We start from the raw sequence: 144179 nt of genomic DNA, 5'->3' as shown, positions 1-144179 counted from the left end.
TAAGTTAAGTTAAAATTAATAAAACAAAGATGAAACAAATGTCATCTTCATCATTTTTCTTTTCTTTCTCGGTCGAACACCATTGTTAAGAAGGAGGAAAATATTGGTTGTGGTTTTGCTCATGCATGGTGAGATTTTGGGTCCCATTTTTAATGATTTTTATATTTTTGAACTCATTTTAGCTTAAACTACTTAGCCCAAGGGTTAATTTGCAAAATTGTTAAGGGTTGAGGGATATCCAATGAATGAAATTGATGAATTTGTGCATTTAATTGATAGATAATTAAAGTTAGTAGTTAAATGAACATGTTTTATTAAGTGACTTTTATGAATTTAGGGTTAAAGATTAAATTGTTAAAAGTGTAAAATTCCTTGAGGCTAATGTGAAATAATGAAAGATATGGGCTGTAAAGGACCCCTGGTGAAATCGCATGTTTTAGTTAGAAAAATGGTGAAATTTCAAGTTAAGAATTTAGGGACTAAATTTTAAGAAAGTTAAAGTATAGGGGGTAAATATATAAATTTGTGATGGAAGGGTTTAATTGTATAAAACTACTTGTTAGAATGTTGGAATTATAATAATTGAGTAAAATTATTATTTAGATCAAGAAAAGAATCTATCAAACTTGAATCGGGGTAAGACAAAAATCTCGGATTAGCTTTCAGCTAGCTTTAACAACTGTAGTGATTTAGGTAAGTTCATACTATACGATTTATATTTAAATTTAATTATCATTATTAGTTGCACTTTAAATTTATACAGTGTTATTCAGGCTTAGTGCTTAGCATGCTTAGTGTCGGTGTTGTTCAGTCTTAGTGCCTAGCAGGCTTAGTACTGGTGTTATTCAGGCTTAGTGCCGATGTTATTCAGGCTTAGTGCCTAACACGCTTTAATTCAGTGTATTAAATGTTCACGTTCGTTGGAAATTTGGTAATATGCAGACAATGAATTGACTTATCGAACTTACTAAGCTTCTTTGAGCTTACTCGTTTAGTTTGATTTTGTAGGACTCTTGGAATCATAGCATCAATTGGATCAACTTGGGAGCTCACGCACTATCATCCATCCCTTAGTAGTCATTTTGTGTTTTGTTTTAACGTTTGTTAAAAGTGGCATGTAATTAAAAAGGGTCTTGTAGTACAATGATATAATGTAGTTGAACTAGTAAGTTGGAAATGGTCATTTTGATATTGGTATGGTATGTTTGATGTTTTGGTGTTTATGCATGTAAATATGACATGTTAAGCATATATAATTTGAAATAGTTGATATATTGAATTTGTTGATGTTTGGGTTGATTGTGTAATTACATGTGGTACCAATATGGGTATATTGATTGGTTGATGAGAATAGGTTGTGTAAGTGTGATTTTGATAAGTTTTGGTCTTGTTTAAGTAAGTATTGGATAGGTTTATAGGTTGGCTAATGGTATGCTTGTGGCACAAGAAAATATAATTGGTAAACTTGACTTTTAGGGTATATTTGGTACACACGGCCTGAGACATAGGCTGTCACACGGCCTGTTCGCAGCAGCTGTGTGTCTTTTAAGTTTTAGGTGCAGGTTTCACACCCAAAACAGTGAGTTACATAGTCTGAAGCGCGGCTTGCGACACGGTCGTGCGGCTCTTTTTCGAGCACACACACGGGCTGAGACACGGTCGTGTGGTCCTAGTCAGTGAGTTACACGGTTTGGGGACACTAGCATATGGATTTACCACACAGGCGTGTGGGATAGACACACGACCATGTTTTGGCCACATGGGCTGGCCTGTGTTACACGGTCGTGTGACTCCTATTTTCTAAAATTTTTAAATTTTACCCAACTTTTTAGGTTTGTTTCAAATTGACTTCAGAAGGTTTGCAAATTATGATTAGAGTTAGAAATATATAATTTATGTAAGGTTAAATGTTTGAGTTAAGGCCCATAAAAGTATGTTTGGCTTAAATTAAATGTGATTTGTTATTAATATTTACTTAGAAATATAGAATTTATGTAAGGTTAAATGTTGTTAAATTCTTCGAAATACTCGGTAATCTAATCCGGTGTCATAAGTGAGTTAGGGGTGTTACAATTTGATAAGAAACGTGACATGGGTTGTCATGAGATGAAGGTGAATCCATGTTAAGAGCAGTGAAGAGAGGAAAGGGAGGCTTTTTGTGTTGGGGAAATGAGAAGAATTGAGAGAAAATGAGGAATAAGAAGAAGAAAAGAAAAGAAAAGGTAGGAAAAGCAGAGGCAGACGTAGCATCAACAATATTGGCAGGGGTTAGCGACTTTAAAAATGCCATAGCTTTTGTTTGACAATTTTTTACTTTTGATGGTTAGGTGAAGAAGAAGAAGACCTTTCGGCTCATCATGTCCAACTCATGTCCAATGTGGCAAGTTAACTTACTACGTCAGCTAATTAACTAGCCACGTCACCTGTTCCGTTAGGCCTGTAACAGAAAATGTTAGCGGGTGACTGATTTGTCACTTTTTGATAACGTTAGTGCCCGGTTTGTTACTTTTCTAATTTTTTTTCATTTTTATAATTGACATATATAATTTTTAGATAATCTATATATTTATGAATTTTTTATATTTTATTCCTATTTTTTACAATTTTTATATGGTTTATACAAACAAAAATTTAACTTAACTGGTTTGTTATTTTTCTAAAGTTTAGAGACTATTTTGTTATTTTATCAAAGTTGAGTGACTGTTGGTGTAGTTTACCCTTAATATAATTATATGTATTTAATGTTAACATTACTTTGTATATATATTTTATAGTTTATATATGAATTTTTTATACTTTCTTTCCATTTTAATAATTTATATATATTTATATTTTATCTATTTTTCTAAATTTTTTTATATATTTAATTATTTCACATATATTTTTAAGATTGTTTTAATATTTTTCTAAGTTCTTTTCATTTTTATAATTGACATATATAATTTTTACATTATATATATTTATGGATTTTTATATTTTATTTCTATCTTTTACAATTCTTTTTGGTTTATACATAGTTTTTACATGTCAAATGCCACTTTCTTTGGCTCAATCTAACAAATGTTTTTTTTCTTAACATCGGTTAAAAAAGGTGAAAAAGCCTAATTTAGTATAATTTAGATATTAAATTGAGAAAATAATAATTTAAATATCAAAATAAAAAAATAAATGTATTTTGAAGGCCAAATAACGAATTAAGCCATGATGTTATTTAGTAGAATCATTTTATACAAGTAAAAGGGAACATTACACATGGTTAAAAGAAATGAAAAGTCATTGTATGAATAAATGTGAGTTCATATATTGTTTTGGTAGATAGAAGCTTTAAAGGAAAATATAAGCAACAATATATGAATGTGAGTTTCAAATGAATTACAAGGTTTATGAGTAAAAAGAGATTGTATTATAGAATAAGATCGGGACCCTAGTTTCACTTTAAGATTTTGGAAATAGTTGCACAAGTCACTTGGAATGAAACTGAATTTCAGTACAAAATTTCATCTTCAAATGGACGGTCAATCAGAAAGAGTTATTCAGATTCTCGAAGATATGTTGTACTATTGATTTTGAAGGCAACTGGGAACATTATTTGCCGTTGTCGGAGTTTGCTTACAGTAACAATTTCTAATCAAGTATTCAAATGACCCCATATGAAGTATTGTAGGGCTAGAATGTTGGATCGATCTAGGTGAAAGAAAAATAATTGGGCCAGAGTTGATTAAGAAAATTAAAAATAAAGTCAGATTAATTAAAGATAGACTAAAAGCAACATAATACAAGCAAAAATCTTACGTAGATTTGAAATAGAAAGAAATTGAGTTTTTAGTAGGAGACAAAATGTTTCTAAAAGTTTCCCCGTGGAAAAGGTGCTTTATTTTGGTTGAAAGGCCAAGTTGAGCCTAAGATACATTAGACCATATGAAGTTCTGAAACAAGTTGGACCTATAGTTGATAAGCGCTAAAGGTAACATGTTTTAATCTCATTATTAATATGTTCTTCGGTGATTATTCAATGTTAATGGTAAATTTTATGCTCCTAATCATTTAAACTAGTATTTTTATACTTAGGAGAGCATTTTGGAGCAAAATGAATGAAAAACAAGTGAAAACCGAAAAATCGGAACAAGTTACAAGAGTAACACAGGTTGCCACAAAGCCATGTGGTAGGCCGTGTTGGTTTCACGAATTAGCACTCTAAACTGGGGGAAAACACGATTTTTAGGTTTTTCGAGCATTCTAAGGCGTATATATGACAAAAATAAAAAGATAATAGGGAGCCATCATAGAATACTCAAGAAAACAACTCAAAAAACACCATTGAAGCCAATTTTGAAGCAGATTCCCGTCAAGATTGAAGACTCCCAGTTGATTTCTCAAGAGATTATAATGAGTTTCCTTCATTTCTTTTGGATATACTTGTAATAGGCCAATTTAGCCTGGGCTCACAGAAAAAATAATAAACCCAAAATAATAAAACAAAGTCCAAGTCCAGTCCAAAATTATATCGTTTGGCCAGATCGGAATGGCCCATTACTTGAAAAGGTTGAAGGTCCATCTACAAGCTTGAGGCATATGAAAATATAATTTTCAAGGATATGCAATCTTAGATATGATATGCAATCTTAGAAGATATGATTTTGTAATCTTAGAGATTTAATTTGTAGATACCCTTTAATCTTAGCCGTTGATGTAATTGATCTGTACCTTTTGATTTGGGGAGCCTCAACTATAAATAGAGGCCTCTCCCTTCATTGTAAGACTTGAGTTTGGAGCAATAATAATTCACTCAAGTTTCTCCCTCTCTTGCGTTCTTATTTTCTGTGGCATGTTCTTATTTTGTTCTTCATTCATCTTCGTTTTTTTTAAAGTTGCTTTCATTTGAGTTGGATTTTGGTGGAGGAATTTCGTTGAATCTTCATATTGTGACAGTTAGGCTGACTTAAGCGTTTTTTTAACCTTTTTTATTTATCCATTTAATTGTTTAATCACTAATTATTATTTTAGTTTTATTCGTTTATTTATCCATCAACTTTCTTATTTACATATTGTTCATTCATTTAACAATTCTTATCATTCTTTTATTTTCTTCCATTAATTATATACTTTATTTGCTTTTAATATTATGTCACACATGTTTATTTTTTAAAAACTCGTGTTATAAATCATCCATTTTAAATTGTTTGATTATTTGCTTTAATTTTTTTCCATATATTATCAATTGCAAAATTTTTTTATACTATCTATTTTATATACCATTTATTTTTAAGATGTTTTGTGTATAACTTGTTCTAAATTCCTTATTACACAATATTTATTTTTAAACTCATTTATATATTATTACTTTATATATTACCTATTTTCATTTTTTATATATTATTTATTCCAAACTTATACATATATTACCTAGCTTTTTTATATATAATTTATTTATTGATTTGTATATTGTTGATTTCAAATTTTTCTTCCCTTATTATTCATTTTCAAATTCATTTTTTTAAAATTTGTTTACATTTTATTTTGCCTTATATATTTTTTTAAACTCATTGTTTTAAATTCATTGGTCTTTGATTATTGATGCTAGTATTTAAATAATTACCATTATGTGTTTTATAAATTGTTTATTTGTATTTTTATATTGCCCTTTTTTTTATCAAAGTTTGTACGCATCGTTTTAATATTGCGTCAATTTTCCCCAATTTTAAAAAAGAAAACTTTTAAAAATAAGGCAATATTTGGTACTTTGAAGCTTTGAGAAAATCGTGCCCTAACTTACTGGGTTTCGATTTTTTTATCCAAATAACCGAATATCCTTTTTAAACTTTAATGCATGAGACAAGCTTAGTTTCGAGGGTTAAAATGTCGTATCCTAACTTACTGGATGTGACATCTTATTACTTCGGGACAAGGAGGTCTTAACATCAAATTCGATTTATTTAGGTTTTTAAAGAGGATTGTATTTCAAAATCTTTTTAAATTTTCGACATTAGGACGTTAATTAATCAATTAGATACCAATTTTTGGGCGTTACGAGGGTGCTAATCCTTCCTCGTGTGTAACTAACTCCCGAGCCCGTTTTCTCGAATTTTGTAGACCAAAATAATTATTTTAATAAATCAAAATGTTTTATTAAAATGATTAATCTCAAGGTGGCCCGATCACACCTCGAAAAAAGATTGGTGATGACTCCATTTTCGTTTTAAAAGTCGACCCCGTTTTTCAAAATAAAATTGGTTTCGACAGCTTGGCGACTCTATTGGGGACCATAAGAGAGTCAAGCCGTAAATTGATTAATTTTTGTCTTTTTTGTCGAAAGTTGAAATTTTGGTTTTTAACATATGACCCTCTCATTGCATTTCGTCTGTTTTGAGTTATAGTTTTCATCATGTTTTGTATTTTAAATTTTTATATATCCACACATTGCATTGCATGACCGTTGGTCACACCCTTTTAAGTGAGAGTGTGAAGCTACTCCTTCGTGAGGTTTTCACCTCCATGTAGGATAGTGGATCGCTTTCAAGATGCATCCGTACCTATGTCTTCATGAGATTTTCATCTCCGTGTAGCCATAGGAAAATGTATTCCCCTGAATTGAAATCATTCCATATGAGCATATAATGGGTGAGGATTGAGGAATCTGCTAGTTCAGGTACCCTTGCCTTAGAACCGAACCGCATATAGAGAGCTCTAAGAACCTACCCTAGGTAAATCCGTGCCAAACCCTAATGGTCACCGAAATAGGTGTTCTATTCTGTTGTTTATTTCTTCTGTTCTGACGTATTTTGTTTTGTTTTGTTTATGATTGCTTTGCATTTTCATCATAGAAAAGAGGTGTTGATTCAAATTTGATTGCTAAATAGAAAAGCTTTTCATGGAAAATGAATTTCAAATATGGTCTGATTAAACACAACGAGAGAAGGCTGGAAGTTCGTGGAGGAATATACGACTATGCTTCGCTGCCTGAGGATTCAACTGACAAAGATTATTCGAGAGCTATCACGTCTCAAAGAAACTAAAGAGCACCGCAGGGTGAGCAATAGGTCGTGGCTCGGATAAAACAAAAAGGAGATAGTAGAAACAGATTTTGGAAAATTCGTAAGATTTGATCCTAGCATCCGGATATAAAGAAAAAGATTGATATCTTCGCCTGGAATATGAGGGCAAAGCCGCATATGTAATCCGTTTTATGTAAAGAAAGTTGTTTTCTAGAAAAGTTGTTCTAATGGAATTGAATTCAGAATCAATGCCTCTCTTTCTTTTTGCATTCATTTCATGCATCTGCATTACATTGCATCATATGCATTGGATTTCCACAAAATGACCCTAATTAGGTAAAATTATTTCATTTAACCTGGGAACCGAAAAAAAAGTCTATCGACTAAGCATCGTTATGGTACTCACGGAAGAACAAAGGAATGGACCAAAGATTGGAAAGGTTAGAACATATTCAAAGAGAAATGCAAGACCAGTTTCAAATGAAAATGCAAGAGAAATTGATCAAAATTCAGCAAGATATGAGGGACCAGATGTTAGAGTCCCAAAAGAATATGATGGATCAATTGACCCAGTTGTTACCCGGGGGCTAGAAAAAGGGAAAAGCCCTATGGTCTATTCTGGAGATGATAAAGATAAACCTCCGAGTTTCTCCCCGATAAATGCTCAGACACAACCCTAGGTGTACCCACGAGGACCATCTGTTACGATCAGGCCTCAACAATATCAGGTTGGTACCTCTATACCAATAAACTACCCGATACGTTCAGTTTCTAATTAGGGGAATAATCTAACTAATCCCGTTGTCCCTGATTTCGATGAGGTGGCAAAAATGGAAAAGGTTAGGGTAGATCTGTCGAAACAACTTAAGAACCGATGCAGATGACTGGAAGAGAAATTTAAAGCAATGGAAAATGCTGACTACCATTGCGGGGTTGACGCTAAGGAATTGAGTCTGGTCCCAGATCTAGTACTCCCGCCAAAGTTCAAAACTCTAGAGTTTGAAAAGTACAACGGGACTAGTTGTCCTGAAGTTCACATCACGATGTTCTGTCGATGGATGATAGGATGTGTTAATAATGACCAGTTATTAATACATTGCTTCCAAAACAGTCTGATCGGGTCAGCAGCAAAATGGTACAACCTATTGACCGTGCTAAAATCAATTCATGGAAAGACTTAGCACAAGCTTTTATGAAGCAATATAATCATGTAACAAACATTACGCCCGACAGAATTACTTTACAGAATATGGAAAAGAAGAAAAGTGAGAGTTTCAGACAATATGGCCAAAGATGGAGAAAGGTAGCAACACAAGTCCAACCACTACTTTTGGAGAAAGAAATGACGATGCTTTTCATCAATACTCTAAAAGCCCCGTTCATCAACCACATGTTAGGAAGCGGTACCATGAGCTTTTCAGATATGGTAATGTCCGGTGAGATAATCGAAAACATGATAAGGAGTGGGAAGATAGACGCAGGACAAAGCACCAAAAGATTAAACCTGAGAAACAGGGAAAATGAAGTGATTAAAATGAGCACCAGGCATTCCAAATCAGTAACTGTAGGTCAGCCAAGGACTGTAACCACTAGCTATCAAGGCTGTTCAAGGTAGGAATCTAACTCGAGGCTAAATACAGAAAGGCTCCAGTTCACACCCATCCGGATGGCATATAATGAGCTATATCATAATCTTTTTGATGTGCATGTGGTGTCTCTGTCCTACTCAGAACCCGTGCAACCTCCGTTCCCAAAATGGTATAATGAGAATGCCCAATGCGAGTACCACGTGGGAATAACGGGTCACTTAATCGAAAACTGCACTATGTTTAAAAAGTTGGTCGAAAGGTTCATTAAAATGGGAATTACGAAGTTTGACATTTCATTAGAACCTAATCACTTTGACGAGGTAGTAAATGCGATAATTGAAGGAGGAGGCAAGAAAGCTGCGACTCCTTGAATAAGTCAAAAGCCCAGAAGGAATATCGGAGAATCTAAACATTGATGATGTATTCGAAGGGGGAACCGGGGAATAACGTTTCCAAACCCTTGCATACTTGGGAGTGTTTTGAACAATGAGACTGTGGAAGAGATCACTGTATTTTTAGAGATAATCTAGTGTAATATTAAAAACACACTTATTGCTTTAAAGCCTAGAGGCAATAAGAATCTTTTTATGAAATAAGCTTGTGTCCAAAATCTTTATTTCAATAAAATGCATTTTTTTAGCAAACATTCTTTCATTCTTTTCATTTATAGAATCTATTGTTCTTTGGACTCTCTTTTAAATATTATTTTATTCTTCATTCATACAAATAATTGTCCTTAGATTTATTTATTCTTTGAAATCTGCCTTTGTACCTACAATAGGTCTTCAGATATCAACGACATGAGTGATGTTGCTACTGATTCATAATCTCCTTTTGAGTAAGACATGTGTCTAGGGGAATCTCAGGACTTTAAATATGACTGAGATTGTAACCTATCTCTTGATTTGTTAAGAATGGTAGAACAAGATGAAAAAACAGATCCTACCCTACAAAAGTCAGTGGACAGTGAGCCTAGGAGAAGAGAAAGAGATTAGAGCTTGTCTTACCATCGAAACAAAGCGAAACATCATTAAATTATTCCAAGAATTCAAAGATGTTTTCGCACGATCATATCAAGATATGTCTAGCTTACTAAGACTTGTGGATGCTGTTAAGGCTAAAATGTCCATAAGTGTGTCAGAAGGACACATACTAATAGTTTTACGATAGCCAAGTTAATCACGAGGTTTCAGTATTGCTGGTCCACCATGGAAGGGGATTACATCAGTTATGCCATAAATACCAATTTGAGGAAGATAAAACCTATGTGTCTCCTCCATTTCTTCACAAATTTTCCATATGTAGGGCATGGATGTGATGGAGCCAATCTCGTCAAAAGCTTTTAGCCAATATCGATTCATCTTTATGGTTTTCGATTACTGCACTAAGAGGGTGGAAATAGCTTCATATGCCAATGTTACAAGGTCGAAGTCATTAAATTCCAATTTCAAAAAAAAAGAGATCAGGCACCGATAAAGAATGTCAAAAAGGACAATGTCAAAAGTTTGTAGTTATTCAAAGATCAGACACCATAGGCAGTCAAAAAATAAAAAATAAAACAAGGATCGTGGGAAAGATGATTGCGACTTGTAAAGATTGGCATAAAGAATTTACCATTTACCCTCTATGCTCATCAAACGTCGCCCAAGACCTTTGCCGAGGTAACACTTGGCCCATTGGTTTATGGAATGTTGAACCCAATCAAAGAAAAAAGGGTTAAAAGCTATCTATCACGGTTAGATGATGCGAGCTTATGACAAAGAGGTTCATCCTAGAGAATTCCAAGAGGGGGATCTGATGTTGAAAAAGATCTTTCTTATACAAAAGGATTTTAAAGAAAAATGGATGCCAAATTGGGAAGGACCTTATGTTGTAAAGAAGGCCTATTCTGGAGGAGCATTGATATTGATCGAGATAGATGCCAAAGACTTGCCCAATCCGGTGAATTCAGATTCAGTCAAGAAGTATTTTACTTGAAAGGGGAGAGGCCAAGGTGAAAACCCACAAAGGGCGCCTTGAGACAAAAAAATTCAAAAAAATCAAAAAAAAGAGAAGAAAGAAAAAGAAGAGAGGCCAAGGCGAAAACCTGCAAGGGGCCCCTTGAGACCAAAAGGGATTTGAGTTGAAAACCCAAAAAGAGCGGCTCAAATATTGATCAAAATAAGGCATACAGTGATCTTGCTTTACCTGAATCAACAGGAAAGGGTAGGCGACATCTTGGGGCATCGACAGAGTACTGTAGATCTCCTAAACACATGTCAAACTTAGAATGATCTTCAGAAAGTTTGTACAGAGAAGTTCAAGTTGTGATATCTGGGGCACCTAGTCTTCATACTATTTATATTGAATTTGTTGTTCTTGGAATACTTCATTCTTTTTCAAGATACGTGTTCCCAATCAATTCCTCTTTTATTCTTACTATCCTTGATAATTTATTCATTTCGAGCCATGCTCCCAAATCAATTCTATTTTATCCATTGATATGATTTTTTTGCAAGCAAGTTGCATTGGAATAATGATTAATGGAATAATAATACTTTCACAATGGAAGTTTTGTATATTACTCTAGAAGTTTCCAAATAATACAGGAACTTAAAACATGACTATTGTTTATAATTCACCAAGTTTAAAGGTTGAAATATCTGAGAAGGAAAAGTCTAAATTAAGACTATCTCTTTGGATTTTGCTGTCAAAATTATTGATTGAACAAAACGGCAAGATATCGTGTTGGTGATAAAGCTTCAATGAACAAGCAAACAATAATCACTGAGTAATAGGAAGAGGTTTTTCTTGGAGAAGGAAATTCTAAAATTGTGCATAAACATTTGGTATGACACCCTGGGAATGGTGTAAGAGACCAAAGAGCTTCACATCCTGTACCTTTGAATTGCAGTAGGAGAGGATTGAGAAAAAGCCAGATTTTCTACCCTTGGATTATAGTGGGAGGAAGATGGTACAAATTTTATATCCCATTGGATTGAACCTTGAAGATTATAATGGGGGCAAACTGATTGAGTGTTTCTTTGGGTCTTTTGTTGAAGGTACTAGTCGAACGAGATGGCATCATGATACGTCGGCGATAAAGCCTTAATGAACAACGAGTAATGACAACCTAAGTGTTAAAGAGGGATCATTCTCGAAAAATGACATTCTGTTTTATGCAAATATAATCCATACACATCTAGTTAGGAGCATTTGATTCATTCTGATCATGACATCCTAATCACTAGGCATAATTAGGTTTATAAAATGGATTCTACAGGTCACGTTCCCTATAGAACAGAGCGGTGAAACCACAAATCCTATACCACTGAAGTTGCAGTGGAATGGATTGAATAAGATGGCGAATCTTATCTCCCTAAAGTTGTAGTGGAGTAGATTAAAGCCAATAATCCTATCTCCCTGAAGTTGTAGTGGAGTGGATTAAAGCCAATAATCCTATCTCCCTAAAGTTGCAGTGGAGTGGATTAAAGTTACAAATCTTATCTCCTTGAAGTTGTAGTGGAGCAGACTGAAAAAAGTAAGTCTTATCCCTCTGAAGTTGCAGTGGGGCAGAATAAAGATGGCAAATCTTATCTCCCTAAAGTTGCAGTGAAGTTGATTAAAGCCAATAATCCTATCTCCCTGAAGTTGTAGTGGAGCAGATTAAAGTTTCAAGTCTTATTGAAGAAAGCAAGTCTTATCCCCTTGAAGTTGAAGTGGGGTAGACTGAAGATGGCAAATCTTATCCCTCTGAAGTTGTAGTGGAGCAGATTAAAGCCAATAATCCTATCTCCCTGAAGTTATAATGGAGCGGATTGAAGAGGCCAGTCTTATCTCCCTAAAGTTGCAGTGGAGCAGACTGAAGATAGCGAATCTCAGTTTCCTGAAGCTGCAGTGGAACAGATTAAAACTGTAAATCACAGATCTTATCTCTCTGAAGTTGCAGTAGAGTAGATCATGGCAAATCTTATCTCCCTGAAGTTGCAATAGAGCAGATTAAAGCCAATAATCCTATCTCCCCGAAGTTGCAGTGGAGCGGATTTAAGTGAAGTCTTATCTCCCTACAGTTGCAGTGGAATAGACTGAAGATAGCAAATCTTGTTTCCCTGGAGATTGCAATGGAATAGATCAAAGACGGCAGATCTTATCTTCCCAAGGTAGTAGGGAAACAGATTTAAGCCACCAGTCCTATCTCCTTGAGCAGTAGTGGAGTAGGTTGAAGATTGTAGATCCTGTCTCCCTAAGCAGTAGTGGAGCAGATCGAAGACGGCGAATCTTATATTCCTGAGATAGTAGGAAGCATATTTAAGCCACCAGTCCTATCTCTCTGAGCAGTAGTGGAGTAGGTTAAAGATTGTATATCTTGTCTCCCTAAGCAGAAGTGGAGCAGATCAAAGACGATGAGTCTTATCTTCCCGAGGTAGTAGGGAAGCAGATTTAAGCCACCAACCTTATCTCCCTGAAGTTACAGTGGAGCAGGTTGAAATTACCAATTTTTACTTCTTTTAAGTTCCAGAGGAGAAGATCGAAGCTAGAAATCTCTTCTCCTTGAAATCACATTGGAGCAGATAGAAGCACTAATTCCTATGCCCCTGAAGATGCAAAGGATGGAATGAGGCTACTTGAAGAAGACGAGCACTCAAAGAAGTCAGAACCCGACAAGACCGAGCAAAATTGGCCCTTTTATAGTCTTTGTTCCATTCTCGTTACACAACAATGAGCAAAGAGGGGCAACTGTAATAGGCCAATTTGGCCCGGACTCACAAAAAAAATAATAAACCCAAAATAATAAAACAAAGTCCAAGTCCAGTCCAAAATTATATCATTTGGCCCCTATTGGAATGGCCCATTATTTGAAAAGGTTGAAAGTCCATCTACAAGCTTGACGCATATGGAAATATAATCTTCAAGGATATGCAATCTTAGATATGATATGCAATCTTAGAAGATATGATTTTGTAATCTTAGAGATTTAATTTGTAGATACCCTTTAATCCTAGCCGTTGATGTAATTGATCTGTATCGTTGGATTTGGGGAGCCTCAACTATAAATAGAGGCCTCTCACTTCATTGTAAGACTTGAGTTTGGAGCAATAATAATTCTTAAGAGCATTCACTCAAATTTCTCTCTCTCTTGCGTTCTTATTTTCTCTGGCTTGTTCTTATTTTGTTCATCGTTCATCTTCGTTTCTTTTTAAGTTGCTTTCATTTGAGTTGGATTTTGGTGGAGGAATTTCATTAAATCTTCATATTGTGAGAGTTAGGCTGACTTAAGCGTTTTTTTAACCTTTTTTTATCCATTTAATTGTTTAATCATTAATTATTCTTTTACTTTTATTAGTTTATTTATCCATCAACTTTCATATTTACATATTTTTAATTCATTTAACCATTCTTATCATTCTTTTATTTCCTTCCATTAATTATATATTTTATTTGTTTTTAATATTATGTCACACATGTTGTTTATTTTTTAAAAACTCGTGTTATAAATCATCCATTTTAAATTGTTTGATTATTTGCTTTAATTTTTTTTTCCATATATTATCAATTGCAAAATTTTTTTATATTATCTATTTTATATACCATTTATTTTTAAGATGTTTTGTGTATAACTTGTTCTAAATTCCTTATTACACAATATTTATTTTTAAACTCATTTATATATTATTACTTTATATATTACCTATTTTCATTTTTTATATATTATTTATTCCAAACTTATACATATATTACCTACTTTTTTATGTATAATTTATTTATTGATTTGTATATTGTTGATTTCAAACTTTTTTCCCTTATTATTCATTTTCAAATTCATTTTTTTAAAAATTTGTTTACATTTTATTTTGCCTTATATCTTTTTTATTTTATAATCTTTGTTTTAAATTTATTGGTCTTTGATTATTGATGCTAGTATTTAAATAATTATCATTATGTGTTTTATAAATTGTTTATTTGTATTTTCATATTGCCCTTTTTTTTATCAAAGTTTGTACGCATCGTTTTAATATCGCATCAATTTTCTCCAATTTGAAAAAAGAAAACTTTTAAAAATAAGGCAATATTCGGTACTTTGGAGCTTTGAGAAAATCGTGCCCTAACTTACTGGGTTTCGATTTTTTTGATCCAAATAACCGAATATCCTTTTTAAACTTTAATGCATGAGACAAGCTTAGTTTCGAGGGTTAAAATGTCGTATCCTAACTTACTGGATGTGACATCTTATTACTTCGGGACAAGGAGGTCTTAACATTAAATTCAATTTATTTAGGTTTTTAAAGAGGATTGTATTTTAAAATATTTTCAAATTTTCAACATTAGGACGTTAATTAATCAATTAGGTACCAAGTTTTGGGCATTACGAAGGTGCTAATCCTTCCTCGTGCGTAACTAACTCCTGAGTCTGTTTTCTCGAATTTTGTAGACCAAAATAATTATTTTAATAAATCAAAATGTTTTATTAAAATGATTAATCCCAAGGTGACCCGATCACACCTCGAAAAAAGATTGGTGGCGACTCTATTTTCGTTTTAAAAGTCGACCCCGTTTTTCAAAATAAAAATAGTTTCGACAATACTATTTTTGGGGTGTTTTTATATGCAAGCATGAACTAATTTTCTAAATACCTAGGGAGATGAACCTTATGATGGATTCTGTCATTTATTTTTATTTTACGCAATAAATATTTAGATTTTGTTCACAATTATGTGTGCTTAATTCTTGGTTTGATATTTCTAGATTATTGATCCATGTTTGATGTTTTTAAATCAGAGGAGGAATAAATCCTGTTTAAGAGTAAATTGAGTGGAGTTGCATGCAATCTTAGAAATAGGATGGCATAAATCTATCGGATTAGAGTCAAATTTAATAGGGGAACCATAACACAAGTTAATGCGATAATATGGATTTTAATTAGAAAGAAATTTCAATTAATCAACTTAGAGTTAGCTGCTCTCACTCTCGAAAAGATATATTAGCATAATTTAGGGATTTCTACGGATCAAGATACTAAGTAAAGAAATTATGTAATTTAGATTGATAATGACAGATAAAATCTAGGTGAATTATTTCCTAAGTATTGTATAGAGACTAAGTTGTTAGTGAACAAAATGAATAGAAATGAGTGAAAAAGAAAAGATGAAAACATCAACTTCTCCATCTTTTGCAAACCGAAACAAAAAGAAAGAAAAGAAACATTTCTCTTATTTCTCAAGTGTCGTGGCTTGTAGCAATAAAATTGGTAATTAGAATTGAAATGTTGATAAATGGTACTTAATCAAGAAAATATATGAATGTGAATTAGGAGATATATTAATGAATAAAAGATTAGTCCACATGGGGTAATACAAAAATCATATGAGTAGCACTATATAGAGGAATGCTTAGCGTGGTGGAGTGGTCTATCTTTTTTTAACAAGAGAGAAGAAAAGGCCTGGTCAAGAAAACCAGGGGCAACAAAACTACATCAGTCCCCAGAAACCAAACAAACATCAAAACACCCAAAACAAATTGTTGAGCTCTCAACCCTAACAAGAAGCCAAAACTAATAGTGCAAAAAGAGCTCCATTTCCTCACCAAGACAGAACAAAGTCACAGAAGTTAAATCGACCGAACCACCCCCCGCCGATCTCCGTCAACGTAAACAGTAGCCACATCCGGGATGAAAGGCCCATCTCGTGGATGTAAGTAACATCCGGGATGAGCCACAATGTTGGCAATTCGATGGATGTAAGTAACATTGCTCAACAAAAGATTTAATTTCTTTAATAAATCCTTACCACCACCACTAATTTTCCATCTGTCTTCATTTGGTGATGTGAGTTTCTTTATAACCGTCAATGAGTCGCCTTCAGAAACAACATGCATGAACCCCAAATCTGCTGCAAAAGTCGTCGCCTGGATCGCTGCCACAGCCTCCGCCAAAAACGCGTTGGGTATCTACCTATTAGGTTGCACACTAGAAGCCAGGACCAGGCCGTCAGTATTTCTAATGACATACCAGAGCATGATTGTTTAAAGAGGTTCCTTGAAAGTAGCATCAAAATGAGGTATTCTGATGTTTTTAACGACTTTCAACCACCAATATCTGGCTTTAAATACGGCAAAGGAGGTATGTTAAGCTGATATTTCAGAACACAATTTTCTGATATGTTTTCTTTTGAATATTAAGAAGAAAAATGACTTATGAGGTTAAAATAGTGAATTTCATATTATGAAGTTTGAATTATTATTATTTTATTTTAAAATAATAAACGAATTATTTTATACAAAAGCTATATATATGCGATGTGAGGTTATAACCTGACATCTTTCTACAACACTTTTTGAAATTCCTTTGAAGGACACCAAATTAGTCTCATCTTTCTCTTCGTCGACGAAACCCCGATCATGTTTAGACCAACAACCAAACCCTTGGACGTCGGCAGGTGTTGGTGGCAATCTTAGAGTGCCTGATTATAATTCTCACCATCTGGTACCTGCCTAACCCTTGCTCTATTTTCATTTTGTACGTTTATATATTCATAAGCTTGTTCATGCATGCTATTGTGACTCAATTTGTATATATATATATAAATATTTGATTCTCAAAACTGACCATTGGTATTGATTTGTATATTTAGTAAGAAGCTAATGAGGCTGGGGACGCCAATCTTTTCTTCACGTTCCAAAAACTGGACAACATTTTGAACTCCGATCAGAGTTGATGTAAATGCCTTCATGTAACTCTACATATGAATATTAGTGATGGCTTTTTTCCCGTGGTTTTCTTCCCTTCCAAATTGGAAGGGTTGTCCACGTAAATTTGGTCTCTTTACATGCCTTTATTTACTTTAATATATTAATACACTAATTTAAAATATATTTTAAAACTAAAATTGATTTAAATATTTTATAATCAAACATGATTTTTTCTAAACTTAAAAAACCCTGATTTTAATTACCACAGTTGAAAATTTTAATTATCAATATTATATTATTATTTTGGTTTGTGTATTACTAAATTGTTATTTTTAAAAAATAAATACCTAAAAATATGACATAATAATATATTAACTTAATCAAAATAACCCCAATTATGACGTCAATCACTAATTATAATGACACTTACTAAAATAAATTTTAAAACATTGATAAATGATGCAACTTTTTTTTTGAAATAAAAATAATTACAACCAATATTAAAATAAAACATATTATACCATAATCAGTTAAAATTCCGATAAACATTAAAAAATCAAGAATTAAACATTCAAATACTTATCCGCTTGAAGTAAATATTAAAGAAAATAAACTAATAATATGGGCACACAATCATATCATTTAATATTCAACCCAAAAACAAAATTAAAATTAATCATGTAAAATATAATCGAATTAATCTAAAACCAATAGCAAAAATAACTTCAATTAAAACTGTGAATTAGAGGTCAAATTAAATCGACTAATGAGACTAAAGGACCTATCGTCAAATTATCCCCAGAAATCACGTGGTTCAATGTAGAGCTCCCATTTCAAAACTAAAATTGTATTTAAAAATATTTTATGTAAATTATTAGTTGTACTAAGTTTATTTTATCTTAGCAATATTTTTTATTAATTTTACCAATAGTATATAATATATTTGTAAAACTCCAAAATTTATTATTAAACACGTGACACTATTTCGATAGTGGATACATTGAATTTTCGAGAAAAAAAATTCGAATCAAATAATTCTTATGAAAATAAAGTAATTTTGGATATGATAATAAATGAAAAGAATTTTAGACTTGAAAGTGTGATTAAAGGACCAAACAAAAAAATTTGTAAAATTTGAGGACTAAAAGTACAATTTGATCAAAATATGAGTAACTTAGTATTAATTAATAGGCATAAGGATAAGTTGGAAAACGTATTGATATTACGAGAATCACATTTGAGACCAAATAAAAAGATTTAAAAGTATAAGGATTAAATTATAAATTCTCTCATTTTTATAAAAAAAGGGAAAAAAAATTTTCTACCATTTATGGAATACATTTGAATTATGATTTTTGGATTTGATAATTGCTTATTTCTTTTTGAACGGAAAGTAGGCAGGTGCATGAACTATAGCAAATGTAGCACACATCTCATGTACCTCCTTACAGTAAACTCGAAAAAAGGTAACAATGTCCTTTGAGGTCTGACCACACCCTCATGATAATATTGATTTCAAGCATGCCAAAGAGCCCAAATGGTAACAAGAATGATAGTAACATCAAACCCCTTGTATCTGCTAAATAAGGAGGAACATGTAACCACTCCTAACTATTTAAGTCACTATACTATATCCTTTCCACACCAATTTGTTCGGCCGAGCTATGGACGGTAAAAGGGATACCCAGGATTCTATTGATCTCACTTGAAAACAAGGTATGAACCAAATCCACTTCCATTGATTAGACTCTGGAGAAATTAAATTAACAACCCATAAGAACTGTGAATTAATAATCATTGTTCAGGCCCTGCAATCACTTGGCCCAGAAAGCCAACAGTTATTCTACATTGAAATCGATGTCCTCAATCCGAACCTCCAACTGAGGCCCATCTCCAAAAGTCTACGTGAACTCCATACACCAACACTGACAAGCTAATAACCTTATATTGAATTTAGTCAAATCACGAAAACTCATTCCTCCATTGACCGCTATAGGAATTTAAGATTTTAGCGGCGTTTTTAGTGGCGCTAACAAAAAAACGCCGCAAAAGGTCAAGCAGTAGCGACGTTTATGAGAAAAATACCACAAAAGGTCAAGCATTAGCGACACTATGAGAAAAATGCAGAAAAGGTCAAGCATTAACGGCACTATGAGAAAAATGCCGCAAAATATCATTTTATTTTTAAACAAAACAACGCCGTTTTGCTTTACTCAGTTTTATCCCCAACTCATCCCCGAAATCCCTTATGTTTTCCCCTAAAAATTTTTCCCAAATCCTTAAATTTATTCCCCAAATCAAAATCCCCAAATATTTCCCCGACCATCTACTGCATCGCTATCGACTTCACCTCTGTTGCATCGATTTTGATACTCCTCTGCCGCATCGTCGTCGACACTTCTCTGTTGGATCGCTGTGTAAGTTTTTTCTGTTTGTTTCTCTAGAAAAATCACCGGTTGGAAAAGGTTCAACGGGGTCCGAATTCTAGAATCATCACCGAGGGTTTTACTTTTACCTATATATCACTTCAGTCTGAATAAGATTAGTCTTCGACCAGACTAGTCTCTTTAACTATAAAACAGACGAAGACATTTTTTATTAAACTAAAAAACAAAATCAAAATTAAAAGATTTTAGAGCATGAAATCTTAGAAAGTCTTCTTTCTCTATTGGATTATTTGAGGGTAAAATTAAATTCTCATTTATATTTGTTATAACAGTATTTTTGAAATATAATTTATTTCCAGACGACATGTATTCTATAGTACTTACAGGTTTAGAAGTACTTGTACTACTTATTTTTTCTATCATCCAGTCTTTTGGTATTGATAGATCTCTTAAATATAGTAGTTTTAGTTGTATTTTGGTAGTAAATTTATTAGGTTCAAAAAGCTCAATAATTTTATTATTAATCTCTTTTATTTCTACTTCTGCTGTATTTGTATATTCATTAATAAAAGTCCAACTTATTGCTAGATCTTCGGCTAAATCATTAATTTCAGAATTTTTTGTCTGAATTCTTAAACATAAACACTCTTCTATTAGAGGATCGATAATAGATATAAAGTAATTTGATTTAACTTTAAATCCTATTACACCTTATGTAAGTTTGATTGAATTCCTCCAATAAGTGCTTTTATTAGATTTTCAAATCTCTTATCTAGCAAAATTGCTATTATAGGTATATCATGACCTTTTCTAAATAAAGCTCTAAAAGTTATCATTATTATTCCTAGATGTATATATCTAACTTGAGGATATTCCTTTTTAATCCTCTTAATTTTATCTTTAGTAAATAATGAGATTTCTGTTAATCCTCCTCTAGTTTCCTTTGCTACTGTATTTCCACATATTTTTTCTATATATTTTTGACTGCATATTTTGAATTTAGATATTTTATATATTTTTCTTTAGAAATATGATTTTTGTTTATTTTTTCTATCATTTCATCAGAAAAGTCTTTTTCTTCTCCAATTAAATTTCCTAATTTTATATCTTGTTGTTTAGTTTTAGGAATTTCTTCTAATTGATTATTAGAACTACTTCCTATATTAAACATAAATATTTATTCTTCTTCATCTATATCAGATTCTATTTCTGATATTAGTTCATATAATATTTCTTCAGAACAAGACTTAGAAATATGATCAAAAACACTTAAGAACAAGACTTAGAAAATGATTAAAACACTGAACATATTTCTAAGTATTGTTCTCAAGTGTTTTAATCATTTTCTTTACACTTTTTCCTTTATTAGGACAATTTGGTGCTATGTGACCTTCTTCATCATATATAAAACATTTACATATTTGTTTTTTAGATTTTTTAGAAGTTTTTCTCCTACCTAATCTTTTCTTCTTATTATAACCAGTATATTTTTTATTTCATAGTTTCCATCTAACTAATTTATATCTTTTATTTTTCTTTTTATCTCTTTTATAAGTGTTAGGATGTATTGATTTACATCCAAATTCCCATTCATTTTCTAAAATTTTTGTACAATATTTAGTACTTAATTTATGCTTAACTTATTTAGAAGTTTTACTTTGTAAACAATGTAAAGTTATTCTTTCTTTTGCAAAATTTATTCTATTTCCTATAGAGTCTATATTTTCTGATGGTGCACCAACCGTTTTACTATTTTTTTCTAAATAAGAAACATGTTTTTTCATACATATCTCATCCCACGGTGATGGTAATTTATGAAAATATTGGTTTTTCCAAAATTCTATATTTTCTTTTTTTAGTTTATGATATTCATGAAGAATTTTTTTAGAAAATTAATCTAAGTATCTAATATCACATAATTTAATTTTTGACAAGATTGGCATTGAATGTCTATCGCTCCCTATCGAATGGCAGCGAAGGAGCTTATGGAGCTCAATGCTCAAATTCAGGAGTTATTGGATCGTGGGTTCATCCGCCCTAGTGTGTCCCCGTGGGGAGCACCTGTACTGTTTGTTAAGAAAAAGGATGGATCCATAAGGATGTGTATCGACTACCAACAATTAAATAAGTTGAACTATTAAGAACAAGTATTCACTTTCGAGGATTGGTGATTTGTTTGACCAGTTCTGAGAGGAGTCTGTGTTCTCCAAAATTGACTTGCGTTCTGGGTATCATCAGTTGAGGGTTAAGGAGGCTGATGTGCATAAGATGACATTAGGACTCGTTATGGTCACTACGGGTTCCTAGTGATGCCATTTGGGCTGACTAATGTACCGACAGCTTTCATGGATCTGATGAACCGAGTGTTTCAGCCCTACCTGGATCGGTTTGTAGTGGTGTTCATCGATGACATATTGGTTTATTCGAGGACTGAGGATGAGCATGACAAGTACCTTAGGATTGTTCTTCAGATTTTGTGGGAAAAACAACTCTATGCTAAGTTCAGCAAGTGCGAGTTCTGGTTACGTGAAGTAACATTTCTGGGTCATGGGGTGTCTGCTGAGGGGATTCGAGTCTGTCTTCGGAAAATTGAGGATGTATTGGACTAGAAATAGCCTAAGAATGTGTCTGAAATCCGTAATTTTTTGGGACTGGTAGGTTATTACTGACGGTTTGTGGAAAGATTTTCACTGATCGCAGCACCCTTGACTAAGTTGTTACGTAAAGATGTATCATTTAACTGGACTAATGTGTAGCAAGAGAGCTTTGAGAAGCTTAAGACTGTACTGACTGAGGCTCCTGTTTTGGTACAGCCTGAACATGGAAAGGAGTTCACGGCTTATAATGATGCATCACATGTTGGTTTGGGATGTATGTTGATGTATGTTGTCAGCTTAAGACACATGAGGCGAACTATCCGACGCATGATTTGGAGTTGGCCACTGTAGTATTTGCATTAAAAATCTGGAGGCATTATCTGTACGGTGAGAAATGTATTATCTACACTGATCATAAGAGCCTCAAGTATCTTCTCACTCAGAAGGAGTTAAATCTTAGGTAGCATAGATGGGTTGAGTTGCTTAAGGATTATGATTGTACCATTGAGTACCATTCCGACAAGGCCAATGTGGTGGCTGATGCGTTGAGCCGTAGGACTATGACCGATCTGAGAGCGATGTTCGCTCGACTTAGCCTATTCGACGATGGAAGTCTGTTGGCAGAACTTTAGGTGAAACCGACATGGATTGAATAGATTTGAGGTAAACAATTGCGGGATAAGTCTCACAGGTTACGTTTTTTTTCAGGTTGATAATGGTGGTACGACTGATTTTGGGATAAACAATGATGGGGTACTTTGTTTTCGCGGTCGGATTTGTGTATCGAATGATGAAGAGTTAAGGCAGTCGATTCTAAGAGAGGCGTATGGTAGTCCCTATACTATACATCCGAGCAGAAACAAGACGTACTGAGATTTTCGAGAATTGTACCGGTGGCCAAGGTTGAAGCGTGAGGTTACCGACTTCGTTGCTCGCTGTTTGACTCGTCAGCAGGTTAAGGTTGAGCATCAATTACCTTCGGGTTTACTGCAGCCAGTTAAGGTACCGTTATGGAAATAGGAGCGAGTAACGATGTACTTCGTTAGTTGGTTACCTCTAACACCCACTAAGAAGGATTTTGTTTAGGTTATCGTGGATTGAGTGACCAAGTCTACTCACTTCATCCAAGTAAGGACAGACTTTTCTCTTCAAAAATTAGCTAAGCTTTACATATCAGAAATAGTGAGACTACATGGGGTATCAGCCTCAATCATATAGTCTACATATTAGGATAATTTACATTAGGGATCATTGCATCTAGTTTATACCACTTCTCAACTATATTTTGTTTTTATTTTTCAAATTGTTAATATAATTTTACAAATTAAGTGACTTAGCACAAATACAATCCCTGTGGAGACGATAACTCGATACTTACTCATTACTTGATAACGACTATGTACACTTGCACAAACCTGAGTGCTACAAGTTTTTTGCGCCGTTGCCGAGGATTGTCAACTATTGCCATAGTCATTTTTTTCATGAAATTATTTATTTTCAATTTGATTTATTTCTAACATTACTAACTTATTCTTTTTAATTTTTGTGATTTTCTTCTTAGATGTTTATGAGCATAGATCAAATTATTGATTTACTCCCTGTAGACCCTGAAATTGAGCGAAATTTCAGAAAAAAAAGACGTGAACGAATAGCTCAAAGACAAGTCAAGATGGACCTTGGAAATCAGAATCAAGACCAAGGTAATGAAGCCGATTATGTACGAAATCCCATCCTCATTGCCGATGATAGGGATCGATGCATCAAACAATATGTTGTGCCACTTTTTAGCGAGTTAAACCCAGGAATTAAAAGGTCAGATATTAAGGCAACCCAATTTGAATTGAAACTAGTGATGTTTCAAATGCACCAAATGCTGGGCCAATTTAGTGGTATGCCCACGGAAGATCCACATCTCCACCTTCGATTGTTTATGGAGGTGAGTGATTCATTCAAGATAGTCGGTGTGACTGAAGACACACTAAGGTTGAAGTTGTTTTCGTACTCGTTGCGAGATCGAGCACGAGCATGGCTCAATTCATTGCCACCAAGTTTCATATCTACATGCAAGAATTAGCAGAGAGATTTTTGGTTAAGTGTTTCCCACCTAACAAAAACGCTAAGTTGAGGAATGAGATCACAACTTTCTAGCAATTGGATGACGAGTCTTTGTATTAGGCTTAGGAGCGATTCAAGGAGTTACTTTGTAAGTGTCCTCATCATGGGATTCCTCATTGTATCCAGTTGGAGACATTCTATAACGGTCTCGATGCACATACAAGATTGATGGTAGATGCTTCAGCGAATGGTGCAATTTTGTCTAAATCTTATAATGAGGCTTATGAGATCATCGAGAGGATCACGGGTAATAACTATCAATGGCCAAAAAATTGAACAGCTTCAGGAAGACAAGTAGCCAGGGTTCATGAAGATGACTCTCTCACTTTGTTATCGGCTCAGGTATCGTCTATTTCCTCTATGTTAAAATAGTTAACTGCTAATAATACTAATAATTTTGTAGCTCAGCCACAAAGTTCGTTTGAAGTAGTTTCTTGTGTGTACTGTGGAGAAGGTCATTCTTTTGAGAATTATCCATCAAATCCTGAGTCAGTGTACTATGTGGGGAACCAATATCAAAATAAGAGTGGACAAGGACCCTAGTCCAACTTCTACAATCCTTCATGGCGTAATCATCCTAACTTTTCTTGGAGCAACTAAGGTAATGGACTGAACAATTACTTATTACATCAAAGACCCAACCAATCTCAAGGGTTTAATCAGCAAGCTCTAAAATCACCTCAAGTTGAGGCATTAAACAATTTGGAGAACTTGTTGAAAGCGTACATGGCAAAGAATGATGCTTTGATCCAAAGCCAAGCAACAACACTGAAAAATTTGGAAAACCAAATGAGTCAGTTAGCTACGGAGCTTCGTAATAGACCACAAGGAACCTTGCCGAGCAATACTGAGAATTCAAGAAATTTGGGTAAAGAACATATCAAGGTAGTGGCATTGTGAAATGGTAAGACTCTGGAACCCCGATTGATTGATTTCGAAGATGAGCATGTTGAAAAGGAGAAAAGTCAACCAGATGTTGAAGTTCCTACACCAAAGAATTAGAATCTGCAACGTCTGACAAGGTAAACTCTGACTTAATGAATTCAGATAGTTTAACATCTTCTTTGGATGCAGATTTACCCACTCAAAAAAGTTGTCCAATTCAATCGAAAGTTCCATCACCTTCATATCTGTAAAGATTGCAACAACACAAGTAGAAATAGAAGGTGCAATTCAAGAAGTTTTTGGATGTTCTGAAGTAGTTACACATCAATATTCCGTTGGTGGAGGCTTTTGAACAAATGCCAAATTATGTGAAGTTTATGAAGGATATACTATCCAAGAAAAAATGACTGAGTGAGTATGAGACTGTTGCTTTGACAAAGGAGTGCAGTCTGTTCCTGCAAAACAAACTGCCACCAAAATTGAAAGACCCAGGAAGCTTTACTATACCTTGTAACATTGGTGAATCTTACTGTGGTAAAGCTTTGTGTGACTTAGGAGCGAGTATCAACTTAATGCCTAATTCTATTTTCAAGATGTTAGGGATAGGTGAAGTAAGATGTTAGCGGATCGATCTTTAGCATATCCCGAAAGAAAGATCAAAGATGTTTTGGTAAGAGTCGATAAATTTATTTTTCCTACTGATTTCATTATTTTAGATTTTGAAACAGATAAGGAAGAACTAATTATCCTTGGAAGACCTTTCTTAGCCATGGGAAGAACGTTAATTGATGTGCAGAAAGGTGAACTCACCATGCGAGTTCAAGGCGATCAAGTAACCTTTAACATTTTTAAAGCGATGAAATTTCCCAATCCGACAGAGGAGTGTTCAGTTGTGGAAGAGATAGAAACCTTGGTTTCTTTGGAAAGAAATTTTGAAGAAGATCCATTGGAGAAAAATTTAGATCTTGACCCTTTGGAGGTTGAAGAAGGTGAAGAAAACATGGCTTTGATGAAAGCCAATCCGAGAAATTATATTCAGTCCACAAAGTTTGAACCGTTGGAGTTGGAAGTCAGAGAACTTGTACAACCCAAGTTGTCAATCGAAGAACAACCTAAACTCGAACTAAAGGTACTTCCTTCCCATTTTAAATACTTGTATTTAAGTAATTGTTTTACTTTGCCTGTGATTATTTCAGCAGAACTGACAAAAGATTAAGAGGAGCGATTAATTGCAATTTTAAAAAAATTTAAGAAAGCAATTGGTTGGAGCATAGCTAATATTTAAGGTATAAGCCCTTCATTTTGCATGCTTAAAATCATTTTAGAAGAAGGTGAAAGAGCTCAAATTGATGGGCTAAGGAGGCTCAATCCTATTATGAAAGAAGTTGTGAGAATGAAAGTGATTAAATGGTTAGATGCAGGAATCATCTATCCTATTTCAGATAGTTCGTGGGTAAGTCTGGTGCAGTGTGTATCGAAAAAAGGTGGAATCACGATTGTTGAAAATGAGCATAACGAGTTAATTCCAATGAGAAATGTTATTGGTTGGAGAATCTGTATTGATTACAGAAAGTTGAACAAAGCCACTCGGAAGGACCATTTTCTGTTGCCTTTTATGGATCAGATGTTAGATCAACTGGCAGGTAATGAATTCTATTATTTTTTAGATGGCTATTCGGGATATAACCAAATAGTTGTAGCCCCAGAGGACCAATATAAAACAACCTTTACTTGTCCGTATGGTACGTTTGCTTTTAGGAGAATGCCTTTTGGCTTATGCAATGCACCTGCAACTTTTCAACTATGCATGATGGCAATATTTACTGATATGGTCGAAAATTTCGTCGAGGTTTTCATGGATGATTTTTCTATTTTTTGGTAACACTTATGATATCTGTTTGAGTAATTTTGCTGAGGTACTGAAGAGATGCGAAGAGACGAATCTTGTCCTTAATTGGGAAAAATGTCATTTTATAGTTAATGAAGGAATTGTCTTAGGTCACAAGATCTCAAATAAAGGAATTGAAGTTGACAAAGTAAAGGTGGACGTAATTGAAAGGTTACCGACCCCAATTAATGTGAAAGGAATCAGAAGTTTCTTAGGCCATGTCGGTTTTTACCGAAGGTTTATCAAGGATTTCTGGAAAATTTCTAAGCTGGTGTGTTTGTTGTTAGAGAAAGATACAGTGTTCAATTTCAACAAAGCATGTTTGGAAGTTTTTAAAGATCTAAAGAATCAGTTAATTACAGCCCTAATAATTGTTACACCTGATTGGAACTCACATTGAGTTGATGTGCTATGCAAGAGATTATGTTGTTGGAGCTGTGATGGGTCAAAGAAGAAATAAAGTATTCCACCCTATCTACTATGCAAGTAGAACCTTGACGGGAGCCCAACCCAATTATATGGTAATTGAAAAGGAACTATTTGCTATAGTTTTTACTCTTAACAAATTCCGTTCATATCTTATAGGTACAAAAGTTACAATATTTACTGACCATGCGGCCATTAAATACTTGCTCATGAAGAAATATGTGAAACTGAGGCTAATTCGTTGGATACTTTTACTCCAAGATAAGGTAACCCAGTCTAGTGTGCCTATCAACGAGAATTTCCCAGATGAGCACTTATTTGAGGTAAGTCGAATTCATGAAATACCCTGGTTTGCTGATTTTTTCAATTATCTTGCATGTGGAATAATTCCTCGAGAAATGACATACCAACAAAGGAAGAAATTCCTTCATAATAGTCGTTATTATTTTTGGGAGGATTCGCTTTTTGTTTAAACAATGTGTAGATAATATAATTCGAAAGTGTGTAGCTGAAAGTGAGATTGCTGAGATCTTATATCATTGCCATTCATCTCCAAGTAGGGTACACTTTGGTGGTTCACGTACTATAACAAAGATTTTGCAAGCAGGTTTCTTTTGGCCTACACTATTTAAAGATGCTTACGCTTATGTGAAGAACTGTGATAAGTGCCAAAGAACCATAAATATATCAAGGAGGAATGAAAGCTAAGGTTTTTTTCCTATGAGAATGCCAAAATGTGTAAAGAAAGATCAAAGAGATGGCATGATAGTCATATACAACCTTGCGAATTTAAAGAAGGTTAGAAGGTGTTGTTGTTTAATTCAAGGCTGAAGTTATTTCTTGGGAAGCTGAAATCCCGATGGAAAGGACCTTATACCATCCATCGAGTTTATCCTTATGGAGCTATTGAATTGTACGACAATTACGGAGGTACGTTTAAAGTTAATGGTCAACGTCTCAAACACTACTAGGATGGTGAAGTTGAGCGAGTTGAATCTTTCTTCAAATTAACAGACCCTTGATTTTTCATAAACTCATCTTGTAAATAAATAAATAATTAGAATTTATTTTCTTAAATTAAGTACATTTAATTAATTTTATCTAAGGAGATTAGAACTTAAGCGGGACCGCTGTGACCCCTCCAACCTTTCCTGGGAATTAATTTAATGTAATTTGTTAAGAAGAAATCTTCTAATTAGGTTTTAAAATATTTTTTTTAGTTTAATTTATTTAGTTTAATTTTAAATTTTATTGTTAATAAAGGGGGTCAAGTTTGGCCCAAGTACTAATCATTTTTCTTTTAAGATATAGTCTAAGTTTAAGGCCCAAGTCAGCAAAAAGAAGGGAAAAATTTAACCATTGCCGTCACACCCATTACTTGCCGCCCAAGTAAGTTTAATTTAGCTAAATTTTTGCAACATGTTGCCCTAATTTTTCCCTATATAAACCCATCTCCATTCTACTAAATTTTCATATCCCTCAAAGTAATTTTCTTATACCCTAAAATTCCTTAAAATCTCTCTTTTTGTGCCGCTAGCCTCAAATCCCGAAAGGAATCTCTAGCCCTTTTCTTTTTTTTGGCCGAAACTACCTAGTGCCGCCACAAGAGAATTGTCAAAGCATCGACGTCACTGCCACACGCAACCATTATCGCCGCCGCATGCCACTATTGCTACCACTTGTTGTCATCGCCGCCGTAACTCCTTCACTGTCGCAAGGTTTGTCGAAGCAAGATCCACCCTCTTTTGACGATTTTTCTTTTGCCTCTGCAAGCAGAAACTTTTCTGAATTTTCAGGAAAATACCAAGTCTCGTAAAAGAACTAGATCGTCAGAAACTACTCCAAAAACTCGATTTTGATCGATGAAGAAGTGAAAGAGTGATTTGATTCAATTTTCAAGCATCAACCTATGATACCGAGAAAGGGTTTTAACCTGAAGAGCAATGATGTGATGGTTGTCCCTGTGCCGATTAGAAAGCTAATCAATGCTCTCAAGTGGGAACAATTCTGTGATGCTCGTTCACTTCTCGATGATGAACTAGTTCGAGAATTCTATGCTAGTTTGACTACACAAGATGCTACTAAAGTCATCGTTCGAAAGAATAAGGTATCTTTTAATTCTAAGTCCATCAACAATTTGTTTAATTTACCTGATGTTGAGGAAGATGATTACTACCCTATGATGAACAATATCAATTGAGATTTTCTTCAACAAGTTCTTGATGTTGTGACAAATCCGGGATCCCAATGGATTATAAGAAAGTATGGCAGTCATTATTGTCGAAGAGAATATTTAAAACGAGTAGCAAAGGTATGGTTGTAATTTTGTTCGCTACAGTTTTATGCCTATCTCACATAGTTCCACCATCTCGATGGAACGAATGCTCTTGTTATATGCAATTTTGATAGAAAAGTCCATTAATGTTGGGAAAATTATCCTCAAGGAAATTCACGATTGTGCTAAAAAGAAGGCAGGAAGTGCTTATTTCCCATCATTAATCACTTCACTTTGCTTAAGGGCCCATGTTAAAATACAAGCAAATCTGAATGGGCAGTATGTCCAAGGGTGCATCACAAGTCATGATCTTGAAAGGTTAGTAGAGAGAGTGCATGAGCTGAACCAAGGCAAGCAAGAGAAACCAACTAAGCCAAAAACTAAAGAGTCAACAAATAAAACTAAAACTGAAGTTGATTCAGTTACAGACACTGAAGAAGAAGAATCTGATATGGAACCAAATAGTCCTCAACCAGCTGAAGGAACTGAAGACTCTGAACCAAGGGTTGAGCTAGAAGAAAAACCAGTCAAGCTAAGTGTTGAACCTGAATTTACAACTCCATTGCCGACTCCTGCAAGTACTTTAAAGAAATCGGAGTTGTCAATTTTGATGGATATGTGCAAGTTCATGCACAATCAACAACAAACTTACTGGAAATATGCAAAAATTAGGGATGATTCAATTCGAAATACTTTTAAGAATATCTCTAACACTTTTGTTCCTAAGTTCCCAGATGTTATCTTTGAGACATGGACGGAAGGTACTGACGATACAAATGGAGATGAAACTAAAGAAGACAAGAGAAATGAGTCAGAAAAATAAAAAAGGGGGATTCTTGTCTTGTTATTTATTTAATTGTTTTTTAGGTTTTTAGGAATTTATTTCTTTAGTAATTAGGATTTAATCTTTACAAAATAAAACATAGCAAGCATTAATAAATGCTTCTTTAGAAAGAAAAAGACTAAGTGATGTGGCAATGGGAATGAACATGTCTAGGATTGGGTTATTAGGAAAGAATTGGTATTTAAGCAGTCTTAATGACTCACCTCTCTTTTTTTACAACCCTACCTGGTGTTCAGTTTTCATTCATTACTTTGTTCTTGCAATGAGGACATTACTTCTTTTTAAAAGGGGGTAAGGCAAATAAATTTCTCAAATTTTAAAGTTTTCAAGTATGTTTCAATCATTTCTTTCATAAGTATGTTTTAATAAATGAATGTTTAGAGAAATTCTTTTTAATAAGATAGCTTGTATGCAAGTATGAATGATGATTTTATCTGAGTGATTGTATGTTATCGTGAAGAATGGAATGTTTTTATGATCTTAGCCTTGGGTAATGTTTGCCATGAAAACTTAGTTTCTCTTAAGATCGGACATGCATGAAGGTTTATATCTTTACAATTGACTTAGTAACTTTCTTAAGGCGAAATCCTAGGGGACATAAAAATCTAAAATGATATAGGCACCATTTTTCTTTGGACCGTTTGAGCCTTTTCAAGCCTACCTTATGATATTAGACCCTTGAAACTACAATTTTGAGCTTTAAGGCCTGTTTTTGAAATGAACCTACATTATAAGTCGGTTACCATTTTTTAAAAATTATCCTAATTTTGTGCACCTATTTTAACTTAAGTGTCTTGGGAATCACCATTTGAGGAAATTTTCATAAAGATGTATGTGCTAATGTTAAAAAAAACAATCACAAAGACAAAGAAAGAGCGAAGAAAAGTTCGTGTAGTCTTCAAAAAGGAAAAATGTATGAGCTTGAGTTCAAAATAAGTTTGAGGGTGTTCCAAAGGTTCACTTGAAGAAAAATGTTGAATTTTGAGAAATCCAGGACAAGTTAAAGGTTAAGATTTTTGAAACCAAAATGTCTCGTTTCTTAAAATCCCTACCTTTAACCAAGCCCCATTACAACCTTATAAAAAACCTATTGATTTGATGATTATGTCACCTACATTAGTGGAGAGGAAGTATTAAGTTCAACATATGAAGATCATAAATAAGCCTTATGATTGTTTGCTTGATTGATGAGAAATTGTATTGAATGAAGAATATTATCTATGGATGTGACATACATGCAAACTATGATTCATGTTGGCATATCTTGAAACTTAGAATAAAATTTTCAAAATGTTTGTATATGAGTTACTTGTTAATAAAGAAGATCTATGAGCATGAATTTGTTGATGTATGATTATGAGACGAAGGTTGATGCTACTTACACTCTTAGCAAAATTTACCTTAGCAAGACCTTGTGTTGTACATGAACATTACTCGGGACGAACAATGATTTAAGTTTGGAGGTGTGTAAATGGAAAAATATATAGGATTTTTACTATATAATTTATCACCTTTTTACTTAAAATTGTGTTTAAAACCAAGTAATTGTTTAATAAATTAATGAAATATGTGAAAATATGAAATTAGGACATAGAAATTATTAAAATGTGATTTTATGTTTTATTATATAGTTTTTATGCATAAAATAGCTTATTTTATATTAATTTAAGCATATTTTTAAGCTATGAAGTGGGCCATGCATGATTAAATTAAATAATAAAATATAATTTTATATTTTAATAATTCATTTTAAATATTTCATTAATAAAATTAGGTTTAATTAATTAAGTAAATTGATTAATTAAAGTGGTTAAATTAATTCATTTGGTCTTCTAAACTATCTGCTATTTTTGACAGGTCTCAGAGTTTTCTTCTAATTGCAAAACCGTCCAAAGTGGGGACCAAGTCAACCCAATTTTTGGCTGCACATGGCTGATTACAAACCAATTTTTAGTTTAATTACATAAGGCCCTTGAAGAGTTAAAGAAATTAGAGTTTTACCTGAAGATTTGCTGGAGACCGAGTCTTACTCCTGAGTTGTTGTGGCATTCAAATTAACCAAAAATTAAAGAAAAATCAGCCACATTTCCTCAATTCATGGCCAGCCACTCTTGGAGGAGGTTTCAAAGGATGGACACTCCTAATTTTAGCAAACTAGCTCCCTTGCCTCACCTATAAATAAGAGGTCATTTCTCACTTCATCCCTCATCCCTCATCCCTCTCATCTCTCATCTCTCATCTCTCATCTCTCATCCTCTCTCTCAACTCTCTTAGCTTTCACGCCTATCATCATCCTTACATAAGGATTTTAGCAAATTAGCCTCTTAAGGATCCCTTGGTTAGCCACCTTGGAGAACCATCAGCAAAGGAGTAACACAAAGAAGCGAAGGAGACTCGTCAATTAGAGTCTTGGGTGACAACCACTCTAAATTGGGTTTAATATTTCTTTTCTTTAATTTAATTTAAAAATGTTTGCTATGAGTTCTATGTTCTTGTTTACAACAATGATAGCTTAAATTTTATTTAAGCTAGAATGATTATTTTGATTAAATAATATTTATGTGATTCATGCTTATAATGTTTGTGCCTCAATCGATCATGTTTTCAATTAAAATAAAGTCTGTATTTCGTTCATACGTGATTGAAATGCACCTGAATTAGCTGAGCGATCCTAACCAGATGACAGCTAATGGACGCATAATTTAAATGTGCATGCTCAATTTAGATCCTAACCCGATTAAATTACAGGCTGCATAACAACCCTAACCAGGCTCTGTTATCTACATAGTTTTGAGATTTGTGTGATTAAATTGTTTCAAACCTAACACGTCCCTTTTACCTCACACGAATGCTAAGAAACCCTTCGTAAACAAGGATTAGTAAAAATGCGTATTTACTAAGTAAAGGATTCCTAAAAGACCTAATTTGGTTTCCAAACTCATGAAAGATTGAGTTGCCATGGAATGTTTTTCCAAATATTATTAAGCATGAAGATAATAAATTAAGTTTAATTAAAGTAATTGTCCTAGTTTATTTATGTTATAATTGTTGAAAATTGTGTTAAATTTTGCTAAAATCTATTTCATTCATATAGTCTACATATTAGGATAATTTACATTAGAGATCATTGCATCTAGTTTATACCACTTCTCAACTATATTTTTTTATTTCTCAAATTGTTAATATAATTTTACAAATTAAGTGACTTAGCACAAATACAATCACTGTGGAGACGATAACTCGATACTTACTTATTACTTGATAACGACTGTGTACACTTGCACAAACCCGAGCGTTACAACATACGACACAAAAATGCAACAGAAAAGTATAGCATCTTGAAACGGGCAACATTAGTTTCCAATATGGAATTTGGCTCAGAGTTTAGCCAGGAGGAATATCCCAAACTAGAGGAAACTATAGGAATGGGATTGAAATATTAGAAAAAAAAAAGAGAAATCACAGTGAAGAGATAAACATCGTTAAGGAGAGGACTGGAGACGATAACAATCTTACAATGCTTAAAGAAAAAAAAGACTAGAGCTGGGGAAGAGGAATCAGAGTCTTGCTCCTTTATGGAAAAACGACCAACAAAACTAGTTCGTGATGTAGGAGGGAAAATGAAATGTAAAGGAAAAAGATTAAAAGGAGGCAATAGAGAGAACAACGAGGAGAGTCCTGCCATATTGGTTCAAAGAAAACTAGCTGATAGTCTTTCTCCCTGCAAGGCGGTGGCTAGTGACTAGCCCCTCTAAGAGCAATGAAGCTTCTTTGTTGGAACTGTCGTGGGCTTGGGAACCCTACGACAATTTGGGAACTTAAGCAACTTCTTTTTGCTACTAATCTTGATGTTATCTTCTTATGTAAAACAAAAATGCAATCTAATAATATTTCTTGCGTTCGTAACATTTGCAAGATGGATGGGTGTTTGGCCGTGAAGTCGGATAGTTAAAGTGGGAGCTTAGTGTTGCTTTGGAAAGAAGGGGTCGATGTGGCCATACAAAACTACTCTAGTCACCACATTGACTCATTGATTCGTTCGAAGAATCACAACATCATCAGGTTCACTGGCTTTTATGGACATCCTGACCCAAACCTAAGGAATTGGTCTTGGGACATCCTTAAAAGGGTTGGGAGATCAGTTAGGGAGGATTGGTTTGTAGGTGGCGATTTTAATACCATTGTCAATGATGCTAAAAAAGAAGGGGACCGTAAGAAATCTAGGGTACCTATGGAGGAGTTTCGTGACTTATAGAGAAGCTTTCTATTTTTGATATCAAAACGGATAAGGGTTGGTTTATGTGGGTAAACAATTGAAAGGGGGATACTATGGTCAAAGAGAGATTGGATAGGTTTCTTATCTCTGTGAAAGCTATAGTCAAGTTCCCATTTCTTGATACTAATATGGTGAGACAATCAAAATCAGACCAAGATGCCATTGTGTTGGATACGTTGGGTCGTAATCCTTGTGAAAATTTCAGAGACCCAAGAGTCTTTTTTAAATATGATGTGTGATGGGCAAAAGAGAATGAAGCTAAAAATATCATCAAGGCAGCTTCGAGTGGGAATGATATGAACACTCTTGAGAAGCTCAAGAAAGTGGGGGTAGACCTTGGCCCGTGGCAACATAATCGGTATAGAAGAATGAAAATCAAATTAGAAAGTTGGCAGCGAAGATTGATAATCTCATTGATGGGTCCAATAGAGAGAATAATGCTAACATGCTGAAAACAGTGCGGATAAAGCTTGGTCACCTCTATGCCAAGGAGGAGTGTTATTGGGCTCAAAGGTCACACATAAGGTGTCTCAAATAGAGGAATAGGAATATGCATTTTTTCATGTCCGGACCACTAGAAGGATGAAGAAGAAAAATATTGAAAGATTGAAGGACTTAAATGGGATTTGGAAGCATGATAAAAAAGATATTTGTAAAGTTGCTTGGGAGTACTTCTATAGTCTCTTTAAGTCAAATGTTCTCTCTTATAGCGAGCCAAACTTGAGTTTCATGGATAAGAGTGTCACTGAGGATATTAACATTATGTTGGCCAGGGACTTTACGGATGATGAGATCCTTGATGCCTTCAATCAAATGGATCACCGTAAAGCTCCTAGGATTGATGGCTTTTGAGTTGTTTCTTTAAAGAGAATTGGGAGGTGGTGGGTAAACAGGTTATTAAGCTTTGTCATGAAGTGTTAAATAAAAACAAAGACATTGTTTACCTTAACGATACAATGATTATCCTTATCCCTAAACTAAGGATCCTCAAGACATGACTAACTTTCATCCTATTAGCTTGTGTAGGGTGATTTATAAAATTATTCCCAAAGTGCTCGCAAACCGTCTCAATGCTACCCTTCCGTTGTGTATTAGTCAAAACCAAAGTGCTTTCATCTCGGGCTATATGTTCCATGGCAACATCTTTATTGCCCATGAGCTGATGCATTATCTTCAGAGCTCAAAGAATGGTCTGAACAAAGGTTTTGTCATAAAGCTCGGTATGAACAAAGCTTATGACCGCGTCGAGTGGAACTTTCTCGAAGATGTCATGAAATGGTTGGGCTTTGCAAATGCTTGGGTTGAAAAGATCATGCGTTGCGTTCGGTCAGTTAGATATGTGGTAAATTGTAACATGGTTTTTTCTGAGATTATTATTTCACAGCGGGATTTTCAATAAGAGGACCCTCTCTCCCTTTATCTTTTTTTTTTTTGCATGAAAGCTTTATCTAGAATGTTGTTACATGCTCAAAGTGCTAGCATTATTAGGGGCATTCAGGCTAATCAAAATGACCATCATATTAACGACTTATTTTTCACCAATGATGCCTTTCTTTTTGTTAGGAACAAAAAGAGTGATGTCGAGGCTGTCTTGAATATCCTTAAGGAGTTTGCCAAAGCCTCGGGCTAGAACATTAACCTTGACAAATCTATGGTGTTTTTCAACCCGAATACTACTTTTACTCAACAACAACAATATAATGATTTACTTAGGGTGAGAGTGGTCAACAAATTGGACAATTATCTTGGCTTACCCCTCCTTGTTGGGAAGAAGAAAACTATGGCTTTTCATAGAATTATTAATCGTTTCTTTTGCAGGATTAATAGTTGGTCGAAAGGGCTCCTATCCTACGATGGTAAAGAAATTTTCGTAAAGTCTATTCTCCAATCTCTCTCTACTTACGCATTTTTTGTTTTCCTTGTACCTAGTGGCATTCACGAATACATGTAATCCAAGATAAGTCGAATATGGTGGGCTGGTAAAGAAAAAAGTAGAGACTGGTCAATGTTGGCTTGGGACAAAGTTTGCTTTTCGAAGGGCATGAAGGGCTTGGTTTTCGTGATCTTCGCCTTTTCAACTTGGCTCTCCTCAGAAAACAAGTTTAGAGGCTCATTCATTTCAAAGATACACTGTGCTATCAGGTGTTGAGCTTAAAGTACTTCCCAAGTGGTGATATTTTCCACCCTTAAGCTGTCGACAAGCTATCTTATACCTGGACCAGTATTGCCACTGCTGCTAAAACCCTTGAGAATGGTTTCAGGTGGCTTGTAGGTGATGGTACTAGTATAGATATCTGAAAATATAATTGGGGTTTTGAGGGCTTAAATGGTGACTTGATGTGCCCTACTATGCTGACTAACAATTAAAGAAATGTGAGAGATTTATGGAATCATAATCATACAAGTAAGAATAAGGAATGGGTGAATGAGATTTATGGTTGCACTATGGGGGACCAGATTTGTAATTTTCCAATTTTTGCTAATGTCCCCAATGACAGGAGGGTTTGGTTTCATAACCCTTATGGTTTTTACACTTCTAAATCTACTTACTCATGACTTCTTCTCAAGCATGTGGGCTTTGGCCCTCACAGATTCTATTGGAAAACAATATGGTAGCGGAAAACCTTGCAAAAATTCATGTTTTTAGTTGGCGTATGGGTTATGATTCTCCCAAAGTAGGCAAGATTTCTTCTGTCCGCCAAAACTTTAAAAAGGATTACCCTCGGTGTGGTACGAAGGAAGAAACCTTTATCCATGCTCTCAAGGATTGCCTTATGGCTTGGACCATTTTGACATTTTGTGGTCTTGAAAACAGGCTACTCGTTGGTGACTAATATTGTTGCATTGATTGGATTAAGGACGTTACACGTGTCTTGGATATGAAAATTGTTGTCGATTTTTTCACGACTCTATGAAATAGTTAGAATAATCGTAATAACTTTATTTTACGAGGTAAGGAGGATGATGCAGGAATTTTTTATGAGAGAGCCAAAACCTTCTATCAAGACTTCCGGATTCACAACCTTGTCAACAATCCGATGTTGCCTATTTCCCCTGCTTGTAAAAAATGGGAGAAGCCTCCTTGCAGTTATGCAAAAATTAATTTTGATGCTACTGTATCAAAAAATAAAGTGGGTTTTGGTGTGATTGTAAGGGATTCTGATGGTTTTGTGCTTGGGGGAGTGGAGGTTTGAAAGATAATGTATTGTCTATTGAGTGGGCAGAGTTGTTCGCTTTTAAAGAAAGTTTGAAGGTGGCGTGTGCTATCAACATCTCGAAAACTATTTTTGCATCTGACTGTGCCAACTTGGTCAATATGGTGAAAAAGCGGGGTAAAGACATTACTCTTTTGGGCTATTGCATTGATGAGGCCTGTAAGCAAATGGGTATGTTTAATTCGGTTGATGTGATTTGGGCTAACCGCAACTGCAACAAGGTGGCTAATTTTGTCATTTAGCTATTAAAAATAACTGTAATTGGAATTTTGGTACGGATTATCCTAAGGAAATCCATGGCCTTGTAATGGTTGATGCTATTAATTGATGTTTTGACTTTTTTAGGTCTTTTTGCCAAAAAAATTTTAAGTAAAATTCAAAATACTTTATTGCAAGAAAATCCATGATAAGGCCTTCGAATGTCGAGTCCAACCTTAGTCCTGAGGGTTATCTGTAGAGAGTAAACCATGGGGTGAGCTTAAAAAGCCCAGTGTGAGTTTAAGCAATATAAGCATCCAATTAGTCAAGAGACATACAATCATTATAACAAGTCATACAATTTTATCATCGTATATCAAACTAAAGTATATGACATGCTCAAAGATTTAGTGCAATAGTCCTACCCGTCCAACCGCTACACACCATAAGTTCCCAAAACCCATCATTTGAACACCAAAACAATAAGAGCTGAAGCTCAATTTGGTTAAACCACCACTACCAATATACAGATAAAGCTGCCAGTAAAATGCAAACAAGCTACCAATAGGATGCAATAAGTCATTAGTACTCCACAATACTCTGGGTTGCAGTATATTGACTATCCAATGTTGCAAATAAACCGCTGGTACTCCACGGAACTCCTCTGTCACCCAATCAATACCCAAACCCATGCAATGCAATATGAAATATAAACCATGTAGCATATAATGTTAATCGATAATAGTAACAATATCAATGGCATGTTTATCATGCTTTCGGCTTAACAATTATAGTGGCATGCTTCTCATGCTTTCGGTTTAACAATCTTAATAGCATGCTTAATCATGCATTCATAAACAGTATCATGTCATATAAATCAAAAAACACATTAACAGTAATTACAGTCAATACCCACACAATCATTTAATCTTAATTAAGGCCTTTAAGCATTCGACCACTACCCTTTTTTAGTACTTACCTTAATCAACACTTTTAAGCCACTCATGACCTTTCGGCCACGCACAAATCACCTGATTAACACGAAAATTGATCATTAACTATACCGCAACTCTTACGCCTTAGATTTAGACAGATCTTAATCAGATCTATACAAAACGTACATGTAACATAATTAACAACCAGCCTTTAACACCCTTAAAAGGTTTGGCCAAAGCAATTACTTTAACTAGAAATCCAGATCCAAAGTTGAAACTAACACTTACTCCATTCGGCTCTCGATAGATTCGCGAACAACTTTACTAATACTATAGCTGATCCATTTAGGTCGGATATGGATTTAGAATAAATAAAAAAAGAATGAAATCTGTGAGTTAAACCATCATAGAACATGAAATCGAGGAAAATTAAATCTGATCTAATAACACAAGAACTTTACTTACTCTACCCATTATGGATCTGCGATAATTGTTAACACAAAAAATATGAGTGCTTACTAACAAATGCCAAAAAGAGGTTTGACCAATGGCTTATATGGTGATTTTGGAAGCAAGAAAATGAGACAAAAGAAAGGAAAATAAGAAAGCAATTGGCAGAGGTGGCAAAAGTGGTGGTTGATCACCATGATGGCGGTAGAGGAGGAAAAAGGAGGAAACAATTATGACAACAATGAAGATCAAAAGGTGAACATCAATGCTTCAGCCTGGGTGATGGAAATACTAATCAAAAGAAATAAAAAGAGTGGAGGAGGGCCACTAGGGGTGGTGAAAATGGTGGAAGAAAATCGGAGAATAAAAGAAAATGAGGGGAAAAAAACAAAGAAGAGAAGGAAGCTAGAAAAAGGGATGACAATAGGGGAAAAGAAGAGAGAGAAAAGAAAACAAAACAAAAGTTAGTTTATTTTTTAAAAAAAAATTAATAGCCTTTAAATAATTTAGATAAAATCTTTGAATATTCAAGTTAATCAGATTTTCCAGTGTTTGAGTCAAACTGAAATCTGACAACTTGCTAGGGATGGATAACACATGATTAAAAGAAAAAGAATTTGGGAGCAAGGGGAATCAAACTCGGATCTCAAGGTCAACTTCCTTACCTCTTAACCATTAGCCAATTACTCATTCTTGCTATAATTTTACAATTTTATCAATTAGAAATTCGGGATGTGACACTATTATTATTCTCTTTTTCCCCCCTTTGTATAAAACTTTCAAGGAGACCTTGATTTAGGTAGAGATAAACTCTCATTTGAATATGTGAAGTGTAACTTGTTGAGCAAGGAAAAACACGATAATGAGTTTGGTTTGGGTAGCTAGTCTGGTAGTCAAGCCTCGATTTTGGTTGGTAGAGGTAGGCAACAGTCTAAAGATTCAGGTCAGAACAAATCTAGGTCAAGATCGAATTCGAGGAATCGTGACAAGACATGTAACTACTACAAGAAGTTTGGTCACATAAAGGAAGAATGTTATAGGCTGAAAAATAAAAACATGAGGGCTACTATAGCGACAAAGAAAATAAGGTTGAGGTAGCCGATGCTAGTGTGGCCGAGGACAATGGTGATGATTGGTTGCTGGTGTCTACGACTGAAAGTTGTAAACTTACGTCCAACTGGATTCTGGATTTAAGATGCTCTTTTCATATGTGTCCAAACAATGACTTGTTCTACATATATAGTCCAGCTGAAGGTGGAGTTGTGCTCATAAAAAATAGTTAACCCTATAAGATAATAGATATTGGTACCGTTCAGATCAAGATGCACGACGGGATTATCAGGACACTATCAAGTCTCAAGCATGTGCCTAATTTAAAGAAAAACCTCATCTCCCTGTGTAAGTTAGACTTGAACGATTATAGAATCATCATTAAGTCAAGCGCATTAAGTTTCCTCATAGAGTTCTTATTTTGATAAAAGGTCAGGAGACCGTTAGTAAGTTTAGTAGTGACTGGTGCAACAATAATTTCCTCATATTTTATGAAGTTGGAGACAACTCAGTTATGGCATATGCGACTTGGTCATATGAGCAAGAAAGGTATGACAGTTTTTGAATAAAATTTGTTTAGTTTCCAAGTTCAAACACTGCTTAGACTTGGTTAAGTATCCTGCAAAAACAATTTAGGCCCTTGATAGGGCTCGACAAAGAAGACTTGTGAAAATACGAGTCAAAGTGGAGATTTATGGAGTGTGCCTCGCATTTTCAGACACTTTTAAGTCCTTATCGCAGCATGTATCACGACACAAGGACTTTAGTATCACAACAACAAAGTCATTTGGCGATGTCACGACAAAAAGCTTCCCGACGTTGTGATGAAGGATGATGTCATGACAACACGAATAGGGACGTTATGATGTGGCAGTATGTTTCCCATAAAAACTGGCTTTTTTCTCCTTGCTAAACTTTGTTATATTTTCGGTGTCGAACTCTGATTAGTCTAGGGATATTTTAGTCACAAATTTCAACTTATAAAACGCGCCCTAGTAACCCTAGAATTGACTCTTCGATATATCTTCATCACATTAACTTTAGAAAGAAGATTAAGAGAGAGCTTTAACGGATTTTCGTGTTTTAGCCAAAGAGCTTTTTTTAGGGGTTTAGGGTTTGTGTTTTGGTTATCTCTATCTTGTACTCTTTCAAATTATTTGCTCATTTAGTGAAGCCTACTTTTCCCATGGTTTTTATCCTCTTTGAAGGAGTTTTCCACGTAAAAATAGTATTCGCTCTTCTCTACCTTTTATATTTCATTGTTTATATGGGTCAATCCCTAACAAAAAGAGATGAAAGGTTGAAGAGAACATAAGAAAGCCTAACTAGGTTTATAGTAAAACTTTTTAAATTTTTAATAATTTTTAAAATCTTTAAAAAAATCAAATTTTTGAATTTTTAATAAACGTTCAATTTTTTTTATAATTTTGATTATTTTGAATTATTTTTTATAAATTTAACTGAAAATGTCATGTCATTATTGACGTGTCATGGCACATTAGCAGATTCATCAACTGAGATGGTGTGTGGTACCATGTTGGACAATAATGTTGACTATTAGTTTATTGAAAGCTTCCATTAACGTTGGCCTTATTTGAAAACTTTTCGCAACATTGTAGGTGGGATGAAAAAAAAAAGCATTAAAGGCTAAAGTGTAAAAAACCCACAAATGATAAGGGAAATTATTTGGTGCATTACCAATGGAGTTTTTCAACTCTCTACAAGTAGGGTTAGGGGATTGACAAGTGTCTTTTATGAGTATAATAAAATATTAATACATAAATATAAAAAAAACGACATATGTCAATTTTTTAAGACTATTTGTGAAATAAAAAAAATATACTACCAATGTACCAAACACTCACCCCAAATGATAAATGTGAAATTCTCGATATTACCTTTTTTTAAATAGCTCTTAAATATAAATCTATTATCTTGGTTTAGATCCATATTAATATAAAAAAATTTATTTTATTTCTCATATTCCAATTATAAAAAAAAGTATCAAATATGTTTTCATTATTAAAAAAAATGTTTTATTTTCATAAACCAAACAAACTTCTCATTTCCCATTCTTCATCAAATCTAAAACCAATGTAAATGTAATCACAAATTAGTCCAATAATATATAAGATGAGAAAAATATATAATAAAAAAAACATAAACAATAAGAAAGTCCATATAACCTAATCAAAACTAATGAAAAAATTAGGCCTAAATCCTAAAATCAAATAAAATTTGAAACAAATAACTATAAATATCATGATTAAAATTTCCAAATAAACACTCAAATATATATGGTAAAATAATTAATATTTATCTTTTTTAAAACCTCACATTACCAAACAAAAGAAAATACTAACTATAAAAATCTTAAAAAATATATTTCCAAATAAACACTAAATATATATGGTGAAATAATTAATACTGATATTTTCTAAAATCTTACCTTATCAAATATAAGGAGATATTATTTCCAAAGCAACTATAAATTTAATAATAATTTCTTAGAAGCATTCACACAATTAAATACTTAGGCAAACACAAAATTAAACAAAAAAATCATGAAGAAGTCTATTGCCATTCCCATTCTTTGTACTATTCTTCTATTAGCTTTACTTTCTCCATCCAAAGGTATTTTTATTATTCTACAATTCAAAAAACAATGAGATAAATTAATGATTCCACATCCTAGAATAAAAAGATAAGTATATTTATATTCAATATTTTAGAAATGAAATTGATCAACATAAATAAAACCAAACCAAAGAAATTTTTCTTTTTTAGAGTGTTTGTGTTTGTGTTTATTGTCGTTATGTTGTTGATGTTTTTAGGTGTTGGATTTTGTTTGTCTTTGGTTTCACTAACCCTTCTGTTAGTTCTCTTTTGGGATTTTAATAAAATATTACTTTGGCCGAGAAAAAAATGGATGATAAAATTCAATTGTTTTGTGATTTTGTTGATGAAATTTAGTGAAATATGCTTTGTAGGGGATCCCAAGTTTTGCCCAACAACAATGCAAATATCAGGATCGTGTGGTCCCAATGGAGCTTTCGAATGTTTTGAAGCCATTAATGCAAAGTATGGAGCTTCCGCAATGGCACAAAGGTGTTCTTGTAAAGATTTGTCTGCTAATGAGCATCTTTGTCAATGTTATATTGTTTGTCAATAATTGTAATTATCTGTAACCTCATTTAAGAGTTGCCATAATAAAATAAGTAGTACAATTTAAAAATACTTTTTCTCAGTTTTATTATCCAATGCTCTTTAACTACTATTTAAAAATAATTCATAAAAATATTGTATTAAATGCAAAATTAAAATAAACAGCTATGAACATGATATTACATTGGGTCTGTATTTGAAACATTAATAATGTATAAATAGCAAAAAGTTAACAAATGTTAATTTTTCCCTCCATTTTTGAGTAATTTAACAAAAAATGTAAGTTCAAGAGCTAAAAAAGACGAAAATTAAATGAATGGTTAAAATGAATTTTTTCTTGTATTTTCGTCTATATACACTTGTATTTTTCAAAAAAAACTGATTTAATAATAATATCAATTATTTACATTAATAATCTTTGTATATTGTCTTCAATGGCTTTTGAATGCAAAGCAAAATGGAAAAAAATATTGGCTCACTAGTTATTTAATGTTTAACTAATACTAAGCGGTATTAAGTGATCGGATTGTAAGATGACCTTAAAAATTTTTTTAGTCTAATCGAAAATGAGCAAATCGATTGAAAGACTGATATGTCATCTATCAAGTCCAATTGGAGAGATTATTTTTCTTGAGCATCACAGTAGATGACTCCCAAAAGATAGAGACATAGATGTGACTGACTGGACTGACAATACATCGGACAGGACTTTAATAGAATAGATCATGAATCCATTTATTTTATTTATTCACTTATGACGTTCATAGTGTGGCATACATTAATCCTAAATGGACGCTGGACTCCGTATGCATGACTCGTATACATTGACGTAAGTAAAAGCCTGAATTCAAATAGATAAGGAACTAAAAGCTAGTGCATTAGATATACGACTTCTGCAGTATGTTGAGTAACTCACAATAGTGGAATTCATAGTCCAAGAAATAAGTAAATGATATCCTTTCATTGGCATTACATGATAGATGAAAAGTAAACCAGGCCATGAATTATTTGTCTTCGTGATTAATGACGTAATTACTATTTGATAGTAATTGACCTTTCATGAAAGAAGATGTAATGGTTATCATGTGATAAAATAATATTATCCTAGGAGAACAAATTTATCTCAAAAAGATTAAGTATATCCTACGAGGGTAACATGCTTTTGACAAGGTCATTGGACGAGCATTGATCGAGTAACTTTTGCAATGATATCTAATTAGGGAGAGCTCAATCACGATACTATATGTCTAATTGGTCCCTGATATTATGTTTATTCGGGAATCTGTGATCTAATGACTGAATTGCTATTATTATATTGTATGATATGTGAATGTTACATGTCTATTGTCACAGTAATTCTAATAAACTGTTACTGCTATTACTACTTCTGCCCTATTGAGTACATATTGAGCATGTCTACTGCTATTATTTAACTGAATACATGTTGAGCATGTCTACTATTTCTAAACTTTTCTGTTACAAGCATTTCATAATGCATTGCATGGGGTAAGATGATATGAATGGATGAAATAGTGGCAGTTTAATAATTTGCAAACACTACTGGTTCACCCACAACTTAGTGTTGGTTCATCTATAATCTTTTCATTTGAAAATATTAATGGTTTACCCACAATTTTTATTGACAGTTTATCTGCAAGTTAGTGGTGGTTTATCCACAACGCGGCATGTAGGGATGGATGAATTATTGGGAACTCTTACTGTAGTGTGTAACGGAGTTGGGTAGGATCCTTCCGGATAAACTAAAATTGCATTGTCATTCATAAGCATGTTCATCCAAAACTGTGAATTTTTAAATATTATACTGATCTGTTGATCCTAAAAATTGATACTCTGAATTGCTATACGATTGTGATTATTCTAAGAATTTTTAGTTCGTATGCTTTGTCTGTTGTTTTGCACTGATTTTCTTATGAACAGACTCACATTGAGCTTCTTAAAGCTCACCCCCTTTAATTTCCATCTTTACAGATAATCCTCAAGGTTAGGGCACGAACTTGGCATTCGGAGGGCTCAGCTTGGATAAATTTTAAATAAAAGTATTTTAGAATTATTAATTAAAATTTCTGTTATTTGGAAATTGTAAAGTTTTATTTGAACTTTGACATGGGACTTAGGTTTTGGGTTTATTTTGGCATGCATAGAGTTATAGTTTTTTAGATTTTTGAAACTTGGATAATAAATTTATGATACATGAAATCTGGTTTTTAATTAAAACTATGTCAAATATAACTTTTCAGTTATATTGTTATGTAAATGAGATTTAAAAAACATATAAAATTGGAAATCAACTTTTGCAAAGTAATCATTAAAATGAACCAGCTTTTTGACAGAAACTAAACCTTTTGGAAACACAATAAGTTTTTCTACTTGAGTAAACAAATGTTTTAAAAAGGCTATTTTATAAACTCTGATAGTTTTTACTAGGTCATTTCGGTGACCAATGTGATCTTCTGAATTTTACCGTAACGTTTAGGTCGGGTGAGGGATGTTACATTTTGTGGTATTAGAGTCAAATTTTTCAAAACCTGAATTGTGGAATTTTGAATGAGACTGCATGCATGTCTGAGAAAGGGTATTTCGAGATAAACCATGCCACAAACTTTTGAAAATAAAATTATTTAAAGAAATTAAATCCGAGACTCTGATGATGATCCTGGCTTAGTTACTGTTATATCTAAAAGCTATAGACAAACTCTCAGGAAGAATAACTATTTTTGTATCTTTATGGAAATTGTTTGTGAAGTTATTGTAGTTAGTCCTTTGGGATAGCCTGTGGTAGTGACTAGGATTTTCAAGAGAAGCTCGTTGGAGGTTTAAGGAGAAGTATTTCCTAGAACTGCATTGAAATTAGAGATGTGTAGCGAAAGCATGATGGTTGGTTTAAAAAAAGGGATAACGGATTTTGTGGCTACGCAATTGGCATGTCAGCAAGGACATTTCAGGGACGAATTTTATTTTTAGAAGGAAGAGTTGTCACATCCCAAATATCGAGTTAATAGAATTAGGTTTGTCAAATCGAGTGTGGTCACACCCCGATTTATAAGGTTATCATTGTACATTTGTTAAAAAAGAAGTTATTTGCCTAAAGGTTAAGAGTTAATCCCCCTTCTTAGAGATCTTAGGTTCGAGTCGCCTCCCTCTTATATTTTTATTATTTTTGACAACCCAGTTGTCACACCCCAAAATACATGTATAGTTCATTGTCTAAATTAAGCAAAAAATAAACTTAAGGCTTAATGGTTAAGTGTTAGTGCCTTTTCTTAGAAATTACAAGTTCAAGCCCCTCATTCCCCTTTGATTTTTGTGAACTCGGCAAGCCTTGGGGTAACTTATATGTGCCATCCCGAGGGTTTACAAACTCTAGGTATTTAACCAATTCTTTCCTAATTAGGTTCTAAATCTTGCCTCTTTTCAAATTCTAATAGAAATTTCTCTCCATCTTTTTTTTTTACTTTTTCCTCATCTGTAAACTGTATTTTTCATCATTAGGCTGTTAATTATTTTTCTTTCCCCTACCAAATCATTCTTTGTTCGTTTAAGTTCTATTGGTTTCTAGAATCATCATCAATAAACACTCGTTACCTTTGCCAAGAATCGATAAGTACACTTCGTCTCAATGAATAGATCTCGTATATCCATTTAACCGATTTCTTTCAGATCTTTTCAAAATCCTTACCATTGAATTTAACATATGAATATTTGTATGGTTTTCATTTGAAACACTGGTCTAGGCGAATCGAACCAAAATTGATTGTAAGGAACGTCAATCAAACCAGTGGTGAGAGGTTTGTGTGTCTTTTCCATGAATCGATGGTTATTGTGTGTAGGTTTAATGTCACACGGCCTCTTATATGGGCATGTAGACTACACGGGTTGACCGCACGACAATGTGCCCCTGAAAATCATAAGGTAGTCCGTCTTCCATACGACCTCAATCTATTACACAGCCTGCCACACAACCGTGTCCTTCCTGTAGAGTAAATTATCATTTTCCAGAAGATATCAAGCTGTTACACGGTCAAGCCACACGGCCGTATGATCTCTATTTTACAGTTTTACCCTAAAATTTATGAATTGTTCAATTTAGTCCCTATATAGTCCTTGAATTATTTTTGGAGTTTTTATTCACTCAATTAAGTCTCTGATGTTATTTTATTCGGGAATATGTGATTTAATGACTGAATTGCTACTATTATATTGTATGATTTATTAATATTACACGTCTACTATCACTGTAATTTTGATAAACCGTTACTGTTATTATTGCTTTTGTCCTACTAAGTACATGTTAAGTGTGTCTACTATTTAGGCATTGTTCTATTACAAGTATGTCATAATGCATTGCATGGGGTGAGATGATATGAACAGGGGAAGTAGTGATAGTTTAATAATATGCAAACACTGATGTTTCATCCACAACTTAGTGGTAGCTTATCTGCAAACCTTTTATCTGAAAAATATTTGTGGTTTACCAACAATTTTTACTGGCAGTTTATCTGCAAATTAGTGGTGGTTTATCCACAACGCGGTGCGTTGGGATGGATGAGTTCTTGGGAACTCTTACTATAATGTTTAGCAGAGTTGGGTAGGATTCTTCCTTATAAACTGAAATTGCATTGCCATTCATAAGCATGTTCATCCAAAACTGTGAATTTTGAAATATTATGCTGATATGTTAATATGAAAAACTGATACTCTAAATTTCTATACGATTGTGATTATTCTAAGACTTGCTAGTTCGTATGTTTTGTCTACTGTTTTACACTGATTTTCTTGTGCAGAGACTCACATTGAGCTTCTTAAAGCTGACCCCCTTTAATTTCCATCTTTACAGATAATCCTCAAGGTCAAGGCGCGGACTCGGCATTCGAAGGGCTTGGCTTGGATAGATTTTAAATAAAAGTATATTAGACTTATTAATTAAATTTTTTGTTATTCAGAAATTGTATTATTTTATTTGAATTGTGCCATGAGACTTAGATTTAGTGTTTATTTTGGCATGCATGGCATTATATTTGTTTAGATTTTTGATACTTGGATAATAAATTTATGATACATGAAATCTGGTTTTAATTAAAACTATGTCGAATATCATTTTTCAGTTGCACTATTATGTAAATGAGATTTGAAAAACATATAAAATTAGAAATCAATTTTTGCAAAGTAATCATTAAAATCAATCGGTTTTTTTAAAGAAATTGTACCTTTTTTATACACACTAAGTTTTTCTACATGAGTAAACAAATGTTTTAAAAAGATTGTTTTATGAACTCTGATAGCATTTACTAAGTCATTTCGATGGCCAATGTGATCTTTCGAATTTGATCGTAATGTCTAGGTTGGGTGAGGAGAGTTACAAGATTCATAATAATATAAGAATTTTTTATTTTATTTCTCATACTTTGATCATAAAAAAAGGTATCAAATATGTTTTCATTATTGAAAAGGAAATTTTTTTTATTTTCATAAACCAAACAGTGTACCACACACTCACCTCAAATGATAAATGTGAAATTCTCAATATTACCTTCTTTTTAAATAGCTCTTAAATATAAATTTATTATCTTGGTTTCGATCCATATTAATATATTATTTTATTTATCATATTCTGAGTATAAAAAAGGTATCAAATATGTTTGCATTACTAAAATAGAAATTGTCGTATTTTTTCATAAACCAAACAGGCTTCCCATTTTCCATTCTTCATCAAATCTATAACGAATAAAAATGCAATCACAAATTAGTCCAATAATATATACGATGAACAAAATATAAAAGAAAAACATAAATAATAAGAAAGTCCATATAACCTAATTAAAACTAATGAAAAAATTAGGCCTAAATCCTAAAATCAAATAAAATTTGAAACAAATAACTATAAATATCATGATTAAATTTTCCAAATAAACAATCAAATATATATGGTGAAATAATTAATATTTATATTTTTTAAAACCTCACCTTACCAAACAAAGGAAAATAATAACTATAGAAATCTTCAAAAAAAATATTTCCACATAAACACTAAATATATATGGTGAAATAATTAATACTGATATTTTCTAAAATCTTACCTTACCAAATATAGGGAGATATTATTTCCAAAGCAACTATAAATTTGATAATAATTTTTTAGAAGCACTCAAACAATTAAATACTTAGGAAAACACAAAATTAAACAAAAAATCATGAAGAAGCCTATTGCCATTCCCATTCTTTGTACTCTTCTTCTGTTAGCTTTACTTTCTCCATCCAAAGGTATTTTTATTATTCTACAATTAAAAAAACAATGAGATGAATTAATGCTTCCACAATCTAGAATAAAAAGATAAGTATATTTATATTCAATAATTTAGAAATGAAATTGATCAACATAAATAAAACCAAAACAAAGAAATTGTTCTTTTTTAAAGTGTTCGTGTTTGTGTCTATTGTCGTTATGTTGTTGGTGTTTTTAGGTGTTGGATTTTGTTTGCCTTTGGTTTCACTAACCCTTCTGTTAGTTCTCTTTTGGGATTTTAATAAAATATTACTTTGGCCGAGAAAAAAATTGATGATAAAATTTAATTATTTTGTGATTTCGTTGATGAAATTTACTGGAATATGCTTTGTAGGGGATCCCAAGTTTTGCCCAACAACAATGCAAATATCAGGATCATGTGGTCCTAATGGAGCTTTCGAATGTTTTGAAGCCATTAATGCAAAGTATGGAGCTTCCGCAATGGCGCAAAGGTGTTCTTGTAAAGATTTGTCTGCTAATGAACATCTTTGTCAATGTTATATTGTTTGTCAATAATTGTAATTATCTTTAAACCTCAGTTACGAGTTGCCATAATAAAATAAGTAGTACAATTTAAAAATAATTTTTCTTAGTTTTATTATCCAATGCTCTTTAACTACTATTTAAAAATAATTCATAAAAATATTGTATTAAAAGCAAAATAAAAATAAATAGCTATGAATATGATATTACATTGGGTCTGTATTTGAAACATTAATAATGTATAAATAGCAAAAAGTTAACAAATGTTAATTTTTCCCTCCATTTTTGAGTAATTTAACAAAAAATGTAAGTTCAAGAGCTAAAAAAGACGAAAATTAAATGAATGGTTAAAATGACTTTTTGCTTGTATTTTTATCTATATACACTTGTATTTTTCAAAAAAAATTGATTTAATAATAATATCTATTAATTACATTAATACCCTTTGTGTATTGTCCTCAATGGTTTTTTTAATGCAAAGCAAGATGGAAGAAAATATTGGCTCACTAGTTATTTAATGTTTAACTAATACTAAGCGGTATTAAGTGATCGGATCGTTAGATGACCTTAAAAATTTTTTTAGTCTAATCGAAAATGAGCAAATCGATTGAAAGACTGATATGTCATTTATCAAGCCCAATTGGAGAGATGATTTTTCTTGAACGTCACAGTGGATGACTCCCAAAAGATAGAGACATAGATGTGACTGACTAGACTGACAATACATCGGATAGGACATAAATAGAATAGATAATGAATCCATTTATGCATTTATTCACCGTGACGTTCATAGGGTGGCATACATTAATACTAAATGGACAATAGACTCCGTATGCATGACTCGTATACATTGATGTAAGTAACAGCCTGAATTCAAATAGATAAGGAACTAAAAGCTAGTGCATTAGGTATACGACTTCTGTAGTATGCTGAGTAATTCACAATTGTCGAATTCATAGTCCAAGAAATAGGTAAATGATATACTTTCATTGGCGTTACATGATAAATGAAAAGTAAACTTGGCCATGAATCATTTGTCTTCGTGATTAATGACTTAATTACTATTTGATAGTAATTGACTTTTCATGATGAAAGATGTAATGGTTACCATGAGATAAAATAATATTATACTAGGAGAACGAATTTATCCCAAAAAGATTAAGTATATCTTACAAGGGTAACCTGCTTATGACAAGGTTATTGGATGAGCACTGATCGAAAAACTTTTGTAATGATATCTAATTAGGGAGAGCTCAATCACGATACTATAGTGGAATGACTTCGTGACTGAATGAGTTTATAATTAATAGGTGAAAAGTTAGAACATAATTATAGATCATTTGAACCCTAATTATATATGTCTAATCGGTCTCTAATATTATATTTATTCGGGAATCTGTGATTTAATGACTGAATTGCTATTATTATATTGTATGATATGTGAATGTTACATGTCTATTGTCAAAGTAATTCTAATAACTTGTTACTGCTATTACTACTTCTGCCCTATTGAGTGCATATTAAGCATGTCTACTGCTACTATTTAACTGAATACATGTTAAGCATGTCAACTATTTCTGAACTTTTCTGTTACAAGCATGTCATAATGCATTACATGGGGTGAGGTGATATGAACGGATGAAATAGTGACAGTTTAATATTTTGTAAACACTAGTGGTTCATCCACAACTTAGTTTCGGTTCATCTATAATCTTTTTATCTAAAAATATTAGTAGTTTACCCACAATTTTTACTGACAGTTTATCTAAAATTAGTGGTGGTTTATCCACAACATAGCATGTAGGGATGGATGAGTTATTGGGAACTTTTATTGTATTGTGTAGAGGAGTTGGGTAGGATCCTTCCGGATAAACTAAAATTGCATTGTCATTCATAAGCAAGTTCATCCAAAACTATGAATTTTGAAATATTATATTGATGTGTTGATCCTAACAATTGATACACTAAATTGCTATACGATTATGATTATTCTAAGAATTGTTAGTTCATATGCTTTGTCTGCTATTTTACACTGATTTTCTTGTGAACAGACTCACATTGAGCTTCTTAAAGCTCACCCCCTTTAATTTCCATCTTTACAGATAATCCTCAAGGTTAGGGTGCGAACTTGGCATTCGGAGGGCTCAGCTTGGATAATTTTTAAATAAAAGTATTTTAGAATTATTAATTGAAATTTTTGTTATTTGGAAATTGTATTGTTTTATTTGAACTGTGGCATGGGACTTAGGTTTTGGGTTTATTTTGGCATGCATAGAGTTATAGTTGTTTAGATTTTTGAAACTTGGATAATAAATTTATGGTACATGAAATCTGGTTTTTAATTAAAACTATGTCAAATATAACTTTTCAATTACATTATTATGTAAATAAGATTTAAAAAACATATAAAATTGGAAATCAACTTTTGCAAAGTAATCATTGAAATCAACCAGTTTTTTGAAAGAAACTATACCTTTTGGAAACACAATAAGTTTTTCTACTTGAGTAAACAAATGTTTTAAAAAGACTATTTTATAAACTCTGATAGTTTTTACTAGGTCATTTCGGTGACCAATGTGATCTTCTGAATTTGATCGTAACGTCTAGGCCGGGAGAGGGATGTTATATTTGGTGGTATTAGAGCTAAGTTTTTCAAAACCCGAATTGTGAAATTTTGAATGAGTCTTCAAGCAAGCCTTAAAAGGGGTATTTCGAGATAAACCATGCCACAAAATTTTGAAAAATAAAATTATTTAAAGAAATTAAATCTGAGACTCTATTGATGATCTTGGCTTAGTTACTGTTATTTCTGAAAGCTATAGGCAAACTCTCAGGAAGAATAACTGTTACATAGCCTGCCACACAACTATGTCATTCCTATAGAGTAAATTATCATTTTCCACAAGACAACAAGCTGTTACACGGTTAGGCCACACGGCCGTGTGGTCTCTATTTTACAGTTTTACCCTAAAATTTATGAATTGTTCAATTTATTCCTTATATAGTCCTTGAATTATTTTTGGAGTTTTTATTCACTCAATTAAGTCTCTGATGTTATTTTTATTCGGGAATATGTGATTTAAGGACTGAATTGCTACTGTTATATTGTATGATATATTAATATTACATGTCTACTATCATTGTAATTTTGATAAACCGTTACTGCTATTATTGTTTTTGTCCTACTAAGTACATGTTAAGCATGTCTACTACTACTGTTGAAGTGAATACATGTTAAGCATGTCTACTATTTATGCATTGTTCTGTTACAAGCGTCTCATAATGCATTACATGGGGTGAGATGATATGAACGGATGAAATAGTGACAGTTTAATAATCTGCAAACACTAGTGGTTCATCCACAACTTAGGCTTAGTTTGGATGGACGGTGTGTTTAGCTCCGGTGAGGTTAAAAACAGCGGTGGTTGTGAGATTAGTTACTGTAGTAGTGAGATTGGATACTGTAACGGTGAGATTAAAAACAGTTGTGAAGTGTGTGTTTGGATTCAAACGTAATTGTAGCGGTGATGTGAGAATAGAAAATGACTTTTAAGGACATTAGATTATAATTGATATATATCAAAAGTTTTTAAAATTATTTTACTTTTATAAAATTATTAAAATATGTGAATTTATAAATTCATTTAATAAAATATTAAAATGTATCTTTTAATATTCTATTTATTATCCTATAAATTAACATATTTGTATTTATTTAAATTATAGTTATAACATTAAAACAACTTAATTGTCTTATTTTCACACCCATATGAAAAATAAAGTGGTAAAAATATTACCCACTGACGTTTCTTTTTGTTTATTGGTGCTTGACCCTCCAGTCCAAAATTTCCTCACCAGTGTGTTGGAGGATTTTCACTGGCCAAATTTGGATGCTATCCAAACAGGTATATGTGGTGCGATTGCACCAAAATCAATCGTAAATGTGCTTCACTGATAGTAACTGGGCATCCAAAGGAGCCCTTAGTGGTAGTTTATCTGCAAACCTTTTATCTGAAAAATATTGGTGGTTTACCAACAATTTTTACTAACAGTTTATCTGCAAATTAGTGGTGGTTTATCCACAACGCAGTGTGTAGGGATGGATGAGTTCTTAGGAACTCTTACTGTAATGTTTAGCAGAGTTGGGTAGGATCCTTCCAGATAAACTGAAATTGTATTGCCATTCATAAGCATGTTCATGTAAAACTGAGAATTTGAAAATATTATACTGATATGTTAATATGAAAAATTGGTACTTTGAATTGCTATACGATTGTGATTATTCTAAGAATTGTTAGTTCGTATGTTTTGTCTACTGTTTTACACTTATTTTCTTATACAGAGACTCACATTGAGCTTCTTAAAGTTCACCCCCTTTAATTTCCATCTTTACATATAACCCTCAAAGTCAGGGCACGAACTCCGCATTCAGAGGGCTCGGCTCAGATAGATTTTAAATAAAAGCATTTTAGAATTATCAATTGAAATTTTTGTTATTTGGAAACTGTATTGTTTTATTTGAATTTTGGCATGAGACTTAGATTTAGGGTTTATTTTGGCATGCATGGCATTATAGTCGTTTAGATTTTTGAAACTTGGATAATAAATTTATGATACATGAAATCTGGTTTTAATTAAAACTATGTCGAATATCATTTTTCCGCTGCACTATTATGTAAATGAGATTTGAAAAACATATAAAATTAGAAATCAGTTTTTGCAAAGTAATCATTAAAATCAAGCGGTTTTTTGAAAAAAATTGTACCTTTTTTATACACACTATTTTTTTCTATATGAGTAAACAAATGTTTTAAAAAGATTGTTTTATAAACTCTGATAGTTTTTACTAGGCCATTTCGATGGCCAATGTAATTTTTCAAATTTGATCGTAACGTCTAGGTCGGTTGAGGAAGGTTACAAGACCCATAATAATATAAGAATTTTTTATTTTATTTTTCATACTTTGATTATAAAAAAGGTACCAAATATGTTTTCATTATTAAAAGAGAAATTGTTTTATTTTCATAAACCAACAGTGTACCACACACTTACCTCAAATGATAAATGTGAAATTCTCAATATTACCTTCTTTTTAAATAGCTCTTAAATATAAATCTATTATCTTGCTTTAGATCCATATTAATATATTATTTTATTTATCATATTCTGAGTATAAAAAAGGTATCAAATATGTTTGCATTACTAAAATAGAAATTGTTGTATTTTTCATAAACCAAATAGGCTTCCCATTTTCCATTCTTCATCAAATCTATAACGATTAAAAATGCAATCACAAATTAGTCCAATAATATATAAGATGAACAAAATATTTAAAAAAACATAAATAATAAGAAAGTCCATATAACCTAATCAAAACTAATAAAAAAATTAGGCCTAAATCCTAAAATCAAATAAAATAAGAAACAAAAAACTATAAATATCTTGATTAAATTTTTCAAATAAACACTCAAATATATATGGTGAAATAATTAATACTTATATTTTTTAAAACTTCACCTTACCAAATAAAAGGAAATAATAACTATAGAATTTTTTTAAAAAAAATATTTCCAAATAAACACTAAATATATATATGGTGAAATAATTAATACTATATTTTCTAAAATCTTACCTTACCAAATATAGGGAGATATTATTTCCAAAGCAACTATAAATTTGATAACAACTTCTTAGAAGAATTCACACAATTAAATACTTAGGAAAACACAAAATTAAACAAAAAAATCATGAAGAAGTCTATTGCCATTCCCATTCTTTGTACTCTTCTTCTGGTAGCTTTACTTTCTCCATCCAAAGGTATTTTTATTATTCTACAATTAAATAACCAATGAGATGAATTAATAATTTCATATTCTAGAATAAAAAGATAAGTATATTTATATACAATATTTTAGAAATGAAATTGATCAACATAAATAAAACCAAAATAAAGAAATTGTTCTTTTTTAGAGTGTTTGTGTTTGTGTTTATTGTCATTATGTTGTTGTTGATGTTTTTAGGTGTTGAATTTTGTTTTTCTTTGGTTTCATTAACCCTTCTGTTCTCTTTTGGGATTTTAATAAAATATTACTTTGGTCGAGAAAAAAATGGATGATAAATTTTAATTGTTTTGTGGTTTTGTTGATGAAATTTAGTGAAATATGCTTTGTAGGGGATCTCAAGTTTTGCCCAACAACAATGCAAATATCAGGATCATGTGGTCCCAATGGAGCTTTCGAATGTTTTGAAGCTATTAATGCAAAGTATGGAGCTTCCGCAATGGCGCAAAGGTGTTCTTGTAAAGATTTGTCTGCTAATGAGCATCTTTGTCAATGTTATATTGTTTGTCAATAATTGTAATTATCTTTAAACCTCATTTACGGGTTGCCATAATAAAATAAGTAGTACAATTTAAAAATACTTTTTCTCAGATTTATTATCCAATGCTCTTTAACTACTATTTAAAAATAATTCATAAAAATATTGTATTAAAAGCAAAATTAAAATAAACAGCTATGAATATGATATTACATGGTGTCTATATTTGAAACATCAATAATGTATAAATAGCAAGAACACAATCTATTTCTGCGATGATGTTTGTCCATTTTGCCTTCCATGCATATTGGAGGCCATCATAAATAGCTCATAATTCAGCTTGCTCAATGTTACATCTCCTAATGTTTCTTCCGACTCTCCAAATCGAATTGCCGCAGTTATTCTTATCCATAGCCGCCGACGACGCTAGCCTCGATTAAGGATTATTGATTTTGTATAATTAAATTATTGACTTTTGTTGAATCAGTTTGATTATTAGTTCGACAATAATTAAATAAAAATTAAAAATTTATAAAATTCATTTAAAAACTTATAAAATATTTAACGGTCGGTTTTTTTTGTCTTCCCGATTTTTTATCAAATAATATGTTTTTTAATATATAAAAAATGGGTTTCCATGGGACTGTATTCTGCCTATATATCTATATTCCTATGTATAAAAGGAAGGTCTAAAAGGACGTTCCTTCTTTAACACGTGTCCTTCCATTCATCCATTTTTATTTACATTATGTTAACAATGGTTAAATTGGAATTTTGCTCCCTCTATTTTTAGGTTATAATTCTCCCTCTTTTTGCATTTTACCAAAATGGTTAAATTTTAGGTTTGCCCTCTCTAATATGTCTAAATTTAAGAGTTTTTCTCTATACTTTAATTTTTAATATAAATTTGTCCCTACATTTTTATAATGTTATTAATTAGTCCAAATAGTAAATATAGTTACTTTTCGATTAAAACATTATGCTGTCTATATAACTATGGGTTTTTAAACATAAAAAATAAATTATATACATAAATATATTAAAAATCATGTAACAATAAATTAAATTAAAATAGATAATAAAAATATATTCTTTTTTAAAAATTTTAAACCTAAAGATTGTGCAATTTTTAAAATTTAAATAAGAAAAATGAAGAGATATTTAATATATTCTTTTTTTTTTAACTTTATAGTACTATTGTCTTGATCTCTTATATATATATATATATATATATATCTCATGGCGGAGGAGGTCAGTGTTGGTAGTTGTAGAGGCTCATCTTCGGGCAAATAAAGAGAGATCAATAGAAGAGTAGGTTAGCCTTCACGGATTCGTTAAAATTTCGATGGGTGTTTCCAAGCGAAGGCGAGTATGAGGAAAATGGTGATGGCAATGATGATGTACCGCATCGATCTGTGGTAGACTCCAAAGAGAACGATAATCTGGAGCACTGTTTGATCCGCATTGAACCACGCTTTGATTCCTTCGACGTCGAAGCTCTTGAAATCCATTGTGCACATAGAAGTAACTACGAAGTTCATTGTTCTTTTGTTTTATGATTTAGACCATTAGGAATGCATTTGATCTGTTAATCTAATAAATTATTTTGCTGACCATATTTTTGAAAGCTTGAATTTATTTGGTGTGTGATTTAATCGCATTGAAGCATGCTTTTGGTTCTTTTAATTTATCTTATTTATGTTGAAGCTAACCAGTTGTGATTTGGTAATCCTGTGATCACCATGGTAATGAAAATGTAATTAGTTTTTATTTGGCTTAGTGACTAATTTGACTAACTTTATTTGGTTAAATGAAAATGTAATTAGTTTTTATTTGGCTTAGTGACTAATTTGACTAACTTTATAAAATAAATCATTTTAGTCTCATAATGGATGAAAATATTATTATTTTTTAACTTTGCTGATGTGGCATACATGTGGATTGCCACATAGATGACATATCAACATTAATTAATTTTTTAAAATTTAAAAATATCAAAAAATTATTTTAAATATTAAAAATTATTAAAATTATAGATTTAATATTTTAAAATTTTAAAAAATTAATTAAATGTTGACATGTCATCCGCATAGCAACCTAAGTGTATGCACTGCCAGCAAAGTTAACAAATGTTCATTTTTCCCTCCATTTTTGAGTAATTTAACAAAAAATGTAAGTTCAAGAGCTAAAAATGACAAAAATTAAATGAATGGTTGAAATGACTTTTTGCTTGTATTTTCGTCTATATACACTTGTATTTTTCAAACAAATTGATTTAATAATAATATCCATTAATTACATTAATATCCTTTTTATATTGTCCTCAATGGTTTTTGTATGCAAAGCAAAATGGAAGAAAATATTGGCTTACTAGTTATCTAATATTTAACTAATACTAAGCGTTATTAAGTGATCGGATCGTCAGATGACCTTAAAAATGTTTTTAGTCTAATCAAAAATGAGCAAATCGAATGAAAGACCGATTTGTCATTTATCAAGTCCAATTGGAGAGATAATTTTTCTTGAGCATCAGAGTGGATGACTCCCAAACGATAGAGACATAGATGTGACTGACTGGACAGACAGTACATCGGACATGACTTAAATAGAATAGATCCTAAATCCATTTATGCATTTATTCACTTGTGACATTCATAGGGTGGCATACATTAATCCTAAATGGATGATGGACTCGTATGCATGACTCGTATACATTGATGAAAGTAAAAGCCTGAATTCAAATAGATAAGGAACTAAAAGCTAGTGCATTAGGTATACGACTTTTGTAATATGTTGAGTAATTCACAATAGTGGAATTCATAGTCCAAGAAATAGGTAAATGATATCCTTTCATTGGCGTTACATGATAGATGAAAAGTAAACGTGGCCATGAATCATTTATCTTCGTGACTAATGACTTAATTACTATTTGATAGTAATTGACTTTTCATGATGGAAGATGTAATGGTTACCATGAGATAAAATAAGATATCCTAGGAGAACGAATTTATCCCAAAACGATTAAGTATATCCTACAAGGGTAACATGCTTATCACAAGGTCATTGGACGAGCACTGATCGAAAAACTTTTGTAATGATATCTAATTAGGGAGAGCTCAATCACGATACTATAGTGGAATGACTTCGTGACTGAATGAGTTTATAATTAATAGGTGAAAAGTTAGAACATAATTATAGATCATTTGAACCCTAATTATATATGTCTAATCGGTCTCTAATATTATGTTTATTCGGGAATCTGTGATTTAATGACTGAATTGTTATTATTATATTGTATGATATGTGAATGTTACATGTCTATTGTCACAGTAATTCTAATAAACTGTTACTGCTATTACTACTTCTGCTCTATTGAGTACATATTAAGCATGTCTACTGCTACTGTTTAACTGAATACATGTTAAGCATGTCTACTATTTCTAAAATTTTCTGTTACAAGCATGTTATAATGCATTGCATGGGGTAAGATGATATGAACGGATGAAATAGTGACAGTTTAATAATCTGCAAACACTAGTGGTTCATCCACAACTTAGTGGCGGTTCATCTGTAATCTTTTTATCTAAAAATATTAGTGGTTTATGCACAATTTTTACTGACAGTTTATCTGCAAATTAGTGGTGGTTTATCCACAACGCGGCATGTAGGGATGGATGAGTTATTGGGAACTCTTACTGTATTGTGTAGCAGAGTTGGGTAGGATCCTTCCGGATAAACTGAAATTGCATTGCCATTCATAAGCATGTTCATGCAAAACTGTGAATTTTGAAATATTGTACTGATGTGTTGATCCTAAAAATCAATACTCTGAATTGCTATACAATTGTGATTATTCTAAGAATTGTTAGTTCGTATGCTATGTCTACTGTTTTACACTGATTTTCTTGTGAAAAGACTCACACTGAGCTTCTTAAAGCTCACCCCCTATATTTTCCATCTTTACAGATAATCCTCAAGGTTAAGGCGCGAACTTGGCATTTGGAGGGCTTAGCTTGGATAATTTTTAAATAAAAGTATTTTAGAATTATTAATTGAAATTTCTGTTATTTGGAAATTGTATTATTTTATTTGGACTCTAACATGGGACTTAGGTTTTGGGTATATTTTGGCATGCATAGAGTTATAGTTGTTTAGATTTTTGAAACTTGGATAGTAAATTTATGATACATGAAATCTGGTTTTTAATTAAAACTATGTCAAATATAACTTTTCAATTACATTATTATGTAAATAAGATTTAAAAAACATATGAAATTGGAAAACAACTTTTGCAAAGTAATCATTAAAATCAACCAGCTTTTTGAAAGAAACTATACCTTTTGGAAACACAATAAGTTTTTCTACTTGAGTAAACAAATGTTTTAAAAAGACTATTTTATAAACTCTGATAGTTTTTACTAGGTCATTTCGGTGACCAATGTGATCTTCTGAATTCGACCGTAACGTCTAGGCCGGGTGAGGGATGTTACATTTGGTGGTATTAGAGTCAAATTTTCAAAACCTGAATTGTGGAATTTTGAATGAGTCTGTATGCATGCCTTAAAAAGGGTATTTCAGGATAAACCATGCCACAAACTTTTAAAAAATAAAATTATTTAAAGAAATTAAATACGAGACTCTGATGATGATCTTGGCTTAGTTACTGTTATATCTGAAAGTTGTAGACAAACTCTCAGGAAGAATAACAGTTGTTTGTATCTTTTTGGAAATTGTTTGTGAAGTTATTGTAGTTAGTCCTTTGGGATAGCCTGTGGTAGTGACTAGGATTTTCAAGAGAAGCTCGTTGGAGGTTTAAGGAGAAGTATTTCCTAGAACTGCATTCAAATTAGAGTTGTGTAGCGAAAGTGTGATGGTTGGTTTAAAAAAAGGGATAACTGATTTTGTGGCTAAGCTACTGGCCTGTCAGCAAGGAAATTTCAGGGACGAATTTTATTTTTAAAAGGGAGAGTTGCCGCATCCCAAATATCGAGTTAGTAGAATTGGGTTTGTGAAACCGAGAGTGGTCACGCCCCGATTTATTAGGTTATCATTGTACATTTTTTAAAAAGGAAAGTTATTTGCCTAAAGGTTAAGAGTTAATCCCCCTTCCTAGAGACCTTAGGTTCGAGTTGCCTCCCTCTCATATTTTTATTATTTTTCATAGCCCAATTGTGACACCCTAAAATATATGTATAGTTCCGTGTCTAAATTAAGCAACAAATGAACTTAAGGCTTAATGGTTAAGTGTTAGTGCCTTTTCTTAGAAGTCACAAGTTCAAACCCCTCATTCCCCTTTGATTTTTGTGAATTCGGCAAGCCTTGGGGTAAATTGTATGTGCCACCCCTAGGGTTTACAAACTCTAGGCATTTAACCAATTCTTTCCTAATTAGATTCTACATCTTGCCTCTTTTCAAAATCTATTAGAAATTTCTCTCCATCTTCTTTTTCTTTTCTTTTTCCTCATCTTTGAACCGTATTTTTCATCATTAGGCTGTTAATTATTTTTCTTTCCCTACCAAATCATTCTTTGTTCGTTTAATTTCTATTGGTATTTAGAATCATCATCAATAAACACTCGTTACCTTTGCCAAGAATCGATAAGTACACTTCGTCTCAATGAATAGATCTCGTATATCCATTTAACTGATTTCTTTCAGATTTTTGCAAAATCCCTACCGTTGAATTTAACATATGAATATTTTTATGGTTGTCATTTGAAACACGAGTCTAGGCGAATCGGACCAAAATTGATTGTAAGGAACGTCAATTGAACCCGTGGTGAAAGGTGTGTGGGTCTTTTCCATGAATTGGTGGTTCTTGTGTGTAGGCTTAAAGTCACATCGACATGTAGACTACACGGGTTGACCGCATGACCATGTGCCCCTGAAAATCATAGGGTAGTTCATCTCCCATACGACCTCAATCTATTACACGGCCTGCCACACAACCTTGTCCTTCCTATAGAGTAAATTATCAATTTCCACAAGACATCAAGCTGTTACATGGTCAAGCCATACAACCGTGTGATCTCTATTTTACAGTTTTACCCTAAAATTTTTGAATTTTTTAATTTAGTCCTTATATAGTCCTTGAATTATTTTTGGGGTTTTTATTCACTCAATTAAGTCTCTGATGTTATTTTTATTCGGGAATATGTTATTTAATGATTGAATTACTACTGTTATATTGTATGATATATTAATATTACATGTCTACTATCACTGTAATTTTGATAAACCGTTACTGCTATTATTGTTTTTTTCCTACTAAGTACATGTTAAGCATGTCTACTACTACTGTTGAAGTGAATACATGTTAAGCATGTCTACTATTTATGCATTGTTCTGTTACAAGCATGTCATAATGCATTACATGGGGTGAGATGATATGAACGGATGAAATAGTGACAGTTTAATAATCTGCAAACACTAGTGGTTCATCCACAACTTAGTGGCGGTTCATCTGTAATCATTTTATCTGAAAATATTAGTGGTTTACGCACAATTTTTACTGACAGTTTATCTGCAAATTAGTGGTGGTTTATCCACAACACGGTGTGTAGGGATAGATGAGTTCTTGGGAACTCTTACTGTAGTGTTTAGTAGAGTTGGGAAGGATCCTTCCGGATAAACTGAAATTGCATTGCTATTCATAAGCATGTTCATGGAAAACTGTGAATTTTAAAATATTATACTTATATGTTAATATGAAAAACTGATACTCTGAATTGCTGTACGATTGTGATTATTCTAAGAATTGTTAGTTCGTATGTTTTGTCTATTGTTTTACATTGATTTTCTTGTGCAGAGAGTCACATTGAGCTTCTTAAAGCTCACCCCCTTTAATTTTCATCTTTACAGATAATTCTCAAGGTCAAGGTGCGGACTCGGCATTCGGAGGGCTCAGCTCGGATGGATTTTAAATAAATGTATTTTATACTTATTAATTGAAATTTTTGTTATTTGGAAACTGTATTATTTTATTTGAATTGTGACATGAGACTTAGATTTAGGGTTTATTTTGGCATGCATGGCATTATAGTTGTTTAGATTTTTGAAACTTGGATAATAAACTTATGATACATGAAATTAGATTTTAATTAAAACTATGTCGAATATCATTTTTCCGCTGCACTATTATGTAAATGAGATTTGAAAAACATATAAAATTAGAAATCAATTTTTGCAAAGTAATCATTAAAATCAAGCGGTTTTTTGAAAGAAATTTTACCTTTTTTATACACACTAAGTTTTTCTACATGAGTAAACAAATGTTTTAAAAAGATTGTTTTGTAAACTCTAATAGTTTTTACTAGGCCATTTCGATGGCCAATATAATCTTTTGATGTAAATTTTCGAATTCGATCGTAACGTCTAGGTCAGGTGAGGAAGGTTACAAGATTCATAATAATATAAGAATTTTTTATTTTATTTCTCATACTTTCATTATAAAAAAGGTACCAAATATGTTTTCATTATTGAAAAAGAAATTGTTTTATTTTCATAAACTAAACAGTGTACCAAATACTCGCCTCAAATGATAAATATGAAATTTTTATTATTACCTTCTTTTTAAATAGCTCTCAAATATAAATCTATTATCTTGGTTTAGATCCATATTAATATATTATTTTATATCTCATATTCTGAGTATAAAAAAGGTATCAAATATGTTTGCATTACTAAAATAGAAATTTTTGTATTTTTCATAAACCAACCATGCTTCCCATTTTCCATTCTTCCTCAAATCTATAACAAAGAAAAATGCAATCACAAATTAGTCCAATAATATATAAGATGAACAAAATATTAAAAAAAACATAAATAATAAGAAAGCCCATATAACCTAATCAAAATTAATGAAAAAATTAGTCCTAAATCCTAAAATCAAATAAAATAAGAAACAAATAACAATAAATATCTTGATTAAATTTTCCAAATAAACACTCAAATATATATAGTGAAATAATTAATACTTATATTTTTTAAAACCTCACCTTACCAAATAAACGAAAATAATAACTATAAAAATCTTTAAAAAATATTTCCAAATAAACACTAAATATATATGGTAAAATAATTAATACTGAAATTTTCTAAAATCTTACCTTACCGAATATAGAGAAATATTATTTCCAAAGCAACTATAAATTTGATAATAATTTCTTAGAAGCATTCACACAATCAAATACTTAGGAAAACACAAAATTAAACAAAAAAAATCATGAAGAAGTCTATTGCCATCCCCATTCTTTGTACTCTTCTTTTGTTAGCTTTACTTTCTCCATCCGAAGGTATTTTATTATTCTACAATTAAAAAAATAATGAGATTAATTAATGATTCCACATACTAGAATAAAAAGATGAGTATATTTATATTCAATATTTTAGAAATGAATTGATCAACATAAATAAAACCAAAACAAAGAAATTGTTCTTTTTTAGAGTGTTTGTGTTTGTGCTTATTGTCGTTATGTTGTTGATGTTTTTAGGTGTTGGATTTTGTTTGCCTTTTGTTTCACTAACCCTTCTGTTAGTTATCTTTTGGGATTTTAATAAAATATTACTTTGGCTGAGAAAAAAATGGATGATAAAATTTAATTGTTTTGTGATTTTGTTGATGAAATTTAGTGGAATATGCTTTGTAGGGGATCCCAAGTTTTGCCCAACAACAATGCAAATATCAGGATCATGTGGTCCCAATGGAGCTTTCGAATGTTTTGAAGCCATTAATGCAAAGTATGGAGCTTCCGCAATGGCGCAAAGGTGTTCTTGTAAAGATTTGTCTGCTAATGAACATCTCTGTCAATGTTATATTGTTTGTCAATAATTGTAACTCTCTTTGAACCTCACTTACGAGATGTCATAATAAAATAAGAACTACAATTTAAAAATACTTTTACTCGGTTTTATTATCCAATGTCTTTTTACCATTAGTTAAAAATAATTCACAAAAATATTCATTAAATACAAAATTAAAATAAATAATAACATAATTAAGCTATGAATATGACCTACTTTTAGAACCGATATACATTGGGTTTGAATTTAAGACATTAATAATGTTTAAATTCATAAATTATCAGTGAATTAAATTAATAAATAGTTTATAATATATAATTTAAATATAAGATGATTAACCTATTCAACCAATTAATATTAAGTCAATTGGTTTAGTGTGAAGCCCTAAAATCTTGAGGGTTAATTGAAATAATTAATTAAGAAATGAATTAGGCTTGACGGTTAAGTAGTTAGTGCACTTCCTCGATGTCTTAGGTTTAAGCCACTTCTCTCTTATATTTTTCTCTTTTTAATTTTAGCAAATTAGTGTAAAAACCACACTAAAATATATATATTGTTAGGAGTAGAAACTAAATAAGAAATAGGCCTAGGCCTAATAGTTAAACGCTTGCTTCTCCCCCCTTGTATATCTGAGTTTGAATAGCCCAAATTCCCCTCTATTCCCTTTTATTTTTGGTAGTAAGGGTAAATTAACATGCAACCCCCTAAAGTTTTAAAACCCCAGTTATTTAGCCATTTTCCTAATTACATTTGAAGCCTTGCTTTCTTTTCCAAATCAATCGTAAATAGATTATTAACAGTTTAATAAACTGACCAATAAGAACAAATATCTTCTCCTTAGGATAGACGGCCTATTTGATCAATTTCAAGGTGCAATAGTGTTTTCCAAGATAGATTTAAGGTCGGGGTACTATCAACTAAAAGTAAAGGAGTCAGATGTGCCCAAAACCACATTTAGGACCCGATATGGCCACTATGAATTCCTTGTAATGCCTTTCGATTTAACCAATGCTTCGACTGCCTTCATAGACTTAATGAACCGATTGTTCCTACCCTTCCTTGATTAGTTCGTCGTTGCGTACATCAACAACATCTTAGTTTATTCTAAAACTGAAATCAACCATGACAAACACCTTAGGAAAATATTCCAAATTTTCTAAGAAAAGAAATTATATGCCAAACTAGGTAAATGATCGAGTATTCTAGCTTAATGAGGTTATGTTTCTAGGACATGTGGTATCCGTAAAGGGTATCCAAGTAAATCTAAAAAAGATATAGGCCATCCTAGAATGGAAACAACCCAAAAATGTTTCCAAAATTTGAAGTTTCTTTGGTTTAGTTGGGTACTACCGTATGTTCGTTGAAGGGTTCTCCTTGATAGCCGCACCACTAACTAAGTTGTTAAAGAAGAATGTTTGGTTTAAGTGGAAGGATGATCAATTAGCAAGCTTTGATAAGCTAAAGGTTGTGTTAACCCAAGCTCCCATGTTAATTCAACCTGAACCGATAAAAGAGTATGTGTAGTATAGCGATGCATCCTGCATTGGCCTTGGATGTGTGTTGACGCAAAGGGGAAAAGTAGTTGCCTATGCATTAAGGTAGTTGAAACAACATGAGTGCAACTACCTGACCCATGACTTAAAGTTGGCAGCAATGGTATTTGCACTGAAAATTTGGAGGCACTACTTGTATGGTGAGAAGTGTTATATCTATACAAATCATAAGAGTCTTAAGTACCTTCTCACCCAAAAAGAATTGAACCTGAGGCAACGGAGGTGGATAGAACTGTTAAAGGATTACAATTTTGTAATTGAATACCACCCCAGAAATGTCAATATAGTGGCAGACGCTCTAATTAAGAAACAAATGACTGATTTATGAGCAATGTTTGCTAGGCTAAGTTTAGTGGATAATGGAAGCTTACTAGCTAAACTACAAGTGAAACCCACCTTAGCCAATGAGATCAATGCTAAATAATCCTTAGATGTGTCCTTGTTGCCACGAATTAAATAAGTGGACGACGACAAAACAGAATATTTCGAGTACAATGGTGATGGTATTTTGTATTTCAGAGGGAGGTATTATGTGCCAAAAGACAATAAACTAAAATATATCATACTTCAGGAAGCGCATGCTAACCCTTATGCCATGCATCCCAGAGGAAATAAGATGTATCAAGATGTAAATAAACTGTACTCGTGGCCTGGACTGAAACGGCACGTGACAAAATTTGTAATTAAATGTCTAACGTGTCAAAGAGTGAAAGCTAAACATCAATTCCTTTTTGGATTATTACAACCAATCAAACTACCTTAATGGAAGTGGGAGCGAATAACGATGGACTTTGTTAGTGGGTTACCCTTAACACCCGCCAAGAAAGATTCAATTTGGGTGATAGTAAACCGATTAACTAAGTCATCATATTTCTTACCTGTCCGCACGGATTATTCTTTGCAAAAGTTGGCTAAGTTATATATTTCAAAGATTCTAAGGTTGCATGGGGTTCCCATATCAATTATTTCAGATCTAGATCCCATTTTACATCTCGATTCTAGAAAAAGTTTCACAAGGCACTGGTACTCGTTTGGATTTCAGTACTGCCTTTCATTCACAAACTGACGAACAACCTAAATAAGTCATTCAAATATTGGAAGATATGCTAAGAGGTTGCATCATCGAATTCCAAAGTAGTTGGGAGGAACATTTGCCTCTAGCAGAATTTGCCTATAACAATAGCATCCAATCAAGTTTAAAAATGGCACCTTATGAAGTCTTATATGGTCACAAGTGCTGAACACCACTATGTTGGACCAAACTAGGTGAAAGGAAAATTTTGGGTCCAGAAGTGGTACAGGAGTGTAACACCTCAAACCCAACCAAAAAGATTCGGCCTGAATTCGGCGTGCCACATTAGCCACCAAAGTGACTCTCTGTTAACTCCCAACCTAACCTTCAGCACACCACTTATACATAACACACGAGCATAGTGTTAATCTTCAACAAAGCAACATATTCAACAAAGCAACGGAAAACACACATACATAAAACACAATGGTTTGCATGCAAAATACATTAGAGTTCATAACCATGCGAAACATAAATTTCAAACCCTTCAAGATATTTATAGGTTCGCAACACACTTAAGCACTTCGTATAACTTTCAAACGTAGCTCATATACCTTAACAACATAAGGGGTCATAAATTAGCGAAGAAACATAATCTCACATATTATTATAGGCTCGCATAAAAACATGAGGTCACACGAAAACATGTGTTTGCAAGACACAACAGTTCGCATGCAGAGAAACCAAACTTAAAAAAGCACTATGGCTCGCTAAACTCTTTAAAGGCTTATACACCCTAGTTTCACCAAGGAATAGACTTCGCAAACAAAATAAACATGTATGCAAAATATTATCACATTTAAGTAGGGTTCGCATAAAAATATGGGTTTGCACACATGTAAGGGTAGGCATGTAACAAAACTAACATAATAGGGGTACGCAAGTAAATATAACATGTAATAACCAATGTTTCGCATGTAAATAATGCAACACTACAAGGACACACAATTAATTTAAGCAACATATAGGGATCGCTGGACAAAAAAACAAAATGGATGAATATCATCAATTTATTAATTATAAAACAGAAGGCAAAATCCATAACATGGTTCGTAGAAATAAAATAACTTAACAACAGAGCAGAGTGTACTTTTATACTTAAGAAAATTATTTGATAATCAATTTAACATTGTAACTATCGTTCAAAACAACATAGCATAAACCCATCGCCCATTTTTAGGGTTCACCCGTATCAGTCAGGTGCCTTGCCAAATCATCGACCTCACCTATGCCATCCACAATCTACTTACCTAAGAAGTAAATGAGGAGTGGGTGAGTTCAGGGAGAACTCAATGAATAATTAGAAACCATTAGGTTATGATTAGAAATAGTATTTGAAAACAATATAAAAAAAAAACTTAGTTGAAAAATGGTTTGCGTACTGGGTTCGCAGGTGAGGATGCGAAACCCAGTTCACATTTGAAAAACATATTTTAGCAAAACAATGCTTACAAATCATTCCTTTTGAATTTTTTTTAAAAAGGGGGATTGCATTAAAATCTTACGAGACCATATTTCTTTTCAAAAACAAATCTGAATCTTAGTTTATAATAGAGTTGCAAGACCAACTCACACATAACAAAAATCACGAACAGAGTCGGCCTTAGTCACATGATTGGTTCGCCAAACAGAAAACATGTCTCGTTGAATAAGTTAAATCCAACTTAGCTCGCAATAAGCACGTAGAATGAGACACATCACAAGTCTCACAAAAGCCCATGCTCTCAAGGAGCACACAGAGTGAGGCTCACAAAAGCTCATGCTCTCAAAGGAACACACAGAGTAAGACTTAACATGGGTGAGTACACACAGTATTGGTATACCATTCGGAAGGCTCACTAAAGAGCTCACTAAATAGAAAGCTTGCAAAAAAGGCAAAGATAAATAGAAAACTTGCAATTAGGCAAAGCTAAATAGAGAGCTCACACAAAGCAGAGCCAAATAGAGAGATCGTACAAAGTGGACTTAGCAAAGAGCTCGCATAAAACAGAGCCAAACAGAGAGATCACATAAAGCGAACTTAACAGAGAGCATGCATAAATCTGTGCTTTAAAAAATCCAAAATTGTTTTTTGAAAATAGATTTTCGTAGCTCCAAAAACAAAGTATCAGTGGTCTTCCAAAAATCTTACTTTTAAAACTTTTTTTTAAACAGATTTCTTTTTAGAAATGTCATAACGGATTATCATATCCCGAACATAATCGAAATAATCTTAGACCACTCACACTTTTGAAAACTTAGTAAGGAACATACTCATAACGGAACTTGATCACTTAAAAAAAATGAGGAACTTAAACGATTTTAGCTTTGCCTTTATCCTTGCTAGAAAAAGGTTTGGTTGGTTTGCAACAAACAAATATATTACTAATTGAACATTCAGAATTCACACATACATGCAAACCTATATCTAAGGACAATCAACCCTAGCAAGACAAGAACTTAACCGAATTGCTATGAATAGAATTTCAGAACAGAAACTTGACGATAGAATATTTAGTGAAGATTTTTACTGAATCAAGGGTCTTATTTATAGACCTAAGAGTCTTAGATACACTAATTAACTTTTTCCTAATTGGAGTCTGATTGTATCTTTGACCGGCAAACCTAATTCGCACTTTGACTGGCGAACATAGTTCGTAACTTACTTGGAGAATACAGACTGACGAACCCTTAACTCACCAACACATTAGGAAACCTTCCTCACAATGAAACTAGCGATCCCCTTACCACTTCATTTGTTGTACACTGGTGCTCAGCAAACACCCTTGCTGAAACTTCATTGGCAAGCACCTAGTTTGCCTGAAACTTGGCGAACACCCAGTTTGCTCCATTTTTTGCGATCCCAATTCACTGGAACACTAGCGAACCTTACTCTGCAAGGCCAAAAACTTTTGGCCTCGATTTCGGGTTGTGACAAAAAGCCTAAAGGGAAGATAAGATTAACTTAGGATAGACTGAAAATGGCTTCAAATAGGTAGAAGTTGTATGTGGACTTAAAGAGAAAAGACATTGAATACAATGTCGGAGATCAAGTGTTCTTGAAAGTATCCCCATGGCAAAAAGTTTTGAGGTTCAGACGAAAGGGCAAGGTAAGTCCTAAGTTCATCGGACCTTATAAAATCCTTAAGAGAGTTGATCCAGTGGCATATCAATTAGAATTACCTCCAAAGCTAGACCGAATTCATGATGTCTTCCATGTCTCCATGTTGAGACGATACCAATCCAATCATTCCCATATCATCCCAATAGAAGAGATTGAAGTAAGATTGGATTTATCCTTTGAGGAAGAACCTGTACAAATTTTAGATCACGAGGTACAGGTTCTTAAAAGGAAACGAATCCTTCTTGTAAAAGTTCTATGGCGAAACCATGGCATGAAGGAGGCCACATGGGAACCGGAAGAGATGTTCCGTCAACAATATCTGTAATACCCCGAAAATTACTATAGTAAGAAAGTATGTATCCTTGATATAGTAAAATAAGGAAATAAAGTGACAAAAAGGGAAATTTTGAGTTATGGCAACATTGGGAAGTATGTTATGATATATTAATTCAAGAAAGGATTAAATCGTAAAAGTGAGAAAAGTTTTGTTGACCAAGAGTAAATACTCAAAATTTGAGGGGGTAAAGTGTAAATATGAAAAATTTGAAGGGCCAATAGTGAAAATATTTTAAGGGCGGAATAATCTAGAAACTAAGGAAAATGGATGAATTGGGACCAAATTGAATAGGTGAAGAATTATGAGGGACTAAATCGTAATTTTACCAAATTAAGTGATGACTCAAGGATGAAATTTTAAAAGATCATAAAGGGAAAAATGGTCAATTAGAAGAAAGATAAATCTAGAAGATGATGATGATGTTGGAGATATTTTAAATTAATTAATTAAATAAATATTAGTTTATTAATATTTTAATTTAATTTTTAAATAATATTTTATTGTTTTATTATTATTCTATTTAGTATATATATGGAAGGAAAGATGAATCGTCGTCTTCTTCCCATGCATCCAACGTATGAAGAGAAAAGAAAGAAAAATACTTTCTTTTCTTTACAATTTGGTCCTTTACTAAATACTCACCATTTTCACTTAGAAATCAAAAGAATTTCCATATCCATCAAGAGAGAAAGATAACAAGGAGACTATGGGGAGCTAGAACATCAAGTTAGATTCAAGAAAGAGAAGCTAGAGGATAGAGAAAATCAAGTTAAAGGTTGAAACTAATAGGACAAGATAAGAACATCAAGATTTCAATATATTTTTAAGTTTGATATTATTGAAAAAGCATGGAAATGATGTTATAGTAGAGTTTTCTTAAATAAGGTCTTATGTTCTTGATATATTAGTGAAGGGAAATAAAAGAAAGTGGTGGGAAATATTATAGAGAAAAGGAATAAGGGAGTTTTAAACTTAGTAATCAACGTCTTGCATTAAAACAGTTTTGGACAGCAACAGTAGTCTAACTTTGAAAAAATCACCAAAAATTGTGGGAATCAAATTAGAAGATAAATAAAATACGAAATTAAATCTTAATGAGTCTAGTTTCTCATAGAAGAAACGATATAAGCAATAGAGTTGTAAATCATGATATATAATAAATTTTGTGAGACAAGGTCAGAATGATTTCGGGTTCCCTTGTTCTGACTTTGGAAAATCATAAAAAATTTTAGAAAAATAATTAATGGCTTAAATTTATATGTTTAAATTCTTAATGATTATATTTTCAATATAAACAAACGGTAACATCATCTGAATCATGTACGATGATATAATTATTTTTTAGTGAAGAAGGGTTGAAACTGTTAGACAGTAGAACAGGGGTGACTTTAAAGAATAAACTGCACTTATTGGCTAAACCATAAATTTTGAAAATTTTATGGTAAGAAGATATGTGAGTCTAGTTTCATATAAATATATAGGATCTTAATTCGGAGTTCCGTAGCTCAAGATATAAATAATTTAGTAACTATGACTCAAGTGGACAGCTTTGAATGAACATATAAATAAATAGTGAAATTATAGATAATGTTACATATAAGCATTTATATGCATTAAGGATGTAGAATGGAGAGGAGGAGGAAAATATATGATTATTCAACTAGCACGAGTTTTCATTAAAAATGGCTAATTTGCATGTTTTAGGTTCAGGGACTAAATTGAATAAAAGTAAAATTTTAAGGGTAATTTTGTAAAACATCAAAAAGTGACCAAATTGAATGAAATGAATTGTTTTATTATTTAAATTAATAAATTGAATGAAATATTAATTTATATCAAGATTGGGTGGAAATTCGAGGAAAATAGAAAATTATCAAAATATCCTTGAATTTTGGTATTTCTACAATTTAGCTTGGTAAGTTCGTATGAACTATATTCTGTATAATTTTAATTAAAGTGAATGTTATTTGGTGATGAATATTATATAATTATGTGTTTTATTATTGGAATTGAATTATTATTGGTAATATGTATAAGTATTAGATGCATTGAAATGATTATCGGAAGCTCGATTGGGTTGGAAGCTTGTTGGAGATATATCACACTCTATCCATTGGTTCTATCGGTAATTTTGGATGACTTGATTCTGTTTATAATAGCATGTATAAGTTAAATTGGCCAATGTTAGCTCATTAATGTTTTGATTTTGATTGGTTATAAATATGAATGCTTGATGAAATGAAATGTCTGTAATTAATTTGTAAACTCCAGTAATGCTCTATAACCCTATTATGGTGTTTGATACGGGTTAGGGGTGTTACAATATCCTTGTCTGTTCGAACCAGGTAAATTTCGAGGACGAAATTTCTTTAAGAGGGAAGAGTTGTCACACCCTAAAATATAGGGTTTAATTGAAATAGTTAACCAAGAAATGAATTAGACTTGTTGGTTAAGTAGTTAGTGTACTTCCTAGAGGTCTTAGGTTCAAGTCACTCATCTCCTATTTATTTTCTTTTTAGTTTCAACAAATTAGGATAAAAACCACACTAAAATATATATTGTTAGGAGTAGAAACTAAAAAAAAAATAGGCCTAAGCCTAATGGTTATATGTTTACTTCTCCCTCATTGCATACCCTAGTTCAAGCTGCCCAAATCCTCCTCTATTCTCTTTTATTTTCTGTAGCAAGGTAAATTACCATGCAACACCCTAAAGTTTGAAAACCCTAGCTATTTAGCCCTTTTCCTAATTACATTAAAGTCTTATTTTCTTTTCTAAACCAAACAGAATTGTACTTTCTTTTCCCTATTTCTTCGCCCTTTTCTTTTTCATCTTCTTATTTGCATAATATTTTTTCCATTGCTGGAATTATTTTTGCCTTTCTAATTAAAATCAATTCTGTACAAATCATATTTCCTACCAGTTGTCAATTTCGCCATTGATAACATCTATTTCTTTTCTTCAAAGGTTCGGTAAGTACATTCATTTCAATTTGTAAAACTCGTAAATTCCACAATAACACTGATCCACAGTAATATTTTAATTTGATTACTAACTATTGTGATTCTTGCCAAAATCTTCTATTAATCTTGACTGACTCTTGATACTCAATGTTAACTCGTGTATAAATATCATTTGAAAGACCAATTTTAAGTGCATCAGATCAAATTTAATCATGAGGGGACATCGTTCGGGCCTTCGAAGAAAAGTATGTTTTCTTTTACAAATGAATCAGGGTAAACCGTGTTTAGGAATAGAGTCATATAGTCTCCTGCACGGGCATGTGGACCACAAGGATGGACCATACAGCCCCTCACACAGCCATGTGCCTTGGAAACCCTAGGCTAGTTCGAATCTCACATGACCAGGAACCCTCCACACGGTCATGTCTCCCCTGTAGGTTAATTTTTACATTTTCCATATAGCCAGGGTCTGTTACACGGCCATGTGACCCTTGTTTTATAGTTCTGCCCATAACATTATGATTTGTTCAGTTTATTCCTTGAATAGCCCCCGAACTATTTTTGAAGTTTTACTTCTCTCAATTAAACCCCTGATAATATGAGTAATGGAATTCATGATTAGAATGTATGAAGTATTATTGCATATGCATGATATGTGAATAATATATGCATGTTGCATCTGTATTAAGGATTGTATGATCAACATGCCATATGTTACCGTTAAACCAAACGCATGATAAAACATGTCTCTTGCTACTGAATTGATTTATGATAAGCATATTAATTGCAACCATATTGAACTGTTATAAACATATTAATTGTTATCTTATTGATTTGTTATAAGCATATTAATTGCTACCGAATTGATCTGCTATAAGCATGTCACATTGCATTGCATAGGATGGAAAGATATGTACGGAGGAAGATTGGCAGTTTATCTACAAATTTGTTGTGTATCCACAGCTAGAGGCAGATTCTATTTGCAAGATATTTGCTATGTTTTCACAGCTAGAGACAGATTTTATTTGCGAGATTTTTTTTGTGCATCTACAGCCAGACGCAAATTCTATCTGCGGGATTTTGTTTTCTATCCACAGTCATTGGCAGATTATCTACAAACCATTAATGGTTAAACCACAACCCTGTGTATAGGTGTTTGGAGTTCAAGGGAACTCTCACTGTGGTGTGTAGCGGAGTTGGGTAAGACCTTTATTTTGATATATTGAAATTGCATTGTCATACACAAATACGTGCATACAAAAACAATGAACACTGAATTGATAATTATGGTGCTCACTCTATGTTTTGTTATTTAGTATGTTTTATCAACTATTTGTTTTCTTGTGATGGAACTCACACTAAGCTTCATAGTTCACTCCCTTTTTTATTTCCGTCTCTACAAATAACCACTAGGTTAGGACGCGGACAGGGCATTCGAAGGGTCTTGGCTCAAAACATTTTTTATTCATTATTTAATTAAAGTATTTTAGGTTTATAATCTACATTTTCAGTGATTCAGAGACTGTACTATTTTATTATTGAACTGTGGCATGGGACTTGGCATTTGGGTTTTTTTATATAGCACAAATGACATTTAATTTGATTTTAGGATATCTACATATGGATATAAATTAATTATGTATGAACTCCTATTTTTATTAAAACTAAATTAGATATCACTTTTTCCTCTGCTAGAATTTAAATAAAGTTTATGTAACGAATAAATCAAAAATTAACTAAGTTAAATAAAAAATTAACTAAGTTTTCTTCAAAAATTTGTGTAACGAATGGTTAAATTTGATTGTTTTGTAAAACTTCAAAAGTACTAGGCCATTTCAGTGGCCGATGTAATCTCCCGAATTCAGGCTTAACATCTAGACCAGATTACAAAGGTTACATTTAGATTAGCTAAAATTTATAGAGATAAATTTTATTTTTTTGAAGTTTTTTTAAGTGTAAGTATTTAAAAAAATTAAATCACAATAATTAACGAAGAAAAACATCCATCATACTCTCACAAAAAGTTAATGTCTTTTATAATGATCACTGATCTGAGAAGTTGAACGTAACCCACATAACAATGTTGTAATGATATAGCAATTTAGAAATAGCAATAGAAAGGCCATTCATGTTCATAGTTTTTTTTAAAGGTAAATTCATTAATTCATTCAATGAATGGAACCATACAATTCAGAGAGAGAGAAAATAATAAAATTTCATCGTAGATGGTGAAGGACAAGCTCTATCAACACAACAAAGGCTTTAGCCTCAACATCAATAGAATATTATGACACGTTGACAAATGGCTTTGTCACAACTCAAGCACGACATATCTGGAGTGATTGCAAGCACTTAATACGATAATGAGATCAAACCTAGATGGTCCAAAGCGGTGACCCAAAATCGACAAAAGAATCGAGCATTCACCAAACTAGAGAGGACGACAACGAATCATCCCTAAAATCACTTGTAAAACTAAAATTACATGCATAAGCAAGACTAAAAACGTGTTACAAAAGCAGACAAAAACTTCTAAAACTGAAGACTTATTAAACAAAGAAAAAATAAATAAAAAAATATAAAACTTAAGACAACACGGGTCCAAATCGACATGTGAAATCATTTATTATTTTGAAATACTCTCAAACCAGAAACAAATTAAGAATTTGACGAAGAGCCACCCACTTTCCAAGAAAAACTACTGGTGGCCGATGGAGTTTTAGTGAACAACAAGCGTCGTCATTTGTCCATCACAACTTGTGAAGACAATAAAGATATCCACAAAATAGATATGCAAATTGAAAAGAGAGAAGGCGTGTGTAGTACTAAGAAGAAGAAAGAAAGAAAGAAAGGGTTTATGGGAGAGAAAAAGGCGAGTGATAGCCAGCCCGGAGGCTGACACCGCCTCTAAGCAAAACAAAAGATAATAAGCAAATGGCTTGGCGAAAAAAAAGAGAACTTTTTTTAGGGTTTTTCTTTAGTTCATGTTCATAGTTAAATGCTAAATGTTAAGCATGTTGTTTTAATAATATTTAGTGAATTTAATGTTTTAATAATTGAATTATTGGTTTTTGTTCAACCAATTCGATTATCAATTCAACAATAATTAAATTTTAAAAAAATATTTAAAATCTTATTAATGGATTTAAAGATCGGTTTTCTGTCTTGATTCTCGATTTTTTTTATCAAATAATAATTTTTTAATATATAAAATTGATTTATATTGGACTGTATACTGGCTGTATATCTATACTAGTTTTTTAATCTCGTGTAATGCACAGGTTAAGTTGTATATATTAATTTTTATATTTTATATTTATTAGCTAACTTTTTTTTATAAAATTTGTAACATTTTCAATAATATCATGATTGAGAAAATAAAAAATAAAATAAATGTTTAATTTTAAAATTATGATAATTTGTATTATCATAGATATCAATTAAGAAAAAAAATTAATATTTTTAAAATAAAATTTAATTAATTACAATATTATTTAAAATAATATTTATTTAAAAATATATTTAATATTATTCATTGCAAAGGTTATTTACCAATTCCTACTTATGATGTGTATTTATTTACTTAATTATAATTAATTATATAAATTAAGTTAAATATTTTAAATTAATTCATATTATTTTAATAAAATATTAAATCTTATTTTAATAAAAATAATTAATACAACATTTAAACTTTTATATAAATGCCATTACATTACATTTTCAATATTGACTTACTATTTAAGTTTAACATTATTAGAATAAGATTTAATGAAAAAATTGAACACAATTTAAAAATTTTAAATGTCAAAAAATAAGAATTAAAAAATATTTAACAAATTAATAATATTTTTTCAATGTAATTATATATATATGATAGAAAAATAAAGATATGGAAAACAATTAAAGATAAAAGTTTGTTGAGTAAATTCATTAATGCAATTGAAAGCTAATTTGAAAGACAACAGACAATAAGTTGTTGAGTAATTTTACGTGTGTCCCATTAAAGGAAACATTCGGGTATTTATACATATTATCACTGTTCATGGTTTGACTCTACTGTTCATGACTTAACCGGACTATTCATAGGACTAACACTTTGAGTAGGGAATGTTGGACATGTGTATCGTTCCAAGTCCCATGTTGGAGTTTGCGATCCCTTTTATGCGAACTCCTTGGATACTCCATTCAACTCCTACAAGCCGATACCACAAGCTCCCCAACTGTCCTCTCATTGTACGTCTCGTGTGCATCCATATGGTGGGGTCTGGCCAGGTCACGGGTCAGCGACCCGAAGCTTATCTAGGTCTTGGGCCGGTGACTATTATTGTATGACAAAGTCATAAAACATAAGAACTTAATGTGACATAATTGTTAGATTACGACATTTTAATCTCTTTCATAAGATATAAGTTACGTCTAGTCTCGTATTATACACTTGTATGAACATTGTACATGTTCTTTACGATAGAAATTGAGTAGAGCTTTTGTGTCTCCGATATTCAAGCTCAATTTGGTTGTATTTATAACATCCAATTTGTAGTATGAATTTTAAAAAGCTATTCCATTACCGCGACAAACACACAATATTAATATAATTTTTCCATGCAATTGTTGTTTTTTCATATTTGACCTTAGTCTTGCATTATCAATAAAACAAAGTAGAATGTGATGAATTTACAATAGAAGTAAAATAACCATCTTTAAATCATGTATATTGAACACAAAAGACTCAAAATAAAAGTTAAAATTATTTTTTGAATATTATAAGTTATAGATCCACGTTTTATTACACCAAGTTATATTTTAATTATTGGCTAAAATGTAATTTAATGAAACGGAATTTATGGAAATATGAATTATAAAATTAATATATTTTTTAAATGTTGAGGGTCAAACAAAAGTGTTCTCTTTTTTTAATTAGTTGCGTAATATATGCCTTCTTAATTAAATATATTATGATTGGATTATGCGTAAAACATGTAAAAGACGAATAAATTACTATTATAAAAATTATTTTTATATGGTATTGAATTGATTCAAAAGATAATTTAATAATTTAGTTAGAAATTTTAAATAATAAAAGTTTATAAAAGTTACTTGTTTACAACGAAATTATCAAAAAAGAAAGAAATTGTAGTATAAATACAAATTTTGTTGCATATATATATTTTTAAATCAATTTATAATAATATGAAAATGTTATATATAAAAATCATATAATAGCATTAACTAATTTATATTGTACAGACATTAAATGCAATTTAATGGGTATGCATTTCTTTAACCACATGTTACTTAAAATATATGTTATTAATTTATTAAAATGCCTAAAAGAGTGATAAAAAATTACCAGTATATCGAAATTTTCACGTTTGCACTCAAATTCTATGATAATTGTTTATCTCCTGCGATGTATTAATTTATTATATTTATTATTTTGAAATATATTTGAACTTTGTAATGTTTGAAAAATAATATGTTATTTCACAAAAAAAAATATGTTAAAAATTGTAACCAAAATCATATATTTCAGCACTGCACCACGCTTATTGTTAAATATAAATGAGTCAATATTTTATAATCCTTGTTTTATAAACATGTAAAATATTAATATGCCCCCCTGATAGCAACAAGTGCACCCTTGCCGGCACGAATTGGACAGACATCAGCTTCTAAGGAAGGCAATCTTTGGTTGATCTCCTCTAACCTAGGTCCAGCCTTTTCAAGAGCAAATTTTAAGGTTCTCGATTTCTCTAAGCTAAGCTTCAATGAATTTCTAGGAGCTATCAAATTATCAATACAAAAGTTGTTCTTGCACTCGTTACCAGATGCAGATTGATCTATTTTAACCCTCGAAGAAAAACCTTAATCAAGGATTACTTGCAACTTCTTCTTCTTATTCTTCTTTTTTTCTGTCGTTCTGTTCTTCTCTTCTCTTTTTTTATGGTAATTTTTTAAAACCCAACTCTGTTTCTTTTCAAACAAGAGATGATATGGGTTTTAGGGTAAACTTTTGTATTCTATTTTCATAAAAAAATTAAAAATATATTTTCATCCCAACTGGACATCCAAGTTGACATTTAAAACTCATTTGGACTGTCACGTAGGACTACCGTTAGGGAGGTAATGGAGCTTAACGACAAAGTGACTACTTCATAACAAAACAATAACGTATATTATTAAAATGTAACATTTCAAACATAAATAACAAAAATATAATCTAAAATAAATAAAAGCGACTATTTTTATAATTTACTTTTTATTTTATTTTTTTAATATGTTAAAATGTTACGAAATCCTATAAATTTCAATGTAACCTTCGGTTTTGAATTTTAATTATGCTCAAAAATTTCAATATGTTTATGTTTGGTTTAAACAAAATGGAAACCTTTATGTAATTGCCTCTTTTGTATTTAATTCTATAAAAAAAATTGAAGAAAAAAATGGTGAAAATTATGTGGGTCCGTTGAGCTTATGTGTCAAATCACCAATATGCCACTTTTCAATCAGAGAAGTGGTTTAAAATTGAAATTTTTCATGTTAAAAACTATGCTATAATATATATATATTAGATACCTATATATAGAAGGACCTTCCTGGTTTGACACGTGACCAATCATTCATGATTTTTTTATATTATGTTAAGAATAGTTAAATTATAGTTATGGTCTCTATTTTTTAGGTTATAATTTTTCCTTTCTTTTTTTTCTCATTTAATTAAAATGGTTAAATTTTAGTTTTGGTCTGTTTAATATGTTTAAATTTGATATTTGATCTTTATATTTTAATTTTTAATATAAATCAATCCCTATATTTTTATATTGTTACTAATTAGTCTAAATAATTAATAACTATATATAAAAAGAAGGTCTTTCTTCTTACATACGGCGCATCAAACCATGTTCTCTTTTATTATTATTATTATTATTAACTAAAATGGTTAAATTTTAATTTGGTCTCTCTAATATATTTAAATTTGAGATTTATTCCATATACTTTAATTTTTAATATCATTTTGTGTATATATTTTTATAATATTATTAATTAATCCAAATAGTTAATATTATTAACTTTTTGATTAAAACATTATATGGTAATATGTAATTTGAATATTGAATCTTAGAGAATAGAGATTGAAATATGGTTTCCTATTTTTTATAAGTTTGTATCGTTCTTATATTACATCATAAGATAATGGTCAAATTTCAATTTTGGCCTCTAGGGTATGCTGAAATTTGAGATTTAATCTATATACTTTAATTTTTGACATAATTTAACACGTCTACTTTCATAATGTAATTAGCTAGTCCAAATAGTTTATATTGTTAACTATTTCAATCAAAATACTAACACCATTTGTTTTAGATAGTATAATTCCAATAGGAAAATTTTTTCTATAATGATGATTCGGATGAGAGCTTTCAAGGGAAAAATTCTAATAAGTATTTTCAACGTTATCTTTACATGACTGTCAAGTGGTTTTTTTTAATTTCAAAATGTTACATCAGATAATTTAATAGAAGAATTTCAACAATGGTAACAATTAGACCTAAATATTTAAATTTGAAAAAGTAGAGGACTATAAAAGTAGATAGACTAAATTTCAAATGTACGAAGTGTATAGAGAATTAGAGCATATTTTAACCTTTAAATTTACTCGATAATTTGATACAAATAAATAATTAACGCAACACGAAGCGTGAGCTAACAACCATACTAGTTAAAGAATTATTTTCATGTACATTAATATATATTTTAAACAAATTGTAAGTAATTGTCGAACTTCATTTTACATATACTTCTCTAATAATTATATATATTTATAATTTCAAAAAAATTAAAATAAATCCCATGTTTTAAAATAAATCTCAATTTTATTACTTAAACTATTTATAATCATTTTAAAATAGATCTAAACTAGAGGTGTTCATAGGTCGGGTTAGGTCCATGCAACGTATCTAGACAAATTTTTTAAGTCCAGACCCGACCTAAAATATGGGTTTGCTTTTTTGTTCAAGCCCGACTCAATTTAATAAAGGTAAACTCAAGCCCAACCCGCCCCAGAACCCTAAACCTTAAACCTCTTACATATTTAATTTTTTTTAAATTAGCTGTTATTTTAAAATATTTTTAAAAAATATAATACATTAAATGCACTAAAAAAAGGGTAAAATAAAAGTTTTCTAACAAATTAAAAATACATTAAAACATATTTACATTAAAAAACACTACCATAAATATAATAAATGTTTTATTGTATTAAATATAAATTTTTAAATTATATATTTTGGGTTGGGTTATTTAGTTGGGTATTTTTTTTAGGCTCTACGTAATTGATTTAACTATTATTAAATTAGTGATATAAATATAAATATAAATATAATATATATGTATAATTATTACTTAACTTATATAATTAATATATATTTTCATAACATAATATATTTCAGGTGGAGTTGAATTGAGATCAAAATAATTTTGTACAAGACTCGAATCATATAAAAAACGTACTTTAAATTTTACTTAAATCTACTTTTTAAACCTTATATTTTTATTCATATCTTTCCATATTTCGAACCAGCCTTGGGACTTGACCAGATGTCCATGACCAGCTATAATCCGAGCCGAAGCATTACCACTTAGGTCTAATTTTTGCTTTAGTTATTATTTGAGTTTGGCTATATAAATTAAGCCTCTTTGGTCCTTGGGTTCCTCATACTGCTACTGTGCCTTACTTCATCTCAGAAAACAAAGAAAAGAAAAGGGTTTTCCTCCATTTTCTACTTATCTTTTTCATTTTTTCTTCATTTTAATTTCGAATTTAGGGAAAAATGGCCAATTTCATCGAATTTCCAATCTAATTTCCCATTAATATTTTTTATTTTAAATTCTCGTTTCTAAATTTATTTTTTTTTCAGTCATTTCAACCATGGCTTCCAATTCGAAGAAGCCCGCTACTGCTGGTAAGCATAATCTCAGATTCCTATTCTTTACCGGTATTTGGAATTTGTTTCTGAGATCTACCTGAGCTCCTTATTCTTAATTTCTCAATCGTCGCTTGAATGAATTCACTGTTTTAGGTTATTTGTGCTTATTCATTTTTTATTACTTAGTTTAGGTCTTGAATTGATCTGATTTTTGAGATCCTATGTTGGGTTATAGCAATTGTGTTAGGATTTGAGTAATTTCAATTTGGTTGGGGTTAATGTGGACGAATCCAGATATGGGCCTGGTTTTGAAGTTAGTGAATTGATAAATTGATTATTATTTATGTTTTTTCTCCTGTATTTGTTAGATGAGAAATCGGCTTTGGAAACGGAGAGCAAAAGTTCAAAGTCTGAAACATCCTCCACTGAGAAGAAAACTTCAACACCTGAGCCTTCAACTGGGGGTTCACAGCCAGCACAAGCAGGGGCCTTCCCTCCCAACGCTATGCCTGGTCCTGGGTTTGTCCCACCCAATCCATTTGATTTCTCAGCCATGAGTGGCCTTCTTAATGTAAACTTCTTGCCTTTTTATTTTGATTATTGTTTGGAACATGTGAACTTACCGATTCGATCATCTTTTGATTGTCATAGCTCATCTTTTGCTACCTGCAGTGTTCTCAAGGCGGGTTTTTACCTTAGCACTAGACAACAGAAGCGCCTTAGAAACTTGCAGGCGAGGCCTATTCAATTAGGCGCATGCCTGGTGTGTCTAGGCGTGCTTTATTTGTCAGGCCATAGGCATAAAAGAGCATGCTTTATTTTTCACTTTTTCCATTAGATATACCCTTATTAGTAAGAAATGGATAGTATCAAAATCTGTATTTTCCTATATTTGAGTATTCAATGGCAGACATGGACCATAAGTAAATCATGCATATCGACCAATAGAAAAAAATTGCATGTTTGTAGATAAACTGGATTGCATTTTAGAGTTTATTACATATCTTAAACTATATACATATATATGTATATATGTACACACATACAAGAACTCAGACATGTACATATTGTGGTTTAGTTGGCTAGGTTTTTTGTGCCTTGTGCCCTTGACAACACTGGTAGTAGAACATTTAAGGCTTATGGTTAGTCTCTTTAATTGACTATTTCAGCGGTGAATGAAATTGCTGAGAACTGACAGTCAAATTTATTTCTTATGGAAGTTAACCATCTTGGTTTGTTAGGATCCAAGCATCAAGGAACTAGCTGAGCAGATAGCCAAAGATCCTTCATTTAATCAAATGGCAGAGCAGCTCACTAAAACGTTTCAAGGGGCAGCAGCTGAAGAGACCACACCGCAGTTTGATCCACAGCAGTATTATTCTACTATGCAACAGGTTATGCAGAATCCCCAGTTTATGACCATGGCTGAGCGCCTTGGTAATGCATTAATGCAGGTATATGTGGGCCCAGTAGCTAATTTTAGTGGATTCATGATTCCTGTGGTCCTATTTTCTTATATTACATTACATGCATCACTTCTGGTAGATTAAATTTTAGTTTTGTCTTTCTTCAGGATCCAGCTATGTCTACCATGCTTGACAGTTTGGCTAATCCTCAACAAAAGGACCAGATTGAGGAAAGGATGGCACGTATTAAAGAAGATCCATCTTTGAAGCCTATTTTGGAAGAAATAGAAAGTGGTGGTCCCGCAGCAATGATGAGGTCAGTGATAAAAGCTTGTTGGGGCATAACATTTTCTTCTTTAGATTTTACATTCTATTATTTCTTCAGTAAATTAATCAAGAAAGGTTTTATCGTCCAGGTATTGGAATGATAAAGACGTCCTGCAGAAGTTGGGTGAAGCAATGGGTCTTGCAGTTACAGGAGATGCAGCCACTTCTGCTGGTAATTCTGCGGCAGATGAAGAGGATGAAGCAGGAAATGAGGATGAGTCAATTGTACATCATTGTGCTAGTGTTGGTGATGTTGAGGTATGGCAGAATGAATGTTTCGTACATGTGTTCTTCCCCTTTGACAGATAATCTTGAATGTTTTCATGGTTTTAGGGTCTGAAAACTGCACTATCCTCTGGTGCTGACAAGGATGAAGAAGATTCAGAGGGAAGGACAGCATTACATTTTGCATGTGGGTATGGCGAGGTAATAAACAATTTTAAATCTGAATCAGACCTCTCTCTTCCTCTCTATGCAGTTGCATTATCTGACAAATGAATTAGTTTCATCTTACAAGGACAAAGTTGGTTTGGAAAGTCATTTAGTTTTAATCTATAACTGTCTACAAATATCCAACACCACCACAGTTGTTAATGCACTAAGGGCCTCTTAATAGCCTGGTTGAGTGTAAGTTTTAGGACGCACAAATATTGAACCTGATAACAGACTGCCATAGCAGTTTGGGATGTAGTAGTACTTGTATTAAAACATCCTTTTGTTTGTAGTGTCTCATCTTGGGATCTTTGCGACAGGGAAAACGTTTATATTGCTAGTACACTACATATCCGGACACAAAAAAATCAGGCTTTGTTATTATTATCTGATCTTAGCGTATCATGGAATCTGTTGGCTACTAAGCAATGCTTGTTTCTTGTTTTAACAGTACTTATTGCCATGTAGTGGGCGTGTTTATTACATTTCCTTTAATAAATGATAGGTTTATTTCTTCTGAGAGACATTGGTTTTACCAAATCAGGACAATGAAGTGAATAACAGAACAAGAAAAAAAAAGATATAATCTAGCAGTTCACATGAGTTTGTCTGAGATTAAATTATTGGTTTCTTCGGCAAGCTTTAGGTTACGATTTTTGGTTTTATTTCAGGTGAAATGCACTCAAATCCTTCTTGAAGCTGGGGCAAAAGTGGATGCTCTGGACAAGAATAAGAACACTGCCCTCCATTATGCAGCTGGCTATGGAAGGAAAGACTGTGTGGCCCTTCTACTCGAGAATGGTGCTGCTGTGTAAGTAACGAAGTGTCTTGGTTTAACATCGATACCAACCTGACCTCTTATGAGTGCATAACTATATTTTCTTTCATATTGACTGCAGCACTCTCCAAAACATGGACGGCAAGACTCCCATCGAAGTTGCCAAGCTCAACAACCAGCACGAGGTACTAAAATTACTGGAGAAGGATGCGTTCCTTTGAAGCGTGAAGTGGTGGGGATGCGAATGGTATGTGTATGTTTGGGTCTTAGCATGTTTGTTATAGGCATCTGATTTTATTACCCAGCTATTGGACAAATTTGGTTGTAATCATGGCTGAACGGCATGATATGCTGTCTTTGCTTTGGCCTGGTTGCCTACGTTTTGCAAATTTTATTTAGTGGGTTTTTTTAAGAAAAAGAATCATTTCCTGAAATAGTTTCTGCATGGGAAATAATGGGAGTATGTGGACCAGAGAAATTTTATTTAAGAATTCTTTTTGAGTCCTGTAGGCATTCAGTTGATTTGATTTTACTTTTTGTTAGAGTTAGAACTCACAATTCCAAAATCCAATTTGATTTTAACTTTTCAAATCCGAAACAATTTAAATTGATGATTTTACTCCCAATTAACACCTCTGATTTATGTTTTTCAAAAACAAATTTGTGATGACCTTTGAAATTTGCATCAATATTTGTGCAATCCAAGCACACTGGTGGGAGGTTTCCTACAATATAAAACTTCATTTAGCAGTTTGCAATTCCATCTTATGATTACTTTTTTCTTTATTTAATAATAACTTAATTAATTTTATATGAATTAATAGATAATTAAAAACATGTAAGCACTTTTTAAGTGAAAGTTAAAATTTCCCTTGAAATATATATAGTGAAGTTTATATTTGACACTAAATCATTTTAAATTATTATAAAATAAAAATATAATTACACTATTTTTTTTATGAATGCATAAAGTGATGCTTCAAAATTATTTAAATAAATCATACATTATTTTATCGTCAATAAAGTTTTCATTGTAAGTTATTAAATGTGTTTACAAAATTAAGTTTTTGAAAATATCAATTTTAACACTTTATCAAATAAGGCTTCAGTTAGTTTATTTTTAATTTTTACTTAAAAATAATAAATAAATTTATAAGTGATATAATTAGTTAATTTATTAAAATATTTAAACAAAATTTTAAATTGAAAAAATATTATAATCTTAAATATTATTAAAATATATAAAATAATATAACAATACATCTTTAATTTTTTTTAGGTATAATAATAAATCTTTGTGGCAGTGTCTTAACAGTCATTTTCACTTCACCACGACTCTTGCGTTTACTTTTATCATTAATTTTAATTCCATCATTACAATAATTAATCTCATTGTTATCTCTGTTTTTAATCTTGCCTGAGCTAAGCTTATCGTCTATTCAAATGGAGCCTTAATGCTTTCAAGAGATTTAAGTTTACATTGAGTTTCGAATTTTAGGTTTATGAATTGTATTTAAATAAAATTATTGTATTTATTTATAAATTGCTTTTTTTTTATTTCACAAATGATTAAATATGCATCATATATGTTACCAAAAAAAATATTGCATAATTTGTTCATTTATTTTTATTTTATATCAATACGTGGTAATTTCTTATTAGAGGGAAATATTTTTTTTAGCGGAAGTAACGACTTACAAATTAAATTATACTAACGATTGAAAATAATATTTATCTATACAATAGTGATTTAAACTTTATACCTTCTATCTTTTAGGACTTACATTGATTACCTTGATAGCTTTAGTTTTATTGAAATGTTTTACCGGATTACCAAGATTTTAAGTAGATGGATTTCTCTATAGGTTTTATAAATCAAGTCAATTCAAGTGAATCAAGTTAGCTCTATTTAATTAATTAACCTCCATGTAACATTTTGTGCACAATGGTCATGGACTTTAATTTGCGACCCATGACATAAATACTAATATAAGAGAGTGAGTATAGTTTAGGTGGCAATTTTTTCAATTAAGCCTTTTTGAAAATATAAATAAAGGGACAATTTTAAAAGCTATAAAAAATACAAGGATTTTGAAACATATTTTAACCTAAAAATTAACATGAAAACGATGATGATAGAGTTGTTCATAGGTCAGGTCGGGTCCTAACAAAATTTTAAGTTTGGGCTCGATGCGGCCCGAAAAATGGGCCTAATTTTTTGCCAAAGCCTGGATAAAAATGTTACAACTCGTCATCAACCAAACTTGACCGCCCATATTAATTTTTTTAATTTTTATTTTTTATATAAAAATTTTAAAAAATATATAATACATCAAATACACTAAAAATATTAAAATAAATATTTCTTAACAAATAGAAAATAAATTAAAAATATTTATACTTAAATAATACTAAATTAAGTGCAATTTAATAAGTAAATATCTTTTAAAATAGTAGCAATGGTCTTATTTTTTTACTCAATTAACTTTTCAAGCCTATATTTTTATCTAAAATCTCATTTTTCGGGCAGAGGTCGTTCAGGGTGATGATGATGACGGGGTATAAAATGTGGATACTAAAAAAAACAATACCAATGTTTCATGCTGTGGTCCTAGATCTTGATATATTCATTTGGCTGTTTCATTTGATACCTACTAAAAACAAAATACAATTTTGCTCTTATTTGGCCCCAAAGGAACATAACAAAATTTCAGATAGTGAAAGTGAAAGTGAAATTTATCTTCATCAAGTTTCAACAATATGGGGTTGTTTGCATTGCGGCCTCACAAAATCTTGATTTACTGATTTCTTGCTAAAGTGATGATAAAAAATCTTCTTCCCTCAAGAAAACGAGACAAATTTTGGATAAAATTGATGGGAATTTGACAACTTTTGATCCTTTTGTAATAAATAGCCAATATGTAAATATCTGAAGGCCAATGGAGCTTGGAAATTCGTCTATATGAAAACATTATCCTGCTATCATATGGAACAGAAACCAGAACCAGAAACTTAAGAACCGATGTTTCAGTGAAGGGATTAGAGCGGTGTATCCACTGCCATTAAAGTTGCTACAGGTTTGAACTCGTTTAAAAGTAGGTAAAATTCTATGTACAGTTTCTGTTGGTAGCTGTTTAATTCTATGTACATAGGGGTGCTTTTCTAGCACTGAATTTTAGTATGGGAGACGTTTGACTGTTTAATTCTATGTACACAGGGATACTTTTCTAGCGCTGAATTTTTGTATGGGAGATGTTTGATATAATGTTTGCTTGGACATGGTGGTCAATTTTTACTTGGTTAATATTTGCAGTCTTACCAACATTCATTGTAGAGAAGTTGGAAATGGAGAAAAGAATGGCCATGGAGCTGCCGGGGTCATCTGTATCGGGTGCTCGAAATGTTGGACAATCTAGTGAACAAGCTTTGGAAGGAGAGGCAACCAATAGTTGTGAGATTGTAAGCTTTGACGATGAGTCCATCGAAAAGTTGAATGGGGCTACCACTGCAGGGAAAGATTCGAATGGACAGTCCCCAACCGAAGCTAGCATAGTTGAAAGGACTGCAGAATGGGGTATTGCAGTAGAATCAGATGTTGGAGAAGGTAGTTTCAGAGTGATTGGTAAAGTAAAGCCAACTGGAGAAGGAAATCAGAGCAAAAACTCGTTAGGCAAATTTTCAGTGGACTCGACAAGGACATCAGGGGAGTCGGATTATGGATTGGGTCGAGGGGCCTTTCCTAGGGTGTCACAGGAGCTGAAGGATGCTTTAGAAACCCTGCAGCAAACTTTTGCTGTATCTGATGCTACCAAACCAGACTGCCCTATAGTGTATGCTAGCAGCGGATTTTTCACCATGACTGGTTATTCATCAAAGGAGACCGTAGGACGAAACTGGTAAGTTCAAGCTTTTAAATATGTAGAGGGGCAGTAGGGAGCCGTTCTAAAGGAATTGCAATCATTCTACAGCTCAAAATTATTGCAATTTTCCATTGCTTGTCATACACGATAGTATGGAGCCTTAAACTTGTGTCTGAATTCAATCGGTAAAATACCCCATTCCCATTTGAATGGACAATTCTTTCCTTCATTGTGCTATTTGTACCTTGCAAACACCCATTCCTAGAGCAGGACCAATGAGACATTATGGTTTTCAACTGCAATAACTCTCTTGACATCCTATATATTGTATCGTAATCAATATATCCCCATATATATTGTTCTACTGTTTAATAAAGCTGTTTCTTTCCGATTACTACGAATTTGAGTGTTTGAGGATGTCATGCAGCCGGTTTCTACAAGGACCAGAAACAGACAGGAAAGAGGTTGCCAAGATTAGAGATGCAGTTAAAAATGGAAGAAGCTATTGTGGTAGGCTACTCAACTACAAGAAGGATGGAACTCCTTTCTGGAATCTTCTCACTCTCAATCCCATTAAAGATGATCAAGGGAAAACCATCAAATTCATTGGGTTGGTTTCCCTTTGCTTCTTTGTCTTTCATAATTAATTCATGCAATATTCAGAAAATGTATGCATAGCTATTCAATATTACTGTGTTGTGCAGAATGCAGGTGGAGGTCAGCAAATACACTGAAGGTGTCAATGAAAAGGCGCTGCGGCCTAATGGACTGCCCCAATCTTTAATTCGTTATGATGGTAAATTATTTGTAGTATTTTAGAGCATGTGTTCAATTCTAGTATGTAATATATCCTACATTTTCAAACAGCTCGTCAGAAGGAAAAGGCTTTAGATTCCATCACAGAGGTGGTTCATACTTTGAAACATCCTCAATCTCACATTCGAACAATAAGTAACGATGCCATTAGCAAGATTGAAGATCAGCATAAATTCAACCTTGATTTCCTTCTGCCTCAATCTGCCGAAACCAAAAACATTAGGACCCCTGGAAGATACACTCCCCAATCAGACACCAGCAGTACTACTACCCCAATGCACGAAACTAGCAAGAAAACTAGAAAATCAGAACGCTTTTCATTGATGGGGTGAGTCCTTTTGGTTAAGTTTTCATTAATTTGCTACTCAAAACACATTTAACAATAAGCTCAATTTCGACTGCAAAATGAGAGCATTTTGTTCCTTATCTGAAACATGATATCTTCCCCCCAGCTTTAAAGGCAGGCCTTTCAGCTTTGCAGCCAAGCATGAAAAACAACCACTTGTTGAACTGGAGGAGTTAATGACCAAAGACATTGAACGCGTTGACAGTTTGGAACATGGTGAAAGGGAAACGGACATACGCCAAGGGATGGATCTAGCAACCACATTGGAACGTATTGAAAAGAATTTTGTGATCACAGATCCTAGACTCCCTGATAATCCGATTGTAAGGAAGAGCTTTCAAGTATTGTTCTTCTCACACAAAACATAAACTTTTTACACTAATAGAAAGTTCAGATTACAGCTTTCTTTTCCTTGAAAAGTGTACCCGTCTATGCTTTATTTGATACTTTACAAAGTTTTGCCAAATCATCCAAGTGCTTGCCAGAGAATGTATCTGAAAATTCACTGTAACGTTCAAATGTATGCAGATATTTGCATCTGATAGCTTTCTTGAATTGACTGAATATACAAGGGAGGAAATCTTGGGAAGGAACTGTAGGTATGTAAATTTTACTTCATATTTCAAAGTTATGGCTGCTATTCTGCAGTGTGGGTTATTTTCGCTATCAATATTCGTCATTAATATTCATCACAATTGACCATCAACCAATCATGGTATCTGTTACATTATAACACTGTTAAAAATGCATCTGCTGCTTCTATTTATGATTTCAATATCTAACTACTTCAATCAACTTTCTATGAGGTTTTCCAGATGATCATATAAAACCAGCATAACTTTTTTTTTTTTTGGACAGGTTTCTTCAAGGACCAGAAACTGATCAAGAAACTGTGTCGAAGATACGAGAAGCAATTACTGAACAGAGGGAAATCACAGTTCAGTTGATCAATTACACAAGAAGTGGTTGGTATTATGAAATAAAAGACAAAAAGAAAGAATATGCATGCTGACAGAAACACTATTTTCACTGAATTGTTACAAAATTATGAATTTCAGGCAAGAAATTCTGGAATTTATTTCACTTGCAACCTATGCGAGACCAAAAGGTACTTTAGAATTAACATTTTCATGAGATTATCCTGCAGCACATACTCCTTTTGACTACCCTTTTTCATAAATTCCTTTACAGGGTGAGCTTCAATATTTCATTGGTGTCCAACTTGATGGAAGTGATCATATTGTGCCTCTAAGAAGTCGCCTCTCTGATAACACAGAGCAACGAAGTGCTAAGTTGGTTTGTAACCTTTCCCTATCTCAATTCTAGTGAATATCAATTCATTTGATGTGTTGACAGTAACATCTCTTTTTATATCAGATCAAAGCCACTGCAGAAAATGTGGATGAAGCTGTTCGAGAACTTCCTGATGCCAATTTGGTAAGGTATTCTTTCTTTCTCTTAGGATTATTGATACATAGCAATGCCTTAAATCACTGATATGAGATAATAAAGTTGTTCAAGGTTTCTTGAATGCATAATAATTTTTGTATGCATCTTATGATTTAATTTAAGCTAGGATTTATACAATCACCTTTAAAAAGAACATTATGTTAATATTGGAATTTCAGTATTTGCAACCTTTTCGCTTATCCGAAACTGCAGTCTTTTATGCCAAAAAAAAGCACTTGCCGTTGAATTTGAGAACACAATTAGATCAGGTTACAATGATATGGTCGACCAAAGGACTTGATTTTTCAACTCTCCATTGTCTATGATTGCCTTTTAGCTCATTGTTATAACTTATAACCAAAGTATCATAGTTTATTTCTAGAAACCAAGGGATCTTAGTTGATCTGAACTTTATATTGTTCAGAGACCAGAAGATTTGTGGGCAGTCCATTCTCAGCCTGTCTTCCCACGGCCTCACAGAAGAGATACTTCTTCTTGGCTAGCAATTCAGAAGGTAACGTTTTCCAACCTGAGATTTATGTAGCGTATTTAGAATGGATGCATCCCAATGCCTCTCCCTCTCCTTTTCTAACTTGATCTTTTGGGGGCTTTTCTTAGATCACTTCTCGTGGTGAAAAAATTGGTTTGCATCATTTTAAGCCCATAAAACCCTTGGGCCGAGGTGATACCGGCAGGTATATTGCTATCCGAACTCTTTCCTTTTTTGTAAGTATCTATTGTATTTGATACATATTTGGACATGATTATAAGATACTTAAACATATATAAAAAAATTGAAAACATCCGAATCCAACAGTCATCTCTAAATCCGAGTAATATAGTCCGTCAATAAAACGAACTCATGCTTCCATGCCACTGTTTATTTTTTACTGTCTCACTTTTCACAAATGGTTTGCAGGTGCCAAGTTATTGCTTCTGTAATATTTTTGACCAATTAAAATCATTATGATATTATGAATTATTGGCTCCTTTTGATATCTAAGTCATTTGGTGTTTCTTGCAGCGTTCATCTGGTGGAACTGAAAGGTACAGGAGAGTTATTTGCTATGAAGGCAATGGATAAGTCAGTAATGTTGAATCGTAACAAGGTCTGCTAATTGCTTAAATAGTTTTAATCAAAACGCAGGAGTTTACTTTTATGTGATTTCATTTGACCTACGAATTGCTATATGCCTGCCTTAACTAACTCACTCTTCTCTTCTATTTACATTATGGATTACCGGATTATGTATATGAATTATAAGCTGTCAGTCAGACTGAGTGTCAGGGTAAAATGTATGTTCAATTTTTCTAAATGTTCCCATGTATTTGGAGGGTTTAAATCTCCATAATCATATTTGAAAGGTCGATTATAAGCATTTGAATTTGTGATAGATATGCATTCCGATACTTCGAGTAGACATTTTGAGTCGGTGCCTTGACTTATTTCCCTTTACAGGTCCATCGAGCATGCGTTGAAAGGGAAATCATCTCGCTTCTTGATCATCCATTCCTTCCCTCACTATACTCTTCATTTCAGGTTTTTCTCATTTTCACCCTTTGTTCCTCCAATAACTTAATACAATGCTTTTACTAAAAAAAAAACCTTTATGAAATGCTTAAGTGAATACATAGGAGTCAGCTTATCTAGAATTGATTGATCAGTAGCTGCTATTATATTAAAGTAGCCATCTATAAGTTCATAGTCATAATTATATGTTCCTATTAACCATTTTATAATTGCTAATAATGGTATTTAACATGCTAACTGTTACGTTGATGCTAGATTCAAATCTTTCTTTCTAGTTTGGAACCTTGAATTATTGCTCAAAACAAATTGAAGTGCGTACTAATGTCTTCTTATCTCCTCAGATTCCCACACATGTTTGTTTGATAACAGACTTTTGCCCTGGTGGAGAGTTGTTTAACCTGCTCGATAAGCAACCTCTGAAATTTTTCAAGGAAGAATCTGCAAGGTAATGATCGCAACATGAACATAAAAATTTCCCTAACCATCACAACTTAAAAAGTGAGTATTTGGATAGCTTGGCTATAATATTTGATCACTTCACACTATAATTAGTTTGGGTCAGGAAATTTGATTTCACCGCCGGGTTCTTTTCTGACGACGGATTGATTCCTAGCAGTTTTCCTAGTGAATGTTCCTTTTCAAGTTTTAAATCTGAATTACTAAATGTCTAAATTATTATGGATATCTGAACAGATATTTCTTGTGCCTGCTATTCTTACCACTATGTCATTTGTTTCCAGGTTCTATGCAGCTGAGGTTGTCATTGTTTTAGAATATCTTCATTGTCTAGGTATCTTAATAAACTGAAAACAGATATATTTCCCTTTATTAAAACTTTTTTTCTCCTTGCATCTTTATGAACTCAAGTTGCAAGAATATGCTTTCATCTTTTTATGGTTTATAACAGGAATAATATATAGAGACCTGAAGCCAGAAAATATTTTACTTCAGAAGGATGGCCACATTGTATTAACAGACTTTGATTTATCTTTTATGACATCTAGTAAATCCCAAGTATGTCAAAATACAATTTTTTGATGTTTTACTTGATATTTGATAAGACTGTTGATAAATAATGATAATTTTTTTTCTTGAGATAAAAGTTTAAAATGGTTTACAGGTTTTAAAGTATCCCGTGCCTAAGAGAAGAAGATCCAGGAGTCAACCACTTCCAACATTTATTGCAGAGCCATCTACACAGTCGAATTCATTTGTTGGAACTGAAGAATACATTGCTCCAGTATAATGACTCTATTCAATCCATGCCTAATGTTCATCAGTTCAATTGCATTCATTACAGATGCAACAAAGTAACATGTTTCCTTTATTGTAATCTGTTTGGATACCTATGTTTCAGGAAATTATTACTGGTGCGGGACACAGTAGTAGCATTGATTGGTGGGCTCTTGGTAAGTAGATGGTGATACTGTATAGTTTTTTTCTTTGGTTCTATAGCATTGTTTATATTCTGTTAAGATGAGTTGAGATGACATACCTGGATTTATATTTGGAATTTAGGTATTTTGCTGTATGAGATGCTCTATGGCCGAACGCCTTTCCGAGGTAAAAACAGGCAGAAGACTTTCTCCAACATCTTGAACAAAGAACTCACCTTCCCAAGTAGCATTCCGGTAAGTTTCTAATCCATCAATGACAAATAATTTACAACAGAAGATGACATAACTTCCACCATCTTTCCAAACATGACATGATAGAATTGCTCAGCATAATGATAGCGGAACATATAATCCTTAGGGATTTTTAAACTACAATCAAGATGGTCTACTTCATGCAAATTTTAACTATTTAGATTCTCCATATGTTTTTATTGTTTTCTAGATCATCAGATGAAGTACAAGAACCAGCTTGTGTAATGTGATCATTTACCTCTGCTGCTGAAATGAAATGCAGGTTAGTCTTGCAGCTAGGCAGTTGATTAATGCATTGTTGAACCGAGACCCCTCCAGCCGTTTAGGGTCAAGAGCTGGTGCTGCTGAAATTAAACAACACCCTTTCTTCCACGGCATTAATTGGTCTCTTATACGCTGCACGGTAATAAAACTTCTACATTAGAGAACTGAAACCAAATCCAAATGGTCAGAAGTTGGTTTTAACTCTTTGGAAGCTACTTTGTCGCTGCTTCTTCTGATACATTGTAGTGGTTGCTGTTTTACTTGCAGAGCCCACCGCCATTGGAGGTACCTCTTCAATTAATCAAGAAAGATACTACAAACACCAAAGATGTGAAGTGGGAAGATGATGGAATGCTTGTTAACTCTAATGACATGGATGTTTTCTAAAGGTTCATTAAAGAGTCTCTAAGCTCTAAAAACCATCAACATGCATTGTCATGCGTATTATGTAGCAATCTTCACAGTAGATTAACCTTGCCTGCAATATTTTCGGAAAGAATGATCCATAGATTCTACTCTTCTTACTCGTGTTCATTGACTAAACAGGTATAAGCTCTTACAATGGGGCATTGCACTACATCAGCAAACAAGATGCTTCCCAAGTGCCCAAGTGCTATTCAAGATGAAGCTAGGTAGGTGGCAGTACACTTGCTGATTACTAAAGATCGATAAATAGTCCCTATTAACATATAGACTGTTCCGGCTTGGAGACAAAAGTGATAGGTTGATCGATGCCATATCTTGAAGTCAGTTTACTTGGAGCCTCATGGCAAAACACTTCATATTGAAGCTTTCAGCACGAGTTTGACTTGGAACCAGAAGTTGTATACTGAATAAATAAAGTTTGACTAGACACCAGAGGATGTATACTGAATAAATGAAGTGCTGTGGAATTTCGCTTAATGAAAAAGAAATTGTTCATATGAGTTGCAATCAACCCCTTTTTCACTCTCTTTTACCCAAATCTTATACTCTTCACCAAAAAATGATGCATTAGCTTCCAATATGATCATATTCAAGACCCGTACAGTTAAACATGAGAATCGATTAAAGAAAACAACATTATACCATCTGCTAATAGCTAATTAACCATGAATCCTCAGAAAGTTCTTGTCATTTAAAAATATATATATGCTAATAGCTAAGCCATCTTCCATAGCTCCTGTTACCTCTAGCATTGCTGTCATTCTTGGCATTCTATCCACAAAACCTTAACATATGATATTGCAGAATAACGTAGATATTTGTTTAAAAAATGAATGATATGAGAAATTAGTTCACCTGAAATTATCAACAAGATATTGAGGAATGCCCATTTGAAGACAGGAAGCTTGACTGAAAAAATTATGACTTGTGGCCAATAGTCAAGTGGCCAGTGGTCTATTGGTAGAGTGTAGGACCCTTGGTTCCCGTGGCAAGGGATCAAACCTTGACAACCTCGAATATCGTAAACAGAAACAATAACTTGTGAAAAACAACTTTCATCTAATTAGATCAACAGCACTTGCAAAAACTGTACCAGATGCCTATGCAGGTATAAGGTAGAAGTGCTATCATGAAGGAAGATAAGGACCAACAAATAGGATCTCCGTCCGCAATGGCCTCCATAGCTTAAACAGTGAACATAATTCCAAAGTGAATGTCCTTACTTAGACATTCCTATCAATGGAACAACTGATATGAAATAAAAAATCTACATAGAGATTTTCGATTCAAAAGAATATGGCAAATTGCATCTGGAGAATGGTTCCATCTTTGTCAACTTCATTACATGCTAAAATAGCCAAAAACAAATCATGATTATTTCCATGTTCCCCTTTCCTTTTGTTTTCTCTTCTTGTAGTTTAAGGCTAACTCATTTATCAAATCATTTTGCCACATATATTCTAATCTAATTTTAGTTATGACACAACATAGCATCAGTTTTGTGTAGGAGCTACTCAAATAAGAAAAAAAAATGGCACCACCGCTACTTGTATTGATCTATCATGCACGTAACAGCTCAAAAACATACCAACCAACACATTCAGGCAGCAAAATACAAACATGAGAAGTTGTATAAAGAAAGAGGTAACATCCATTCATAAATTCTAAGAATCTTCCATGTAATAGATGTAATTAAATAACAGTAAGCCAAGAAAAAAGGGGCAGGACAAAGAGACTTACAAATTTTAGAAGCCTAACAAAAAAAAAAAAAAACTTAGAATGCTTTCTGAGAGGTTTTCTTCCCAAATATTGCTTCCCAAACCAAAGGTGAAAAAGGAGCCCTCTTATCCAGGAACTGTCTAACAGCTTTATCATTAACCAGAAATCCCTTTTGTTTTAAGGTTCCAATAACATTCACTGCTTCTTCCACACCCTTCTCCTTGCACAATCCATCAACCAAGCCCACAAATGTGGTGACATTTGGAGAATGTCCAGCTTCAACCATTTCCAAACAAAACTCAATGGCATCATCCAAGTGCTTACATTTATACAATCCTTGAATCAAAACAGTATAACTAAAAGCATTGGGGATCACACCTTTTGATTGCATCTTCCTGAAAATTCTCTTTGCATCCTCAAGCTTGTGTGCTTTGCAGAAGCCATCAACAACAGCTGTGTATATTACAACTTCCGGGATTGTACCCTTTTCCCTCATTAATCCAAAAAGCTTCATTGCTTCTTGGATAAGCCCATCTTTACATAAACCATCAAGCATGGCTACAGCATTGGGGATAAGACCTGTCTCTTTCATTTTCTTGAAAATCTCATCAGCATCCTCTGGTGGGGAAAGCTTTTCTTCATGCTCTTTTCTATGCATTGCTTCTGACTCAGAGGGTACTCTTTCTCTCTTGTTTTCAAGCCCAAGCTTGAATTTTTCCAAGAAGTTAACATCAGATTGAGAATCTTCTCTCTTCTTTGTAGGATCAGAAGCAAATTTGGCATTGGGGGATTGAAACGAGGAACGATTACGATCAAAGCTGGCTCCTTCGGTTTCTCTAAAAGACGGATTGAAAGGCCTTCGACCCCTTAAGGGTCGTTTGGAAATATGTTCGGTAGCCCCATCATCATCCTCATTGCTCCTGATGGATTCATTTTCAGTGATGGGTCGTTTTATATCGCTGAAAAGGCGCGTTTGCAAGACACATGATGAAGGTGCTGCCCTTGAAACGGGGTGATGGGGCCTCAAAGTTAAAACCTTCATCAGCTTCGTTAAAACCCGCCGAGCTTGTGATGATTCCATATTGCAGCACTGGTTTCTAGTACCAAAGGCTGTTCTTTTTCTTCTTCAATGCAAGGAAAACTGCTATGGGTTTCACAGGGAATGTTAGGGTTTTGAGCCCCCAAAAAGTACCAAAGGCTGTTTTTTTCTACAATTCAAAGAAACAACAATGGGTTTGACAGGGAACGAGGGTTTAAGCTTAGGGAAGTTAGGTTTTTTTAGCCCAAAAGAAAACAAAGGGGAAAAGTTTAGACCTTTAGGGGTAAAACAGTACTTTAAATACAAGCATGAAGGGTAATAGCGGTAATATGGGGAGCAAAAGTGAGCAACTTCTTGTTTTTCTTTCAGCGGTAAACTAAGACCCCATTAGCGAAGGGGCACTGGATATTAAGATAAGGTTTTATAAAATACCCAGAGTCAGAGCTCAAAGCTCCTTTTCCACGCCATTAGCTTATGAAGCTCTAATGCACCCACAACCTAGTCACTTGCAGAGAGCACTTGGGTTTTGCCTTTGTTTTTCACTATTTCAGTTTCAATAGGTAAAGGTAATGTTGCATCTTTCAATCAACCTCAGAAACCCACTGTAAAATTGTCTGTGTTTCTTTCTTTCTTTCTTTCTTTTTCTCTATTTTGTTTAGAACACTCTCTTGGGAAACCTTTGCTTTGTTGCTTGGTGTCATTCACTTGATGAAATTCTATTATCAATTGTTTGTTTCTTGCAGCCCCTTGAATCCATCTTCTTTTTTTACTGTTATTTAGTAATTTATCTTTGTAAGAATCTTCCTTCAAGAGGCACCATTTTTTTTCATTGCTTGCTTCTTTTGATGATAATTCCAGGGAAGCTAACTTGTGCTTTCCAGCTTCTTAACTATGGCTCCATTGCAACATAATTTACTTTTTTAGTCTTCAAGTGAATGTGAATTTATATGATTGTTTCTAGAGTTAATGTCATTTATCTGCTTGTGCCTTTGTTGCAGACATGGATGTTACTAGCTGTCAAAATGGTGGTAGCATCATGTGGTTCTTCAGAGACAAAGGTTTTGATGATAAAAGCATCAATGAAATGTTCAAGAAATGTAAGCGCCTTCAACGCGTGCACAAGGAAAGAGCCTCCGAAAACTGGTCTTACCTGAAAAGCATTGGTATTCAAGAGAGAAAGCTACCTTCTGTTGTTTCCAAGTGCCCCAAAATCCTTGCCCTTGGTCTATATGAGAAGCTTGTCCCCATGGTAGAGTGCCTTGCTACGCTAGGAACCGAACGCCGCGAAGTTGCTTCTGCCATTGCTAGATTCCCTCAAATAGTCTCACACAGTGTGCAAGAGAAGCTTTGCCCACTCTTGGCTTTCTTTCAAGCATTGGGAGTCTCTGAAAGGCAACTAGGCAAAATGATATTGCTAAATCCTAGGCTTATCAGTTATAGCATTGAATCTAAACTCACAGATATTGTTAACTTCCTTGCCACACTTGGCCTTACCAGAGAATGGATGATCGGTAAAGTTCTGGCAAAATACCCGTTTATAATGGGTTATAGTGTCAACAAAAGGCTACGTCCTACAACCGAGTTCTTAAAATCGGTTGGTTTATCCAAGACAGATCTTCAAACAGTGACCATGAACTTTCCTGAAGTCTTGTGCCGTGATGTTGACAAGATTCTAAGACCAAACTTTGCATATCTTAAAAGAAGTGGATTTGAGGATAGACAGATAGCAGCTTTGGTGACTGGCTATCCCCCTATTCTAATCAAGAGCATCAAGAATTCCTTAGAACCTAGGATTAGGTTCTTGGTTGAGGTGATGGGGAGGCAAATCGATGAAGTAGCTAATTACCCTGACTTTTTCCGGCACGGTTTAAAGAAGCGAGTAGAGTTGCGGCACCGGCTTTTAAAAGAGAAGGATGTCAATTGTAGCTTAAGTGAAATGCTAGACTGCAATCACAAGAAGTTTCTATTGAAGTTTGGTTTGTTTGAAGGACTTGCCTGAGGTACTATAGCCATTAGCCACTTTCAAATTCTCTTTTGATTATCATTTTTCATATTGTAGCTTGATTGTCACCATTGGTACATGAAGTGAATTTTGAATATTTTTCTGAACTTTATCTATCAGAAATTAAGATCAGCAGCAATTGCAGCTTTTATTATAACATCTGACTTAATGCCCTATGAACTATGAAGCCTAAGTTCCAAATTCCTTTATAATTTTATCAACATATTGAGCCAGTTGAGTTGATTTTGGGTGAGACCAATTGAGCCATTTTGAGTTTAGGGTCATTTAAGTTCGAGTCAGTTTAAGCTCAAGGTATCTATCCACATCTACAGTGGATAATAGTTTTAAAATCTGTAATCAAATATTATCCAAATATGCAATATTCAAATCAATACAATGGATCGGATATCTATAAAGATCCAAATTGCCATCCCTACCCCCAATGATGCAATGTTTTTACCTCCACTGTTACAGTTGGAAACCATAATTCTTAAACATGTTAGTTGAGTTGATTTTGGGTGAGATCAATTTGGATTCATACTCATTTTAAGTTTGCAATACTTTGAGTTCGAATAAATTTCAATTTTGAACCATTTGGATTTTATAATCATGTTTCAAGTCGAGTCACAGTTGCGTCTTAATCATTTTAGGTTGGGCTGAATGACTTTTATAGTGAAATTGAATTTGGTCAAATTTGGATTAATCATATCGGTTTTCTGAGTTCGGTTCAAAATTTAGAAGTTTAATCATTTTGATGCATGAAGCAGTTACCCAGAAATCTTACAGACTATATTATTGACACAGGGTCACCAACTCTCAACACGGTTCTACAGAAAGAAACTCAAATTGACAAACTGTGCACCTAAATGGCTAAAACACATCGATTATACTATACATGGCCACCAGACTGAGGCCTTTCCTAATTGTTCTATCAGCATTCAAAGGTGAAGAAAAGCCTAGGGTCGGATTGAAGACAAAGACTTGAAATACGAAATCAGATGAGATTAAAATCGAAACTATATAGGAGAAATGTTTTGCAGCATCACAGGCCATCCTTCATCCTGATCTTTATATTTTGCACTTTAATTGACAGCTGCAGCTTATGATCTTCAATGTCTTTTAAAACAGAAAGCAGATTCGACCTGTAAACTTCACATTTTCGACTCGCATAGTCCAGCTCATTTGTAAGTTCTCGGATCTTCTTGTCCATGTCATCCTGAAAAACAGCAAAGCACCCAACGTTATATCGAATATGGAATGAGCATGATCTATAATGCAAAAACAGTGCCTCTATAAAACAAAAGCATGAGGGACAGCAAAACAAGTTATATCAAAGCCACAAAGCTAACAACATAGCTTACAAATTCATCAAGCATATATTTCATTTCACTTCAAAGAAATATGATATATTAGCAATATGATGAAGAGCAAAGACATAATTGTCAAAAACAATAACAGATGGATTAAACCTAGAGGTACTTGCTACAGAAAATGAGAGAATCTCTGTTCTAGTTTCAAGTGCTGAAGCCGCTGAGGTAACTGTATGCCTTTTATCTGTTCCCACTGACACTACAATTCGGGTGTGCCCTTTAAGTTGATGATGCAATCAAAACCTTTACAAGTGAACAACATAATTTCTAGAGCTACCTATATGTTAAATGATATCTCCATGGAGAAAGTTTGAACAGAAAAAAATCTCTCTTAGTGGTAAGTCTTAATACGATAAAAACAATTTCAAATGCAAACAGTAGGCCAGGTACTGCAGGAAAGGACTCATGTACATAGCTTTTCCATTCAATACATTATATGTAGACCAAGCAACGGGAATAATAGAATAATAGTTCTGACCTCAGATAATGGTTGACAGGGCATTTTGTGATTAGTGGTATTTGCCCGACTAGCATCACGTGCAGAGTCCCCCTGATCCGCCCGTTAACCAGTGTAGCCCTGCCCTCATTCTTTGTTGCAAGTGCAACTCTTTTGGCAGCCTGTTGGAGAGCATCTATTGCCACATTGCAAGTGTCTAAAGACTTTGATCCTTCATCAACAAGTTTGAAGGTCTCATGGCGTAGGGTATTATACCGGACTGTATGAGATTCAAGATAATTAGTATATACATCGCTAGAACGTTCTTCTAATATAACACTACTCCTTGCATTTTTCGTCCATCGTTTCAAAATATAATGAGATGGGAGCGTAAGGACATTGGTTACTCTGAAAACTGCCAATACATGTCTACATAGAAGACCAGAAAACTCAAACATCTGGCAGCTACAAGCGGCCTTCATTTCTAAAACATTGAACTTAACATAGTAGGATTTATGATCCTCTCCGAACTTTGCCACCTGATATGTTATAACATCATCATCATCGTCTGATTTTGATGCCATGAATGTCAGAGTCCCAACTAACTCCTCCTGAAATCTTGTAAACAGTTTTCTGGTATAAAGCTCTGACGCCTGTTTCTCCATTGGAGATGGGGTCTTCAGAGCAGGGGAAGTGTTCATTGTATCATAATCAGCTTTCACTTCTTTCTCATTTCGACTCTCCAGAGCTTTCTCATAGAGCTTAAAGAACTGATTTAGATTAGTTGAAGCATTCACAAAGCCATCAAAGTATGAGTTCATGCTATCACTTCGTTGAGTTATAGACATCTCAGCAAAAAAAGTGTCCCGCAGATATACAGGGATCCAGTGCCTGCGATCATTGTACATCATCTGAAGCCATTCATGATCCCTGAGTTCGTATCGATCTACAAGAGACAGCCAACAAGACTCAAACTCCTCAATCGACTCAGGCAAGTTAACACACTTATGGAAATCCGCCTCAAAGGTCGGATGCTTAAGGAACACATGGGACAACTTCTCTTGGCATTTCTTGAAGATGTGCCATTTGCAGAAACGGTGCCGAGTCTCAGGGAAAACCTGTGTAATGGCTGATCGAATAACAGCATCATGATCAGTGGTGATAGACACCGGAGGGCGACCAGACATTGCCATAAGCCAAGTCTTGAACAGCCAAACAAACGATGCTTCCGATTCATTTATTAAGAAAGCACATCCAAACAAAACTGGCTGTCCATGGTGGTTTACCCCAGTGAAAGGTGCAAAAGGTAATCGATACCTGTTCGACCTATAGGTAGTATCAAAGGTAACAGTATCCCCAAAGTAAGTATAATTCATCCTAGACTTGGGGTCAGCCCAAAATACATTACTAGTCAAAGCTTGATCCTCGTCACCCTGAACAGCGAAAAAGAAATTGGGGTTCTCAGCTTGCATTTGCCTCAAATAGTCCAAGAGTAATTGAATATCTCCTTCCAAGCTCCTCTGCCGATTATTCCTCATATAGTTCCTACAATCCACTTCTGTAAACCCAACCTTACTAATTCCACCATATTCTTTTATTAAAGCAGACATAATCCTACGAGGTCCCATCCCAGCAGCTTGCAATGTATCAATCAAAGTCTTGGCAGGCCCAGATATTTGCCTATGAGACCTAAGACAATGAACTTGATCAGGTGGAACAAGCTCATGATTATGTTCTCGAACAAATCCAGACACAACCCATTTCCCAGAATCTTGCACTTTAACAGACAAGGAAGCCTTACATCCTACTCTAGTTATAGTACGAGGACGCTTAATCTCCCTATCCTTAGTTCTCTTCTCATTCAAATTCCTAAACCCTTCTTTAGCACAAACAAACTGTCTCTGAATAATCGCTCCGTCGCGCCTGGAACGGCGAGAAGAACTCACACGCGTACTAAAACCGACACGGCGAGCATACGAATTGTAGAAGGCCTTAGCGGCTTCTTCAGACTCGAATTCCATACCTTCATAAGGCTCGAGATCCAGTAGGTCACCTTCTGGAAGGTAAATTTCACCGCCGCCGGTTCCGAAGCCACCTCCATTGCTATTAGAAGCGAGAATTGAAGAGGGAGCGGGACTATCAGCCATGTCCTCATCAACGTCTAACCCTATATTGGCATCATCGTCGCCGTCGCGACCGCTGCTACCTCCTCCGCCTAAGCCTATATCGAATTCGAGAATCTCCGGGTCCATGTAATTGATTTTTTTAAGAAAAAATGGGAAAAAAAATTTTAATTTCGTGGAAGTGGGACTGAAGTGGTGAAAAAAGAAGCAAGCTTTGCCATGGAAGAATTAAAAAGGCAAAGGAGGAGGTAGGTTTTCTGGAGAAATGAGGGGAAACCCTAAATCGAGATTTTTTTTAAAAAAAAATTGGGGATTTTATGAAGAAATGGATATTGAAGTTTTGAATTAAGAAAAAAGAAGGTAAAAATTATAAAGAAGGCAGTGAAAATGCTGTGAAATAAAAAATGGAAAATGTCTGCAAATTGCCGCTAAAAGGTTAATAATAAGCAAAGGCGAAATGCTTCAACTCTTCACAAACATATGCTTCAAAAATATTTATGTGCCAAAGTTGAATTTGACACGTAACAACTACAATCCCTTTTGTCTAAAAAAAACCTTAAAATCAACCCCTTTACTCCTCTCAACATCCATTATTCTAAATTGGAAAGGAATTTCAAGAAAACTATCAAATTAAATATCTTTTGGTACTTTATATATAAACACAATGATCAGAAATTGAATTTATTAACTATTCACTATGTCTCTACTTTCATTATTGTTTGAATAAGCTGAGTCCAACTATATTGTAACTATATTGTTCTAATTCGAGATAAATGCATTGTATTTAGAGAATGGTGCTTTCTTTTCTCTTATACAACAGAGGAAATAAATTATTTTTAAGATAGTTTCTATGAAATACCTTACCTTTACACCATGTTTGGTTGGGTGTATTGGCATAACCATTACACCCCTATTTCGTGGGCCCCACTTAATCTCACTTAATCCTTTGATTGGTTCGGTGTATTGGCTAATACGGGTCTATTACATTACGAATGTAATCCCCAAAATCCACCGATTTCTATTCTCTTCCTTTTGGTCAGTTTAGCTCTTGCTTTAGCTTTATCCCCTGTTTTACCCTCCCGATCGACGCTTCCCCTTTCCATCTTCTGTTTCTTCTTTCTAGCTTGGGGTTTCTGCAGATTTGCTCTCTCTGTCTCTCTAATATTTTTTACAACACAATTTACGCTTGCCTTCTCAACCTTTTATTTTATTTTTCTCTCTGTCACTCTTTCGCTTGCTCTCATTTGGTGGGTTTCCAAGTTTACTGCAACTGAAAGCTAAACCAAGGTTTGTAGCTCTCTTTTGCTCTCAAACTGCTTTAATGTTTGCAGCTCTAAATTTATCGCTGTTTTTTCCCTGTTGATCCATTAGGTTCAAGAAATTGAGCTTTTTTCTGTTTCAGATTTGATTTTGAGTGGTTATTTTCCTTCTTTACCATGTCAAATTTTAAGTTTGATTGGTTTACTTTGATGGGTTTGTGTTATTGGATTATTTTCTATGGATTTCTGTATTTTAATTAGCTTAAGAGTTCCGAGTAGAGTTCTATTTCTTAAAGGTTGTTGTTGCTGGTGGAAACTGGAACTCGAAATTTTAAATCTTGGACATGAAAAGACGAATAAGAGTAAGTATATGTGTGTTGTAATTGGTCAACTTCTTAAGTATATGTGTGTTGTAATTGGTCAACTTCTTTCTTGGTTTAGCAATCGTTTTATATCTAACATATAATTTCTCTTTTCAATATTCGATATGTAGATTAGGTTGTCGTTCAGTAAAGTTCACTTCATGATTTGTGCCTAATTTTTTATTTTGAGTTTGAACCTTTGAGTTTTCAATACTGCCTAATTTTTTTATTTTGGTGAGAATTTTCGGTCGGGGTACTGGTATTTTCTACTGGTTTAAACATAATTGCAGTGAGAACAACTTCAGTTTGAGGTTCTATAAGATAATAAAAAGCCCAATTATTTGGATAGTGAAAGAATACATGAAACCGTAATATACATGGTTTTTTTCTGGATGGAATTTTCATAGCTTTTTGAGCTGGCATATATTGAATAAAAAGGTTCTTTTCTGGCTGTGCTATGTCTATTTATTAGTTTAATGGTCAGTCATTGTGAAAGTGAGTCACTGGATTTAACATGTTTCAAAAAAAAGAACAGGTTGAGGTAGTTATCATGACTGAACCATTTGTGCATGTATATTTATGAGATTTTGATGTGCTGATTTCTTTCTAGATGCATCTCTACACCTAGCTGATTATAACTTCCCTGCGAAAATTTTGTCACCATTTTGGTTGCCTAGATCTTTATCCTTTTATTAGTATAACTCATCTTCTACCTAAGTTGCTTAATAGAATTGTTCATGCTTCTTTCAGTGAGTCCCAGTTACTTCTCTTTTAGAGTTTGATTTAATAGCAGGGCAGCAATTTCCACTGCTGGTTATATTTTGTTTGGTTCCTTTTTCATGTCTATGGTTATGGTTCCTATTGTTGTTGCATTTGTACAAAATATTATCCAGTCCAAGAAAGGGATTTCCCCCCCTTAACTTCTTAAAATCCAAACATTAAATCTAGAAAGATTTGATATTGAATTGCATAAGCAATTGCTGTTATTGTTCTTGGATTTGTTCATACATTTTTGTCTCACAATTTATGCCAACAAGTATATACAACAAGTCTATTTAACAAGTCCTTCCAAACACATTTTTAATTGGTATTAAAGCCTAATAACAAAAGCTTTTGGTGTGATTTTCTATTTGGTGAGTTAAAATGAATTTTATGAAGGAAGGTAGCTCAACTTCAAAACTACTTCTTATTTACAAAATAAACTATGCCTATTGGAAGATTGAGATGTGAATATTCATCAAGTCTATTGATAAAAGAGCTTGAAAATCATCTATTTAACTAGATGAGAGCCTCCTAAAACAATAAGCTTATATGGGTCACATATTGTAAAATCAAAAGCACAATGTATCACTAAAGAAGATAAGATTGTAAACTTGACATTGATACGAAATTATAGGATTTCTTGCACTAGTGATTACTTAGATGGGGCGTTAGATATAATACAATGAATAAATTATAAGGTGATTAAAATTGAAGGAATAAATTAGAAACATTTTATTAAAAATAAAACTAATTAAATGTGTATATTCATATACAACGCATTAATTAAAAATATTTTTAAATAATTAAAATTAAAATATTATTTTAATAATATTACATATATATCGACTTTTGAACCATTATAAATTAAACTCAATCCAATCATGAGTAAATAAAATAAAAATTGGATCATTAGATATAATCAAGTAAACAACTTGATTAAAAAACAAATATTCATTGTTATTATGATTGAAAGTGCTTTTAAAAATTGTTTAAAGAAAAATGTGGTTTGTTAATGTTAAATTTGTAACATTGTTGATTAAAAAACAAATATTCATTGTTATTATGATTGAAAGTGCTTTTAAAAATTGTTTAAAGAAAAATGTGGTTTGTTAATGTTAAATTTGTAACATTGTTGATTAAAAAACAAATATTCATTGTTAATGTTAATGTTAAAGTTCTATTTTTTGCTTCGTTAAGATTCTAAATTTGTATTGTTCATTTTTCTTTGATAGTGTGATATTGCTTCCTATTGAAGCGGCTTGTTTAATTGCTTTCTCCACCCACAGTTGATCATCTTCTTTTCACACAATCACTGTAAGTTCTTTGGCAATTAAATTATTTAATTTTATTTTACTGTTATTGAAATTATGATTGGAGAAATGTGACCCTTTTACTACAATTTGACAATATGGAACACATTAATATCTTGCAATAATGGTTCGTCTGCCTTTAATTGCACAAAGTGTGAGGTGTAAAAGAATTGGTATTGCAATGAGGCTATGATTGGAAATCTGTAGAATTGCGATTTGGTTCTTATTTACAATGGGTACCAGCCTTAGCCTACATACTTATAGACCAAGGATTAGGTCCTATACCTTAGATTTTTATGCAAAACGGAATTATGAAAAGGCTTGTATATGCTAGTGACGAAACTTGTATTGAACAAGTTAGGATGAATAGAACTGTCTTTTTTAAACTGTGTGAGATGTTAGAATCGTTAGGGGGATTGAAGTCGTCAAGAAACATGCTTATTGATGAGCAAGTGGCAATGTTTTTACATATCATCTCCCATCACCTGAAAAATCGAGTTATCAAGCATCACTTTAGTAGGTCCGGGGAAACTGTTAGCAGATCATTTCATAGTGTTTTAAATGCTGTCATACGCTTACAAAATGTGTTATTTAAAAAGGCAGAGCTAATTACAGCTAATTCTTCAGACACAAGGTGGAAATGGTTTAAGGTATTGGACTGAGTTTTATATATAGCTTGTACATAATTTAGTTGATTTAGATTTAAATTTAGGATCCTAACTCAAGGTTTTATAACATGTGAATTGCTTAGGTGCTCTTGATGGAACCCACATCAAGATTGGGGTTCCAACAGTTGATAAACCTAGATATTGAATGCGAAAAGGTGACATAGCAACAAATATGCTAGGTGTTTGTACACCTGAAATGCAATTTGTTTATGTTCTTCCTGGTTGGGAAGGTTCTGTTGCTGATGGACGAGTTCTTCGAGATGCCATTAGTAGGAGACATGGACTAAAGTTCCCCATGGTAAAGTGGATAGTTAGAGGACTTTGAATTATTCATTAAGATCAAACTTTTTTTGGGGAATTAATCATTTAAAATCTTTTTTTATAGGTTGTTATTATCTAGTTAATGTTGGATACACAATTTGTGAGGGATTTCTTGCACCTTTTAGAGGACAACGATATCATTTGAATGAGTGGCGTCAGGGTTATTCGCCTAATACTCCGCAAGAATTTTTTAATATGAAACATGCCTCAGCACGTAATGTTATTGAAAGATGCTTCGGGCTATTAAAACTTAGATGGGGAATACTTAGGAGTCCATCATTCTATCCTGTAAGGGTGCACAATAGAATCATTATTGCATGTTGTTTGCTCCATAATTTTATTCGGACCCATATGAGTATTGATCCTATTGAAGCAGAGGTGGGAGAAGGATTATCTAGTAATGTGGTAGATGACAATGAACCGAATATCGTAAATATTCATCCATCAGATGCTTGAGCTACTTGGAGGATGGAACTAGCCAACCAAATGTTCGATGAATGGCAAGCATCTAGAAATTAGTTAGGTTTAGGGAGAAAATGAGTTTGAGTAGATTTCTTTATGTTATTTTATGTATAGTGCTTTTAAAACTTTGGTGGCGTTTGAATTGTTTTTTGTATTGTACTAAACTTGTTGAATTATAATTTAATTTCTTTCCATTCAGCGTGTGTTAGAATTTTATACAGTGTTGAGCTTTTGATTCATGATATTGAACTTAATTATAATTTTATAAAGTGTTCACCTTTTGATTCATGATATTAATAGTAATTAATATAATTTGTTTTTTTCTTAAGATAATTATGTCAGGTGTTTCAGAATCAAATGTTTCTTCTCAAGCTTCTCAAGGAACCAAAAGGAAATGGATTCCAGAAGAAGATGCAGCATTGGTTTCCTACATGGTGGACTTGCACAATGTTGGAACATTTAATGCTGATACCGGGTTCAAAGCCGGTTATTTAAACGAGTTGAAAAAAAGGCTAGAAAAGGCTTTACCCAATGCAATGTTGAAGGCTAGACCTAATATTGAATTGAGGATTAGGTTACTAAAAAGGGAGTGGTCAATCGTGTATGACATGCTTAACGGCCAAAACAATAGCGGTTTTGGTTGGGACGAGCATAGGCAGCTCGTTGTTGCTGAAGATACGGTTTAGGACTCTTATTTAAAGGTAAGAATTATTTCAAGTCTTTATTATCTTATTTTTACTAAACTTATAACTAATATGATTTCCTCATTTTTTTAAAGTCACAAAAAGCCGCTCAATTCAGACATCGTACTTTCCCTTACTACGACCAGCTTACTGCCATATACGCAAGAGATCGAGCGATTGGGAAAGATGCTCAAACAGCCGCTGATGTTCTTGAAGAAATAAATGCTGAGGGTGTACCTACTACAGATATGAATGAAGAAAGAAACTCATTCTATGACTGCGAAGCTGACGTCTCTTTAGATGACATGGATGTTTCTGCTACGGAGCCGTGACGAGATAGAGACCAAAGGGGTTCCTCATCTTCAAACAAGAAAAAGAAGAATTTTGATGCTCCTGATAATATTTCTTCTTCATTTAATGAGGCTACCACTTTATTGGCCGAAAACATACGGGTCATTGGCGAACAAATCAGTAGGAGTATTGCCTCCGATGTGGTAATTCAACAGAAGTCAGAAGAATTCCAAATCATCCAAGATAAAGCTACAAATTTATATTCAACCTTATGGGAAATTAAAGGTTTAACCGTGGATGAGCGGTATCGAGCTTTGAGTAAAATTCCAGATCATCCAACTCAAATGCTCGTTTTCTTTAGTTTACCTTCTGATGCGTGGTTGGAATGGGTTAGAAGATTTCTTTCTGACTATTAAAAATCAATATTCAAACTTTTTGATGATGTAAAACTATATAACATATGAATTATGATGTAGAATTTCATTTTCATCTAACCTTTTGTTAATATAAGTTAATTATGTTTATGCAGAATATAATTCTCAAGTTACATTATGATTTTAGTAAATTCATATAAGAATATTTATTATTAAGAATTTTATGAAATTATATATCATTATTAAATTATATTTAATATTAATTATTTTAAATTACACAAATTCATATAAGAAAATTTATTATCAAGAATTTTATGAAATCATATATTATTATTAAATTATATTTAATAATTATTATTTTAAATTATACAAATTCATATAAGAAAATTTATTAGTAATAATTATTTTAAATTTTATTAAATCATATATTTTAATTAAAATATATTTAATAATAATTATTTCAAATTATATTTTATAGTATCATATATTATGATTTTAGTAAATTCATATAAGAATATTGATTATTAAGAATTTTATTAAATCATATATTTTAATTAAAATATATTTAATAATAATTATTTCAAATTATATTTTATAGTATCATATATTATGATTTTAGTAAATTCATATAAGAATATTGATTATTAAGAATTTTATTAAATTATATATTTTAATTAAAATATATTTAATAATAATTATGTTAAATTATATTTTATAGTATCATATATGATTTTAGTAAATTCATATAAGAATATTGATTATTAATAATTTTATCAAATTATATATTTTAATTAAAATATATTTAATAATAATTATGTTAAAATATATTTAATAATAATTATAAGAATATTGATTATTAAGAATTTTATCAAATTATATATTTTAATTAAAATATATTTAATAATAATTATGTTAAAATATGATTAAATTATTTATTATTGATATTAATAATCTTATTAAAATTTAATTACAATAACAATAATCATTTACCTAAACAAATTTCTGCTAAGGGTATTCTAGTCATTTTAGTTTTTTCCCTTATGCTATTACACCTCCATTCCATTCAACCAAATACAAGAATACTATTACGCTTCTATTCTATTACATCCAACCAAACAATTGAATTGCTATTACGCCTCTATTCCATTATGCCTCTATTCCAATACAGCGAACGTGCTCTTATAATTTTATAATTTTTACGATTTTCAAAGCTACCAAATTTTTATATAATAATTAAAAATACTTTAATTATATTAATGTCGAAAAGTTGGAAGGATTCATTGGATTGAATTACTAAGGTTAGAGTATGGAAAGATTAAGAATGCCAAGTTGCGTAGGTGGTATTTAGGGTCATATTGCTTAAGTATTTGGGGATAAAAAATATTTTTGAAATACAAATATTGCTAAATAAAATATTTTTGGGATTTTTTGTCCCAAAGCAAAATTAGAAAATTTTAACTTTTACTTAAAAGTAATTTTTCACTTTTAATCGGAGTAACATCTCAAATTACAGAATTTGCATGTGATATAATGATGCATGCGATAAATATTTTTTATAATGCTATTTTTCTTATAATTGCATGAGAATTGTATTGGTAATTATGGTATTTTAAAAAAGACATTTCTTTCATGAAAGAAATGTTGTTTGGTTTTGTCTTTTTACATATATAAAATAAAAAGTACTAAAATGGTATACCACCTCGATTAATTACGAGAATGGTATGGACAAAAGGGTGGAGGGTGGTGAAGAGGCCCACTTCTTTTCTGACATATGTCAATCAACGTTTAATAAAAAAAATATTAATATTATATAGGTGAAGGCTAGTTAGTAGGCGGCACCAAAACGGGTTAAATACGGACGGATACATACGAATACAAGCATATATATATACGGTCTCTTTTTTGTGGTGCCTATGACATAGGCAGCACCAGTGGTGTCCATGTCATAGGTGGCACTAGTAGTGCCCTTCCCATAGGCGACACAAATTGGCCTATTTAAATGTTTTGTGCAGATAAAATTTTAAGATTCAAAAGTAGTAAAATTTTAAGATTCAAGAGTAGCAAAAGAATTTTTTTTTTGTATAAGAAGAGTGAACAGACAGAGAAGAGTGAACAAAAGGTTAGTAGATATGAAAATATTTTTTTACAGTAATCTTTTTGCTATTCGAAATTGTATTGAGATTTTTTATTTCTTTTTTAACAGATTTAATATTGAAGATGGATAATCAAATTTTTGTATGCGTTTATTTCGACGGGGTAATTTTGACAACAACAGTTGGATGTATATTTGAATGACACTAACAAATAGCAATGAGATTTAACAGAAATGTCTCCATTGATGATATGAAGGCAAGGATTAGTGCAAAAATTGTTAGACATTGTGGGAGAAGGATCACGAAACCTTTCTACAAGTTTCTAGTTTCGACAGATCCCATCAAATTCACCGAGATGGAACTTGTAGATGATGAAGACGTAAAGGCAATGACCGCTCTTTATTATGGGAATCGGAGCAACCAAAATGCACTAATTCAGTTATTTGTTAAGTTAACTTTTGTGGAGTTAGTTAAAGATCTCATTCCATTAGGTGAAAAACATGGAGTTCAAGATCCATGTATGGTGGTTCCGATATCGTACATTGATAGTCAATCAATTGTACCCAGGATCAACATCGATCTTAATGCTGCACCCGAGAATAATGCGGATGGTGATGATGGATATGATAGTAGTGATCCTTCTAATCACAAAGTCGATAGTGATAGTGATTTCGATATGGACAAGGTTCCGGATGATATCAACGACGAAGGTGCGAATAACAATAAAAAAGTTAATGCGTCTTTAGTTGGGAACCCGATCCGACATATTGTGATACACAATAATCTTAAGGCACACATGTCACTCATAGACCCCAATGCGACGCATGCAGCCAAATTCTTAAAATACCCTAATATACTACCTGCTCACCAACCGGCCTTGGTTTCCGAACCTGAAGAGTTATTTGTGGGCCAAAAGTTCGAATCAGAGGAAAAGTACATATTTGTCATTAAGTGGTATAGCATGAATGTGTCGGTGGACTACAAAATCGACATATCTAAACCGATATTGTATATTGAAGAGTGTTGGAGGTCAACAAAAGGTTGCAATTGGCAGGTACGAGCCACATTTATCCAGAAGTCGTAGATATGAAAGATACAAAAATTTGTTGGGCCTCACATATACACTTCAACACGTATGACAGAAAATCACCGAAAACTTGATTCCAAAACCATCTGCACATGTATCATGCCAATGGTAAAAGACATATCGACCATTAAAGTTTTGGTACTAATTATCGAAATGCAAGTACGATTCTAGTATCGAGTATTGTACTGAAAAGCATGGATAGCTAAACAGATGACAATGGAGTAGTTGTACGGATATTGAGATGTGTCGTACAATGAACTACAGAGGTGGATAGTCACTATGCAAGAGTATGTACCAGGGATTGTCATTGATTTGGAGACACGACCTTATTACAGGTCGGATGACCAACTACAACAGGAAAGAAGAATTTTTCACCAGATGTTCTGGACGTTTGATCCATGGGGTGCGGGTATTTCCCCACTGCAAGTTTTTTGTGTAGGCATATGAGACCTGACTATACAAGAAATATACGCAGATCCTGCTTATTGTGGTTACTCAAGACGAGAACAAAAGCGTGCTCCCAATAGCATTTTTCATTGTAGACAGGGAGGACATGAAATCATGAGAATTATTCCTCAAGAACCTGCAGAGGTATGTTGTTAGTGACGATAATATTTTCATCATATCCGATAGAGAGAAGGGAATAATTACCACTATTAGACGTTCTAGTATACCATAAAGATCTGGCACATCGTAGCTAACTTCCATCGAGAGTATAAGAATGCAGACTAGTGGAGACAAGTTGTGAAAATGGGTAAAATTTAGTTTCAATATATGTTTTAATGTTTTAATGTTTTAATGTTTTTATTTGAGACTGTAACTTATCTTTTCTTAATACATACATATCGTACACCCTAGAGTCACACCTTTTTCGACAAAAGATGACTAGACTTAAGAGTGACATGGAAGATGAAACGAAGACTTCTTTCCAGTAATGGTTAGGTATCATGGAGTCGTGGCAATCGACTCAAAGTTTCGATGATTGGTTTTGATATAGTCATATGACCACTAGCCTAGCAGAGGCGGTTAACTCCGTGTTGAGGAAAACACAACATCTTCTAATTTCATCTATGTTCTCGGCTACATTCTACAAGTTGGCTACCTTGATACCAAGAATGGGGCTGCAACAAGTCAACTAGATGGAGGCGGGACACGTGTTTGTCAAAGATGTCAGGATTGCAATGGTTGCAAACTGTCGAAAGGCAAGGTTGATGAATGTAGAAATATATTCACGAGTATTTGAAACATTTTGAGTTACGGAGATCCATTAGTCGTCGACCCAGTATCCTACCTAGGTCCTATGGAGTTGATCTCCGAAATAGCCGGTGTGATTGTAGGAGGTTCCAAACACTTCATTATCCCTGTACGTATGTCGTGGCAGTCTATACTCGCATCGTGATCAATGTTGAATAGTTTATCGCTGAGGTGTACACTCTCGAGCACACGTTGTGTATCTGGAAAAATGAGTTCCCCGTCCTATTTGGCCTGTTTACACGGGAGGTACCTCCTACGACTTTCGAGCTTGTCCCAAATAAAGGGTTGCGTAGGAATCCAAAAGGTCATCCGCAAGTGACCAGAATACATAATAAAATGGACATGAGGGAGAAAACCTATGAGAAACTTTGTAGTATGTGCAGAGTAGCTGGGCATAATTGGAGTAAATGCCCACATCAAACCTACCATATTGGACAATCGTTGCGATTGGGTAGGAAATGAGCTAATGTACTCCATTATGGAATTTGGATATATATTACATATTTTGTTCCAAGTTTGTTCAAATATGTCTTAGTTAAATTGCAATACTCGGTAAATGCTCGAACTTGGCCTTCAGCCATGAAAACCCAAAACCCATAAATTTTTCGTCACGGGCGAGTGTCTCAATAAGTTATAGCAAATGACGATCGGCTCACAGATCGAACTTACGCCCGTAACCGCACTTGTAACATCCATAACCCGTTTCCGTCTCCGGAATAGGATTACGAAGTATAATTAGATACAATTCGAAACCTTCCATAACAATAGTATCTAATTCATTATATTAATTAACAATATTCATAAATAATTCAAAATGAAATAAGATACATTCACGGGACTTAAATCAAGCCTACGAGGCCCTAAAAATAGTTTAGAAACAATCAATGACTAATTCAGAATAAAACAGGAGGTTTGGGGACAAAATGAAAAAAAAATTCAAAATAGGGGTCATATGGCCGTGTGTCCAGGCCGTGTGACAAAGCTCAAACCGTGTGGCTCCAGACATGGTCGTGTGGCCATCCCACACATCCATGTGTGATCTCTCATGCCCGTATGCATGGGCCGTATAACTCTCTGACTTGGATCACACGGTCGTGTCGCAGCCCGTGTGCCTGCTCATGTGAACTCTGCATCTAACATGCTAAGGGCACACGCCTGTGTGGACTACCCGTGTGTGACACACGACCGTGTGATAACCCGTGTCCCAAGCCGTGTGTACCCAAAAGTGACCAAAATCATGCTCATTTTTCATCCAATTACATAGGTACCTAAACCAATTCATGACACATTATCACAAGACTATAATCACACCTAAAAGCAACCAAAACATGCCAATTTCAACCACCTAAAACCAAACCAATGTGTCATACATGTAGATACAAAATAATGTTCATACTCAAACATTATCATTTCTTATCACCTACAAGTCATAACATACACACCAACTAATCTATCTTAATCTCATTATGTCATACTTAAACATAATACTTACCATTCATTGGACAAAACACTCAAGCTCAACTTTGAGTTTAACAAGCATACCATATAAGGATTACCATTCCACAACATAAAACATACCTCAAAACACCACATATAGCTAGGAAACATTACAAACATAATCATTTGCCCTATTACATGCCATATAATAAAAAATGTTTACAAAATCTACCAAAAGAGTTCTCGGGATAGTGTGATTATGCGAGTTGATCCAATCTCCCCTCTACAAATGTAACCTATAAAAAAAGGAATAAGACACGAGTAAGCTTACGGAAGCTTACTAAGTTCGTTGAATAAACGATAATCTTACCGAATTACACATAACAAAACAATGTATATGATTTAAGAACTAAATTCCTGTCAATCACAGCCCACAACAGGTGAATATTGCACAATACAATAATTCAAATCATATTCCATTTTACTATTATTTCAACTTTCCAAAAACACTTATACTTGGATGGTTTACATCATCAAAATGCCATATGATAAATGATAGTAACCAGGTCATAGTTTCTAACAATATCTCATTTCAAGTAGTCGAAAGGGTAACACTCATTTGAGTTAACATTTATAACTTTAACCGGCTCACGATGCTACTCACACAAGTTGCAGAGAATCCGCAACACATGTAAAATCTCAAGTCATCACTACGGTTTGTATCACCGGTACATAATACCTGCTAATTTATCACCGGTTCAAAGCCTGCTAAACAAATCATCGATCCGATGCCTGCTATTTCGGTACACCATGTACTCACTATACTCATTTATTATTCATTCTTTAAACATTCAATGGATAAATACAACATTAGATCAAATTCTAATAAAACATATAATTTGTAAGAAATCGTTATAAACATAAAATAATAGTATGAACTTACATAACTAAATTGCAACACAACAAGGTATAGGGACTATTCTGCAATTTTCTCTTTTTCAAGATTTTCAGCTTGTTCTTGATCAAATCAGATGACTAAAACTCAACTGCAGCTTCTTCCAAAGTTTCTAGGGTTTTCGGCATTAGAAATAAAAATGAAAAAGATGGAGTTGTTTTTTCTATTTGATTTTGTTGTAAATTTACTTGTTAATTAAATTATTATTATACCATTTATTATTTCATCCAAATTTCATCAATTATTAGCCCATTACCGTCCACTATGAAAAGAAATGGTTTAATTACCATCCAAATCCTTTAATTTACTTTTCTATAGCTATTTGATAACCTTAACTAATTACAATTTATTTTTCTACTTTTTGCGATTTAGTCCTTTTATTTAATTCACTATCCAAACGATAAAATTTCCTAACCAAATTTTAATACGACACTAATGACCTTGTAAATATTAAATAATTAATATTTATAGACTGACACATCGGAGTTGTGGTCTCAAAACCACTGAATAATGGGTTGTTACAACACTCTCGTCGATGGGGAGCCCGAGTTGCAGTGCAACATCCTGCAAAGTGACGGTGCACTCCTCACACGTCAAATGAAATGTATGGGTATTCGAGTGTCATCACTCTACCAAAAGGATATTAAGTCGTACGTCAAATCAAACGTCCAGATCAATGCCGCTAATCCGAATCCGACTGACTCTGGTGTTCATTCGACAAATATTAAATTACTAAAATAATTAATATAATCTAATTTAATTTCGTAAATAAATTGAGTAACAAATAACAATTTTGTTACCATCTCATTAACGATTTTTGATATGTGATCATCATTATTAATCAAAGAACTCATTTAGATACCTGCAATTAAAAAAAATGAATTTAATTAGTTTGTTGCAAAAAACACAGTTTGGTAGGTAAATAATTTCTATTTGGGCCTTTTTATCCCAATAATAAGAGAAGCGATATTAAAATACAGAAATGAGACACCCTAACAATTTGTTGAGAATAACAAATTTCGATAATTAATTTCTAAGGGAATTCGTTTTCAATAATTATAAAAAAATTAATATTATACAATAAATAATACGATAAATATAATACAATAATAATATAATTACAATAAAAAATATCTCATAAATTTCCATATTTTACCTACAAAAAAAATTATATTAGTTTACAATAATAATATAATTACAATAAACAGAAATTATCTAAACATAAAAAACATGCGAATCGAAAAAGAAAACAGAAACATATATGTTTAGTTTCTTTCAAACAACCTATAAAAATATATAAAAACAAAATTAATCAACATCTCAATCAATCAAAAAAAATTGTCAAATAAATCAAAAACAAATAAATACATTCATAACAAATCACAATAAGCATTAAACTAAACAAATAATTTATAATAATTACTAACAAAATAACTTTAAAATAAATTTTAAAAAAACAACAAAAATTACATTCATAACAAATCACAATAAACATTAAGCTAAACAAATAATTTATAACCTAATAATTAATTACTAACAAAATAACTTTAAAAAACAAAAAAAAATTACATTCATAACAAATCACAAAAAACTTTAAACTAAACAAATAATTTATAATAATTACTAACAAAATGACTTTAAAATAAATTAAAAACAACATAAAAATTTATATTTATAACAAATCATAATAAACATTAAACTAAACAAATTACTAACAAAATAATTTATAATAATTCCTAATCTCCTCTATATAAAAATAATAATAATAACATACCTTTTGCTTCGTCTTCTCTACTCTCCTAACTTTTTTTGCTTCTCCTTTCTTTCTTTTTGGATGTTTTCCTTTTAATCTTCTCTACTAATTTTTTTTCTTTTTATTTCTTTCTTCTCCCTCTCTTTTTCTCTACTGCTTTCTTTTGTTTTTAACTACTTCTCTTCTTCTTCTCTACAAAGGGGAACTATGGTTATAAGATCCCCCAAATCTGCTCTCCCTCTCTCTTCCTGTGCATTGACAGGACCAAACACTGCACCACTGCATACGCCTGACCTACGAGACTTCTCGACTGACATCGGTATTGTCTGTTTAGAGAGGCGTGACTAGTGCCTCCTACTGAAGTGGCACCACCCTTTTGGACCTATATATTTATTTTAAAAGTGGGTCTATACTAAACCTATATACATTTGGTGTCGCCAATCAATAAAGCATTACTAATAAAATAATATTTTTTTGTTTAACAAGTTACTATTATTGTCAGAGAAGAATGGGTGGTGCTGCCTTTGCACCACCCTCCACCCCCAAATGACTCATTCTCGTAAATAATCGAGCTGGAATTCTATTTTATTTTATAATATTTGGGTTTAAAAAAACCAAATTCTATGTAATTTTAAATGAATATTAAAGTTTAGTTTTAAAAAGAAAAAGAAAATTGCCGTTAAACCAACTGTAAAGGAGTTTTAAATTCAATTTTTTTTTTCTGAAACAAATATGTTTGATTTCATTGAAACATTGTGTTTCTTTTAGTGAAAATATATGATTATTTAGTGAGAGTTAATTAAGCACCGTTAAAAATAATATAGTAATCTTATGTTATTTAATTGATAATATAATTTTTAAAAATTTTGAGATATACAGTCTCCTGCTATAATAACATGTTATTATAATAGTTAAATTTTTGGAAGAATCGATTTTTTATGTATGTTTTATTTTAATTCTTTATAACAACTTTTTACTTATAGTAATAACATCCATAATTATGAAGTATGTATTTTATTAAATTAATTCTCTATAGTAACACATGATCTAATTTTTTAAGTAAAATTATAATTATTATTTATTAAGTGAAACTGATCTCAATTAAAATATTATCAATAAAATGATTAAATTTCACGTGAAAAAAATTATTAACCATATTTTATTAAATGAAAATAATCTTCAATTAGTGGAATTAAATATATCAATTCAAGAAACTATTAAGTTCCCTAATTAAATATTCTACTATGAATTTGGAACATCACAATTTTAAAAATTGAGTAGTTCATGCTAAATTAATTAATTTAATTTGATAACAATTAATTTAATTTTCTAGATTTATGAACTTTATAATTAATCACGTAAAAAATGTAAAATAAAATATGTATAAAATAAATAATACATGCACATGTTATACGTTTTTTAATTTTGTTGATTTAATTCTTACATTCTTTCTTTCTTTTTTAAATATAATTCTCACTTTCTTTATTTGATAAAAATTCACAATATAAATTCTACTGTAAGCTTACAACGATTCTTTCTCTATAATAGCATTTTATTATAGGTGTATAACATCTACCTTTCTATAATAGACAAAATTTAGACAAACAAATAGTGCTGTTATAGAGATTGTTGATTATATATTGTGTATGATAATGAATTTTGGTTGAGTTCAATACAAATTGAGGTTCATACGAATCATAATAGGTTTAAAATTTTAAAAAAATCTTAAACTCTAATCCCTTTAATCATTTTTATTAATGCTCTAAATTATCTTTTTGGCTAAATTTACAAATTGCATTTTAAATCTTATCATTTTTCTCTATTTGGTATCTAAATTTTTTAATTAAAAGTGATAGTTAAACTATTGGGCAAAATACAAGAAAAACCCTCTTTTTTTTAAATTTACCGAAATAGGCCCAGTATTTTATTATTTACTGGAATGGCCCATTTTCCTGAAACCGCGTCCACGTCAGCGCGATGTCAAGGGACGTGGCAGAAAAACGCGTCCCTGAGGGCGCGCTTTGCTTACGTGGACATAAATCTCTTCCTCAAGGGCGCGTTTTGTTGCCACGTAAGCGCTCCCCTGGGAAAGAGTTTTGTCCGCGCGTGAACAGTAGCAACGGCTACTTTTTTGACAGTTGGTGACCCCCCCAACGGTAAAAAAAAACTATAAAAACCCCCCAACCTTCATTTTTTTTCACAACTAAATCCTTTCTCTCAATTTCTCTCTAATATTCTCTCAAATTCCTCTCAAATTCCTATTTAAAAGAGCTTCAAATTTTTAATTATTTTTAAAATAATTTTCAAAATTTATTTTTTCGAAATTTTTTAAATCGTAAAATTGTTTACCAATTTAGCAATGGCCGGGGAATTGATTCGTCTTAATGACAAGCATATATCCGTGGAACAAATAAAAATGGTAAGTGTTAAATTTAATTTTTAAATATTATTTAGGATTTTTTATTTATGCACTTTTAAATAATTATTATTTTATTATTTGTTATAAAAGTCTGTAGATCGGATATTACAATGTTATATCCGCAATATGCATGGTCCTCCATCACCGTTGGTAGAGAATTACCTGCGGGAGGCGGATTTTGGCACGTGGCGACGGTAAGCCGGGGATGGAAGTTGGACCCGAAACCCATCAGTTCGTTGATTGAGAGGTGGAGACCCGAGACGCACACATTTCATCTTTCATGTGGAGAGTGCACTATCACTTTAGAAGATGTCAATTTGCAATTAGGGTAGCCAGTGGACGGGTACGTAGTCACCGGGTCTGTTCAATCTGGTGATTGGGGAGCGGTATGCTACGAGTTGTTGGGCGCTATTCCGGAGAATGTTAACGGAGGTCGAATTGAGATGGGCTAGTTACGAGACACATTTCCAGATCTGGATGATGATTCAACCGAAATAGAAAGAATCAGATATGCTTGGGCATACATTCTTCAGATAATTGGAGGTTATCTGATGCTGGACTTGTCACGGAACCTCATGCATCTAAGATGGCTGCTGAAACTCGTTGATTTTCGAGTAGCTGGTGAATTTAGCTGGGGGTCTGCCGTATTGACAACATTGTACCGGGAGATGTGCGGGGCGACGCAACTGAATAAAGCAAAAATCAGAGGTTGCTTGTCACTACTGCAGTTATGGGCATGGTTTCGCTTTCCATTTTTATGTCTTCAAGTGGACCACCCGTATACATTCCCACTTATAACGATGTAAATTTTATATTATATTTTACAATTATTAAGTAGATTTCAAATATAATCGAATGCTAAAAATTTATTTAATTAGGTGGAACCATCCGGTAAGTTATGCTCGATTACCTACCTCTCTTGAAGATATACAACTTCTATTGGACCAACGGTCGGAAGCACAAGTATTCAATAAAATATATATTTCCATAATGAGATAGTCGATTGGTATTTAGTACATAACTAATATTTCCATCATGGTCATATAGTTTGAATGGACACCATACGAGGATCCGGCAATTCGGGCAGTAATTCCGGATGAGTACTTGCAAAATCCAAACGGTTGGCATGTGAAAGTCTCATTGGTCAACTTTGCGACTGTGGAGATGCACCAGTAGGATAGAGTATTCGAAAATTTAGATTCTGACAACCGATTCCCGTGTTAGCTAAGGTGTTGGATGATCATCACAAAATCGACCTATGGTAATTGCATACGAATGGGTCGAGATTTTGGTCACACTGCATCTAGATGTGGGAAGATCGGTATGACTATATACCTACTCGGGAATCGATCATCATTCCAGAGTTAGCGTGCGTGCCAGAATACATGTCATGGTTTAGGATCCATGGTTTATGATCCAACACATCATCTGTAGACAGATCAACATTATGCATGTGGGCTGGATGTGAGTATGCTCTGAATCATGGATTTTCTTCTTCATCTAAACTCCTTTCAGCATCTTCAGGTTCTGTTGGAATAGGCTCTGGTTCAGAAAATAAGCCAACTTCTACACTATCGGGCCCGGGCTCTCGAGGTGGATCTACATCGGAGTCATCTTCTAACCCAGCATCATCTGCAACATACGAGGTCTCCTTACCGGTGGACGTCGTAGGGAGTACATCATCCCTTCTTCTGGGCATTTCATAACGTCCCCAATTGGATGTAGATTGCCAACCACTAGAACTTGATATTGTTCCCCAATATGTATTTCCAGCATCATACATCGAGCCACCGATGTACATGTCCCATCCACCGACAGAGTGTCTTGCAGGGGATGTGTATTCCACACCGCTACCAAACATGGGTTGTTCCGTGTTTTGTAACCCGCTAACCGAGTGCCGGGCAGGGGTCATGTATACATCTCGAACACCAATCGCAAGTACATCATTTGGCGATGTAAATTATACATATAACTCAATATAAGATGCTCCACTAGCAAGATGGGTCTGCACCATTGCCTCCAAGCTACGAGCACCTTTTATGTCGAACGAGTCATATGTCACCGGATCAACAGAAGAACAAAATCGATACGTAATAGACAGAACTTTCATTGGCGTCGTTTCGAAAATTTTACGCCTAATTATTTTACGAAGTTCTGTCAAATCTATGTTCTGGTTAAAAACCAGTCGCACTGTATTATCCGATAAAAAAACAACACTGTTCTCGGTGTGGTAAACCTCACCATCATAGTAAATAACAAGACTAATACATCCACTCATCTTTAATTTCTAACCTTCTTAGCCTCTCTAAATTGTTTTTGCTGTAACTTATGCAATCTGAGAACATTTTTTGCCTCATTTATAGCCTCATCCCAAACATGCTACTCTAGCAAAAGCGCGTCCACGTGGGAGCGATTTCAAAAATTCTTCTGATAAAGCATCCTGCTTGAAGTGTTTTTTTATACTATTTGTTCAGAAACGTCAACTCGAAATTATTTTTTCAGGACCTACTGTAGCAAAAGCGCGTCCACGTGGGAGCGATTTCAGAAATTCTTCTGATAAAGCATCCTGCTTGAAGCGTTTTTATACTATTTGCTCAGAAACGTCAACTTGAAATTATTTTTTCAGGATCTACTGTATCAAAAACGCGTCCACGTGGGAGCAATTTCCTTAATAAATTTTTAATTAAATTACTCGCGTAACCCTAAAACCTAATTTAATTGATTTTTCTTAAAAAACCATAAACACGAAACCTAATCCAATTTTGAAAAACTTATAATTAATTTAATTAAGAATCCCTAATCCCTAATCCCTTATTCGTTTAATTTTTTCTCTAAAACCCTAACAATCTTAAAAACCCTAACCCCTAACCCTAACCCTAAAAACCCAAAACCTAACGTGGGAGAAACGGGTAAAACGCGCCCTTGAGGGAGCGATTTATGTTCACGTAGGCAAAGCACGCCCTCAGGGACGCGTTTTTCTGCCACGTCCCCTGACATCGCGCTGACGTGGATGCGCTTTCGGGGAAAATGACCATTCCGGTAAATAATAAAATACCAGGCCCATTTCGATAAGTTTAAAAAAAAGAGGCTTTTAATGGTGTTTTGCCCTAAACTATTATTTTAAATCTTATCATTTTTCTCGATTTGGTACCTAAAGTTTTTAATTAAAAGTGATAGTTAAACTATTCCACCGTTAGTCAAATCATTCAAAATCTTAACAACATGAAAAAAAACCATTGACCAATTAACCGTGCCACAACTATCATTTATTTTACATTGATAATTATATTAATATTAAAAATAGAACATATTTTCTCTCCCCTCCCCTTTAGAGTTGTTCATGGGTCAAGAAAAAAATTGAGGTTCGTTTTTTTAGTTTTGGGCCCAACCTTGCTTGAAAAGTGGGCCTAAAATTTTTACTCAAGCTCATCTCAGATAAAAATGCTAAAAATTGAGTCTGGCCCGACCTATCCGTATTAAATTTTTTATGTAAAATTAAATTTAAAAAATATAATACATTAAATACACCAAAAAATAAAATAAATGTTTCTCAACAAATGGAAAAAAATTAAAAAATATATACTTAAATAACCCTAAGATAAGTGTAACTTAACAAACAAATACCACTAAAATAGTAGCAAAATTAATGATAAAACAAGAGTTATACAATATCCAAACAATAACAACAAAATAATAGCAATATACTAACGGAATGATAGCAAAACAATGAAAAAATAGTAACAAAACCGTAAAAAAATATTTTTTTTTGTAAATTCGAGCCAGGTCAGGCTTGGGCCAAAAGAGCTTACCCGCCCAACCTGTTTAGAAAACATTTTTTTTATTTGTCCAAACCTATTCTTCGAGTCTGTTTTTGCCCAAACCCTTTTACTTTTCAAACAGACTTTCAGACCGAACCGGACAAGTCTACTCTCCTCCCAACTCCCTCTCCCCCCTCTGGGCTCATTTCCAGCTTTCCAAAACATCTGAAACTCCATTCGATGTTTTCAACAAAAGAGACATTAATCATGTTTCTAAAGATATGAAAGGTTTATGTTTCTCATTGAGTCTGCCGATGAGCTAATGTAAAAAGGAATCATGTGTCATAAAATAGTGCAATTGAACAATTGGCTATGTCAACTTGTATGTATGCTCTATATTCTATTGCAAAAATAAAAGGAGTAAGCTGAGGTGTAAGTGTAACCATTCTTTTCTTTTTTTCAATTTCATTAATTGGATTTATTCACATTAGGAGCACCTTGAGCTATTAGTCTTGGTGAAGATGAGAAGTCTGAGGGCAAGATATCTCCCACTGGGTGGGGGGAGGAAATTTTTTTTAATATTAATATAATTATTTTTAATTAATATAAAATTATAAAATCAAGTGCTGATGTATTAAGATTTAGAATGATTTGAGTAATGATGGAATAATTTAAGTTACCACTTTAACAAAAGGCTTTAAATAGAAAAAGTGGTATAATTTAAAGTACAATTTCTAAATTAAGCATAGCTCTTATGGTTTTTTCTGAAATACAAATGAAAAAAAAGTTTAAAAATAATTTACGTCGTGCATTTAACGATAAAATATGTTTTCCCTTATTCCTGACAATTTATTTTACTAAATAATTATAATATATTCCATTCCTATGATTTAAAAAAAATTATAATTATGCCAACAATTTCAATAAAAATAAATTATTAAAAAACCAATTTTATAATAAGTACGATAAATATTTTCTTTCAGATTAAAATTTATTCAATAATGCTTATAGATAAGAAAATTCATTTTAATCCTAAAATTTGTATTTTTTATTTCAAAATGATATAAAAATAAGAAAAAAATCATTTTTTAATGACTCAATTAAAGAGACGCCAACCCAAACAAAACTTGAAAATATAAATTCACCCAAATCAGAAACCCACATATTATATATTTACTTCTAACTCTCGCCAATCCGTAAAAAAACATTTAAAGCATGTCCTGGAATCTTTTCTTTTCTCAAGTCATGGAAGAAGTCATAGTTTTCCTAAAGATATAATGCAAAATACATAGCAGACGAGATTATTTATAATATGTAAACAAGACAAAAACAATAATTAACGATTCTGTCATTTTTTACACAATTATCAGATTACATGGCTCTTCTAGTTTCTTTTTCTTGGATATCAAACAATAAGAAATAAACGAACAAAATACAAAACGAATAAAGAAAATTACAAAGAGATGGTCAGATTCCATACATACATAGCATGGGATTTGCAACAACACTACAATAATATACCTTTAACAATGTTTCATCTAGGAAGAAAGGTTGGACACATCCTTACTTGATCTATTGTATTTCATATGGCTCTTAACCAGCTGACCCGCTGCAAGAGCAGACATGAGTGACAGCTCCCCCGCGAGGACGGCACCAGCTACAATGGTTGCAAGCATCCTTGAGTTTGCTCCAGCTACTTCTTTGCTTGCACCCTTAACGCCGAGCAAGTTCAAACAGGCTGACTGAGATGCAAGCTGAGTTCCACCACCAACGGTGCCAACCTAAAAGGTAAATCGGACAACGACAACAACAATCAGACACTGGCATAAATACTCGAGTAGTATTTTCAGTAGCACATCAATGCTGACCAGAACTTGAAATTTTGACTAGTTGAACCCGAGTTTGAATCTTACCCAACCTGATTTGGTCATAAAAGTCAAAAAAGCAGAATCCGTCCAACCCAAACCTAAAATGACTCAAACTCACATCTTTAACTCAAGATGATCAGAATAAGTAACCAAAAATGATCCATAAAGACCAGGACCCGAAATGATTTAACCCGAAAACCGAAGCTTTGAGCCCAAATAGCATGAACCCAAAACAACCCGAGTACTAAAAAACCTAAACCTGAAATTGGCTCAAACCAAAATGACTTAAAAAAATTTTAAAGCTCAAATTGACATGATCCAACCCACTTAACCGGCACCATTCTAAATTTGAAACACCTCTTAATCTGCCAGAAGAGTTTGATATTGAAAACCATTGTTTTTGATAACCAGAAAGGAACACAATCAATTACCTCAACAGAAGGCATTGTGACAGAGATGTGAAGGTCCTTTCCATCATTAACGGCTTCCATCATAGTGATGCAATGAGAGCTCTCAACATTTTGAGCCGGGTCTTGGCCAGTAGCTATGTAGATTGCAGTCACGATGTTACTGGCATGGGCATTAAATCCACCCAAAGCTCCGGCCATGGCAGAGCCAGTAAGGTTCTTAAGCATGTTGAGCTCCACAAGAGATTCCACACAAGTCTTCAAGACCTTCCTCACCACATCACCCTCAATGATGGCCTCGCAGACAACAGACTTGCCTCGTCCTTCAATCCAGTTTACAGCAGCTGGCTTTTTGTCAGAGCAGAAATTTCCTTCATCAAGTACAAATCCATAAATTTCAGTTATCCAGCCTCAAACAAAAAAATAAATAGGTCTAATTATGATTTGTGAGTCATCTACCACGCTAAAGTTATTTTATCAAAATAAATATTAAATTTCAGTTACCGGAAATGCCGATGACATCCATGTCAGGGAAATCCGTTTGAAGGAAATCTAAAACGTTTTGAACTCCCTTGGAAACCATGTTCATCCCCATAGCATCACCAGTACTGCAAGTGAATCTCAAATATAGATTCTTCCCAGCAATTGCACATTTTATACTTTGAAGCCTACCAAATCTACTTGATCTGCAACCACCCAGAAACTCAAAATTCTCAATAAACCAGCACAGTATTAGCTTGAATTTTGAATCATTCAATCCGGAATTTAAAAGAAAACGAACAAACCTGTTAAAAACAACAGCCAAAGTATCGAAATTCTCAAGATCTTCCAAATAAAACTTCAGTTCAGCTGCCCTTTTCGCGGTGCTGAACCTTACAACAGGAGCTCTAGTCATTCCATCTTTCAATAGAATACTTGCAGCTCCACCAGACAAATGAATAGCCTTACAGCCCCTGTTAGTACTAGCCACCAAGCACCCCTCTGTGGTTGCCATCGGAACCGAGTACTCTCTTCCATTAAGCAACAATGGCCCAGCAATTCCCACGGGAATCTGCACGTACCCAACCGGCATCTCACAACACTGCCCTAAAATCGACTCGTAATCAAATCCATCCAATGGCAAACCCGATAACGATCTCCCAGTTAATCTCTGCAGCGCCTCACGCCTGATCGCAGCCGCTCTTTTGCAATCACCTAATTTCGTTTCTAAAGAATATGAAGGGAGTGTTCCAGCCACAACGGATTTAATAATTTCCTCGTCTTCCTCGGTTGTAACTATAACAGTCTTTTCATGGAACAGTTTCTGAGAAGTTACAATCGGTGGTCGAGGAGGCAGTGAACGAAGCGAGCAATCAATAGCTTGACCGCAAGAGACTTTACGTGCATCTTCCTCGGTTGTAACTCTAACAGGCTTTTCATCGAACAGTCTCTGGGCAGTTACATTCCGTACCATATGAGGCAACGAAGGGACCGAACAATCAAGAGCTTGGCCGCAAGGGACTGTACGGGCATCTTCCTCACGAAGCAACACTTCATTTCCCTCTTCATCGTCCTCACCACTCCAAACATCACCCGATGGCCGCATAATCAAAGACTGAACAAAGTCGATCCCGAAGAACCCCAAAAGATAAATCAACGATGCGACCAAAGCGAAAACCGCGACGATCTCGGGAAAGGTGACGGCGTGGAGAGGGATTGAAGCTCGGATCTTTTCGCGCCAACGGGATAGAAGAAAATAAACCACGGAGAAGAAGAGCGTGAAGAACACCGCATTCGTTAGGTACAAAGGAAGAGGCAACGCGTCGGAGGCTTTGCCGGTGGTATCTTCCACTAAAGGGACCCTCTTACTTGGCTTGAGAACAATAACGGGTTTAACCGCTGAACGCCGGCTGGCTTCCATATCGGGCGGCGGTGGAAACGGAAGCTGGCGGCAGCGACGACGGCAGAGAAGAGAGAGGAAACGAAAGAGTGGGAGACAATTCCGGTTCGTCTCCGGAACGGTTTTCGAGGCGGTTTGAGTGGGCGAGCGAGAGTTTAGGGAAAAGGAAGTATTTATAGGGTTGTTGAGTGAGTACACGTGTGAAACAATCAAATAAAGGTAAAATTTTGGTTTTGGTCCCAATATTAGATCAAATTTTTATTTAGTCCTGCAGTTTAATTTGATATAATTTAGTCTCCATTCTTATAATATTTCTTTTTGGTACATGGCAAAGAGAAACTAATGAAAGCTTTCAAAGCACATATTGTATATTTCGTTGTTGCTCTTCTTAATATGTGATTGTCCTCTAATTGCGGACTAGTGATAACGAATTAGATGAGGTTTTGGACATCTTGGAATAATGGTTGATGTTGATCTGTTTCTTGTCTCTGCCATAAGAAGAAATGTTGTGAGACTTGAGGGGCAAAAAAAATAGGGGGGAACATAAGAACTCTAGCGTAAAGTTTGCTAACAAACATGAAGCTTCAAATGGACACTAGTTAGAATCCTTTAGAGCTATGAACAATCATCGTTTCTCTAGTCGTATCTTTTTGTCGATTTTTAATAATGCTTAACGACAGACACCATTAGTATGGTGTTTTTCAAAGATCTATGCCAATATCTTTAACCAAATAGTTGAACACCCTAAACTATTATTTTAATTAATCAATTCAACACTTAAAACGATATAAGACTAAAATTATAATCAATATTATACTCTTTTTTCTACCATCTTTCATGTTATTTTATGATTTATGTTTGGAGTTCGTGAGTGTCCTTCCCAACAATATTGTCTTCGAGTTTAAACTTTCTTTCTTTCATTGAGAGTACAATATACATTAATGTTTGGTTTGGCATGAGTATTATTTATTTACCATGTTTTTGCATATGAGTTAGCACTAAATAAACTTCAATCGGTAATTTTTAACCACTCACGTAACTTGTTTTGGTAATTTATTCACATAATTCTTTATTTTGTCTAATTATTGTAATTAATATGTAATGAAATAAGTTTTTTTTAAGTGTTTGATTGAGTTAATATAACTAATCAATCGATTCCATCCCAGTTGAGAAATTACACAAAAACTCGTTGTTTTCACATAGTAACAAATATTTTTTAGAATGTGTTTTTTTTTTATATTTTTATATAAAATCTATAGAAATGTATACATATGATGGGATTTAAACCTATAACATCATTATCTTTAATCATTTCAACCAAAATTTTATTTAGTTTTTATATTATTTATTTATACATTTGTAACATAATTTTTTGGCCCGCGTCTATCTACCGTAATCTAGTTTTTTTTGGTATTTTCTTTATGTTCGTTTAATGATCCATATTTGGGCTTCGTAGCTACTTCTCTTAACAATGTCGTTTCTAATATTCAAACGATAGATAGAGAGTGCAATATACATTACCATTGCACCCAACACTTATGTTATAATGTATGGGAAGAAGAGACAATTGATAGTAACAAAAGAGTTATTTCATTGTTTGATTGGTTAAACATGCAATTTGATAAAATTTAATATTTATTTTATGTACTTAAAATGCTATTAAATTTTTTGTTATTTATTTAAAAATTTTAATTCAACCATTAATGTTGTTGGTAGTTTTTATTAAAATTTATCAATTTGGTATATTGATTACATTGCACTCATATGATATGGTACATGATTGGCAAAAAATAAAATATTACGGTGAATTTTTTTTATTATAAAAACTACCACCGATGATAATGATTGACTATGATTTTTAAATTAAAAAAGTAAAAGGATTGGATTTCTTTTAACTTTTAAAGTACAAAATTAAATCTCAAAATTTGTAGAAATACAATAGTAACAACATGCTTTAACCCATTTGGTTTGCTTTTGGAGCTTTTGTGTGATTTTTAATAGCATAATCGTGTTAATGTCACAAGTCAACTAAACATTCAATCGTTTAATATTTCATATAAATTAATTTAAATATAAAATAAATCTAAAAATTATATTCACACACAATCAGATTTAAATTTATGAGTAGCCTCTAAAGTTTCAACTTTACCATTTCAATCAAAATTTTAATTTTTTACATAAATTTTTAATAAAATATTTTTTTATATAATTTATTTTCACCCTCATCGTGGATAAAGAAAACACCGAAAGCGCAAGCAAGGGCCTTGGCCTTGCCCCTAGATGATAAAATTTCTTTTTATTCTATTTAAAAGCATTAAAACTATAAATTAATACAATGGTAAATTTTCACTTTATCTCCCTCCCAAATTGAAAAAAAAAAACTTTAATCCTTATGAAAATTTTGAAATAGTAAGTTAATATAATAAAATTACACTCTAACCTCCTTAAAAATTTATAATTCAATTAAAAGACCTCCTAAAATACTTTTTCGACTTCATCCCTCAATATGTGCACCAGCCATAATTTAATTTTAATTTTAATTAAACTTGTATGCTATTTTTACACTAACCTAATTTAATTTTAAAAGTATTTAAAATTTTAAAAAATAAATTAAAGCTTATAAAATCTTCAACCCTTAAAAAGATTATATTTATTAAGATTGATTATAAAATTCATCCAAACCTAAGTTCTTTTAAGGGAATAAATTATTTTAGTATCATCCTAAAAAAATATAGTTTTTAGGCATCAATAAAATAGTGTCACGTTATTAAATTTAAAAAATAACGAAGTATTATTATACACTCATTTATATCTAATATCTTCTCCAACTTAATTTAACTTTAATTAAATTACTTAAAATAATTAATTTTTTAAATTATAAACAAACATATTTTCTTATTTTACAAATTTTAATCATTTTAAAAAAATAGTAATTTTGTGTAATTTTTCTATGTCATTGACACATAATTTTGGTAATTATTTTATCCTAAACCCTCAACCTAAAATCCCGAACCTTAAACTCAAATCCTAAACTTTGAACCCTAAACCTCGAGATTCAAGGTTTGGATTCGAGATTTAAAGTTCAATGTTCGGGTTTGGGTTTGAGGTCCAAGGGTCCAGGGTTATGAGTTACGAGTTTGGGGTTTATGGTTCAAGGGTTTTGGGCTACAAGTTTAGGATTTGAGTTTAGAGTTTAGGGTTTGAGATTGTAGATTTAGTGCTTAGAGTTTTGGGATTGAGGTTCAAGGTAAAAAATTTACCAAATTTTCATGACAATGACATGGAAAAAATTATTGAAATGTTATGAAATGATTGGAAAGAGACCATGAATAATGTGGTGAGAATGATCCATAAAATAATTTCTCTATGAATGAGTGTATAATAATTTCATGTCTTTAAAATTTGATGATGTGACAAAATTTTATTGGTACCTAAAAATCTTAGTTTTTAAGATAATCCTAATGCAAGTTATTCCCTTCTTTTAAATTTATAAAAACAAATATTACAATTTCTTTTTCATATAAATTACAAATAAAGGGGGTAATTTTTTAGATGCGAGAATTAATCACTATTATTTTATGTAAATTTTATAATTAAAATTAAGATAATTACAATAATTAAAATATTAGATTTGTTAATGCGTCATTGTGATATGATATCAGATGGTGTATTTAAATAAGATTAATAAATGAATAAAAATTAATGTATATAACAAATATGTATGTCATGCCAAATTTGTGAAACAGATAATGGTCCCTTAATTAAAATGGAATAAACTACCTTGAGAACTCATTTTATTCAAAAAGCACATCACATCTGATAAGGATTGCCACATGTAACGTTTTTATGTTGGTGTAGGACAATAAAAATAAATTTATGAGAAATTAATGAAGATTTTTTTAAAGTTTTATTTGGACTCACTTATATTACGATATATAAAAGAGTTATTGACAAATGAGCTTCGACAATACATTGAAACCCGTTGATTGTCTACGTTTTGCACTGACGAAAATAGTCCGCTGCGTACTGAGTGGACCATAGCAATGATATCAATTTCTATAAAGAATACTCTAGAGTAGTTTAATATAGAACAATCTAGGAATATAAAATATAGTAGGAGAAAGAGAAAAAGAAACTTTATTTCTATGTTTTTAGGTGTGTCATGACGTGAAAGTTTACTCCTATTTATAGAAGGTTTCATATCTTTTCATGGAGACATAATTTTTATTTACTTATAACTTTTCATTTACAACTATTAAAAAACTATATATATTTTGAATCTTATTGGCTGGTATCGTGTTTTGGGGCAAAATGAAACAAAATTAATAGTTTGAGCACCATTTCTGACTTAAAAAAAAAACACTTTAGATATAATTTGAGGATAAATTTTACATTTAAACATGGGAAGAATAATTTTTGGTTTGGTTTTGAAGAGTTAAATGATTATTGAAATATTTATAAAAACATTTTTTGTAAAATAAAAATGCAACCAAAAAAGGGAATAATGTGAAATTGATTCTAAGGAAGAAAGTGTGAAAAATACAACAAAATGGCCAGCTAAAGACTTGAAATTGGAACAATGAAAACGTGAGAAAGATGACTTTGAAATTACACTAAATGTCTTGGACATCAATACAAATACGAGGTTAAAAAGACATGAAAAGTAATTCAGTCATTTGTGCTCAACTCTTCGCCTTTCACCTTTTGTATTTAAAGTTTTCTTTTAAAAAAAATTAGGTCTGGGAATCACCAATAATTGGATAACTTTGCTTTTGCAAAATAAATATTAATTGAAATATTAGAAAACCAATGAAGTATTTTATTTTATGAATAATTTAAGAAATTATATATGTTATTATTTGATATTTAAATAAATATATGAAACATATAAGATGTAACATTTTTTTTTATTATAAATCCGTGGGTTAAAGTTAAGACCGTTTTAATAGAAAAGACTCATTTTTTATTTACAAAAATGGGCCATTTTATTTATTATTTATTGGAATAGGTTAAAAATACAAAAACGCGTCTACGTAGGAGCGTTTTCAGGGAAAATTTCAAAAACTGCATCCTTGAGGGAATGCTTTTGCCATGTCAGCAAAAAACATACTAACGTGGACGCGCTTTGCTGACATGGCAAAAGCACTACCTCAAGGATGCGCTTTGACCCATGTTTTTCTAGAGCTAGGGCTATTTGCATGTTTAGTGCATAGGGTTTATGGGTTTAGGGTTTTAGTAGTTTAAGGGTAGGGTTAGGATTTTGTCAAAATAATTTAGGAATTTATTTATTTAGAGTTTAGGGATTTTAAAAAATAAATCAAGGTTTAGAATTTTTTTTAAATTAATTAAATTAGGTTTAGGGTTTTAAGAAAAGTAATTAAATTAGGGTTTGGGGCTTTTTAAAAATAAATTTGTGTTTAGGTTTTAGGGTTTTTGTAAAAGGGTTTAGGGTTGAGTCTTGAAAAAATTATATTGACAAGATACATTTTGTTTTTACAGTAGTTTCTGAAAAAATAATTTTAATAAAATAGTTTTGAAAAAATAATTTTGAGAAAATGGTTCTGAAAAATAGTGACAAAAACGATTCAAGCAGGATATAATGTCAGCAAAAGTACTGAAAAAAGCTCCTACGTAAACGCTATTTTTCTACGGTAGTTTCTAAAAAAATAATTTTGAGAAGACGATTCTAAAAAAATAATGTCAAAAACGCTTCAAGCAGGATGCACTGTCAGCAAAGTTATTGAAAAAAGCTCACACGTGAATGCTCTTTTTCTACAGTAGTTCCTGAAAAAATAATTTTGAGAAGACAGTTCTGAAAAAATAGTGTCAAAAATGCTTTAAGTAGGATGCACTGTCAGCAAAATTACTGAAAAAGCTATCATGTGGACGCTCTTTTTCTACAATAGTTCTTGAAAAAGTAATTTTGATAAGACGGTTTTGAAAAAATAGTGTCAAAAACGTTTTAACCAAGATGCACTGTCAGCAAAATTACTGAAAAAAGCTCTCACGTGGACTTTTTTTCTACAGTAGTTCTTGCTTGGCCTTAGGCTATAAATAAGCCAAATTTCATTCTCATGCTGCATAAGTTATAACAAGAAAAATTAGAGAAGTTTAGAAAAATAGAAATTGAAGATAAGTGAACATATTAGTGCTGTTATTTACTGTGATGGTAAGGTCCATGACACCGAAAACGGCGTTGTTTTTTTATCGGAGAATACAATGCGACTGGTTTTTAACCAGAATATAGATTTGACAGAACTTTGTAAAAGAATTAGGCGCAAAATCTTTGGAACGACACCAATGAGAGTTTCGTCTATTAAGTATTGATTTTGTGTTTTGGTTAATTCCGTGACATATGACTCATTTGATATCAAAGGTGGTTGTAGTTTGGAATTGATTGTGCAGACTCTTATCGCTAGTGGATCACCCTATCTTGAGTTATATGTACAATTTTCATTTCCAAATGAAGCATTTGCTACTTCAACATCTACTGCTATTTGAGAGGAATACACGAACCTTGCCCGACACTCTGTTAGTGGGAGGCAGAATACAAAAAAGCCCATGTTTGGTGGCAGTATGGAACACAACCCCTGCACGAAACTCGGTTAGTAGATGAGACATGCACCTCGGTGGGTTGATGTTCGATGCTGAAAATACGAACTGGAAAATGACATCAACTTCTAGTGGTTGGCAATCCACATCTGATTGGGGACATTATGAAACATTCATAAGAAGGGATGATGTACTCCCTACGACGTCCACCAGCAATAGGACCTCGTACATTGCAGATGATGGTGGGTTGGATGATGAGTCCGATGTGGATCCACTTCGAGAGCCTGGCTCCGATAGTGCAGAAGTTGTATTATTTTCTGAACTAGAGCCTGTTTCAACTTAACCTAAAAATGGTGAAGGGGGTTCAGATGATAAAGAAGATCCGTGATTCACAACGTACTCACCTCTAGCCCATATGGATAATGTCGATCTACCGTCAGATGATGCGTTGGAGTTTCTAGATCTACCACACAGAATGCGTGACCATACATCGTTGGATTCGGGTGAATTAGAAGTTGGTAAGGAATTTTTCAGTAATGATAGTTTTCTCGGTGCATTGAAATAATATAACATCATGAACGAGGTTAACTACCACGTGGTTAAATCTAAATTTGAGAAGTTCGAGGCCAAGTTTGTAGTACAAGACGATACATATTCATGAAAAATCATGGCTTCGGTTAGGAAAAAGACAAGGTTATGGGAGATAAATAAGTACAAAGGTCCACATACGTGTGTTACTAGTACAGTATCACTGGGTTTTTAGGGTTTTTGAATAATAGTGTTATTACTTAATGTTGCATTATTTAATGTACTTCGTTAACAGGTGTTTCATAAGATCATCCCAAGATAGATTCAGATATGATAATTGGCTTAATACTACCGATGGTGAAGGCAGATCTCAGGACTTCTGTGTTGGTCTTAATTGCCAATATTCATAGCCAATTCAGGTATATGCCTTTTTACTGCAAGGCCTGGATAGCTAAGCAGAAGGCATTGGAAAAAATACATAGTGGGTGGGAAGCTTCATATAACGAGGTGTGGCAATGGTGTTAAGTGCTAGAGAGGTACGTCCCAAGTTACGAAATAGACCTTAAAACGAGCCCTGTGTACTACAACGATCGCTTGCTCTATGGATGCCAAGTGTTCAAGCGTTTGTTCTAGAGCTTTAAGCAATATCGGGACGCATTTGTATACTGCAAGCCATTAGTACAAATTGATGGTACATTTATGTATGGTAGATATACCCATCAGCTATTGCTAGTTGTGGCACAGGATGGTGGTGGGAAAATCTTTCAAATTACGTTTACAATAACACCGAGGGAGTCAGGTGACGACTAAGATTTCTTTCTTTCTAGGTCGAGAAGGCATGTCTGCCTCAACCTGATATCTGCATTATATCAGATCGGGGCACTGGAATACTAGCGACAATTGAGCGACAGGGAAGCCTATGAGACTACACACACTATCGGTATTGTCTAAGGCACGTTGCATCCAACTATTACGGGCAATATCGGTCTACCACTAAATGAGGACAAGTGACCAACATGGGTATTTAATCTCCACTAATATAATTTTATTTGTAATATTCAATTTATTCTGAATGGAAGAGTGGTATGTAATTATCGTTATCAACTTATATTGATAAGGTACAAGATCAATAATGACTGTTTTCATGATATGTTAACGATTTTGCAGTCACTTAACGATAAAGGCGCAAACTACCTCTATAACATACCTTTCGAATAGTGGACACAAGTATAGGACAGTGGCCTACGATATGGTAATATGACCTCAAACCTGGCTGAATGCATAAATTCTGTTTTAAAAGGAACGTGTCATTTACCGGTAACCTCCATTGTGCGGGAGACATTTCTATTTTGTGGCACTATTTTTAAAACAAGTAGCGAACTATAAAAGTCAAATGTAGGGAGGCCATGTATGGTGTCTGAAGATATTACAATAAATTAACAAGGCGAAGGCGCGGACTAACACCATACACACAGTGTGTCACGATCGCTACAACCTATGGTTTTGTGTGATAGAGTTCAACAGACCGAACCAAGGTATTACTGGCGGGCAATATCGTGTACACTTGAGAAATAGGACTTGCGACTGTGGGAGGTTTGACTCATTTTGTTATCCATACGCTCATGTAATTGTAGATTGTCAGAATCTTCGTTTGGATTCTATGAGCTATGTCGATGAAGTGTATAAAATAGAATACATATACAACGTATGGAGACACGTATTCCCACCGATTCCAGATGAACGTAAGTGGCCATTTGTATCGCTTGCTCCGTTTAAGTTGTTATCAAATAGAGAATTGCGTTGCAAACTAAAATGTCGACCTTGCTCAAGCAGAATACGTGATAATATGGATATCCGAGAAAAAAAGAACCAACAGAAGTTGCGTAGATGGTGAAGGAACCCAGGTTATACAATTCGAACATGTCCAAATCAAAATTATTAATAATTGCTTAAATGAAACTATGTTGCATTATTTCTATTGGCTTATTCAAAAGAACTTCTATTTTATTAAGTAGGAAAAAATATAAAAATAATTGACTATTAAAATATTCAAAACAACTTTTATTTTATTAAATGAAACGGTATAAAACAATTCGTACAAATATATTAAAAAAATCAATGCATGTTCCAGTCGGAATCAGTGCCACATAGAGGTGGTGACGGTTACACACTGGATTCTTTTTTGGTTCAGCTTTTAGCGAGGGTTGTGGTTGTTCTGGTTGTGAGTGTTGGGAAGATGACCCACCTTGATAGAACAAAGAATGCGGAGGTGTTTGCATCACCTATGGTAGGGGTGTTTAAATTCTATAAGGCGATGGTGATTGGAAATGAGATAAGCTCCCCGACGATGTCTCGTGCGATCCCTCTTACGACGATGACCTATATATCATCGGTTGAGTCGGAGTCATTGGGAAAGGAAATGCACTAGGCCATGCATTCCAACCTGGCATAGGACTGGAAAAAGGAAACATGTAAGGGTTAAGATACATATAAGGGCTAGGATACGCACCTGATATAATCTGAAGGGGCTGTGGTATGGGCGTCATTGCTTGAGACGTTGGGCCTAGTGATTGTGTGCGCGCTATTGATGGGCCCTCCTTATCATCCCTTCTCATTGGATTTAAAGGGCCCCGTCGTTTCCTTTTGACACGGACTTACTGACGCCTTTACTCTTCTGAGAGCAAATATGGTTTGCCATGGATCCTAAACCGTGGCATGTAATCAAGCAAATATGCTAACTCTGGAACGATGATTGGTTCACGAGTAAGTATATGATCATACTGATTTTCCCACATTTCGATATATTCCAAGAAAGATAGCAACCAATGTGTATTCAGTCACCGTAAGTCAATTTGTGCTCTTTATTGAGCACCTTAGGTGTCATGGGAATCAGTTGTCGGAATTTAAATTGCCACAACACTCTATCTGTTTGGTGTATCTCGACAGTAGCGTAGTTGATCAATGGGGCCTTAACATGCCAGATGTTCGAATTTTGAAAGAATTTATCCAGAATTACTGCCTAAATTGTCAGATCCTTGTATGGTGTCTATTGAAACTATATGAACGTGATAAAAATATTAGTTATATGCATAATACTAAATACGAAACGACTATGTTATGTATATATATTTCATGTAATATTTACATGTGCTTCCGGCCGTTGGTCTAATAGAACTCGAATATCTTCAAGAGCGGTAGGTATTCCAACATAACTTGTCAAATGGTTCTACCTAATTAAATAAAATTTTAGCATAAAATTATATTTAAAATCTATGTAATAATTGTAAAATCTATTATAAAATTTACCTTGTTATGAGTGAGAATGTATATGAATGGTTCACTCGAGGACGTAAAAATGGAAAGTGAAATCGATCCCATGATTGTAATGATAGGTAACCTTAGATTTTGGCTTTATTTGGTTTTGTCGCCCTACACATCTTTCGGTACAATGTTGCCAACACGATAGACCCCCCAACTAAGTTTGCCAGCTGCTCTAAAATTAACGAGTTTCAACAGCCACATCAGATGTACGAGGTTCGGTGACAAGTCTGGCATCAGATAACCTCCAATGATCTCAAGGATGTATGCCCAAGCATATCGTATTCTTTCTACTTTAGTCGAATCATCCCCTAGCTCCGGTAATGTGTCTCGTAACCAGTTCATCTTAATTCGACCTCCGTAAATATTATCTAGAATTGCACATAAAATATCATACCATATGGCTCCCCAATCAACAGATTGAATGAACCTGGCGAGTACGGGTCCATCCATCGACAATTCCAATTGTAACTGCACGTCCTCCAAAGTGATGGTACGCTCCCCGCATGGAAGATTGAATGTGTGCGTCTCGGGTCTCCACCTCTTTATGAACGCACTGATGAGTTTCGAGTCCAACTTGCACTCCCAGCCTATATTGGCTACATGCCAAAAACCTGCTTCCCTAAAGTAATTTTCTATCAACGGTGGAGGACCAGACATATTACAAATATAACATTGTAACACCCGATCTACCGACTATTATAAAAAATTATAAAATTAAAATTAATTAAAATTACTTAAATGAAAAAAAATATTAAATAATATTCAAAAATTGAAATTAACCATTACCATTTTCATTTGTTCGACAGAGATATGTTTATGATCGAATTAATTCCCCGGTCATTGCTAACACGATCAAATATCTTAGAAATTATAAAAAAAATAATACTAATTCAGAAAAAAAATTAAAGGAAATAGTTAATTAAAGAGTTTTGAAAATTTTGGAAGAAATATTTGTGTGAAAAAAATAAGGGGTTTTAATATATATATTTTTTGACGTTGGATCCCCAACGGTCAAAATTTTAAATGACCGTTGGGGGTAAAAAACATGGCTAAAGTAAGTCCTTGAGGGAGTGCTTTTGTCATGTTAGCAAAGTGCGTTCACGTCAGTGCGCTTTTTGCTGACATGGCAAAAACACTCTCTCAAGGACACGCTTTTCTGAAATTTCCCTTAAAACACTCCTACGTGGATGCGTTTTTGTATTTTTGGCCAATTTCGATAAATAATAAATAAAGTGACCTATTTCCGTAAATAAAGTAAGAAATGAGCCTTTCTTAGTAAAATAGCCCTAAGTTAATGTTTCAAATAATAATATCAAAAAATTAATTTAAATATAAATTATTATTTGGTACTGGTTACTTTAATTTCAGAAAGGATTTTTTTTTATCTTTCCCATGAAATAAAAAATTATATAAACAAATTTAAAATTTTTAAAATACTGTCATGTGTGACTATGATATATTAAAGTAAGTTAAATTATATTGATTGAGTCTTAATTTGATTGAGATGAATATTATTGTCAATGCAGAAGGACATGGGTCAAATGCGCTAAAATATATTTTCCTCTCATTTATGAATTAGAGAAAAGGCTATAAATAATTTTAGAGTTTTTTTATAACATGTAAATATTTATAGCACAAACTCAATTAAATATATATAATAACATACGTCAATATCTTAACACTATTAGTAGACTTTTCCTTATATAATTTTTTAAAAAATTCTAATAATAAAATCAATATTTATATAGAAAAGTCTAATTTTTCAAACCACAAAGATCGATATTTTATTTGGCAAGTGGCAACAAAGAGACAAAGAAAAGACGAAATAACAGAAAAGATGAGGAAAACAAAGGCAGTAGGGGCAAAGCCATCTGAGGAAGTCAACAAGTCCAAGGGCTAGTGATAGTGCTGGGCTGCCCCCATCAAAGATGTAAAAAGAAAATTAAACTCCTTAAATTTGATAATTTTTTTTTATCTTAATCCCTGATTTTTTTTTGACCACATAATTAGTTTAAGAATATGGCAGTTGTTCCCGATTTATCCTTGAACATGGCAGAGACTATGCCACATTAAAATTTTATAAATTTTTGTATTCTTTTAGATTTTATATAAAAATTTTAAGTAATGATGTGAAATAATCTCAGAGTATCATATCGTCACATCTTAACAAAAGAAAAACTGTCAAATTTTAAATTTAATATGAACAAAAAAATCAAGGACCAACTTTAAAAAATTCCAAATTTAAGGACCAAATGTAAAGAAAAAGGGCAGCAGCCAGCCATGAGCCAACCCAGTGTCTTCACTAGCTTGCTGATCATCCAGACAGGTTTCTTTAAAACAAATAAAAATAATTCAATTATGCATAAAAGATGACAACCAAAAAGATGCATTATCATGGTAGTGGATCATATGACTTCCAGATGCTTGTCGTGCTTCTGAAGAGAAATATCATGAATTTCATTTGATATTAGAATATTAAATCATATGAAAAGTCCCAAAATTCAATAAACACAAATAAATAATACTTTGATGATTAACGTGGACTATGACCCACAAACTACAAACATTTGAAAGAAAAAGATACACCTTTA

The 144179-nt window shown here is 32.8% G+C and overlaps 8 protein-coding genes, 3 long non-coding RNA genes and 1 other non-coding gene across 33 annotated transcripts; 8 read left to right on the top strand and 4 right to left on the bottom strand.

The window, feature by feature from the left end:
* Positions 1-15861: 15861 nt before the first annotated feature.
* LOC121225752 (uncharacterized) lies at positions 15862-17355 on the top strand. Its single transcript, XR_005923628.1, has 3 exons — positions 15862-16676; positions 16908-17039; positions 17188-17355. It is a non-coding gene; the product is annotated as an uncharacterized lncRNA (long non-coding RNA).
* Positions 17356-24347: 6992 nt separating this feature from the next.
* LOC121225830 (small nucleolar RNA R71) lies at positions 24348-24454 on the bottom strand. Its single transcript, XR_005923734.1, has one exon. It is a non-coding gene; the product is annotated as a small nucleolar RNA R71 (small nucleolar RNA).
* Positions 24455-43292: 18838 nt separating this feature from the next.
* LOC107919742 (uncharacterized) lies at positions 43293-44021 on the top strand. The gene is made up of 2 exons (XR_001690442.2): positions 43293-43420; positions 43777-44021. It is a non-coding gene; the product is annotated as an uncharacterized lncRNA (long non-coding RNA).
* A 6096-nt stretch (positions 44022-50117) lies between these two features.
* On the top strand, positions 50118-50832 carry LOC107919701 (putative defensin-like protein 234). The gene is made up of 2 exons (XM_016849094.2): positions 50118-50230; positions 50587-50832. The coding sequence occupies exons 1-2, from the start codon at positions 50161-50163 to the stop codon at positions 50766-50768; spliced, it is 252 nt and encodes an 83-aa protein (XP_016704583.1). The 5' UTR covers positions 50118-50160; the 3' UTR covers positions 50769-50832.
* Positions 50833-56432: 5600 nt separating this feature from the next.
* On the top strand, positions 56433-65949 carry LOC107919642 (putative defensin-like protein 234). 3 transcript variants are annotated; one of them, XM_016849061.2, is made up of 2 exons: positions 56433-56552; positions 56908-57153. In XM_016849061.2, the coding sequence occupies exons 1-2, from the start codon at positions 56483-56485 to the stop codon at positions 57087-57089; spliced, it is 252 nt and encodes an 83-aa protein (XP_016704550.1). In that variant the 5' UTR covers positions 56433-56482; the 3' UTR covers positions 57090-57153. The 3 variants fall into 3 exon arrangements, with proteins under 3 accessions (XP_016704550.1, XP_040966116.1, XP_016704549.1); XM_041110182.1 differs by lacking the exon at positions 56908-57153 and adding an exon at positions 65702-65949 and having other exon boundaries at positions 56444-56552; XM_016849060.2 differs by lacking the exons at positions 56433-56552; positions 56908-57153 and adding exons at positions 65223-65347; positions 65702-65949.
* A 17486-nt stretch (positions 65950-83435) lies between these two features.
* Positions 83436-87268, top strand: LOC107920292 (ankyrin repeat domain-containing protein 2B). Of its 2 annotated transcripts, none has more exons than XM_016849920.2 (9): positions 83436-83528; positions 83804-83848; positions 84181-84383; positions 85054-85266; positions 85386-85534; positions 85635-85803; positions 85879-85971; positions 86649-86788; positions 86877-87268. In XM_016849920.2, exons 2-9 carry the CDS (start codon positions 83815-83817, stop codon positions 86974-86976), a joined length of 1101 nt encoding a protein of 366 aa, XP_016705409.1. In that variant the 5' UTR covers positions 83436-83528; positions 83804-83814; the 3' UTR covers positions 86977-87268. The 2 variants fall into 2 exon arrangements, with proteins under 2 accessions (XP_016705409.1, XP_016705408.1); XM_016849919.2 differs by having other exon boundaries at positions 83436-83650.
* A 2198-nt stretch (positions 87269-89466) lies between these two features.
* Positions 89467-97591, top strand: LOC107919822 (phototropin-2). Of its 17 annotated transcripts, none has more exons than XR_001690460.2 (25): positions 89511-89832; positions 89973-90651; positions 91043-91225; positions 91320-91411; positions 91483-91759; positions 91884-92118; positions 92306-92376; positions 92636-92742; positions 92836-92885; positions 92969-93073; positions 93155-93214; positions 93651-93740; positions 93845-93921; positions 94251-94335; positions 94686-94766; positions 95099-95202; positions 95498-95547; positions 95665-95771; positions 95878-95997; positions 96115-96166; positions 96276-96388; positions 96669-96809; positions 96938-97059; positions 97217-97302; positions 97381-97591. XR_001690460.2 is itself a non-coding variant. In XM_041110178.1 (24 exons), the coding sequence occupies exons 2-23, from the start codon at positions 90101-90103 to the stop codon at positions 97055-97057; spliced, it is 2853 nt and encodes a 950-aa protein (XP_040966112.1). In that variant the 5' UTR covers positions 89467-89850; positions 90069-90100; the 3' UTR covers positions 97058-97059; positions 97217-97591. The 17 variants fall into 17 exon arrangements, 14 of the variants coding, with proteins under 14 accessions (XP_040966112.1, XP_016704692.2, XP_016704690.2 ...); XR_005923624.1 differs by having other exon boundaries at positions 89516-89832; positions 91884-92100; XR_005923626.1 differs by having other exon boundaries at positions 89516-89854; positions 91884-92100.
* Positions 97592-98752: 1161 nt separating this feature from the next.
* Positions 98753-100111, bottom strand: LOC107919824 (pentatricopeptide repeat-containing protein At4g38150). Its single transcript, XM_016849205.2, has 2 exons — positions 99194-100111; positions 98753-99091 (listed from the first exon to the last, which is right to left on the bottom strand). The coding sequence occupies exons 1-2, from the start codon at positions 99894-99896 to the stop codon at positions 98871-98873; spliced, it is 924 nt and encodes a 307-aa protein (XP_016704694.1). The 5' UTR covers positions 99897-100111; the 3' UTR covers positions 98753-98870.
* A 150-nt stretch (positions 100112-100261) lies between these two features.
* On the top strand, positions 100262-103107 carry LOC107919825 (transcription termination factor MTERF6, chloroplastic/mitochondrial). Of its 2 annotated transcripts, none has more exons than XM_016849207.2 (3): positions 100262-100420; positions 100853-101854; positions 102661-103107. In XM_016849207.2, the coding sequence occupies exon 2, from the start codon at positions 100855-100857 to the stop codon at positions 101851-101853; it is 999 nt and encodes a 332-aa protein (XP_016704696.2). In that variant the 5' UTR covers positions 100262-100420; positions 100853-100854; the 3' UTR covers position 101854; positions 102661-103107. The 2 variants fall into 2 exon arrangements, with proteins under 2 accessions (XP_016704696.2, XP_016704697.2); XM_016849208.2 differs by having other exon boundaries at positions 100277-100414.
* Positions 102624-106337, bottom strand: LOC107919823 (protein FAR1-RELATED SEQUENCE 5). Of its 2 annotated transcripts, none has more exons than XM_016849204.2 (2): positions 103705-106337; positions 102624-103072 (listed from the first exon to the last, which is right to left on the bottom strand). In XM_016849204.2, the coding sequence occupies exons 1-2, from the start codon at positions 105912-105914 to the stop codon at positions 102976-102978; spliced, it is 2307 nt and encodes a 768-aa protein (XP_016704693.2). In that variant the 5' UTR covers positions 105915-106337; the 3' UTR covers positions 102624-102975. The 2 variants fall into 2 exon arrangements, with proteins under 2 accessions (XP_016704693.2, XP_040966115.1); XM_041110181.1 differs by having other exon boundaries at positions 103794-105914.
* Positions 106338-111374: 5037 nt separating this feature from the next.
* On the top strand, positions 111375-112434 carry LOC121225748 (uncharacterized). Its single transcript, XR_005923622.1, has 2 exons — positions 111375-111630; positions 111708-112434. It is a non-coding gene; the product is annotated as an uncharacterized lncRNA (long non-coding RNA).
* Positions 112435-128366: 15932 nt separating this feature from the next.
* Positions 128367-131346, bottom strand: LOC107920223 (3-hydroxy-3-methylglutaryl-coenzyme A reductase 2-like). The gene is made up of 4 exons (XM_016849810.2): positions 130094-131346; positions 129813-129994; positions 129333-129679; positions 128367-128814 (listed from the first exon to the last, which is right to left on the bottom strand). Exons 1-4 carry the CDS (start codon positions 131206-131208, stop codon positions 128572-128574), a joined length of 1887 nt encoding a protein of 628 aa, XP_016705299.2. The 5' UTR covers positions 131209-131346; the 3' UTR covers positions 128367-128571.
* Between the last annotated feature and the right edge of the window lie 12833 nt (positions 131347-144179).

Source organism: Gossypium hirsutum, chromosome D13, assembly GCF_007990345.1.
Source record: "Gossypium hirsutum isolate 1008001.06 chromosome D13, Gossypium_hirsutum_v2.1, whole genome shotgun sequence".
Classification (NCBI taxonomy): Eukaryota; Viridiplantae; Streptophyta; class Magnoliopsida; order Malvales; family Malvaceae; genus Gossypium; species Gossypium hirsutum.
The sequence above is the reverse complement of the archived record's forward strand: the minus strand, read 5'-3'. Positions and strand labels throughout refer to the sequence as shown.

Excerpts from the sequence above, each read along its gene's own strand:
- LOC107919701 (XM_016849094.2), top strand. The coding sequence starts at position 50,161 with ATGAAGAAGCCTATTGCCATTCCCATTCTTTGTACTCTTCTTCTGTTA. Across the intron at positions 50,231-50,586 it reads TTTACTTTCTCCATCCAAAG|GGGATCCCAAGTTTTGCCCA; the intron begins GTATTTTTATTA and ends TATGCTTTGTAG.
- LOC107919642 (XM_041110182.1), top strand. The coding sequence starts at position 56,483 with ATGAAGAAGTCTATTGCCATTCCCATTCTTTGTACTCTTCTTCTGGTA. Across the intron at positions 56,553-65,701 it reads TTTACTTTCTCCATCCAAAG|GGGATCCCAAGTTTTGCCCA; the intron begins GTATTTTTATTA and ends TATGCTTTGTAG.
- LOC107920292 (XM_016849920.2), top strand. The coding sequence starts at position 83,815 with ATGGCTTCCAATTCGAAGAAGCCCGCTACTGCTG. Across the intron at positions 85,267-85,385 it reads TTGGTAATGCATTAATGCAG|GATCCAGCTATGTCTACCAT; the intron begins GTATATGTGGGC and ends GTCTTTCTTCAG. Across the intron at positions 85,972-86,648 it reads TTGCATGTGGGTATGGCGAG|GTGAAATGCACTCAAATCCT; the intron begins GTAATAAACAAT and ends GTTTTATTTCAG.
- LOC107919822 (XM_016849196.2), top strand. The coding sequence starts at position 90,008 with ATGTTTGATATAATGTTTGCTTGGACATGGTGGTCAATTTTTACTTGG. Across the intron at positions 96,389-96,668 it reads CCTTCCCAAGTAGCATTCCG|GTTAGTCTTGCAGCTAGGCA; the intron begins GTAAGTTTCTAA and ends AATGAAATGCAG. Across the intron at positions 96,810-96,937 it reads GGTCTCTTATACGCTGCACG|AGCCCACCGCCATTGGAGGT; the intron begins GTAATAAAACTT and ends TTTTACTTGCAG.
- LOC107919824 (XM_016849205.2), bottom strand. The coding sequence starts at position 99,896 with ATGGAATCATCACAAGCTCGGCGGGTTTTAACGAAGCTGATGAAGGTT. Across the intron at positions 99,092-99,193 it reads CAGGAAGATGCAATCAAAAG|CTGGACATTCTCCAAATGTC; the intron begins GTGTGATCCCCA and ends AAATGGTTGAAG.
- LOC107919825 (XM_016849207.2), top strand. The coding sequence starts at position 100,855 with ATGGATGTTACTAGCTGTCAAAATGGTGGTAGCATCATGTGGTTCTTC.
- LOC107919823 (XM_016849204.2), bottom strand. The coding sequence starts at position 105,914 with ATGGACCCGGAGATTCTCGAATTCGATATAGGCTTAGGCGGAGGAGGT. Across the intron at positions 103,073-103,704 it reads CCTGTCAACCATTATCTGAG|GATGACATGGACAAGAAGAT; the intron begins GTCAGAACTATT and ends GCTGTTTTTCAG.
- LOC107920223 (XM_016849810.2), bottom strand. The coding sequence starts at position 131,208 with ATGGAAGCCAGCCGGCGTTCAGCGGTTAAACCCGTTATTGTTCTCAAG. Across the intron at positions 129,995-130,093 it reads TTGGCTGTTGTTTTTAACAG|ATCAAGTAGATTTGGTAGGC; the intron begins GTTTGTTCGTTT and ends GGGTGGTTGCAG. Across the intron at positions 128,815-129,332 it reads TCACAATGCCTTCTGTTGAG|GTTGGCACCGTTGGTGGTGG; the intron begins GTAATTGATTGT and ends TTTACCTTTTAG.